Source organism: Apteryx mantelli, chromosome 7 (assembly GCF_036417845.1).
Source record: "Apteryx mantelli isolate bAptMan1 chromosome 7, bAptMan1.hap1, whole genome shotgun sequence".
NCBI lineage: Eukaryota > Metazoa > Chordata > Aves > Apterygiformes > Apterygidae > Apteryx > Apteryx mantelli.
In genome coordinates, this window is record NC_089984.1 from 28,741,747 (window position 1) to 28,872,045 (window position 130,299).

Here is a 130,299-nt window from a genome sequence, read left to right on the forward strand (position 1 = left end):
AAGGCACTGACATGAGACAGCAGTCCTCCGACTACCCCTGCCTATTTTGAAACCTGTAACAGGTGGTAAGTCTTTACCTTTGGGGACAGCACGTCAGCTTGCTGGGCAGCGATGGGCTCCGTATCTTCCCCACAGGGTCTCAGGCGCTGGCGCTGTGGCTGCTAACGAAGTTGCCGAAGAGAGAGGGAGGGTAGGCATGCCCCAGGCGTACACTGAGCAGCCAGCTCTCCCATCAAAGCAGCACCTGGTCTGGACCCTAATAAGCCGGATGGGCTGCAGGGAGTCAAGGGCCAGCGGCAAGGGCCAGCGGCTGTAGTATCGGTAGCCACCAGCAAGAGCTTTACAGCACGCACAGAGGGGTGTGCAGAGCAGGCAGAGCTGCGAGCCGTCCTGCCGGCTCTACGACGGGCTGCCCGGACAGTGGTACGCGGTGTGGGTGGGTGCAACGCAGCGGCTGGGGCCCCGGCACTGGCGCGGGGGGCCGGTAGGGAGCAGGGGTGTCTGGGGAAGGTCTTCGCGGGAGCAGATTTCCCACACGGCGCAGGAGCAGCCACACGACGTGCCGTGCGCCGGCCCAGCAGAAGAGCGCTTCTCCTGCCGCTAGGTGGGACACTCGGGCTGACCCACCAGCAAAAATGGCCTCAAAAACGGGTCGAGGGGTGCTCAGACCACCTTGGCTCTACCTGGCTCGGCCAGGGGCTGCCCGAATGGTTGGGGCATCCTGGGGGATGTGATCTGCATCAACACACAGCCCGGCGAGGGCGGCCAGATCCTCGACGGGAAGCCCAGGGTGCTGTGAACACCTGCAATTTGTGTAACGAGCGGGAAGACATCATCTCTAGAGGGCTGCAAGAAGTGTGCTGCCGGGCGCCCAACCACCACTGCTCCAGAGAGACGGTTTGGGGGAACACCTGCTCCTCGGGAAAGTCAATCCGACAGCAACCCCCATTTTAAGAATAAAGTAAATAAATGGTGTGAGCAACATGGGGTTAAACAGCCCTTCCGTGTCCTGTGCCACCTAACATGCTGGGATGATCTGCTGAAAAATCAAAAGGAAGGGCAAGAAGGGTGTCAGCGGGGCTCCAGCTGGAGGCAGGATTATGGGATGCAGCCCGGGCCCTGAATCCAGGGGAAACGCCTGGAGGAAGTCCCGTAACATGAGCCTTTGACATAGGCTTATTCCCTGCTAGCGTGATTCCAGATAAGAGCCATTACAGAAACAGAGAAATTCTTTTCCATCCTTTTTCCTATCTAGGGCACAGGACAGAGTATAAAAGTGATTTAAAAATTAACACTCGTTTTAGAAGAGGTGGCTAATTGTACAGATGAATCTGTAACGGCTCTTATTGCTCAAGTGTCAGCAATAGAGCAAATGGTATTACAAAATTGGATTGCACTTGACTTCATTCTAGCTGCGAAAGGCGAGGTTTGTGCCCTGACTGTAAAGAATATTGCACCTATATACCTAAAAATACATGAAGTCATAAAAAAAATACATCAAGGCAACAGCTGGTCCTTTGTGGACATGGTTTTCTGGAATATTTGGGCACTCAGGTTCTCTGGTTTTAGAAAGTATGATGCTTGTTGTAATCATTTTATTAGGCGTGTACGCAGTAGTTTTGCTAATAAGCTATTGCATGGCGTGTAGTAGGCAATAATGGTCACAGCTCAAACACGCTCCGTCTGCGTCGCATGGATCTCCCATCCCAGCGCATGCTGCCTATGAACCCCAGAGAAATGGTTTGTACAAAAATGAATCGTTGCAGGGAATAATGGGACCCAAACGGATAAAGAGACAATTCGGCGGGTCATTGGTGTAAAGCACTGTCACTTTGGAAGAACAGCATGGAGACTATAAAAGATTAAGGCCATTTTGTGCAGGGTGGATCCTGCTGCGGACCCAGGATCCCACCCGGTGAGAAGGGGACGCCCGCGCCGTGATCCCTCCATGACGCTGGGGCATCGAGGGATCAGCTTTTGTAAGACTGCAGCCTGGTTCAATCCCAAAGCACACGTGCTTTGCTCTGTAGGGCTTGGCTACAGCGAATTCGGCTGCGAGACTGCAATGTAGGAGTGAGCAATAAATACTTACAATGTACAGCCGTGCTGCACCAGAAGTCCTTGCTCTTTTACGGTGCCCCTTATGTTAGTGAACGTCCAAAAGACGCTCTGGGGACCGCGGCTGTGACTGGTGCCAAGAGGGGCAGGGGACACTGCCCCAGTGCCAAAAGCAGGGGCTGCCATCCCGTAATGCCCCCTGCATCCCGGCTAGCTCTACGCTGGTGATCGGGCTGGGAGGGCAAGGCAGGGCTCAGCGCTATTTCCAGCCGTGCGCCGCGGGCAGGGCACCCGCGCCGGCTGGCAGGGCACAGCCAGGGGACGAGGGCCGGGGATGCTGCCCCACGTAACGCCTCGACGCCGGCTGCAAGCAAACCCCGGCGGCAAGCGCAGGGCTGAGCCCCGTCCCCGGAGCGCAGCCGGGGCTGGAGCCAAGCCTGAGAGACGCTGGACGCCCCCAGCCTGCCCCGAGCTCTCCAGAGGCCGGGCAGCGTGGGCACGGGGCCCGGCCCCAGGACAGAGAGCCCTTTCAGCCCCCAGGAATGCAGCTGCTGGGGAACGTTGCTTTATTTGGAAGATGAATTTATAGACACCAGAGAGGGGGCTGGAGGGGGACAGAGCCAGGCGCGACAGGCAGGGCTGGGGGGCCGGGAGAAGGCACTAATGGCAGCACACGGCTCGCTGGGGCGTCCCGGGCAGCCCGGGCCATGCTGGACTGCGCAGGGGCATGCGGTGTCCGGGACCAGCCCTGACACGTGGGGTAGGGTCAGCGCGTCCTGCCCAGGGAGGGGGGAGGTGGCCGGGGGGGGCAGGGGCCTCTGAGCACAGGACTGGCTGGGACAGCACTTCCCAAGGGAAATGGTGACCCAGCACCAGCCCCGGCTGCCCCGCAAGCCCGGAGGGGATCACGCTGCTGCTCTCCACCCCGAGCCCTCCTGGGCAGGTGGCGGCGAGGGTGGCGTGTGGCCAAAGCCACCCCCTGCGTGGAGCTCCCGCACCAATTCCCAGTCTCCGGCAGCCCCAGCGCTCCTGCTGCCCGCGGCTGGCCCCAAACGGAGCCCACGGGATTCGGCACCCACTGAGCTGTGGGGGCTGATCCAGGGCTGGCCCTGCGTCCCGCCACCCTCTCCTCCCGCTCTCAGAGCCTGGCAGCGTCCTCGGCAGCCTCCCGGTTCGCCCATCCCGGGCTCGGGGCCGTGTGTCTCCAGCCGGCCAGCGCTCGCGGCGGCGAAGGCCGTGGGCTCCTCCACGCTGCGGGCTCCCCTCCCTTCCTCCGCCTCGTCGCAGCCTCTGGGCAGCGCAGGGCCCCGGGTGGAGCCGGCGAGTCCCAAGACAAGAGTTTTTTGGGGTGATCAGTCTAAACCGGAGCTTCGGGCTGGGCCTGAGCAGCAGCCCCAGCCCCCCATGCCGCAGCGGGACGTGTCCCGGGCCCTACGCGTGCTCGGGAGCCCGGCACGTGCCCCACATCCAAACCAAGCGCTGCAGAGCCAGGCAGGGCGGCAGGCGAGGCCGATGCACCTTCTCCCGGGCTGCCAGCGAGGCCGTGCCGTCTCCGCTGGAGCAGCCAGGCCAGAGGCCGGGCTGATAGGCTCAGCGGGTCTCGGCCTAAGGTGGGATCAGAGCCACAAAACCCCTTGCAGGGGTGCGAGGGAGAGAGCAGTGTCCCTGTGCCCCCCTCCGGCAACGCAGACCCAGCCCAAAAGATGGGGCAGAGGCACCGAGCGCCAGGCTGGGGGGACCAAAACTCCCTTCCTCCCCGGGGTCTCCACCCCGGGGCAGTGTGAACCCCAAGACCGGGGGGATTTACCCCCTGCCCAGGGTCACAGACCAGGCTACGCACCCAGCTCGCCTCCTTCCTCCCCGCAGCGGAGGGAGCCGGTGGCGACAAGGCGTCGCTGTCCCGCAGGGGCTCAGCCTCCCGAGCACGACGGCGTGTCGAGGGGCTGGGGCGCCGCTGGGGCTGGCTGCGGGCCCAGCGCGGGATCCGGGGTGTCTCGGCAGCAGCGGGACAGCACGGGGCAGGGAGAGGCTCGTCCCCGCGGAGTCGGGGCAGACGCAGACGTGTTCAGGCCGGACGGGAGGAGGGGCCTGGGCTGGGGAAGCTGAGACCAGAGCCTCCATTTGGGAGCCGCGGCGGCGCCGCGCAGCTGGGAGCGGCAGGAGGGGGCTGTGCCCACCCAGCCCTGCTGCAAACTACGACTTCTCGCTCAGCTCCCCCAGACCCAGGCTCCCTCCACCCCGGGCACAGAGTGGCACCCACCTGAGCACGCGGCATCTGCGAGGCCTGGGGCAGGGGTGCTGGGCAGGGCACCCCATGGGGCTCCCAGCAGCTGGGGTCCCTCCTAGGGGGTCTCCACTTGGGTCCTTTGGCTTGCAATAGCCTTTGTCCATCCGTCCATCCATCCATCCATCCATCAGGGAGGAGAGGCGCCTGTGCAGCGGTGGGGGCGTCCGTGCTGTCCTGGCAGGGTACAGGGGAAGCTGTGCTCCGGGGAAGGCCTCTGTCCGTCTCTCCGTCCGTCTGCGCAGGAGTCTCTGGAGGAAGCGTGGTGCAGTCAGCCAGGAGGGGATGGGGCAGCAGGGTCGCTTTGTCCAGAAGAGGGGCTGCGGTCCGTCCACGCGTGAGGAGAAGGGGAGCCGAGCGCCGCAGGGTCTCAGACGATGTCGCGCTGGTCCCGGCAGCGCCGTGAGAGGCAGTAGAGCCCGGAGAAGAGGTACAGGCAGGCAGCGATGCCCCCGCAGATAGAGGCGCTCAGGTAGGCACCGTAGAGGCAGCGCTGGCTGTAGCCCGGCAGGTTGCAGTAGCTTTTGCGCCCGGCCTTGTAGCCCATGATGCCAGTGGCGGCCGCGTAGAGCCCCACGCCCAGCACCAGGTCGTGCACCAGGTTGGTGAGGAGCCAGCGGGAGCCGAGCCAGGGCACCAGCGCCCAGCGCCCCAGCAGGCTGAGCCCGAAGAGGGCCAGGGTGAGGAGCCAGACGAGGACGGCGGCGAAGAGCGCGAAGTGGGCCGCCCCCTCGTACTTGTGAGCCGCCACGGTGATCCAGAAGGCAGCGCCCATCACCAGCTGCCCCAGGCGCAGCAGGCCCAGCGGGCTGCGGAGGTAGGCGCGGTGGAGGCTCAGGGAGCCGCGCGACGCCGGCCCCGGCGGGGGCGGCACGGACGGCGGGGCCGTGCGGGCCATGGCGGGGCCCTGGCTGCGCCGCTGCTCTGCTCAAGGCCCGCTCTGCCCCGGCAGCGACTTCCTCTGCTCGCTGCTGCCAAACATCTGGTGCTTAGCGGTCCTCCCCGAGCGGGGCCTCCCTCCTCCCGTGCCCCGCCTCTGCTCCCCCGCGCCGCGCCGCGCCAGGGCCGGGGCCGGGGCCGGCGCTACGGCCGGCAGCGGGCGCGGCCGCCCGGCAGCGCCGGTGCCCGGGCTCGGCCCGCGGGGAGCGGGGCCGCCGCCGGGGCGCGGCCGGGGCGGCAGCACCTTGCGAGGGCGCGGCGCGGGGGAGCCAGTGCGGGGTCCCGGGGGGGAACAGCCCGGGACCCCGGGGGGAGACATCCCCGGGGGCACCGCCGCGCCCCCGCTGCCCGCTGCCCGCAGCCCGGGACGGGGCCGCCCGCTGCCGCGCCACGGGGGCCGCGCGCGAAACCCACGAGCCGAGACTCCCCCTACGTCACCCGGGATTCCCCCCTCGCTGTTACGCAACGCGGGTCCCACCCAGGGGAGGGGCCGCTCCGGCCACGCCCCCGGGGGCTCCCCGCCTTCCTCACCTCATGGACGTCACTGGCGCCACGTGTTCCCCCCCCCCCGACAGGCGGTGCCGGCCTCGCCCCTGCGCGCCCATTGGCCGGGCCGTTGTGCCGGCGGCGGGCGGGCGCGGACTGGCGGCGGGGGCGGGGCCGGGCCCGGGCCCGGCGGGTGAATGAAAGGGGCGCGCGGCGCGGGGCAGCGCCGGGGTTCCGGTGCGGCGGCTCGGAGCAGCCCCGGGCGCTGCAGCGGGCTGCACCGAGCCGGCCCGCGCCGCTGAGCCGCCGCCACCGGCAGGAGCGCAGCAGCGACACGGCGGACCCGCGCCGGCCGCCGCCAGGTGCGTGCGAGGGGCTGCCCGGCCCCGGTGGGCGCGGGCGCGGGGCGGTAGGGGGGAAGTGGGTCACGGCGGGGCGGAGCGCCGCGGGAGCGGGGCGGGGGCGGGACCGGGACCTGCGTGCACCGGCCTGAGCCGCGGCGCGTCCCGCATTCCTGCGCCGTGACGCCGGCCGGCTGGCGCCCTGCCCGGCGCCGCGGCCCTGGCCCCGGTGCGCCCTGCCGCCGCGGTGCGTCCGCCCCCGCCCTTCCTAGCCGGGGAAGGCGCGGAGTTCCTGCCGCCCCGGGACGGCGGATCTGTGCCGGCTCCCCGCGGGGAGCGGAGCCTCACGCTGTCTCTCCGCTGCCCGCAGCGGCCGGGGCCATGGGCACGCCAGCCTCGGTGGCGTGCGACCCTCCGGGGCGGGCGCCGCCGGCGGCCCGCGGTCGCAAGCGGGCCTCGGCCAACATCTTCCAGGGCGTGGGGCTGCCGGAGCTGCGGAGCCTGTTCCGGAGCGGCGGGGCCGAGCGGCCCGAGGAGCGCGCCCGCCTCGTCTGCCGCTACGCGGGCCAGCGGCGCATGGCGCGGGCCCTGCGGCGGCTCCGGCGGCGGCCGGCTGCGCCCGGCGGCGGGATGGCGGCGACGCGGCGCTCCGGCCGCCTGCGGTAGGTGCGGGCCGGGGGCGGGGGGGCCGCGGCCGGGCTCCGCCGCACTCACACGCCTCTTCCCCCCGCAGGCTCGGCGAGCAGGAGACAGCCAGCAGCCGCGGGGACCCTGCCGAGCGGCCGGGAGCCGGGCTCAGCTGCCCCCCGCCGGGGCTGCAGGACAGGGGGACCCAGGAGAGCAGCGTTTGCCCAGCCTGGGCCCCTGAAGGACACTAAGCGCGTTGAGTGAGATGGTTAATAAAAGGTGGATGGTGGTGGCTGGGTGAAGCTCTGTAGCTGTGCCGTGCCCTGGGCACCCCAGTCCTGGAGCCTGGTGCCAGCCCCAGTGACCCGCAGCCCTGTCCCCAGGGGCTCAGGACCTGGGTCCAGGCTGTTGTACTTGGCCTGATGCAAGGCACCCCTAGCCCTGCTCCCAGTTGCTGCCGAGACAAACAGGAGGCCAGCTGAACGGCAGCTCTGTTATTCAGACGGTTGCATGGTTTAAATACATTACATACATTTCTACAGTGCATTAGAACAATACGTTTCAGGTCAGATGGAGGTGCAGCCAGGCCTGGCCAGGGAGCGAGGATCTCTCTTTCCCCCCCCCCGTGCTTGCACCATCCTTCTCCCTGCACAAGCCTAGCCAGCCCTGAGCCCCCTCCACCTCACTAGAGACAAATGAGCTGCTCTCCTCCCTCAAGCTGAAGCAGCAGCACCGCAGCCTGCCTTCACCCCCTCCCTCTACCATGGGAGGAGAGGACAGCAAGGCCCACTGCCAGCTTCCCCCAGCCACAGGAAAAGCCTCAGCTCTAGGCAAGCAGATGCAGGCAGCAGCCCTGGTACCGTTTTATGCAACAGCTTAGCAGTTTCTGGGAGGAGGGGAAGCTGCTGCCTCCCCTGCCTGCACCAAGCCCTCAAGATTGTCAGCACTGGGGTAACTAAGAACCTCTGCTGGACCTCATGTGCTCCCCCTATGGCTCCTCTGTGGTGGCTCCCACCCACCTAGCAGGAAGAACCCCTCCCCTCGAGGACACTGAGGCACAAGTGAGGCTGGGGGCACGCTGGCTGGCCCAGCACTGGCTGCACAGCAGCCAGGGAGCTTGCTGGGAGCAGGGGTGAAAGCCAAGCAAGGGCAGCTGTAGAGACAGACCTGGCAGAATGGATTGACTGGGACCAGCAAGTGAGGGGCTGCTCGCACCCACCTTCAGCCTCCTCCCCTAGGGGACAGGCAAATAGGGAAGGTGGCTAGGCTACAGCACCTCCCAGAGCTGCCCACTTCTCACAAGGACCAGCAAGCACCTCCTTCCCTTTAGTGTCTAACAGCATCCCAGTCAGCCCCAGCGCACGGGCTACAGCAGGGGTCCTCCCTCATACAGCTTACCCCCCCCCAGGCCCCCAGCCAGAGAACAGCCGTTCATTACGGTCCCCACTGCACCAGCGGGCAGCAGGAACTCCCCCTGAGGACAGCAGCGTGCATGGGGTGGGGGCAGAGAAGAGAAAAGGCCGAGTAGAGCACACCCTTGGGGACAGGGAGGGGTGGCATAACCCCCAACAGCCCTTCCCAGCCTGGGAGCCAGCAGCAGGCACAGCAGGGACGAGGAGGGCTAGTGGCTGGTGTGAAGGGCTGGACGGCTCCCGGCACCCTGCTAACTCCAGCCACAAGCAGGCATGCTCAGAACCGCGTGCAGGCCGAGGGAGGGACGCATGGGCAGGGGCCCGGTCACGCCAAGGCTTGCAGCTGCTTTCCACACCTCCCGCTGGGCTCCTCCCCAGGCAGGGCTGCATGCGCACAGCGCCGAGCTCTGACGGAGCTGAAGAGGGGCCATGCCCAACCTGCCTCGCTCCTCCAATTCAGCTGCAGGTTCCTCCAGCCACGCCTGCTCACTCTTCCCAGAACATCAAGTCCTGGCCACAGGAGCCAGCAGGTGCCCGGCTCCTCTCGTAATGCTAGTCCGAGGCGGCCGAGCCCTGCCCGCAGCTCCCACAGCTACCACCAAGAGAAGAAAGGCTTCCGGCTCTGGAAGCTCTGTGTATAGGACTCGCTGGCAGTGCGCTGGTGGGAACGTGCTGTTTCCACAATCACAGGTGGCATCTGGACTAGGTGCAGGGGGCTCTTTCCATCTTTCAGCGCCTGAGTCAGGTTCAAGATCTGTACAGCACAACAGAGGAAAGCCTGAGCTGCCCCTCTGGAGCGACAGAGGGCAAAGCAGCAGGGAGCTGCCACCTCAGCACCCCTTTCTGACACACAGACAGGACAAGGCTCTGTAGCCTAACCCATCTGCCTCCCCTAACACACAGCTTACCTGGCCTCTCATGACAGCAATCTGCTTGTGAAACTGTCCCCTGTCAAAGCCTGGGTCTTTCTGCAAGAGACAGCAACGAACACAGTAGGATCTACCCTCTGCCACACACCTTTTCAGAGATGCCTGTTTCCCCAGCAAGCTTCTCTTTTCCTGTCCTACAGGTTTCCTGCTTCTCCTCATGCCCTATCTTCAGCTCTTGGGAGAGGGATAACCCTGCTACGCTTCAACCCCAGACAACTTACAAGGAGCCTGGCCACCCTTCTGTCCCCCATGGCCTTTAGAGGGAGCTCCTCAACACCACCCTTGCTCCTCCTTCTTCCAAGCCATCCTCACCCCCTCTTAGCTCACCTTGAAGAGCTCATACAGATCTTCCTCCAGGTCCTTGACAAAGTTGGGGTCCGAGATCTTGGGAAGAATCAGGTCCTTGATCTCCTGTGAAAAGGGAATTTTGGCCTGGGGTAGCCATGCCCAGTAGAAAGGATCTGCAGAAGGAAGCAGGAGACATTAGAGCCAGATGCAGCCCAGTAAGATAAAGGTGCCATCACCTGTGTCTGGGACAAAGAATCCAGCACCCACCTCCTACAGCCCCTGCTGAGGCAGGGCTGTCTGTGCATCCAAAAGGTTTGCAGGGGGGCGGCCCTAGCCATTGCCTCTCTGCAGTCCTTTCGGATGCCCCAAGGCCACGCAGCACAGAGCTGTATGGCTCCCCAGGGTGCCCCAGCACAGCCCAAGGGACTCACATGCTCTCCAGGAGTCCGGGTGTTTCAGGGGAAAGGCCAAACCGTTGTCTATAGCAGCCAGCTTGATGATGGGCTCTTTCACCACCACCCAGTCGCTGTCCTGGAAGGAAGGGGAGCACCAGTCACAAGGGAGACCCCGGTTCTTCCCCTGCACCCTGCAGCACTGCTGCCAGGCTCTTAGACCCTACTACCACAGGCATGGCAGTCTCTCACCCACAGCATGGCCCCTCGCCCACAAGTAGGCATCATGGACAGATGTTAGGGCAGCTGCTGTGTCCTTCAGGCAGGAAGAGGACAAAGCTGCCCCCCTCACCTCAAGAATGTGCAGGTCTCACATCCAGCAATGCATCAGCACCAGTTCCCCCCACAGAACCCAGCTGCATCCCCACGAAGTCTCTCTAGGCCACAAACCACCAACGCAGAGGGCAGAGAAAGGCCCAGGAGACGAGATCAGGCTCCTCATGCTCAAAAGCCCAAGCCAGTTGGGAAATCCCCTGCCTGTTTGCCAGGCAGCCAGCTTGCAAGCAGCAGACAAGCCCTGCGGAGCCCCTGCCCAGGAGCGGCCACTCACCCGCACGCCTGCACTGTCCAGGGGGCAGTCGTACTTGATGAGCCAGTTGTCATTGCCCCGATCTGCAGGGAGAGAGAACCAGCCACATGAGCGTGGGGGCCCACCTGCACCAGGCTGGGCTCTGGAGAGCACTCCCAACACCCCCGCCACAGCAGGATGGATGGCCAAGCATTATGGGCAGAAGATCACTCCTCCTCTGACCCAGAAATGAGACAGGCTAGACAGACTTCTACCCGAACTCCACACCAGAGCCCTTGAGCCTGCTGCAGCCCTGGGAAGCCCCATCAACCCCCAGGCAACTAAAGAGGAAACTAAAGAAGTCCAAGTATTCCCAGCTCTCAGGAGAGGCACAGAGAAAGGTCAGCCTGCAGCCCAGGAGCGCTGCTCCAGCCCATAACCCCTCCAGCCCAGAATGAACTTGGGAGGCCCAGCTTGAGCTGAGATATTGCAGCACAGTCAGGGGCTTGGTGCAGGATTCCTGGATGACCTGGGATCCTTGCAGCCAGCAAGCTTTCACCCCAGCACCTGGATGGATCCCAGGCTGGCCTCCAGATCTCCCAAAATATACAGGCTTACAGCCAGAGCATGGCCATGCTGGTGGGTAGCCACAGCAGCTGTGCTCCATCCCAGAGGCAGCTGCCTTTTGGCAGCAACCAAGTGGTGTTGATACGGATTTGGGTGCCGGGAAGAGTTGCCAAGTTCCTGCCTGCATCCCTTCTCTCCAGCTGGCAGGACACAAAGGAGCAGGCAGCGCCCCAAGCCAGGCAGCTGGCCCTACCTGTATTCCTGATGATGTAGTCCAACACCACCAGCCGCTCAAACTGTAGCAGCAGCTGCCGGTTGGTGTTCTCAGGGAGCGGCTCAGCTTCAAACCGCCGCAGCCAGTAGTCGGCATCCTTGTAGCCTTCCACAAAGAGCTGGAAGGAGCCCACCTGAAGCAAGGAGCAGGTGGGTTACAGAGGGCAGCAGCGGAGGGAGAGGCAGTGACAGGCACACACATAGTCTAGGAGCTCTACCTTGGGTGGCAGACCAATGCGGTTGAAGCGCTGGCCGACTTTCGGCACCTTCTCCAGGGCCAACCTCTTTCCTCGGGACTTCACTCTGTCAATGGCACTGTAGTTAAAGGTCTCACTGGCCAGATACACCACCTGAGGAGATATGAGCACACCAGTCAGCTGGGGCAACTGGGGCACCAAGGCCACAGAGGCCTTGCTGATAAAACCAAGACACAGCCCTTCCCACAGCTCTGCTCAGCAGCAGGTTCCCCACAGGAACCTGAGCAGGAGCAGTCAGGGCCCAAAGCTCTCAACACAAGACCCCCAAGGTTAAGAGCGCCACAAGACAAGGCCCAAGCACAGCTGGGCAGGAGCACCTAACAGCATCCGTGGAACAAGGGCCCAGCAGCAGCCTCCTCACCTTTGTGCGGGGAACAATGTTGAGTTCCAGTTTCTGGTCCACAAGGCTGGCACCTGCCTCTGACAGGTAGCCCTGGTTCAGGACGAGGCAGTCTCTTCCGAAGCAGCAGGGGCAGCACAACTTCTGCAGCCACTTGGTCCACTTGGGGTTCAGCTGTCCATATGGCTCCTCGTTTTTGGGCTTGAAGACACCAATGATTTTCTGAGAACAAGAGAGAGGAGGGCTGACTCTCAGGGCAGTTGCCAGGGAGTTAGGACACTCACCCCGGGCCAGCCTGTGGCAGGGATGCGTTCTGCCAGAACAGAACAGACTCGGCCAGGCCACCCTCCTGCAGTACCCAGCCCTGCTGTGCCTTTCCCTGCTTCTTTCTGCTGATCGGCCACCTCAGATGCAGGAGATTCCCTCCTGAAGCAGGAGGGAGGCTTGGGCACTGCTCATCACCCCGTCAGGCATCCCCACCCACTGCAAGGGGGAAAAACCTGCACCCCAGGGCTCCTCTCTGCCAAGAAACCCACACCCCAGAGCTGGGGCAGTCACTCTTCCTTCACCCGGGTTATTCTCCAGGCACCCACTGCCAGTCCTGGCTCAGCTGCTGTGAGCACTGCTCACACGCACTCTCAGGAAGAGGGCCCAGAACAACGTCTCGCCGGGGCAACAACCAGCCTCTGGGCCCAGGCAGACCCCATGGCTCCCAGGAGGGGGGCAGGGGCTGGGAAGGACCCTTCCCCAGCCAGTGCCCCCTCCCATGAAAGCAGAGCACTGCCCAAAGACCTTTGCATCTGGCTCACGCACCCAGAAAGCACTCTCCCTGTCCCAGGGACACCACTGACAATGCTGTCCCCTGCCCTGGTAAATATTCCAGCATCAGTCCAGTGACCTTTGGATGTCTGGGAAGAGCTACTGCTCCCAGCTGCTCAATATCTCCATGCAGGAGAAGGGAGGGAGACGGAGATCCTTGCTCTGGCTCCAATATCCATTGGACAGAGCTGACCCTAGACTGCTCAGAAGAGACGGGGCGAAGGCAGCAAAGCAGCTGTAAGGCCTTCGAGGGACCCAAGGCTCTGTGCTGCAGGGCCCACCTAGAGACAGCAGAGGGGCCCTGGGTTCGCTGTGGGCAGGAAGGTGCGGGCAGCTCCACCCATCAGCAAACCGGGCAGCAGCTGGTGCCAGCAGCACCCCCAGCCCCTCACTCCAGCCGCACGGCGAGACAGGTAGCCCCACCGCTGCAGAGAGCGTGGAGGCCACGTGCTAGGCGCTGCACTGTCACCAGGCCAGGTCTCCCACCCAGGCAGCCCAGACAGGGGGCTGGGGCAAGGCTGCCAGCCCCCTCGGCCGGGCTCGCCCCTCGGAGGGGCTGAGCAGCGGCTCCGGCTCGCAGCCCCTGCAGCAGGATGACTCAGCAGCACACATGACCGTCCCTCCTCCCCAGAGCTGGCTCTGGCCCTGGCCTGAGTGGGTGGCACTTCCCCAAGCCAAGCGCCTGCCACGATGCGGAAGCAGGACACCAGTCCCAGCATCTCGGCGCAGGATCCCAGGGCCTCCTCCCCAAGGCAACCCCACTGCCTGCCAGGGGCCCAAAGCCAACCTGGAGCAAGTGGGAGCAGGACTTGGGCTACTGGGAGGAGGGAGGGGAAGGGCCTGAGGGAGGAGCAGCACTTCAACCATCCCTAGATGGCACAGAGGAACCGCTTCTCGGAGCGGGCCAAGGCCTAGAGAACAGGCAGGAAGGCAACCCCCTTATCAGCCCCCACGTAAGGGCACAGGGCAGCCAGCACGGCCTTGGGTCTGAGCCTGCAATGGGCAGGCTGGGAGCTCCAGCAGCACAGAGCACCGTGCCCTGGGGAGCAAGTCCAGCAGGGGAGGGACCGTCCTGGAGCAGGGACCAGAGGCCTGGCAGCACACTGCCCCCTTTCAGACATCTGCCCCCTGTGCCGGGGTCAGATTTGGAAGTAGCTTGCTCAGAGCACCGCGGAGCAGTGAAAACAGATCAGCTCGGCACCAGCAGCAGAGCGGGGGGAGCCAAACCAGCCTGGAGGCCCAGCCAGCAGCTGAGGTAACCTCAACCGCCCAGGCTGCAGGGAAGCACACCAGACAAGGTCCTGGCTGCGAGAGCTCAGGTCCTCGGCCTCCCAGAGGGGAGCAAGCTCAGGATGTGCCTGACCCCACCTCAGGCACTTTCCTAGAGGAGAAAAAAGGTTTCCTCAGTGTCCTCAACCCCCTCCCCGCCCCAGCCTGCCCAACCCAACACTGCACTCCCTCCCATGTCAGCAGCAGGCAGGTTCAGTGACCCTGGACAGCACAGGAACCAGACACACACCACACACCACATTGCAGGAAGTTAGTCCAGGGGAACCAGCCAGGGGCACAGTCAGGAGCACACAGACTTTGGCTCCTTGCACAGTTCCTCCATCAGTCCTCACCAAGGCCTGGACTCCTCTCCCTACAGCCAGGCAACCGCTGCCCTACAGCCTCGGGGCAGATTGTCCAGCTGCCAACACTAGCAACAAGACCACGTCTCCTGTTGGGCAACAGGAGGGAGCAGAAGTGAGGCAAGGCTGGGACAGAAGGAAGTTTCACACTCTCCGTATTGCCCCACGGACAGCACGGCCGAGACCTGCCTGTGAGAGCTCCCAGGAGCCAGGCTCCACCTGGGGCAGAAAAGCATAACAGAGATGGACGAGCCAGTCCTGCTTCCCTGGAAGCACCACAGCAGACACGTGGCAGGGAGCTGCAGGAAGCAGCAGCCGCTCGAGTGTTGGAGCCGGGCGCCGCAGGTCACAAGGCAAGCCACCCTGCGCTGCACCCACAGCTAGTCAGTGGCGGGGAGATGGCTGCCGAGCAGATCTAAAGGGGATCGGCTCCACTGAGGACTTCACGTTGATTCAAGCTCGCCCCACACCCGCAGGGGGGAACCCTTGCTCCACTCGCACGGGCCGAGGAACGGTTCAGCCGTCAAGGCCCCAGCCCTAAGGCTGAAGTCACCACGGTCAGCAGATGCCGATCTACAGGAAGAAGTGGGCTGGGGAAGAGGCGGGGGCCTTCCTCCAGCGCCACCGCTCTCCCTGCGGCGTTTCTGACCGAGGGCAGCCCCGCGCTGCTCCTGCCAGCCCGCGAAAGCCCAGATCGGCGCCGGCCTCGGGGCAGCACCGCCCTCCCACCGGGCAGGCCCTGCCCGCGGGGGCCCGCACACCCCCGCGGGGCCGTCGCCGCCGCGCTCACCCCCTGCGGGTCCTTGACGAAGTAGCTGCCGCTGGAGCCCTGCGAGATGCGCTCGGGATAGATGCCGCGCTCGCTGGCCAGCTCGGCCCGCCGCACCACCTCGGCGAACTCGGGGTCCTCGGGGAAGTCGTTGCGCTCCCGCTGCGCCGCCGCCGCCTGCGCGGCCGCCGCCGCGGCCTGGGCCTGGGCCTGCGCCGCCGCCGCCGCCGCCGCGCCGGGGCCGCGCGCGCCGCGCTCCAGCAGCGGCTGCCGCTCGCGGTCGCGGCCGCCGGGGGAGCCGGGCGGCGAGGGCGGCGGCGGGGCGGCGGGCGGCGGGGCGCGCACGGCGCCGCCGGGCAGCCCGTAGTCCGGGGCCTGCGCCCGCTCCGGCGACACCAGCGGGCTCGTCTCGTCCATGGCTCCCGCCGGGCCCGCGCGGCGCGCGCCGTCAGCTGACCGCCGCTTCCGCCGCGTCACCGCCGCCGCGCCCCATTGGCCCGCCCGCCTCGCGCCCCGCCCCCCCGCGCGCCCCGCCCGCTCCCCATTGGCCCGGCCCCCTCCCCGCTGGGCCGCCGCCGTTGCCATGGGGACGCCGGCCCGCCATGGCGGCTGCCCGCGGGCAGGGCCCCGCCGCGCTCGCCCCGGCCGCCGCCGTGGGGGGGGCCCGGAGCCGAGGGCCCCCCCGTCCCACGCAGGAGACGCGGGTGGCGAGGGGAGCGCGGGCCTCCAGCGCGCCTGCGGGGAGGGCGGCCTGCCACCGGGAGAGGCCTGGCCTGTCACAGCTGGGCCGCCGGCCCCGGGTTTCCCTGGTCCTTGCTCCCTCCCTGCGGCCGTTCCTGCTTCTCGCTCGCTGGGAGGCACTGGAGCAGCCCGGGCTCTGCCTGAGGCTCTTTCCTCCAGAGCCTGGTGCTTGGCTTGTGTAGGGCGCCCATTACTTTGATATATGAGAGGCAGGAAACAGCGCTGAGGTGCTGCGTCTCGTGGCATGAGCACCTCTCGCGGAGCCGGAGAGCCCTTTAGAGCCAGCACACATGGCTGTGCTACCCACAACCCGCCTGCAGAGCTGGGCAGCTGCTGGGGACTCCTCGCAAGGGCTCCAGGCTGTTTGGAGGAAAAGCAGAGCTGTCAACATGCCCCAGGAACCTCCCTCCAACCTGACCAGGATCAGGGGTGTCAAAGCAGTCAAGACCAGAAGGCGAGTGGAGATAGTTCTGCGGTGGCCTGTCAGCCGCAGAGGCAGAGCCCCAGAGCAAGAGGGCTAACGCTCAGACCAGACTCTTGTTGACCATTGATCTCCTCTAGTGTTCATCTCTACTTCAATATGTACTCTACGAATTGGGTCAGATGTTGGTGCTTTCTGCAGGCTTTTTTGGTCCCACACCAAAAATGCCCCGTGTGCATGCAACACCTTGTAATGCCAAGGGGCCTGCAGCTTGCACGCTCCCAGCACAGCTTCTCTCCCGCTCTCTTGGTTGCTTTGATCCATCCTCCCTTGACCAGCTGTGCTAGACCCCGGAGTCGCACAGCTCGCAGCACGGCACAGCTTACACACCCTGCTGGAGGCCAGCTCACCTGCTGACTGCAGCACTTGCCTGTGTTGTGCTGAGCACACTCCTTCCTTCCTACCGGCCTCCCCGAGGGTGTGTGATTCTGCTGCTTTTCTACCACCTCTCACCCAGGTGCGAGGGGAAAAGCACTTTAGAAAAGAGAGCCTATGCAGGCTGCCTAGGCGGCCCCGTGCCCCACACAAAGATGGCCGCTCTGGAGTTGCATGGGGGGGGAATTCTACGCCCCCGCTGCCCTTCACAAAGATGGCGGCGTCCTGGATGGGGGGGGCGCTGCCCCTCAGCGGTGGCACGACCAGGGAGGAGCCCGCCTTGCCCCTCACAAAGATGGCGGCAGACGAGAGGGGGCGCTGGAAAGCAGGCCAATGAGGAGCCGCGTTGCTCGGGTTGCCATGGAGACAGCCAACGGCGTGCGGGGATGGATGCTGGCGGCGCTGCGCCGCCCGACGGGGCGGGGGGCTGGCAGGGAGGCGGCCGCGCCGCCGCCCCTCGGCGGGACCCCAGTGGGGAGCGGTGCGGGCGGCGAGCGCGGAGCCAGGTGAGCGCGGGCGGCGGGTGCCGTGCGCCGCCCGGGCCGCCCGGCGTCCGTGCATCGCCCCTGGGGGTAGGCACCGGGCGTCCGTGCATCGCCCCTGGGTGCATGGCCCGCGTGGGGTGTGCATGCATCACCCCTGGGTGCATGGCCTGCGTAGGGTGTGCATGCATCGCCCCTGGGTGCATGGCCCGCATGAGGTGTGCATGCATTGCCCCTGGGTGCATGACCTGCCTGGGCTGTCCATGCATTGCCCCTGGATGCATGACCTGTGTGGGGTGTGCATGCATCACCCCTGGATGCATGGCCTGCATGGGGTGTGCATGCATCGCCCCTGGGTGCATGGCTCGCCTGGGCTGTCCATGCATTGCTCCTGGGTGCATGGCCCATGTGGGGTCTGCATGCATGACCCATGGCTGCATGGGTCGTGTGGGATTTGCATACAACACCCGTGGGTGTATGGCCTGGGTAGGGTGTGTGTGCATCACTCCTGGGGGCATGGCCCTTGTAGGGTGGGAGTACATCACCCTGGTTGCATGGCCCATGTGGGGGTGCATGCATTGCCTGTGGGTGCATAGCCCAGATGGGGTTTGCATGCGCCATCCCTGGGTGCATGGCCCATGTGGGTGTGCATGCAACACCCATGGGTGCATGGCCTGCGTGGGGTGTGCGTGCATCATGCCTGGGTGCATAGCACAGGCAGGCTGTGCAGTCACCATTGGTGGGCACGTGCCCCATGCGGGTCGTGCATGCACTGCCAGCAGTGCATGTCTCCAGCCAGCCGTGCACGCGTTGCCCCTGGTTGCCTGGCCTGGGCCGGTCGTGCGCACGTTGCCCCGGCCGCTGCGGGCGTTATGTGTGCAAGGCTCAGGTGGGCTCTGTGCCCACCACCACCTGCCCCCCATGAACAGCTGGGTCCGGGCACAGGCTGTGCGGGAGGAGGGAGCCCTTCCCTGTAGCAGCGCTAAGCGGGGGCCCGCAGCTCCCTCTCCTCCCCATCCTTTCGCTCCTGCTGTCGCTGGAGGCTGAGCCAGCCCTTCCCAGACCTGCTCTGCAAGCTGGAGCCGGAGCGGAGCTCTGGCCGCTCCTGCTGTCGGCAGAGAGCACTGTTCGGTTGCTGCCCGGGCTCTGCCTGGGGGCCATTTCTCTTCTGGACACAAAGCCCTCGCAAGTTAGCTGCGGTGCGTCCGAGCACAGCATCCAGCCGGTTACGTGGCCGAGGCAGGTGTCTCTCGGGATGCCCAGGCCCTGGGCGAGGCTGGGGTGCTGCCTGGGAAGCGGCAAGCCCCTTCCCTTGCCAGGCACCGCAGTGCTGCGTGCAGGACCCCCAGGGGCTGCTTTCCATCGGCAGGCAGGTTTGCAAATCCTCGGCAGAGCAGCCCCTAGGTGCCCCCTCCGCTGCTCCTCCGGGGTAGCATCCGCTCCGTCCCCGGGGGTGCAGCTCTTTGAAGTCTGAGTCGGAAACCCCGCGAGCTCCCTGCTCCTTTCCCTGGGGCTCCGGCGCCCGGCACAGCCCAGCAAGCCTCTGCTCTCCAAGCGCCTGGCTCATCCCAGGGGCTGCCAACGCAGAGCCGAGCATGGCCCCTTGGCCGGAGCCCGCTTCGCACAAGATCCTGCAGATGTTGCCTCCATCCCTGTGGCGTCCCCGCTGGGGCTGGACGGTGCTCCTGCGACCCCAAACCCGGCTCCAGCAGGGCTCCTGTTCCTGCCGCTCGCTCGTGTTTCACGGGGCTGCGACCCGAATCGCTCCTAGCCCCGGAGGCAGGCAGGCAGGCAGGCAGGCAGGCAGCAACCCGAACCCGGCGGCTGCGGTTTCAAGGGCAGAGCAGCGGGGCCGACAGCCCGGGGTCACCTCCTCCTCCGCGGTGCCGGGGGCAGGCACGCGGCCCCGCGCCGACGCCTCCTCCGCTCGCCGCCCCGCGGGCTGCCTCCCCACCGTCCCAGGAGGCAGGGGCTGCGGGCGAGCTGGCTGCCGCGTCTCTCCCTCGCAGCCCTTGCCCTGCGCCCAGGGAGGCCGTCGCCATGACCCTCACCAAAGGCTCCTTCACCTACTCCAACGGCGAGGAGTACCGCGGCGAGTGGAAGGAAGGTGAGTGGGGCGCGCCGTGCCGTGCCGCGGGCGCAGGGAGGCCGGATGCCGTGCCTGGGCCGGAGGAGCCCAGCGGTGCTCCGGCCTCCCAGCCAGGCCTTCGGGCCAAGCGAGCCCCTGCCGCCTTGCTGGCTACGTCCCCGCTCAGCCCCGTGCAGTGCTGTGCCCAGGCGGGCCCCCGTCGCACCCAGCGCCGCCGTTTTTGCCTTGGCCCAGGTCGCAGGCACGGCATCGGCCAGCTGACGTTTGCGGACGGCACCGCTTACGTGGGGCACTTCGAGAATGGGCTCTTCCACGGCTGCGGCGTGCTCACCTTCTCCGACGGCTCCAGGTGAGCGCGGTGCCTCGCGGGGCAGCACGGCACGGCACAGCACGGCACCGCTGCATCCCCGGCACGGCCAGAGAGGGCCGCCCCGGTGCGTGTCTGCGTGTGCCCTCCGGGACGTCCCCCCGGCCCCGCAGAGCTGCTTTCTTGGGGTCTGGCTCCAGCTGCCTGCCCATGGCCAGAGGGTCGTGGCCGTGGCTGCGGCCGCAGCAGTTTCGGCCGCCGGGGAGGGAGCGTTGCATGCAGTTCTCCTGACGCCATCGCCGTCCCGCGCAGGTACGAGGGGGAATTCGTGCAGGGCAAGTTCAACGGCGTCGGCGTCTTCACCCGCTACGACAACATGACCTTCGAGGGCGAGTTCAAAGGCGGGCGCGTGTACGGCTTCGGTGAGTGCCCGGCGGCCCCGGCCGGGGTCTCGCTGGCGCGGGGCACGGCCGCTGCCGGCGCGGTGCGTGCATGCGACGGGACTGCCAGCTGGCCAGCACCGCCGCGGCGTCGCCCAGGCTCAGCACGGCCCCCGCTCGCCCCCGTGCCCCTCGGCCACCCCTCCTGTGCTCCCCCTCCGGCGTCTCCCGCTCTGTCCACCCAGGCCCTTCCCGGTGTGTGCTGCCCCCTGCCCCGTGACTCCCGGCCGCTCCCCCCCAGGTCTCCTGACGTTCCCCGACGGCTCCCACGGGGTCCCCCGCAACGAGGGCTTCTTCGAGAACAACAAGCTGCTGCGGCGCGAGAAGTGCCAGGCTGTGATCCAGAGGGCCCAGAGCGCCTCCAAGTCCGCGCACAACCTCACGGCGTGACGGCGCCCCGCTCCCGCGGCTGCCCGGGCGGCACCGCCGTGCCCGCAGCAGGGCCGCGGCTCGCCGGCCGCAGCGGGTCCCCGCGCGACGCGGGGCGGGCTCCCCTGCCGCACCCCTGCTGGTGGGGGGAACGGGGCCCCGCGCTTCCCGCCCCAGCGCCCCGGGGGGGCTCCGCGCGCGCCGGGGCCGCCGTGGTGCCTTCTCCCTCTGGCCGCGGCCCTGGCGGCCGCTGCGCCCCGCGCTCTGCGCCGGGCTCCGCGCGGGGCACCGCGGCGGGGGCCGCTGGGGCTCGGGGACGGCGCGGCCGGGCCGGACCCCCTCGCCCAGGGTGCCTTGGCAGCGGGGCAGCGGGCAGCTGGCTGGACCACGCGCCCGCCGAGGGGCAGCCCCCAGCGTGCTTCTCTAGCCCTGGCGCCGAGGCAGCGTGGCCACCCTCAGCTCCGGGTCGCCCGCCCTGGGCAGGGTGACCCGGCGCCCCTCGTCCCTCCCGAAGGACCCGGCCTGCTCTCGGGGTCGACGCAGGGCTGACGGGCTGGTGCCCCTCTCGTGGCTGTGCCAGCCCACCGCGCGCGCTGCCTTGAGGACACGCTGGAGCAGCCTCCCCGCCTCCGGGCACCGGGAGCCGTGGCGAGCAAGGAGCCCGGAGCCGGGGGCATCAGCAGAGCTGCGTGTGGGGCCGGGGCCGGGCGCACAGGGGCAGGGGCATGGCAAGGGGTGCTGGCGGGGTGCATGCAGCTCCCCGTCTCGCCCCCTGTGTGCACCCCTCATTCCTCCCCTGTGCGCGCCCACCTTCGCCGCCGGCACGTCCCGGTCCCCCGCGGCGTGGCGGGCCCCAGGCAGCGCTCCGGCAGCGGGCTGCAGTGGGGGCCGTGCCCCCCCCGCGGGTCTGCACCCACCCCGGCCCCGTGCCTTGCTGCGTCCCTGCCTTGTGCTGCCGCCTGCCCGGGCCTCGGCTGAGTAAACCACGTTGCCAAGCGCCTGGGCCGTGTCCTTTCTGCCGGGCCGCGGGGACCTGAAGCCGCGGGCGAGGGGCTGCGCGCGGGCATGAATGCGGACGCGGAGGGGCTGCGGGGAGGCAGCAGGTTTATTCCCAGCTCAGCACGCTCGGGGGGGCAGCAGGGCCAGCGCGGGGATCCCCACCTCGGGGCACCGCCGTTCCCAGGCAGGGGCAGCAGGGTCGCTCTGCAGAGGCGGGTGGCTTTCTCCCAGCCCCGTCCCCGTGCCCCCCTGCCCTGTCCCCAGCTCCCCGGGGGACCCTGGCTCCCCGGGCCGGGGGAAGGCGGTGTTGCAAGCGCTGCGGTGCCAGGGCAGAGGTGTGGGGAGGGGGGATGCCGGGGGGGACGGAGGCCCCTCACAACCAGCCGTTGGCGCTGAAGGTCTCTCTCAGCTCCTCCACCTGGGCTGGGCTCAGCGGGGCCAGGGGCGCGCGGCAGGGGCCCCCGTAGTAGCCGAACCACTCCATGGCCTTCTTCAGCCCCGGGATCCCGAACCGGCGAGTGACCTGCGGGAAGCGGGGTGCCGAGGCTTGGCCGGGGCCGGCTCTGGGGTCCCGTGGGGCAGGGCAACGCGGTCAATGGTGCAACGTGGCATGCCGGGCTCCTGTGCCGGCTCCGATGTGGGGCTGCACGGTGATCCCAGCCCCTGGGCTCACCGCCCGCCCTGGGACCACAGGGATGCGGGTGGGCCGAGCGGCTGTGTGGGGCGGTCGCAGCCCCCCAGCGAAGCACGCCCCATGGGGCAGGGGCACAGAGCGCGGCCGTGCGGGGATGGGGCTCCCGCACAGGGGACGTCCCTGCCAGGGCACCGGGGTCCTTGCAGTAGGGCCAGCATCCCGCCGTGGGATCAGCACCCCCAGGGAGGAGCGGCTCTTGCCCCCATCCCTGCCTATAAATAGCCCGCAACTATCGCGCTGGGGGTCGGGCAGGCGCCCAGCGCCAGGGGACACGCTGTTCCTGGCATGGGAAAGCTGGCATGTCCCACCCTGCCACCTCCAGCCCGGCCCTCGCCTTGCCAGCTGGGCACTGCGCTGGCCCATCCTCCCCGCCGCCCCCCTTGCCTCCGGGGGGACCGTCTCCCGCAGCCCCGCGAGCGTCCCCGTCCCGCCGCCCCCGCGCCGCCGGCAGCGCTCGGGCTCGCTCACCGCCGCGTTGGGCTCGATGAGCCGGTGCTGCAGGTCGCGGGCCTCCTGCCAGCGCCCCTCCCGGCACAGCCGCTCCAGCTGGCACAGCGGGGCCCCCAGGACGTTGGCGAGGGCGCAGACCCCCCCAGCGGCACCTGGGGACGCCGGGGGCACGTTGGCAGCGTGCAATGCGCCCCCCCCCCCCGCCCGGCTGTCTCCCCTTCCCCGTGCCCCCAGCCCCACGGCCGGCTCCCCACGGCCCCGGGGCGCGCAGAGGCGGTTGGCACCTACCCACGGCGTAGCTGGCCAGCAGGAAGCCGGCCGATCCCGCCAGCACCTGGAAATCCTCCCGCCGCGTCTTGTGGACGATCAGCCCCAGGCGGGTGATCTGGGGAGAGACACGCTGCGTCCCCGGGCCGGGCACCCGCTCGCCGCCCCGCCGTGGGGCTCCTTGCCCGGAGCCCGGGGCCGAGGTTTGGTGCCCTCGGCCTCCCCCCGCGCCGGGGGAGCGGCGCCCCACTCACGTCCCCGCCGCTGTCCTTGAGCCCGACGATGTTGGGGTGCTGCGCCAGGGCGAGGACGGCCTCCAGCGGCAGGTCCAGCCCGGTGTTGGCGGGCACGCTGTAGAGCACCACGGGGATGGGGGACGCCTCGGCGACCTGCGGGCGCCGGGGCAGAGGTCAGCGGCGCCGCCAAGCCCCGCGCTGGGGACGAGCCGGCGCGGGGCCGGGGCCGCTCACCTCCGCGTAGTGCCGCACCAGGGCAGCGCCGGTCATGGCCCCCCGGTAGTAGCAGGGCGTCACGACCAGCGCCGCGTCGGCGCCCGCCTCTGCCATGCTGACCGTCATCTCGATGGTGGCCTGCGTGGCTGGGGAGGAGGCCGGGCGGTGAGCGGCGGCCCCCCACCCCCGGGGCCGGGGCAGGGCCGGGAGGGGGCCGTCGCGCTTCCCGCGCACTCACCCTCGCAGCCGGAGCCCGCCAGCAGCAGGCGGTCCCTGGGCAGCGCGCGGCGCGCGCAGCGCACCACCTCCAGCCGCTCGCGGGGCGCCAGGTAGGGCTGCTCCCCGTTGGAGCCCTGCACCACGAAGCCTGCAACGCAAGGACGGGGCGGGCAGTGCCGGGGGCGGCGGCAGCAGGTCCCGCCGCGGGGGCAAGCCTGCACGGGGGCTGTGCGAGCGTGCACATGCAGCGAGCGAGCACGCACGTGCAGCGTGCACGCGCGGGCATGCACACACGCATGCACGCACGCTGCGTGAAGGCCCCTGGGTGAGCCGCCTCGCCGAGGGGCTGCAGCCCAGGAGCAAAGTCCGGCGGGAGGCCGGGCACCCGCGGCAGGCCCGCAGCCTGCAGCCGCTGCCGCACGGCCCCGCAGGAGCCTGAGCAGCCAGTGGCCCCCCGGAGCCGGCAGCTCCCGCGGGGCGCCGCAGCCCGGGGCAGCGGGGCCGGGGCCGCGCTCACCTCGGAAGGGGATGCCGGCGTAGCGGCGCAGGTTGCCCTCCAGCTGGGCATAGTCCACCTCCTGCGTGGGCGAGAAGGGGGTGGCCAGGGGAGGGAAGATGCCCGCCAGGTCCAGCGTGGGCCCCGGCCCCGGCGGGGTGCTGAGCGCCCGACGCAGGGCTGGTCGGAGCGGTGAGGCCAGGCGGGTGCTGAGCGCCATGGTGGCCCGGGCGCTGCGGCCAGCCCGCAACACCCACCCCGCCGAGGGGCTGTTAATGATTGACGAGGCGCGTGAGGGCTCCTGGCTAGCAAGGACGACACCGGGGGCGGCACCTGCACCAGCTGGGGGGGCTTTCCTGCCCCTCGGGAGCCCATGGAAGGAGCTCCGCTCCCCTGGCTGAGCCCCAGCCCGGAGTGCCGGCCGTGCTTTCCCCTTCCGCTTCCCGGGTGGCCGAGTCCCGAGATCGGCCCCCAGCCCTGGCAGCTGCCCCCCCGTTGCTGGGGGACCGGAGCTGGGCTGCGGCTCAGTGCCGGCGCCAGCACATGCCACCCCAGCAGCGTGGCATCCCGGCGTCAGCCTGCTCGGGGTGCTGCCGCAGGGTCTCCGGCAAACGCGGGCGAGCGGGAGCGTGCCTGAGCGGTGAGCGGCGAGCACCCGCTCAGCCAAAGGGGCCCATTTTGCCGTGCCCGTCGGGGAAGGGTATGACTGCTATTTCCCAGCATAATCCCAGCCGCCGGCACACGGCAGCTCAGGGGCTTCCTGAGGGGCTGGTGCTAGCTGCACGGAACAGCCCTCACTGGAGTTTCCTCCGTGAGTTAGTCCAGGTTTTGCAGCACTGCCAGCGCCTCCCGGCAGCACCACGCCATGGCGAGGAGTCCCGCGGCTGCACCGCGCTGCAATGAATCGCCTCGTGCCCCGGGGGGGTTCGTCGATGCCAGCTTTTATTGACACGGACAAATCTCGGCTGCCCCTTGGAGCCGAGCCCGTCACGCAGGGACCTCCGTCTCCCCCTGCGGCTGCGCCTTGGTCTCCAGCGCCTGGCGCGTGTCTACCTGCCACTGCTGCACCAGGTCCGTCGGGGTCTTGCCGTCCTGCGAGTGCGGGCAGAGGTTGGGCGCCAGCCGGGCCGGGGGCAGCGCCCGGCCCCCCGCACCCTGCGCCGCTCACCAGGTTCTTGGCCATCATGTCGGCCCCGTGCAGGATCAGCATTTTGATGATCTTGTAGCGGCTGAGCCGCGTGGCGTCGTGCAGAGCCGTGTCGCCTTCCTGCGGGAGAGGCAGGGCCGTGCCAGCCGGGCCCCGGGGCCCCCCGGTGCCACCCCTGCGGACTGGGGCGCCGCGCACCGCTTACCCTGTCCGGGGAGTTGATGTGCGCCCCGCAGTGGATGAGGTGCTCCACGATGTCGGGGTGGCCCGTCCGGGTGGCCACGTGCAGGGGGGTGCTCAGCAGCTGGGCCAGGGCAGGAGACGGACACCGGGAGGGATCGGCACCGCCGTCGCTGCTAACGCACCCGGCGGCGTGCCCGGCACCCTGCACCCCAGCGCGGCCCCGTCCTCGCGGGCGCTGCCCCGGCTCACCTTATCCTTCAGGTTGAGGTCCGCGCCGCGGTCCTGCAGCAGCTTCACGGCGGCCAGGTGGCCCCCCCGGCAGGCCCAGTGCACGGCGGTGCAGTCCAGCTGGGCGCGCAGAGCCCGCGTCACGGCGGGGCGCGCCGCCAGCCCGTCCCCGCTCCCTGCCCCGACGCGGTCCCCCGCCCGCGGCCACCTCCGCGCTCCCGGCAGAGCATCGCCTCCTGCCCGGCCCCGCGCGGCACGGCGGGACCCCGAACCTGCTGCCGCTCCGGCCGCGCCGTGCCCGGAGGCCGAGGCCGAGGCCGGCAGGGAGCCGGAGGCGGGGGGCGCGGGCTCACCCGGTCCCTGAAGTCGATGGTGGCGCCGCTGTCGAGCAGTTTCTGCAGGATGTCCATGTGTCCCTCCAGCGAGCAGCGGTGCAGGGCCGTGCGGTGGAACTGGGGGCACGAGGCACCGCGCTGGCCGCTGCGTCCGTCCCGCCTGGCCCAGCCTGGCCGTGCCCCCCGCTGCCACCCCCGGCCCCAGAGGCACCCGGCCCTCACCCACAGGCGCAGCCGGGCATGGCGGGGTGGCACGAGCGGGTCGTTGGAGGTGTCCCCCCATGACTCCGTGCCCCGGTGCCCATCATTGGGGCGCTGCACCGGGGCTCGGCAGCCCGTGGGGAGCGCTACCTCGTCACACGTGTCCGGGGAGCCTCCATCTGCCAAAAACTTCTCGACGACGCGGATTTTGCCCTGGACGGCAGCTCGGAGGAAGGTCTCCGGCTCCACGGGGCCCTCCTGGGGGCAGGAGAGGCTCAGGGCCAGGGCACGGCACCGCATGGGGGGCAGCGTGGGGGGTGCCACGTCCGGCTCTCCCCACGGGGGACACGGAGGCTGGCAGGGGGCTGGCCACATCCGCGACCCCCATCCCGGCACCCCGTCCCGCGCCCCGGGGACGCCCCCCACGTACGATCTCCTGGGGCTCGGGGGGCGGCGGGGGCTCGGGGGTGGCCGCCCTCTCCTCCCGGCGCTTGCGGCGCTGCTTGCGCAGCTCGATGAGGTGCTGGATGCTCCCCACGTCGATGATCTCCCGCCGCAGGTCCACCGAGCTCCTCCGCACCCGCTCCTGGCCCTGGGGGGGACACACCGCCCGTGAGCCCAGGGAGCCCGGGACACTCACCCGGGGTCGCCGGTACATGCCATGCACCGTGCCTCCGGGAGCGGTGCACGGCACGGGGGGCCATGCCGCCCCCCAGCTGCCGCAGCCCCCCACCACGGCACCCCATTTGCCTTTGCCCCATGCCCAGCCCCACACCTTGATGGCCTCGACGGCCCGGTTCCTGGGGCCGCGGCGCTTCTCCTCCTCCAGCTCCGGCGTGTCCATCCGTTCCACGGCCGGTGGCTCCCGGGGACCCTCGCCTTTGAGTCTCTGCACGGACACGTGGGGGAGGCTGAGCGCTGGCCCCGCTCCTCGCGCCCGAGGCCCCGGGCACGGGCACCCACCTCCCCGAGGCACCCACCTCCTCCTCCTCCGCCAGCTTCTGGTCGATGAGCTCCGTGGCCCATTGCACGTCCGGCTCCATGTCTGCCGGCTGCGGCCTCTCGTCCCCGCCGCGGCGGGCAGGGAGCGCCTGGCCCCGGGGCTGCGGGCGCTGCGGGCGGCTCGGCTGGCCGCGGGGCTTTATGCCGCCGGCCCCTCCGTCCCGCTGCCCAAGGGCACCGACAGCTGTGGCTGCTCCGCATGACTGGGGCAGCTTTGTCATGAGCTCACCCTGCTGCTTTCGGTGGCCCCGGCTCACCTCCGCCAGCGCCCGGCCCGCTCTTAAAGAGACCCAGGGCCCCCACCGCGGGCTGCGCGGGACCCCCACACTGGGCTGCACCGGGCACGGGAGGCCGGAGAGGCTCGAGGAGCGAGGCTGCGGGTCTCTCCTGGACCTGCCGGGCCCCAAGCACGCACCGCCAGCCCTCGGCACCCGGGATGCTCCGCTCGGCTCCCGTTGCCCCATCCCTGCAGTCGCTCCCCAGGTGCTGCGAGTGAGCCGCAGACCAGCCCGTGCCGGCACCGGGCAGCCCAGCCCCAATGACCCCACGGGGCCCACCAGCATCTCCGGGGCGCCCTGGCACATGGGGTGCAGGGGTGCTGCTCCCTGGAGCGAGGGGAGGCGAGGGCACACCCCCGCTGGTGCCCAAACCCTTCGGCCGGGAGCAGGCGGCAGGCGCTGCCCGGGGCCGCAGCTCTCCCCGCTGCTTTGGAGGATGACCTCAGGTTCGGAGCGTCCCAAGCAGCCCGGCCAGGGCCCGGGCAGCCGGCTGGCCTCCGCGGGCGCACACGGGCAGCCTGGCAGCGGCACTGGGAAGCAGAGCTGGCAGCTATTCCCGGCACCGGCTGCATCGCTCAGCCCTCCCGGGCTTTGCTTTCCCCATTTGTAAGATGAGGCTAGTGCTGCCCTGCGCTGGGACAGTTAATGCGCTGGGCACCGGCTGCCGGGACTAGGCAGAGGACCGGAGAGGAGGGACGGAGGGGGATGCGTCACCCTCTCCGGGCAGCACTGGCCAGGCACAGCCTGTTCCCAGCGCCACCCTTGGGTGCTCTGCCCCGGGCGATCGCGGCGTGCCCTGTCGCGGAGCCGGCCCCGGGCCCTCGCCTTGCCAAAACGGAGCAGAGGTAGGACCGGCACGGGGACCCCACCGGACACCCCAGCCGGCCAAGGATGCTGGGGCTGGCGGAAGGATGAAAAGGCTTTATTGATAAATACACAGACTATGTACAGAGGGGAGACATCTCCACCCAGCCCAGCGCCCCGGGGGCCTCCCGGCCGGAGGGAGCAGGAGCCCCGGCCCAGCCTCCGGGCCAGGGCCAGCAGGTCATGGCCTCTCCCCGACAGGACCGCCCTGCAGCGGGGCCCTGGGCACGCCGACCCCCCAGGAGACGTTCAGTCTCGGACCTTCTGCAGCAAACGGGGCGCACGCCCGTGCCCCCAGCGGAGAGGGGCCACCGCGGCAGGCACAGCCCCGCACAGCCCTTTCCGAGGGAAGACCCAGCCTGGGGGCACCTTGGTGGCCCAGGAGCTTTGGGGAGGGGAGCAGAGGCTGCCCACGTGGGCACCAGGGGCTCCGGCTGTGATAGGGCACCGGGGGCGCCCCGGGGGCTGCTGCTGTGCCCCTGCGTGGGACGGGACCTCCCGGCTCCGCCAGCCCCTGCCCCATCCTGCCAGGCCCGTGCAGGCGGGAGCTCAGTTCCTGGGCGGCAGGGGCTGGTTCACGATCACTTGCACGACAAAATCCTTCTGGATCTTGGTCTCCTGCAGCCGCGTGCGGTCAGTGAGCAGCTTCCCTGAGAAGAACCAGCGCTGCCAGGCCAAGTCGATGCCCTCCTGCGCCTGCAGCTGCTTCTTCAGCTGCCCGATGGTGTCGCCCATGCTGGCGTTGAGCCGCAGGTCCTTGCCCGTGGAGAGGCGCACCTTGAGGGCGAACTCCCGCCGGGCGTTGGGCAGGGGCTCGGCGGGCTCCGCGCTCTCCTCGTCGCTCCGCTCCAGGATCAGGTTGACGGGCGGCGCGAGGCAGTACACGGGCAGCTGGTACCGGTTGCCCAGCTCATCGTAGCACTCGGTCAGGGACCCTGGGGACAGCGGGGTGAGAGGCTGTGGGCACGCGGGCACCCCCGACCCCGGATGTCCCCCACCGCGCGGGTCCTGGGGCTGGCGGAGGGCACGGGGCCACCCCCTGCAGCGGGCACAGAGCCTGGCTCGCCCCCCTTGGCGCGGCTGAGCCCTGCCTCAGCTCGGCAGAGGCACGAAGGCAGCTGGTGGCCTCTCTCCTGTCCAACCCAGGGCTGCTCCCAGGGCCCCGATGTGCCCACAGGGCTCCCCCGGGATGTGGGGCAAATAGCGCCCCTCCACCAGCCCTGCTCCGAGCCCCCGGTCCTGTCGCTCACCGTGGGGCAGGGTGATGCTGGCTCCGTCCAGGATGGCCTGGGCCAGGCTGTGGTCGTTGGCCTCCACGGCATAGGCAGCTGCCTTCAGGGCGTCCCAGATCTCCTTGCGGCCCTCGAAGGCGGGCGCCGTGTCCCAGAACTCGTCCCGCTTGCTGCGCAGCTGCCCGTCCGTCATGGGGTAGTCGCTCTTCCACTTGGGACGCTCCTTCTTCAGCGGCTCATTGCGGCCTGCGGAGGGAGCGGGAGGCTCAGCCGCGGGACGGGGCTCCCAGGCGGCCCCCGGCCCCCCGCCTCCCCGGCCCTACATCCAGGGGAAGGGCGCTCTGCCCGCTGTGGGCCGCGGGCACCCCTCCCGCTGCGCACAGCGGTGTCCTCGGCCGAGCACGGCTGGCCCTGCCCAAGGGCCCCGCAGCAGCTGCCCCCCAAGCAGCGTCCTTGCCCCATCCCCTGCGCCAAGGGGACCGGCGGGGTGGCCGCGGGGCCTCGAGGCCCTTTGAGGCAGGGCAGTATTTATAGCTCGGGGAATTAGCCAGGGAATAAGCTGGTGACTCGGAGCGGAAAAGGGATTACGGGGGCTGAGCTGTGGCCCCGGGGGGAGGGCAGGACTCCTGGGTCCTCTCTGGCCACCCTGCCACCCCCGCCACGTGGGTGCCCCGGTGCTGGGGCTGCAGGGATCGACTCCGGGCAGCACACGGCTGAACACACGGGGCTTCCCGCGGCCTCGCCGAAGGCCCCCGGAGCCACGCGGAGGGCAGCTGCCCGCAGCGCAGACCAAGGCGCCTTCACCTAGCTGGCGCCCGGCCGGGCAGGGGGGCACACGCGCTGCGACGCCGCGCTGGGGAAAGCCCTGCCCGAGGCGGGATGCCCCGGGGAGGCGATGCTGCGGGAGAAGCCCCCGGGGCGCTGCCAGCCTGCGATGGGTGCGACGGAGCAGGTCCTCCCTGAAAGAGCCCCCCAATGCGCTCCCTGCTCAGTGGCCTCTTGGGCAGCCCCCGGGGATCCCCGAGCACCCTGCACAGCCCTGCCCTCGCCGAGCCGGCCCGCGGCCCCGTGGGAACAGCCCTGTCCCACCGGCCCCACAGCAGGGCCGGAAGCAGGGGGCAGGAAGGAGCTGCTGTCACTCCCAGCTGAGCAGGGGACAATGCATGACAACAGCTCCTTCCTGCCTCCCCTTTCCGTGGGGCCGGCCAGCGGGACTGCTCCTGCCGGGGGGATGCGGGAGGGCACGGAGCCCCGGGCAGGAAGGATGCCACGTGCCTGCACAGCGACCTGCCAGGCACGACCCGACACCGGCAGCTGCCGCAGCCCTGCGCCACCCGCCTGCCCGTGCTCCAACCACTGCACCGGGGACGGCCAGCTCCTGGCTGAGCCACATCCCCCGGAAGGCTTTTTCCTGGGCAAGCACGCAGCGAGGCGATGCACGACGTGACCCTTCTTTGCACCAGCCCTCACTCTCCCCTGCCTTTCCTTGTGCGAGACAGATGACGTGGCACCTGCTTGCATAGCGAGCACCTGGCCCAGAGCTGGGTGCAACCCGTGGCACCCACCCCGGGGGCCCCCACGGGGCATGGGAGAGCTCAGCTACCCCGGAGGACCAGGACCCAGGGCAGGGCGCCAAGCGTCCTTGAGCAGGACCCGCGGGCAGCACCCTGCCTGTGACCTCATCCCCCGAGGAGCGAGGGCAGCCGGCTGCAGCCAGCGCTGCCGATTCAGCAGTCACGGTGCTGGGCAGGAGGGATTTGCAGCACCGCAGGACGGAGCAAGGTCAGGGAGAGCACCTGCCCCAGGAGGGCGGCGGAAGGGCGCCATCGCGAGCCTGAAGGACGGAGAGCTGCGGGACGTGGGCAGAGCCGGAGAGCCCGGCTTCATGCTGCCTTGGCCACCAGGGCCACCGTGGGCGTCCTTGGGAAGGCTGCGAGCCGCGGAGGGAGGCCGGGCGCAGTGCAGGGCTGGGAGAAAGGTCCCTGGCCCTGCTCCGGCAGCCTCCCAGCCGCCCGCCGCGGCAGGCAGCTCCGGCACAGCTGACACCGCTCCCCAGGGCCAGCCAGGCGAAGACGCAGGGCTCCCGGGGGGACAGCGCGCGGGGAAGGTCCCCTGGCGCAAGGCGCCCCGGCCAGCACCATCCTCCCTGCTTCGTTTCCAGGAAAGGGAAGAGGGCTGGCGCTCGGCGCCAGGGCCGGCTCGGGCGAGGAAGTGGGATGGGAGCGGCGGGGGACGCGGGGCCCGGATGTGCTCCCGAGCTGGCAGCGTGGGAGGGAGCCCAGCCAGCGGGAGCGGGGACAGGCTCGGGCCGCGCAGCCGCCCCGGGAGCCTGGCCCAGGTAGGCAGGAGCTAAGCCTCTTCTATTGATCGCTGCTGCTCAGCCCGGGCCCGGCCGCCTCTAATCACCTTGCGTCGCTCTATTCCCGGCCCGTTGTGCAACCCTCCACCCCCTTCCCGGCGCGGCGCCGCGGCAGCACCTCGAGACAGGTCCGGCCGCTTCCTGCGCCCGGCCTCGCGCCAACAGGATCTGGCTGGCAGCCTGCCCCCCGCGCCGCCGTGCCCGCGCTCCCTGCCCGCGGCTCGGCCCCGCTTGCAAAGCTCCCCTGGCGCGCGAGGGCCTCGGGCGGCAGGCGCAGGGCCCGGAGGCTCGCTCTGCGGTGGCGGCGAAGCGCAGGTGGCACACGCTGCCGCCTCCGGCCGTCCTGGCAAGCCAGCGGTCCCCTCCTCGGCCAGGCAGCCGCGTGCCTCCGGCAGCCCAGCTCCGCTCTCCTGCCCCTGCCCGGGGACACGGCTGTCGCCTGCGCCGGGGAGCCCTGCCAGGAGCCGCCTGGAGGCAGCGCAGCCTGAGCCTGCAGCCGGGACCGGCCGCCCCCGGGGCCGTTTCCTCCGCGCAGGACCCCTCTCTCCGGACTGCCGGTCGGGAAGGGGAGGGCAGGGAGCAGCTCGCAACAGCATGGTGCAGGAAGAGGGGGCGAGAAACGCCGGATCCACCTGGCGCCGCGCAGGGTCACAGCAAGTCCAGGCCGGGCAGAAGCCAGCTGGGCACAGGGGCTGCGCGGCAGGGCTCCCGCGGCAGAGGACCTGCTCCCTGCTCCACCGCAGCAGGGAACCGAGCCCAGTTTCTCTCCAAGAAACAGGCTCCAGCCTCTCACCCCCCACGCGCTGGGCTGGGAGTGCCCGCTCCGGCAGCGGGCCCACGGTGCCTGCCGGAGGCGAGGCGGGCACGGGGCGCTGCGCTCCCCTCCCGGCCGACGGCAGCTCCCTGCGTGCCGGGACCTGCCAGCCCTGGGACTGTGTCCCCACGCTGCGGGTGAGGGCAGCTGCAACCTTGCTTCATCCCCACCCGCCGGGGCGCAACCCTCCGCCGCCTGCCAAGGCGGCTCCCGCCGGGAGCAGCAACCAGGGGCTGATGTCACTCCGCAAGCAAGGGCAGGAATTGGCCCGGGCACCCAGCCCTGGGGACGGCCCGGCTCCGCCACAGGCCGCGAGCACGAGCCACCGGTTTGGTAAACCCCCGGGAGCCCCAGGGCTGCCCCGGCACGTCGTTGCCTCCGCCGCCCGCCTGCGCCCTTGGCAGGGAGCAGGGCACACGCAGGCGCTCTGCCCTTGCTTCCCAAGGAAGGGACACACTCCAAGAAAGCGGAGGCGGTCAGCGTGGCTGCTGGGGACGCCGCGGCAGCGGGAGGAGGAAGGCGGGCTGGCCGAGGAGAGCTCAGCAGGGATGCGGGATCCTCGTAGGGACCGCTCCAGGCCGGAGGGGAAGGCGGCAGCGATGCCGGAGACGCCGGCAGGAACGCGGCTCTCCAGCCAGCCGTGGCCCTGCGCGGGAGGGGGCCCCCGCGATCAGATGCTGTGGCAGCAACACACACCTGGGAAAGCGGCTGAGAGCCCAGCTCCGGGACGAAGCGAGACCTCGCAGAGCCCCTCCGTCACAGCTCACCTGGCGAGGGCGCAAAGGACCCCAGCGGGCCTGCAGGTGGAAAGGAGAGCCAGGGCCTCCGGATCGGACCCTGCCAGCCACAGCAGCACAGAGCCAGCACGGAGGTGTTTACCAAGGGCCTTGCACACCCACAGAGCTGAGCAAACAGCCCCGGCCGGGCCGGGGGCCCAGCAGCACCCGCACGTTTGCAAGGACACGTCCGCATCCCTAGGCAGGACAGCGTGGGGGCCGGTGCGCGCCACGGGGGCTGCGACCCCCGGGAGGAGCAGGGCTGCTATCGCACAAACCAGACCCGCGTGGGCTTCCACGGGGAGCAGCTCCGCAGAGCGGCGAGGCACAGCTCACCTGGCGCCGGGAAGGCCGTGCCAGGCGGCCGCGCTGCTCCGGGCACCGAGCCCACAAAGCTCGGGGCCAGAGGGAGCGAGCCTGTCCGCATGCGCTGGCAGGGAGACAGCTCCGCAAGGGAGCCCCGGAAAGGAGCCCCGAGGCCACCTGGCCGGCTGCAGGCAAGCGCTGCCCGCCATGCACCGAGCGGTGCCTCCACACAGGGCACCGTGCACCGCGTCTGCTGCCCTTGGGGAACATCCCAAAAGCCCCCGGAGGGCTGGGACGCAGGAGCAGTTGTCCTAAAGCACTGTGCACAGGCTTCACCCACTTTCACCAAGGCAGGGCCACGCTATTCGCGGAGCAGACCTGCCATCCTGCCGGAAAACCTCTTTTCCTCTCGCCCGCCTGCAGCCCGGCTCCCCGGAGAGGGCCGGGGCTTCCCTCTGTCCTCACCCGCACGCACGGCGCTTCCTGTTCCTCCTCTCCAGCCTCCTCAAGCGCTTGGCTCCAAACACCGTAATTAGCAGTGGGAGCAACGCGCGCTGTTATTGCACCGGCTGGGGAGGAGGGCGCCGGCAAGGGAGGCATGATTCACCCTGCCGCCCGCACGGCTCTTGGCGGGGCCGGATTCGGGAATGCGGGGGGCTGGTTCTTGCAGGGCGCGATCCCCCCGCGCACTCCGAGTTGCAACAGAGCCCGCCAGCAAGCTTTCCCCGGGGACCGGCACCGCTGCAGCCAGCCGGCGACTCCGGAGGTCGAGACGCGCTGGACCGGGTGTCAGCAGCCAAGTTAATTCCCGCAGGCAGGGAGCTCAGCCGGGACGTGCGGCCGAGTGGCCGAGCCACCGCGCGGACGGTGCCACGCGCGGCGGCGTCCCGGGGAAGCACCTTACGTAAGCGCCCTCACGCAGGTATTCGGTCGGGCTCCCGGGCAGCTCGGCGCAGCCCACGGCGTTTGCAGGGGCACGGCTCCCTCCCGACGGCAGGACGCCCGCGGAGCCGCCCCACGCCAGCCGGTTCCCCAATCCCAGCGGGAGAGGGGACGAGGTCCCCGCAGCCACGCCAGCGCGTGGGCAAGGCGAGACCCCACACAAGAGCTGGCCGGACACCGGATCCCTCCGTGCCGGGCGCAGCAGGACAGAGCCCGAAACGGGGGCCGCCGCAGCGCACGTCACCGGCCACGACGCCCCCTTCGCCCCCGGCACCGGAGGGCACCCGGGGGGCGAGACCTTTGCTTTGGACGCTTCCCAGCGCAAACCTGGCGGAGAGAAGTGCTCCGGGGCTCGCGCAGGCCTAGAAGCAGCGGGAACCGGCAGAGCCGGGCAGGACGCGATGTGACACCCCGGGCCTGATCCTGATCCTGATCCTGCCCCGCGCCTAGCGCGGTACCGGAGCGCAGCGGCGCCGGCTGCGAGGAAAACGCCCCCCGCCCCGCGGCGCTGCCGCCGCCGTCCCCAGTGCCCGCGATCCCCGCCGGTGCCCACGACCCCCCGGGGCCCCCGATCCCCGCCGGTGGCCCCAATCCCCGCCGGTGGCCCCCGGGCGCCCCGCTCACCTGCTCGTTTGCGGGGGTTGCCGGCGGCGGGCCGCTGCCGGCGCTGCCGCCCCACGCAGCCGCCCATGTCGGGGCTCAGGAACAGCGGCGGCGGCGGCGCGGGCGGCGCGGGGCGCTCGGCATGGGGCCGGGGCGGCTCCGCGCTGCGCCGCCCGCCCGCGGGGCCCGGCGCCGTGCAGCCGCGCCGCCCGGCTCTGAGCGCCGGGGCCGCCCCGCCGCCGGAGACACCCCGCGCTCCGCCCTCCCCAGGTGCGCATGTGACCGCCGGCGGCGCCCGGGCCCGGCGCGCCCCGCCCCGCCCCGCCCCGCCCGCGCCGAGACCCCCGCCCGGCACCGGCACCACCGCCGCCGCCGCCACCGCCTCGCGGGCGGCACCGCCCACGTGCGCGCGCCCGCTCCCACAACGCTTTTGTCCCATCCGCCCCGCCGTACGCGGGGAGCCCCGCCCCCTCGGGGGACCCACGGTTCGCCCTCCGTGGTGGGGAGGGGGTAGGGGCCAGGGGCGCGCGCCCGCGGCGCGCATGCGCCACAGCCCCTCCCCGCGCGCGGGGGCCGGGCCCGCGGCGCGGCGCATGCGCGCGGCGGGGTGCGCCGGCGGCTCGCTGCCCTCGGCGCGGGGTGTCATGGCGGCGGCCGGGGCCGGGGTCGGGGCCGGGGCCGGGGCGCTCGCCTCCTTCGTCCAGGACTTCGTGGCCGGGCAGCAGGACGCGCGCGCCGCTGAGGTGGCGGCAGGTACCGGGCGGCGGGGCGGGGCCGAGCGTGGGGTGTGGGGCGGGGGTGTGGTGGGGCCAGGCACGGCCGTGGGGCCGGGCATGGCCGTGGTACTGTGGGGCGGGGCAGGGGCATGGCCGTGGGGCTGTGGGGCGGGCTGTGGGGCAGGGCAGGGGCGTGGTTGTGTCTATGGGGCTGTGGGGCGGGCTGTGGCGCAGGGCATGGCCAGGAAGCTGTGGGTGGGCTGTGGCACAGAGCAGGGGCAGAGCCATGGGGCTGTGGGGCAGCACATGGGGCAGAGTTTGAAAATATGGTGCAGCACATGGGGCAGAGCATGATTATGGCTATAGGGCAGGGCATGGCCTATGGGGCAGAGCATGGAAGTGTGGGGTGGGACAGGGAAGGTCACGGCTATGGAGCTGTGGGGCAAAGCATGGGACTGCGGGCAAGGTATGGGGGTGTAGGTATGGGACTGTGGGGTGGGGCGGGGCAAGGCTGTGGGGCTGGGCTGGGGCAGGGCAGATAGTGGGGCATACCCATGGAGCTGTGGGACAGGGAGTGGATGTGTGGGCATGGCCAGGTGAACCTGGGGCTGTAGGGGAGATGGGGCAGGGCATGGGCTGTAGCCATGGGGCAAGGTATAGGAGTTTGGGGCCAGGCACTGGGTATTGGACATGGCCATGGGGCAGGGTGGGATTGTGGGGGGAAGTCTGGCATTGGGATGGTCATGGGGTAGAGCAGGGCATGGGGGATAGGATGCTGCTGTGGGGAATGGAACACAGGGATCCGTGGGGTGGTGCTGGGCAGAGAAAGTGCCATGGGACGTGGCAGTGGGAACAGGGGGGCTGTGGGGTATGGGACAGTGCTGCAGGGTGGAAACTAGTCAAAAAATGGGGTGGGGGCCTGAATTTGGGGGTGAGGAACAGCTGTGAGATGGGTGTTGATGGGGGCCCAAGGGATTAGGGACCGTGGGGTAGATGTGAGGCAGCAGTGAGAACAGGGGGCTCTAGGGGTGAGGTAGACACAGATGCTGGGCAGATGCAGGGCTGTTCGGAGCTGGGGTGAATGCAGAGTTACATGGTCTGTGAGGTGGATCAGGATTTTGGAGGACTGGCCTACAACATGGGCTGGGATTGAAGATGTTGGCTACCGGTGGTGCCGGGGGGCTGGCCGGGAGCGGTGAGTGGGACTTTGGGGCAGGGGGATGCAGTGTGGGGATGTGTGAGGCTGTAAGCTGTGGCACCGGAGGAGTGGGGAGCTGCAGGAGGGTCCTGGGTACGGCTGGCCAGGAGGTGGAGGTTGACTGCCTGCAGGAAGGAAGCCCCTGGCCTTGCCTTTGGGAGAAAGCTGCTGTGCTGCCTTCCCCTGTCCCTGGTTCTGGGGCTCTGGCTCTGGCTGCCCTTTCTGTGGTTTCTCCTTCTTCCTGACAGGGTTTGAGGCGTTTGGTTTCCTTGGATAATTGGTCTTTCCTCTTGGAGCAGCAATTTGGTGACTTCGTTACATTAGGGAATTTGCAGCTTCAGGAATGTGGCTTTTTAAGGATAAGGCAGAGCATTCGTGTTTCTAGGCAGTGGCTTCTGCATGTTTGGAAAGGATTTGAGAGAGCAGAGAAGGACTACATGGGCTATGTTATACAGCGGGGTAGCTTACAGAGCCTTCCCAAGACTGAGGGATTGTAAACTGTTCAGTGGGATCTTGGTGATGAGATGAGCTGGCAAAACTGGCAGATAACCTAGTGGTCCATGTAATGCACAGTGAAGAAGACGCCAAGGAAATTTGGAGGAATTCACTAAACTATGTGACATTCAAGACGTTGTGAAAGAGTTGCACCAAGCCTCCAACATGTTTGCGGTAGACGGCGGGGGGAAAAGATATCCTTACAATTGCTCTTGTCATCTGTGGTTGTGTTACAGAAGTGCCACAAGAAGGCTTTGTCTCTTCAAAGACATACAAAGCGATGAGCTGCTCCCCACCAGCTCTCATCAGCCGTACGGCACTTGTGACAAACCTGCCTTGACAAGCGAGCGAGCCAGCGAGTGTCCTTTGGCCCCTCTGACCTTTCATAGAATCATACATCAGAAAATATTAAATTGCATCACATCTCCTTGAGCAGAAGGGGAGGTTTTTCTAACCTTGTGGCCTTTGTGCGATTGTTGGAAGAAACATGTTGAGCTTCTCGCATGTGTTGCTGAGTACTAAATTAACTGTAACTCGGCAAGTGGAAGACTTCAGTGCTGGTACAGGCAGCTCGGACTGCACAGGTCAGTGGGTGTCAGAAGAAGGCTGAACTCGTTTTTATTAAAAAATGAGGAGAGAGGGATGCTGCTGTTACAGAAATCCATCACAAGCTCGCCATGAATACTGTGTTCGCGTTTTAAGGGAGTGGGGGAGATGGGCTAAAATGGAAAGTGTGCAGAAATGATTAATGTCTGGAAAGATACCATGCGAAAGCAGGGAGGAGGTGTCAGAAAAGGGAGCAGATGGATTCCGAGTAATGATACAGCAAAGGTAAAGCACTTGCTTCAGTTTAGCCTCTCAAACTGCAGGAACACCAGAGTGGAAAGGCAGCTCCTCCTGATGAAGGGAATACTGGCATTCAGGAAGCATAATTAACCTTGGGAACTTGCTGCTGCCGGATGCGGAGGCAGAAGTTTCACAGGCTGACTACTGTGCTTGCAGCGCTGCTGAGGCAGGTCCAATTATAGCTGTGCTTGCATTTAAGCCACGGTCTCCACACAAGGCAGCGCTTGCAGGTAATGCTGCCGGAGCTCGTGGGGCTGCTTCATGCAAGGCGAAGCCAGTCAAACCTCCACGTCTCTGAGAGGAGAGCGCGTTCTCAGGGGTAGGCTGGAGCAGAGCAAAGGGGTTCCTAACCGCAGGGAGCATCAGTAGTTGATTGTGGTTAGATCACTACACTTCAGCCCTTTCCTGTTGATCAGGAAACCAGCCGTTCTGGGTAGATGTTGCTTTCAGTCTTTGAAAACGCAGAGAGGCCAGGTGGGTGGGTGCGGAGAAGTTATTTGTCTCAGACCTTCTGCACAGTGGTTCAGGAAGGAGGCACGAAGGCTTTTTGTAAGCTCGCCGAAGCCGTACTCTGGGAGCAAGGTGTTAGTATCCTAGAAGCGAAGGAGGCTGAAGGAGCTGTCTCGGCAGTCTGCTGTGCATCGTGCCAGTGCACAACACCCGCTTGCCATTGCACTTCTGTTTTCCTGCAAGAAACTTCATCAGCACCTTACAGCTGTCGCCTGTGGCACCCCCTCTTTGGCCTGGGCCTGTCGATTCTGTGGCCTGCCAGCTTCCTCTTTTTCCTCGTGGCTCACCTCGCTTGTCAGGCACCAGTTCTGTCCCTCGGTCCAGGCTCCCTCTCTCTGTTATGCCAAGTGGGACTGAAGCCCTGTCTCTGGAGCCGGGGCTGCCTGCTGTCAGAAAACATTGCCATAATTTCTTCCACCCCCAGAGACCTCTCTCTAATGAACTGCATGACTTAATATTGAAATTAACTGCTTTAGAAGGCTCCAATAAATGTTTGCAACAGCAGGAGACACTAGCTGAGACAAGGCCTGGGAAAGCCCCAAACTGAAACCTTTAGGCTTCTCAGTGTGGGGGTCTGCCAGTCATGTAGGCTAGACTTCAGCAGGACACGGGAACAAATAGGGCCCTCCAGAGTGCCCAGAAATGCTCCTGGGCAAAGACAGTGGATCTCAGTGCTTTTTTGTGGAGAAAAGCTGTTTTACCCAGGTCGGGGGCAGGGGGTGTTGCTTGTTTCCCAGCAATGTCCCTTGTCATCTGTGATTCAGAGGTTAGCAGGCCCAGGGTAACGCAGTCCCTTGCCTCCCACCCCACATCTGCCCACAGGGCACCTGCAGAGCTTTCATACTGAGCGGGTGTCACGTCAGCTGTGGGCGGCAGGAGTGGAGAACCTGCCTTCCTGCCAAAGCTCCTGTAGGATGCAGCAGGTCCTTGCCAAAGCCTCTTGAGGAGTGACTCTTTCCCCAATTCGGTTACAGGAAAATTGAGGCATTAGGTGAGTGAAGCAACCTGGTTGGGGTGTCTGAATCAGAGCTCGCAATAACCTGCCACTGCTGTGTCTTACTCTGACCACAAAACCATATTTCTTCCTTCTCTCCATCTTGCAGCGAGTTTCTGCAGGTGTCACTTAGTGCAGCATGGAGATGGAGGAGCCAAGAGGGAAAGTTGGGTGTTTGTTAGTGTCTGGGCTGTTTGGCCAGGCCACTACCTGTTAAGACTGGATTTCTGTTCTCCCTTGGGGAGCACCTGGGAGGTTGCCCTCGGCCTCCTCCTGGTTTGCCCACATTAGAGAAGTGCTTTCTGGTGCCTTGGCAAAGCAGAGCGCAGTGAAGCTGCTTCTCTCGGGAGCAGCACGTCAGTGACAGATGCAACCAGGCCGCCGCAGTGGCCACAGGGGGAAGGCACAGGCAAAGCACAGGAAAATTCACCCCTCAGCTCTGATCCAGAAGAGTCTCAATCCCAGAGGTGTTCACAGGAAGGGCTGGAGGTAGCTCCATCCCTGAGTGCACATAGCTCTGACTGCGCTGAAGGAGGTGCTGGCCACCAGACCAGCCTTTCCTACAGTGGCTCTGGGGCACTTCCCGTGTCTCCAGCACTCTGCCTAAGCACCGGTCTGGGAGTCTTTGGTTCATTCTCTTAATCATTCTCTTTCTCCAGGGGTTAAAGATGGAAGCTGGACTGTACTGCAGCTTGTGGAAGCTCTGGGGTAAGAAAAGCTTTGCACATGTTTTGCATCACGTAAGGGTATTGCAGGGGAGAGTCCCACAAGGCGGGTTTGTGAGAAGGAAACGTGCATGGTAACAACTCATCCAGGATGAGCTAAAGCTAACTCCAGCGTTTGGGCAGACGTGCTGCAGCACACAGGCCTGCAAAGGTGTTGTCCACTCACAGCACTGGGGCTGAGCTGTGCTTTGTCCTCTCAGAATTCAAGAACCATTTGGAAAGGGCAGGGCCAGACCAGGCCTTGAGGCTCCCCCAGGACTGAGGAGAGGTGTCGTGGCAGGCAGTGAGCCGCAGGGCACATCTCAGTTGGGGCTGTCCCTAGCAGGAGCTGCCTGAGTACACAGCTGCGCACCTCCATGTCGTGTTATTGGCTTTTGTCTGTGAGCTCTTGTGGCCTGGGACTTGGGGCGGCTCGTTTCTCCCAAGCTGGGGGCTGGGGCTGGCTCTTTGTATGGTGCTGTTGTCTAAGGCTTTGCCCTTTTTCAGACTTTTTGATCTTGGGAGCCTGAGTTTGGGGTGTAGAGCGTGGTGCGAGAGCTTTTTCTTTGGTCTGACTTGAGAAGAGGCTTATTTCCTCTGGATTTATGGTTTCATGGCTCTGGGGCCAGACACATGCTTGCAGCAAAGTCAGGATAGGAGGAATCTGCTCCCGTCCTGCAGTCAGGAGGGATAATGCCAGCAGGGGACCGAAGTCGGGCAGGACTATGCCACCGGCCCCCTTCATTTTGGGTTTGCTCGGGGTGCATTTCCTGCTCAAGTGTCCCTGCTCACAAGAGGCCTTTTGGGTTTCCATCATGGTTGGCTAGGTCTTGTCTGGAGAACACAGATCCTCGGACGCGAGGGCGAGGCATCCAGCTGCTGTCGCAAGTCCTGCTCCAGTGTTACTCCCTGCTCCAGGAGAAGGAAGGTAAGGGCTGCACTGGGCCCTTGGGTCGGTGAAAAGTCTGTGCCCTGAGAGGGTCCATCTTCCACTTGACAAAGTGATTGATTTAGTACCGTGACCGTCTCAAGGGTCAAAGTTCAAAGAGGATGTGGTGACTCACACCGCAGCCTTTTTGCTACCCTCACAACATAATTTGGGTCACTATGTGAATGAGCCAGAGCCCTGGAGTGGCAGCTGGTGCCCCCAGCAGTGTGTGGGTGTTGTGTGCCCAGGCGTGCTCAGTGGCACGTGGAAGGCTGGGGGACATATCTGCATGTCAAAATTCTTGGGTGGTGATTCACTGCAGGAAAGCCATCGTTCGCAAAGCAAGTCACACCGCAGTCCTGGTGCCTGCCCACATTTACTCTGGGAGGGTCCCTGTGGCCTGGAGAGGTCAGAGATAAGTGTAAGGATGATGGTGGAGTGGAGGACCTGGGGGAAAGGAGGAAGATGCTCCATTCAGGGAGGCGAGGAGAAGGTTTGGCTGTGTTAAATGCTGCATAGTTGCTGGCTGGCAGCGGGGGAAGCCAGTAAGTGCCATCAAACTTTGACCTGGAGCAGGGGGCCTTGCTGTTGGGTAGCTGAACCTGTGCCAGCAGGGCAGGGGGGACACAGCAAGTAGGTGAGGTGGAAGAAGGGAAGGGCAGAGGTGAAAGGCTCTCAGGCCTTGGCCTTTGGCTCCGTATGAGGCTCAGGCTGGTGTCAGGCAGGGCTGAGAGCAGCTGTGCAAAGAGAGATGCACACAGAGCTACTGGTGTAACTGGAGTCAGTTGTAATGACAGTGACGGGGACTGGGGTGCTCTGTCGGGATGGACAGAGGTGGTAAGGCTCGGTGGGGAGGCCTGGCCAAGTCACCAGGAGCTCTGGAGGAGGGTGGGCAGAGCCAGCCCTCTGGGAGGGCACGGGCAGCTGCTGTGACACCCCCCCGCTGGCCCGTCTCCCTTCATGGCCCTCCTCACACAGTTTATTTCGCAAGCACCGCTGCGTCAGGCTGCCTCCTGGGGGGGTGATTTCGGCAGCAGCTGTGGGCACAGGATGCCGCCAGCCGGCTCTTCCAGTCTGCTTCCTGCTGCCGCTCCCCAGGCCCCCGGTGTGCAGGCGCCCATGGTTGTGACTCAGGGCCCAGGAACGTGTTGTGGAGCCAAACGCGAGGAACCCAGGGCTCCTGTTCCGGCCCTGCGCCCCACCCCACAACCTCCTCCAGTCCCTCTGCTGAGCAGGCCTCTGCCGGTTCCCTGCCAATGTCTGCACCCACATGTCCAGGCAGGCCAGGGCAGACACCTCCCTGCTAGCTCCAGCGTCTCTGCAGTGGCCAGAGGTGGGTGCTGCCCCGCTGTGGTCAGATATGGGTCATTCACAGGGGAAGGGAGAAGGCGTCAGAGCCAGGTGGGTGCACCAAACAGTGGCAGAAGCTTGGTCACGTTCATCCCTGCGAGGTTTGCTTGCTGTTCAACCTGCAGCTGCTTTTGGCAGAGCTGGGGCTGGTGCTGAGTTTTCGGGGCCTAACACACTTCGGTGTCTGTTTCTGGCAGTGCTGCATCTGGTCCTGTTCTATGAGAACCGGCTGCAAGACCATCACCTCGTGATCCCCTCGGTGCTCCAGGGACTCAGAGCGCTGGTGAGCTCGCGTCCTCCAAGCCCGCAGCTGCAAGGACGTGCTCCAGAGTGGGGCTGGGGAGGTGCAACACCTGCGTGCAGGCTGGAGCAGTGTGTCAAGCAGAGCCCAGCTGGGCTGTCAGCTCCTGCCCAGTTAAATTGCCCTGTCTCCTCTGCTCCTGCTGTGTCCCTTGCAACGGGGCAGGGGAGTTGACACTGCCTTGATTTTCTGTCCCATGCTGGTATTGGGGCAAGAACTCACTGAGCACCATGGGGAGCAGACTAGATCCTCCCCACTACATGCAGGGGCTGGCCTTTCCCAGCAGGAGATGGAGGTCTCATCTTGTCCTGTTAGTGAGGGTGACAAGCTCTTCCCGGGGTCTTGGGAGGATCCGGCAGTGCTAGAGGTGGCTGCTGTACAGAGGGCAGGAGCTCTGGGCTGTTGTCCTGGTTTCTATTCTTACTTTGCTTTACCTGCCCACAGAGCATGTGTGAGGTGCTGGCCCCGGGGCTAGCGGTGTCTGTGCTCAAAGCCATCTTCCAGGAGGTACATGTGCAGGTGAGCAATGTGATTTCCCCCTGCTCCTGTCCCTGTTCTCTGCGTGTCTGGGGATGGCCTGCCTGCCCTGAGGACTGAGCTCTTGTCAATCAGTACCAGTGCAGCGCCCCCAGGGACGCTTGGAGACAGCGTGGCTCACTGCAAAGGCAAAAGGCACCTGATCATATTTGGCCCTTGCCCTCTCTTCTCTCACCCCTGGGGGAATTAACTTTCTTCAGGCCCTTTCTTTCAGGCAACATGTGTGGCCCTGGCATGATTTGGATTGTGTATACATGCGGTTGTGTTCAGGTGCAATCGCACAAGCCTGTGCACGCTTTGCACATGGTAAATGGGATCTGTGTGGCAGGAAGCAGCAGCTGAGCTGCTGGCAGTCCTGCCTGCTGCTCAAGGGCATGTGTGTGCCCTTGGGTGATGTGTAGCAATGCTGCAATGTGTGGAGGTTTGTTCTAATTGTTTTGCTTCTCCCTGCAGTCCCTGCTGCAGCTGGACCGTCACACAGTCTACAGCATCATCACCAACTTCATGGGCACCAGGGAGGAAGGTGAGGGGGCTGAGGCCAGAACCATCTGGAGCTGGTCAGGCTGGGAAAATGGCTCACTTTTTCCTGCTCGGGGCAGGGGGTTGTGTGGCACTGCTCGGGAAGAGCTGGAAGGGCTCTTGAGCTGGGGAAGCAGGGCTGATTTCGCTGTCATGTTGGTGAGGTCTGGAGTTCTGCAGCCCTTCCTGCTCACACTCCTTCCTTCTGCAGAGCTGAAGAGCCTGGGCGCTGACTTCACCTTCGGCTTCATCCAGGTGATGGACGGGGAGAAGGATCCCCGCAACCTGCTGGTGGCCTTCCAGATCGTGCGTGATCTCATTGTCAAGAACTACGCCCTGGGTGAGCCTGCACCTGCCATGTGGAGCTGATGAAGGGACATGTCACTTTTCTTCCTGCTGTCAGAGGGGTGGCCCTTGGGCCCAAGCAGGGCTGGGGTTGTCCCTGACATGATTTGGGAGCTGCAGAGCCAGCCTGTGGCTGGTGCTGAGCACAGATGCTGTGCCCCTCTTCCCCAACATGTCTGCTCACATGCTTTGTCCTCTCCCTGCAGGTCCCTTTGTGGAGGAGCTGTTTGAAGTGACGTCCTGCTACTTCCCCATTGACTTTACTCCAGTGAGTGAGTCTGCCCCTCCCATAGACTATTCCTTTTCCTAGTGTTTTTTCATGGTGTTGTGTCCCCTCCACGGAATGGGAGGAGAGGGTGGGCAAGAGGCTTGGCTGGGCAGTGCCGTGCTGCAAGCCGTGGTATCCAGGCCGGCAGGCCCATGCCAGGCTATCTCTGGTGACCAGCATTGCTGCTGCCCTGCTGGAGATGAGGTGGTGCAGCCTCAGCCGATGGCTGTGTTAGGAGGTTTCCTAACAGGTTGCCTGCTCTCTGTGCTCCCCTTCCAGCCCCCCAACGACCCTCATGGCATCCAGAGAGAAGACCTGATCCTGAGCCTCCGGGCCGTACTGGCCTCCACACCCCAGTTTGCTGAGGTAGGTGGCTTCTTGGTGACTCTCGGGCACCCGGCTGTTTCTCGAGCACAGGCTGCATTTCATAGTGCTGCAGCTCCCTGTGTGACTCCATGGGAAGGGAACTGCTGGGACAAGGGACAGGGAATCTGCGCAAGGGCAGCCCTGTCTCCTGCTGGCAGTCCCCGGGTCCCGCCTGTCCCTGGGGCTGGGCATAGGGAGGGTGCTGGTATTGGCACCCTGGGAAGAGGCTGCCTGTTGCAGGTATCCCCCCTCTTCAGATCTCCTGGAAGAGGCTGAGCGTGCAGCTCCCATGGGTCCACAGATGTGTGTGTTAAGGTGGTGCAATGGGTAGGATGAGTCTAACTGCCTCTCTCTGCAGTTCCTGCTCCCTCTGCTCATCGAGAAGATGGACTCAGACCTGCAAAGTGCCAAGCTCGACTCCCTGCAGACCCTGGTAAGGAAGAATCCCCTTCTCCCTTCAGTCCATAGCTGGCCTGGCCTGCCAGGAGGGAGCAGCATCCAGCCACCTCCAAGTCCCTCTCCAGTCTCTGCAAGTCAATAACTCTCCCTTACAGAACCTGGTCCATAGTTTTCAGAATCCTTCTTTGGCCTGTATCAGTCCTTCCTCTTCCTCTCTCCCTTGTGTGGTTCATGCAGCCCTGTGTGGGCCTGCTGGGGTGGGCAGTGTCCTTGCTCTGTGTCCTCCCTGTAGTAGCTTCCCTCTGATGCTTGCTCCTGGCTCCCTCCTGCAGGCAGCCTGCTGTGCCATCTACGGGCAGAAGGAGCTGCAGGAATTCCTCCCCAGCCTCTGGTCGTCCCTGCGCAGGGAGGTGAGCACTGCGGGGCCCCCAGCAAATCCTGCAGCACCGTCAGGCTCCTGCTGGGCAGGAGTTTGCAGCCAGACCAGGAAGGCCCCGTATCTCCCAGCAGCCCTCACCCGCGGCCTTGGACAGCCCCGGCTGAAATGTGGGGACAGGCCACCCCTACCGGAGCGTCCCTGGGGCTCGCTGGGTGTGCCATACTGCATGGTCAAAGCATGCTGGAAGTGAGGCTGGAGCCCGAGCCCTTCAGCCCACACTTGCAGTGTGAAGCTTGCAGTTGGGGTCCGCACCGAGCTCAGCTCGTCCTACGACCTCTCCTGCAGGTGTTCCAGACGGCGAGCGAGAAGGTCGAGGCAGAGTGCCTGGCCGCGCTGCACGCTCTCTCTGCCTGCCTCTCCCGCTCCGTGCTCAGCTCCGACACCGAGGACCTCCTTGACTCCTTCCTCAGCAGTGTCCTGCAAGGTAGCCAGCAGAGATACCTACCCTGCCCTGAGCAGCTGGGCTTGCTGGACAGGGCCTGGCATTGCCAGGCCTGCAGGCATCCTCCTAGCCAGAGGGGATCTGCCCTCCTGTTCTCTTCAAAACTTTTTCTTTTCTAGCTCTTGCAGCTAGTGTTGGCTTCCCCGAGGGAATTAGCTGCCGGAGGGAGGAGAGGGGGGCACAGTAGGAAATACCTATTGGATTGAGTTGCTTCCCTCTCTGCTGGGATTGGGGTGTCCAAGGCTGCACCGTGGCCCTTGGAGCTGAGGGAGGCAGCTCCGTTAAGGAGGCTGGGCTGCAGCTTAGAGCCGTGGTACCCCAGGGCTCTGCAGCACGTCCCAGCCCAGATATCTGCTGTGTCCCTGCACTCAAGGCAGAGGCAGCTCTGCGGGTGTGGCTGACACCCAGCGTATCTCAGATTGCAGGCACCATCTGTGCGAGCCCGACATGAAGCTGGTGTGGCCGAGTGCCAAGCTCCTGCAGGCAGCAGCGGGTGCCTCCCTCCGCACCTGCCACCGCATCACCCGCAGCGTCGTGCCCCTGCTGCTGGAGCAGTACACCAAGCACCCGCAGGTGAGGGGCACCCTGGGGTCTGCCATCACACGCAGCAAGGCTGAGTGTGGCTGGTGGTTCTGCGTGGTGTGGTGGGAGTAGGCACTGGTGGAGTGGGTCACTGGTCAGAGTGGGTGTCCTTCCCTGTTTGTGGGTGGGGACCCCCTGGGAACCCTCTGACCTCGCAGCACTGGACTGAGACATAGCAGTGTCCAGCAGTGATAGTGATCTGGGTTACACTTTTGTGCCCCTGCAGAGCAGCCAGAGGAGGACAATCCTGGAAATGCTGCTCGGCTTCCTGGAGTTGCAGCAGAAGTGGGGACATGTGGAAGAAGGTGAGGTTTGCTGGTCCCTCTGGAGCCATCCATGTCTCAGGGGTTCTGGCACTGCCCTCACCTTCTCCTATGCTGGCAGAGAAGGAAAGCTCCCTGACTTGTACAGCTGCCTGTACAAACCGCCAGCCGTCTCCCAGGGATCTTGCATGCTTGGGTGTGGACCAGCAGGGCCCCAGAAAGGGCCTGTGAGGTGCTGTGGTAGTGGCTGTGCTGTGACAGCCCAGCGCAGGCAGTGACTCGGTGCCTCTGTCTCCAGATGAGAGTGCTCTGCTGTCGCTCCGAGCCCCAGTCTGCTCTGTGGTGTTCTCGGCGATGACGGACCCCAGCGTGCAGCTGCAGTTGGTGGGGATCAGGGTGCTGACTGTCCTGGGCTCACTGCAAGGTTGGTGTCTTGCTTCTCCTGGGGGTCAAAGGGAGGTGTCACCCCATTCTGGGAGACGTGGTAGCACGTGGCTGATGGGTGACACCTGGCCTGCTGCGCTGGGGGGTGGTCAGATCCAGTGCCATGTGTGGCTGTGCAGGAGAAGTGGTGGCACTTCCTAGCTAGGCCACGAGTTCCAGGGACACTTGGTCTCTCTCTTGCCTGTTCACACTGGGCAGCCTGTATCTCTGGAGTTTGGCATCCTTCTGCATTGCTAATAACCTCGATACGAGGGAAGGATGCTGGCCAGGACACCAGCATCTTTGCCTTTGGCCAAGGGTGGGTTTCCTCTCTATGGCTGTTGTTCCAGGCTTCCTGTCTCCTCCTGACCTGGAGCTGGTTGTGGATCACCTCCTACGGCTCATTCTGCACGAGGAGGATTCCCAGAGCAGGTGAGGGGCTGGCTGGAGCCATTCCAGTCACCTGTGCTATGGGAAGAGGAAAAAAACCTGGCTTTGCTGCAGAGAGGGGCTGTAATCTGGGTGAAGGCACAGGAGCTGTCTGAGCTAAAAGACCACCTGGGTATAAGAGCCATGGGATAAACTGGGCAATTTCTGGGCTGGAAATTGGAAAGCCTGGGCCTGTCAAAGCAGGGGCTCTGCTTCACCTCCCAGCAGGGTGAACAGGGCAGATTGCTGAGAAATGGGTTTTTGGAGACACCTTCTAGCCCAGGTCTCTGCAGCCTGTGTACAAGGAGCCCAGGGTTTGAAGCATTTACCTCCCCTCTCCCGTTCTCTTCCCACCTTGCAGTGAGGCAGCAATGGAGGCGGCCGGATCCCTGGCCCCCATCTATCCACAGATTTTCTCTGGGCGCATGGTACCAAGGCTTGGAGAGGAGCTGCAGTCAGGTAGGGGCTGGTGGCCGTAGGGAAGAGAATGACTGCTGGTATTGGGGTGAAGCCCTGTCCCATCCCTGGTCGGCTCCTACCAAGCAGTGAGGCTGTGCCACACCGGGTGGGTCCATGGCTCCTTTCACTGGGGGATTCAGCACAGGCCCCGTGGTGCTGGCACAGGGAAGGCTGTGCTGGGGGCTGGCAACCAGCCTGCACCGCTGGGATCACCCGTGCGGGGAGGAGCTGCCGAGCCACACACCAGGCAGGGTCCCTTTGGCTTGGAATGGGCTGGTTCTGCTGGGCTGCTTCACCCCATCCAACCTGACGTGGTCTGGGCCCTGACTGCCCTTGGGCTGGAGGGCCCGGGACTCCCCGCAACACCCCTCTGAGGTGTGTGTCCTGTCCAGAGCGGGAGGAGGAGGGCTCCCGTGCCCCGCGCTCCCTGCAGCAGCGCTGCCTGCAGGCCCTGGCAGCTGTGTCCACGCGCACCAGCATCGTGAGGGAGACCATCCCCGTTCTGCTGCAGCATCTTCGGCGGGTGCAGAAAGGTAACGCAGCCCATGGTGGGCAGCTGCACGCAGCACTTCTGGGCAGGAGCTGCCTCTCTCGCAGGGGATGGGCTGAAAGGGGGGCTGGGAAAGCAAGGAGATGGGGTTGACACTGGCAGCCCAGGGCTGGGCTGTGAATCCCACTGGTGGAGGGTGAGGAGGGCGGGCTGCATCGCCCTGGGCTCAGACATGGCCTGTAAATGGCAGCATGAACTTGGGTGCTGCTGGTGTGCTGCCCCTGGGATGGGGTGGGGTGCAGTGGCTAATGTGACGGTGACTGTGCCCTGCAGGGAGCGAGGCCGGGAATGCCCAGGACGTGGTCTCTGTGTGCCAGAGCCTCCACCGTGTGGCCCTGCAGTGCCAGCAGGATGCGGAGAGTTGCTGGTACTACCACCAAACAGTGGTGCCCTGCCTGCTGGCCATGGCTGTGCAGGCTGCCATGCAAGGTAGGTGTAGGGCTGGAGCAAGAGAGGGGTCAAGGGGCAGCTCCCCAGGCTCTGTGGGGTCCTGGGAGCCCCTTTGGGGTCCCAGACCCTGCAGCTAGCACTGCTGCTGCTGCTGTCACCCTCTGGCAAACGCAGGCACTGTGGGGCCCCAGCGCCCTACTGGCAGGGCCAGAGCTGCGGCACCCCATGGCCAGCGTGGGTCACTGGCCTATGCTGCCTGGTCGCGCTGGATGGCTGTGGCAGGCTCCAACATGTCCCTTTTCATCCCGCTGTCTGCAGAGAGCACCCACCCGCTGCAGGGCAAGGCGTTGCTAGAGGAGGAGGCCCTGGCTGCCATGGTCCCCGTCATCAGCGCCGCCAGCACTCATCTGAGCCCTGAGTGAGTGATGCTGGTGCGGGCCACTGGGATGCTGGGCCCAGCATCCCCTTATGGGGAGGGGCACGCTGCATCCCCCTCCACTGCTGTTTGTTCAGGGAGATCCCGTGCCACCGGGGAGGTACCCAAGAGCTCTCTGGTGACGCTCCCAGAGCAGCACATTGCGATGTCTCCTTTCTCCTAGACTGGCTGCCCAGAGTGTGTCCCATGTGGTGCCTCTCTTCCTGGATGGAGAGGTCTCCTTCCTGCCCCAGAACAGTTTTCCTTGCTCCTTCCAGCCCTTTGAGGTGCGTGGGGTGCTTGAGGATGAGGTGCCTGAGCAGAGGCAGGGGATGAGACTGTGGGTGCAGGGGGAAGCAACTGCCAGCAAGGACTATGATGATGTGGATGCTGTTCTTCTCCCACAGGGTGGGGAGCGCTTGGAAGCACAGAGACGCCTTGTTGCTCTCCTCATGGCCTTTGTCTGCTCCTTGCCCCGCAATGTAAGTTGGGGGAAACAGGGTGGAGGGGCTGTGGCCAAGGGTGCTGCCCAGGACGGTGGATTAAACAAGCTCTACGGGGAGAGGAAGGGAGCAGTCGTGGCCCCCAGGCTGTAACAGGCTGTGGATCTCTTTCAGGTGGTGATCCCTCAGCAGGAAAGGCTGCTCCGGGAGCTGCTAGCACTGAGCTGCTCCTGCAACTGCCCCTTCACGGCCACCACAGCAGCCAAGTGCTTTGCAGGGCTGGTGAACAAGCACCCGGCGGGTAAGAGAACTGGCCAGGCTGCTGTGGGTCCCTGCGCAGTGCTGCTGGGGGGGTGATCAGCCGGTCTCCTCTGTGTCCCCAGGGCAGCAGCTGGATGAGATCCTGCAGCTGGCAGTGAACAGGATGGAGCCCGGTCTTGCAGAGGGGCCCCACCGAACACAGGCGCTCACCCTGCTGCTCTGGGTAAAGCCTGCCCCGGGTGCTGGAGGAGGGGGGAGCCGGGGGGCAGCCCCATGTTGACTCTGCTCTGCTTGCACAGGTGACCAAAGCCCTAGTGCTGCGCTACCACCCCCTGAGCTCCCGCCTGACAGACAAGGTAAGCTGTATGTGGGGCTGGGTGCTCTCGGAGGAGCCTACGCTCTTCCCCCACAGCCGGGTGGGAACCCCTGGCACCACAACGCATCATCTCAGGCCTCTCTCCCTCACAGCTGCTGGGCCTGCTGGGTGACGCGGAGCTGGGCCCTGTCGCAGCCGATGGCTTCTCCCTGCTCATGGCCGACTCCCCGGACGTGCTGCACAAGGGCTGCCACGCCGACGTGCGCATCATGTTCCGCCAGCGCTTCTTCACCGACAACGTGCCCAAGCTGGTGCAGGGCTTCCACGGGGCTGGCCCCGGTGAGCGGCTGCCCCTCGGCCCCAGCCTGGCCTGCGGGGCTGGGCTCGCCACCCGGTGCCCCCCTTATCTAGGGGGTCTGTGCTGGGATCCCCTTCTTCCCTTGCTGCCTGTAACCACCTCTGCTCTCCACAGACGTGAAGGCCAACTACCTGAAGGGCCTGTCCCATGTGCTCAACCATCTCCCCAAACCTGTGCTGGTGACAGAGCTGCCCACGGTGAGTGCTGGCCTGGCTGGGGGGGCGGTGACAGTGGAGAGCACACGGCTGGAGGACTTGTATCTCCTGTGTCCTCCCCAGCTCCTCTCCCTGCTGCTCGAGGCCTTGTCCTGCTCAGACCGCGTGGTGCAGCTCTCCACACTGAGCTGCCTCCAGCCGCTGCTGCTTGAAGCCCCCCAGATCATGAGCCTGCACGTCGACACACTGGTCACCAAGTTCCTCAGCCTTGCCTCCAGCCCCACAATGGTGCGTGCGCCCCGTCTCCTCTGCCCCATGCACCCCACTCCTCTGCCTCGCACCCCTCCGCTGCCGCTCACTCCTGTCTGTTCCAGGCTGTCCGCATCGCTGCCCTGCGCTGTGCCCACGCACTCACCAGCCTGCCCACCACCGTGGTAAGTTCTTCACCACAGCTTGCTGCTTGCCCCTGGGCGGAGGGTCCCGAAGGGTCCCAGCCCTCCTCCTGGGGGGCAGGCAGCACCCCAGCTTTCTCAGTAACAGCGGTCTCTGTCCCACAGCTGCTCCCGTACAAGGCGCGGGTCATCCGGGCGCTGGCCAAGCCCTTGGATGACAAGAAGAGGCTGGTGCGGAAGGAGGCGGTGGCAGCACGGGGGGAGTGGTGAGCGTGTGTTGTTGTAGCCATAGGGGAGCCAGAGGGTTGGGGACGTGGCTGATGGCACCATCTCTGTCCCCACAGGTTCCTGCTGGGGAGCCCGGGCAGGTGAGCACCCTGCACCCCCTCCCCGTGCTGACCGACAATCTAACCAGGACCCCGCTGACCTGCCAAGCCCTTTGACTGCTGCCGCAGCCAGACCCAGCCTCCGTCGGAGCCCAGTACTGCCGGGGCTGGAGCGTGGGGCCAGCGGGCAGCACCCCTCACTGCGGCACCGTCCCGGCACCCCCCGCTCTTCCCTGCGCTGCAGGGGGGAAGAAGCTGCGCTGCTTGCGGCCTGCCCAGCCCCTGCTGCAGCCAGGGACAGTGATGGACAGACTCGCCACATGTGTGTGGAGAGGGCAGGCCTGTGCCCACCTGTACAGTGTGGCAACTCGCGTGCGAGAAGAATAAACACACCCGTTTTGGTAATGCTGTGGGACTCTCACTGCAGTCCAGGCTGCTCTTGCATCTGTGACATAGCCCTGCCCTGCTGGGCCTTGCTTTTCCATTGCCCCTACTACCAGGGCGGTAGCAGGCCCTCAGCTGGTGAAGGGCTTTGCTCCCCCTTGTGCTAATCCAAGCGGAAGACAGGATCGCCTGGGGCAGGGGTGCTTCTGTAGCTAAAGGTGCTGGTTACAGGCTCCTGCTCCCCTCCACCCTGGTTGAGGAAGTTATGGGGGCCTTCTCCTCCCTTGCCCCCAGGAGGTTGTGTCTCCCTATCAGGGAAAAGAGCCAGTCTCCTTAAAAAAAAACCAAAACAACCATTTATTGGATGTTCTTACGTACTTAAAAAGGCTCCCTGGCGAGTACTTGGGGGGGAAGTACCCCGTCCTCTGACCCCAGCCCTACCCAAGCTCTTTCCAGAGAGCCAAGTTGGGCCACGTGCTGACCCGTACCTGTGTGTAGCAAGAGCAGCACCTTCAGCTCATGGGGGAGCACCAGTTCATGCCCCTCCTTTCCCCCGGGGCTGCCTGCAGCCACCAAGGAGCCACAAGAGCAAGCGTTCAGGCATCAGCACTGTCCAAAGAGTTCCCAGTGGCTCTGGCTCCAGCTGGCAGCACGTGCCAGCACCTGCCTTCAGCCAGGTGCTTGGGCCAAACAGGATGACAGCGGTGGTCTTGTGCTTCCCTGCCTGCAGGGCAAGGATGACTGCAGCACCCAGGCCTCATGCCTCAGATGGCCAGGAGCGGTGCACGCTGCTCCGTCACGCAGGGAGGGAGGTCCCAGCTCAGGCCTGTTCCATGGGGCAGGTGAGGAGAGGGCAGCAGGACCCGGGTGAGCCAGTGTCTGTGAGGAGAGAGGCGAAGCCTGCAGCAAAAAGCTCAAGTCTTGGTGCTTCACAGCTCTGCAGGAGCTGGGCAGGACCCTCAAGATCAGTGAGGGGGGTGAGCCCACGTCCCTGAGCTGCCAAGAAGGCTGAGCTCCTCGGCTGGGGGCCCCCTTGGGTACCCACTGCCCTGCAGCCTGCATGAGTGGGTGAAAGGGGTACCAGCTAGGCCAGAAGTTCTCCCTGGGCAGGGCTTAGGAGCCACAGGGCAGCTGAGTGCTGGCCTGGGTCCTTTGCAAGGCCAGCTGGGAGTAGTGCATAGCATGAGATACTCACTGTCCTGCAGAGAACTAGGGTGGCCTGGCACCCCACACACACTACTGCCCTTCCCAGAGAGGGGCTTCCCCAGGGCTTTACCTTGGCACGTCCACTCCCAAGAATACCTTCCAGTTATTCCAGCTGCCGTAACTGTAGGGGTTCCTGAACACCTGCGGGCCAGAGAGACACGCCTCGAGTCTGGCTCTGCCCCAGGCAGCCCGCCTGCTCTGGACGCTGCGCTCACCTTGCCTTTCTTCTGCAACCTCTGCCTCTCCTTTTTGTTGATGTGCCTCTCAATGCTGGTTTCCCCACGGGTGATGAGGGCAGCGTGCCACAGCGTGAGGGCACCCAGGGCCAACGCAACCGAGCTGGGGACAGCAAGGGACAGCAGGTCACATGCAGGCCTGCCCTGGTGTGGCAGGTGCGGGGGGCTGAGCCTGCCTCCTCGTGTAAGGGGCCAGCCTGCACCCACCGCAGCATAGGTGCTCTGGTTGGTCTAATCCTGTGTGACAGGGAGCTGAAGTCTCTCCTGCTCCGCCGTGGCCCCAGAGCCGGCAGGGCAGGGAGGCGTCCGTGCCAGACACAGTCAGCCCAGCCCAGGGGAAGGCAGAGTGGAACCGATCTCCCAGCGCAGTGCAGGGCTGCAGCAGGCTGCGTGCCTCGCTCTGCTTCCCACACTGCCCTTGCTCCTAGCCCCTGCGTGCCGTTACCTGCACAGGACCCAGAGGTAGACTACGCTCTTGTGGAAAGCCCGCTGGCGGAAGGTGAAGGTAGGTGGTGGGGTCTGGTAGTACGTCTGCGAAAAAAGGACAGGCGTGGATTACACAAACTGCTCCGTAGCTCAAGGGCCAGGTCAGGGGACTGCTGCACCTGTGACTAATGCAGGGATCAGGCGGCCAGAAAGGGCTGGGACCAGAACCAACACAACAGCCGGGGTGATGGCAAGGCAGCCTGGGACAGCCATGAGACAGACGGACACCACCTGACAGCCAGCAGATGAGTGAGAAGCAGCAGGTTGGAGGTAAGGGGACAGGGAGCAGCCACGGGGCTGGCCAGGACACCGCACCGCACAGCGGATGATGCTCAGGCTGAGATGTGTACACACTGCTGCGCAGCTCACCCCAGGAGGGCAGGGCAGCTGCCTGGCCCCAAGGCCACTGCTGCCTCCAGCCAAAGCTGCTGGAAACTTGTACACAGAGAAGCAGCCCCAAACTGCTGGAGGCAGTGCCCGTAGCAGAGCTGCCCAGCCAGCCCCAGCTCTCTTGACCCATGAGACGAGCATGGGCACTGGTTTGTTCCTGCCAAGGGCTACGCCTCGAGAGCAGGACCCAGAGCAGGGACCCAGCCTGCAGGGAGCTGCAGGGCAGCTCTGCTCCGTGCTGCCTGGAGCAGCTGGGGAGCAGGGATGTCCCACCTGGTTGGCAGCCACCTGCAGTCTCTCCTTCTCAAGCAGTTTCATTCTCTAGGGGGATGGAAAACACAGGGCACCAGTTACATGTCTCGGAGGAGAAGGCCCTTCCCGCTCACTCCCCTGCAGCCTGCAGGACCGGGGCAGCTGGGGGCCCCACAGGAGGTGGGAGAGGGGAAACAAAGTCACTAAGAGGTTAGGGCTGATCCAGCCCCGTTCTGCAAGCTCAGCCCAGGGAGCCCAGGCAGCCTCTGCGCGCGCTAGCACTTCCTCTCCCACAACAGGCCGCGGCACGACAGCGAGGGCAGCTCTGGGCCTGCCCTGCTCACCTCGATGGCTGCATAGGCATCCCGGAACATGTCCCAGCCGCTGATGCTGCAGTAGATGCAGCCCATGGTCATGAATAGGCAGAAGGAGAAGAAGTAGCGATGGTTGAAGTGCCCCACGCAGTTGTTCAGCCAGGCTGCCTCTGGGGTTAAAGGTGTGTAACTGTGACAGGCCACGGGTGCGAACCCACCCCACAGGGACAAGGGTGGCCCTTCCCAGCCCATCAGCCCAGCCTGGCTCCTAGCACCCTTCCGTGGGCCGGGCGACTCAGGAGAGGAGCAGGGCAGGGAGAAGAGGAGGAAGCAGAGCCGGTTCCCCCAGGAGAGTGCAGTGGGTTAGTACTGCAGAAGGATACGGCAGTGGTGGTCCATCTTCAGCACGCACCTGGGAGGGAGGAGAGCAGCACAAGTGTCAGTGGCAGTGCAAGCACCCGCTGTCGGCGAGGGGGCAGGCAGCTGGCCCTCCCAGCACCGGAGACAAGGCACGAAGCCAGCGGGGGGGAAGGGGCCCAGCTCCTGCAGCATTGCATGAGGGGGGAAGAGAGGCGTCCCAGAGGCTGCCCCAAGCAGCGTGGGCACAGCGGCCTGGCGTGGGCACTACCTGGTGCAGGTGGCAGTGGGGCAGGACGAGGGACCCTACCTGTTGCAGATGCTGCAGTGATGGGTGCGAGCCGGCTTGGGAGCAATGCATTTCCTGCAGATGGAGACACCGGTGAGATCGTCCTTGGCCTGCATACGGGTCAGAAGAGGGTCAGTGTCCCCAGGCCCCACACTGTCCCCTTCTTCCAGCACTTCTCTGTCCCATGTTCCTCACCTCCCTTGTGACTCCAAGCCAGCCCCAAACAAGCTGGGGACAACCCACTACCTGCTCCCCCCAACTCCTCCGTTACCCACCCTCCCAGTGCTGCCCAGTCCCAGCCACCCCAGCCTGGTGGAGGCCTCCCGCAAAGACACCCCCAGGGTGGTCTGGTTGGTCCCAGCAGTCGTCTGCAGCACAAACTGGGGAGCAGCTCAGAGCTTCCCCTACAGCTGGGGCGGTCCTGCTCCTGGGAGAGGCTGGGCTGCCAACTGGTGCCCAGGCCTGGCCTCACCTGTGGTGGGTACCCAGGTGAGGTGGTGATGGCCATGTAGTAGTGGAAGACAATCATGAGGAGGTTCCAGTGCCCGTAGGCAAGGTGCCAGCAGATCCAGGCAGGCGTGTAGGTCTGCAGGATGAGGGGCAGCAGGCAGATGTACACAATGGCCACTATGGAGCTCGTCAGCCCAATCACCAGTGCCACAAACACCTACAGGAAAGGGAACTGGGTCACAGGAGCACGCAGCAGCTGCCCCATTCTGCCGGGGCAGGATATGGGCATAGGAAAACGAGCTGAACCACACACCAAAGCCCCCACTCCCTCCAGCTGAGCATAGCACACATCAAGCCCAGCACGGGCAGCCAGTTCAGGCCCTGCAGGGGTGAGATTCAATTGCCCCAGGAGCACACCTGCCCCAGGCCCCCAAGCCGGGTGCACCCCTCCCCATTGGGGGTACTCACCACACCAAACCAACGGGTGACGTGGTCCACCAACCAGTAGACAGGCTCGAAGAGGGAGTCAAGCACCACGTCGCTGTTGGTGAAGGAGTTGTAGAGCAGGGAGCGGAGGCAGAGGCGCCCGTAGTGCCACAGCTGCTCCACTTGCCGCACCAGCTTAAACCGCCGCCGCCGGCCCAGCCGCAGGCATTTGAGGAGCAGGCGCATCACCGCTGCGAACATCCGCTGCCGGCTCCTCATCCCTGCCACGCCGCACCTGCGAGGAGAGACGCTCAGCATGGGCAGGCCACCCCGCTGCCCAGGCACCTCGCCGTCCCTCAGCGAGGGCTGGGGGCTCCTCAGCGAGGCTCTGCCCTCCTGGAAGTGCTGATGCCGCTCACGCAGCCCTGAGCGACACCCCAGCTCCCTGCACTGCCCCTGCTAGACACCTGCATGCACAGCAAGGCCTGGACCTCTCCTCCGTCCCACACAAGGATGCAGAGCAGGAGCGGGGGGAGCTGTGCCCACACTCCCGGAGGCTGTGGGGCTGCAGCAGGGGACACAGGTCCCTCAGCCCTCCACGACTGGGCGCAGACGTTCTCCGGTCCCATCTCGTCTTTCCCAGAAGAGAGGGGGCCGGGACAGCGAGACGGAGAGACTGACTCAGAGGAAACCAGAGAAGGCGCAAGCGTTCAGGATGCTGGGCCAGTTCCAGGGCAGGGGCTCACCAAGGATGCTCAGAGACCAGGGATAATCCCAGGTCCAGTCCCTCCCGCCCAGTTCGGGACTGGGGGAGTCCTCAGAAGACATGTGCAGAGGACCCACGCCAGGATTACCCCACCACCCCCAGAGGGCAGGGCCTGGACGCTGCTCCCCTTTGCCTCAACCTCTGGACCAAGCCTCGAGACACTCCCCACCTTACGGCCCCACTCCAGGAGACCCCAAACTTCCCCCTTCCCGGTTTCGCCTCAGACAACCCCACGCGACAGCAAAGGAGAGGCTGGGCTGACCCCGGGAAGCCGCAGGCAGAGGTGATGCTGTGCAGGAAAAGGGACCCTCACGGCCAAGCGCTCACCTGCCTGCTGAGCCCCTCATCCCACCTGGGAGCCGCGCTGGGAGTGCGGAGGAACCCGAGCTGGCCCAGCAGCGAGGCAAACGATCTGCTGGGTCAGGGCCCCGAGGCCTCCGTGCAGGCGCAGCCCATCAATATTAACCAGGAGCGAGGCCACCCCGGGGTCCTGCCAAGGCACGCTGCGAGCCTGGGCCAGGCGCTTGCCCCGGCACAGTGCCAGGCGGCAGTGCCACATGCTGCCACGGAGCCTGTCCCCCACACGACTCACGACAGCTCCCAAGCCACCCCGGCCCCCAAAACTGCCCTACATCTCTCTCAGCTGCCGTTTGCAGCTCCCCACCGGCCCCAGGCGAGGCAGGCGCAGAGCTGCCCCTCAGCAGGCAGGACTCAGGGCACACAAGGCAGCCGAGCCAGGTCTGAAGCAGCATTCGCCCAGCTCCAGCCTGCTGCTCCCCCCCGTCCCCCAAACACCTCCACTCCCTTATACTGGGAACACCCAGCCACATCCCTGCTGCAGCTAAAGCAGCATGACGATGGGACCCGTGAGGCAGCAGAGCTGCTGGGCCCAGCATCGCTCCGTGCCCGAGCTGCAGAGCCCAGGACGTCCTGGCTCCCAACCCACAGGGGAGCCACGCTGGCCAGAGGGAGCAGGGCAGTGCCACGTGCAGCAGAGCCTGTCCAGCGGGGACCAGCTCCCTGTGCTGCGATACCCACTGTCACGCCGGAAGGAACCGGCGAGGGACAGTCCCTGGGGAGCAGCAGAGAGGGTAAGGTCAGGAGCTGCAACATCCAGATGGGCTGTCCAAAAGAGCCAGGGGCTCCCCTCTGCCCTGTCCAGATGAGTGTGGAGCTGACCCTAAGGCTGGGAACAGCCAGACATCAGGTGCAAGATCCACCAGACCCAGCAACCCACCCCAGTCCATTTTCAGGACTCCTCCCCAGGCTCCTACTCCTCCTGCACTCTGATAACAGGGAGGTGGGATGAGCAAACCCCAGTGCCACCCCCTGCCCTACATTTCCCCTGGGCTCTGCCGAGAGTTTTCCTCTGAAACATATTAGAAGAGAAATGGATTAGCACTTTCATCCTGCACAGCCTTTGGGTGGCATCTGTCCCCATCTTCTTAGCCTAAGAGAATAAAAGGCTGCAGCCAGGGGCAGGTCTTGGAGCTCACCCTCCCCTCCGAACACGCAGCATATACAGCTGCCAAGCTGGCTGCCCCCAGGCTGCCAGGCTCTGACTAAGGAGATCACCTCGCCTTTGGCAGACGGTGGCTGCTGAGCTGGGGGCCACACGGGAGGCAGCGAGCCCAAGCTGCCCAGGGACGGGGCAGGAACCCTCTGCCCCGGGGCTCCCCGCTGCAGCCAGCGGCACAACCAGCAATGGCGAGGCCCTGGCAGAGCTGTGCAGCACCCCAGGCCCACGCTGACCCCGGGGCTCCAGCCCTCGCCGTGCCCATGGCCCCGAGCAGCCAAGCCACCGAGCTGGGTCATCTCCCCGGTGGGGAAGGGGCAGCAGCAGCAACCACCAGCATGGCCAAGCTGGGCACCACAGGCACCCAAACAGCAAGAGGCGGGGAGCGCTTTAGGGATGGCCCTACCCCAGCTACATGGCCAGGCCCACAAAACCGGCAGGGCTACAGCCTCGCAGTGCCCCGGCCTGCGGCACCCTCTGTCAGCCCCCCAGCTCCCCCATTCCAGTAGCACCCAGCCCCACAGCCTCCAGCTCCAGGTCACCCTCCTTCAGCACCCAGCAATGTAACACAAAGGCTGCCCATGCCAATGGCACGCAGCCCGCAGCCCCACTCCCGTGGCCCCGAAACACCCAGGCTCCCCACACCCACCCGGTCCCTCCAGGCCCATGGCATCCCCCCATTCACTCCCAGCCCCACAGCACCCCCAGCCCCACAGCACCCAGCCCTTCCAGGCCCATAGCATCTCCCATTCACTCCCAGCCCCACAGCACCCAGCCCTTCCAGGCCCATAGCATCCCCCTATTCACTCCCAGCCCCACAGCACCCCCAGCCCCACAGCACCCAGCCCCTCCAGGCCCATGGCACCCCCCTATTCACTCCCAGCCCCACAGCAACCAGCCCTTCCAGGCCCATAGCATCTCCCATTCATTCCCAGCCCCACAGCACCCAGCCCCTCCAGGCCCATAGCGTCCCCCACTGACTCCCAGCCCCACAGCCCCCCCTGCCCCACAGCACTCAGCCCCTTCAGGCCCATGGCATCCCACCCATTCACTCCCAGCCCCACAGCACCCAGCCCCGCTCCAGGCCCATGGCATCCCTCAGTGATGCCCGGCCCCTGACGCCCCCAAACCCCGTGCCGGCAGCCCCCGACCTGCGGCCCCGCCGCCCGCCGCCTCCATGCCCGGCGGCCCGCCGCCCTCGGCCCCACGGGGAGCTCCCGCCGCCCCGCGCACTGCGCCTGCGCGCCGGCCGCGCGGGGCCTGCCGGGAAGCGCCGCTCGGCGGGCGCCGGACTACAACCCCCATCAGGCAGCGCGCCCGCCCTCCTGGCCGGGCCGGGGCGAGCCAATAGTGGCGCCGCTTACGGCGGGGCCTTGCTGCCGGGCACCAATAGGGTGAGGGCTTTCTGCGAGGGCACTCCGGGTAGCAAGCATGGCGCCTCCAGCTCGCTACTGCGTCCCCGGTGAGTGCAGGGCTCCGGCCCGCCCGCCCCGCCGCGGGGCCCGGGGAGGGGCCGGCCGGGAAGGAGGTGGTGGGGGGCGCCGCGGGGTGCGCGAGGGGGCAGGCTCGGGGGGGGTCCCCCGGGGGCGGGACGGGGCAGGCCCGGGAGGAGGGTAGCGGGGGGGGTACGGGAGGGGACCGGTCTGGAGAGGGGACGAGCCCCCGGGGACGGGACGGGACGGGACGGGGCAGGCCCGGGGGGGTCCCCGGGGGGCGGGACGGGGCAGGCCTGGAAGGAGGGTAGCGGGGGGGGGTACGGGAAGGGACCGGGGCAAGGAGAGGGGCCTGTGCGCGGAGCATGGGGTCCCTGGGAGCAGCACCAGCAGCGTCTGCCCTCGCGCAGGGCTGGTGCCGGTCTCAGTCTGTGCACGCGTCCCGCAGGCGAGCGGCTGTGCAGCACCGGGGAAGCCAGCGCCGGCAGCGGGACTTACACGCGGCACGGCTTCATCTTCGCATCGCTGGCCGGCTGCCTGGAGAAGAGGAACGAGGAGAGCGGGGTGAGTGTGGCTGTGGCACACATCGTCCTTCCCTAGAGCAGGCCGCTGGGCGCAGCGGCTGTGTGGCCCTTTCCCAGCCCACTGCTTGTTCTTGGCAGCTGGGCTCTGACTGTGTCCCGCCAGTGCCTGCTCTGAGCATGGTCCGGCACGACCACGTGCGTAAGCTGTGCCTCGTGCACTGAGCTAACCCTCGCCTCTGCTCCCACGCAGCTGCCTGTTGTGTCTGTGGTGAGGGATGCTGAGTCCCAGCTCCTGCCTGACGTGGGGGCCGTCGTGACGTGCAAGGTAGGCGCTGGAGTGCGTGCAGGACTGTGCTCTGTGGAGGAGGGCCCTTGGGGTGCAGGAGGGAGATGCCAGCCTGGCAGTGACAGACCTGGCAAACTTTGCTGCCCACGGCTTGCGGAGGCTCCCCTTCTTCAGGTGCACAAGTGCCATTTTCCTCCTGGCTTGCTGTTGGTTATCGCACTCCTCTGCAACTCCTTTGGGCACGCAGAGCCTGGGACATTAGCTCCTCGTGTACAGCCATGGGCAGCAGGAGCCCTGCCGTATCCCTGCCTGGTGCATGCGTGTCTGGGGAAGGTGCGCTGGGGTCAGACCATGCTTAGGTTGGCGCTGATTCCCGGCTCTTGCTCCTGGCAGGTCTGCAGCATTAACTCCCGCTTTGCCAAGGTGCACATCCTGTATATCGGCTCCACACCACTGAAGTCCACCTTCCGGGGGACCATACGGTAGGGAAAGGGCTGTGTTCCCAGCAAGGCCGAGTGCCCAAATGCCCAGTCCTCAACGTGAGCAGAAGGGTTTTCTGCACCACCTTGCCTGGGCTCTGGTTCCCGTCAGCTGGGCGAAGCCCTTGGCAGGAGCTCTGCCCTGAGTGCCGGCGGGATGCCCAGCAAGCCCTGGTGGGCGTTCACGGAGGCTGGGGAAACTCCTGCGGTGCAGTGAAGAGTCCCGTCTGCTCACTCTGGTGCTCAGATCCCTCTGTCTCCTCTTCTAGGAGAGAAGATATTCGAGCCACAGAGAAAGACAAGGTCAGTGAGGTGCTGCCAGTTTCTGGGCTACCACAGCACCCCTGGCGCGCACCTGGGCTCCTCTACGCCTTTCCGTTGGCAGGGTGGCACTTGCCCTGCCCCAGCCATGGGACAGCTGCTGTGCCTGCCCTGCCATACCCCCGCTGACAGGCTTTCCTGCGTGCTCTGTGTTTGTGTCTCCTCTTGCCCGTGCAGGTAGAAGTTTACAAGAGCTTCCGCCCTGGCGACATAGTCCTGGCCAAAGTCGTATCCTTTCCGCTCGCACCAGGAGGGCCTGCGCGGGGGAGAGGGCTTGCACTCGAGTCCCTGCACGGAGGCCTTTCCCTTAACCTGTTTCTAACCAGATCTCCCTGGGGGACGCGCAGTCCAACTACCTGCTGAGCACAGCGGAGAACGAGCTGGGCGTGGTGGTGGCTCGCAGTGAGGCAGGTAGGAACAGGCAGCGGGGCCCAGGCTCGGCCCGCTCTGCCTCACCCCCACGTGAGGAGCTGCTGTTGCAGCTCCGAGAGCAGAAGCACTCTCCTCCCTTCCCTGCGCTGCTGAACTGCATGGGTCCCGAGGGCCCTGGGAGGAGGGATGTGGGCTGTTGGAAACGAGGAATACAAGCGAAGGTCTGTGCTGGCCATTAGCAGAGATGGGTGGGGGGTCACACAGCAGGAGCAGAAAGGGGTTTTGTTGCCTGCATAAAGCTGGGAGGCCAGAGCTGTGCCTTCGGGGCACGTACCCGCACGGCCCCCTCAGCTTGCTGGGCAGCAGGGCTGGTGGAGGGTCCCTGGGGCAGGCAGAGGGGCCTGACCCAGACGCCGCGTGCTGGGAGGACGCCGCGTGGCGGGAGGTGCAGCCCTACGGCACAGGGAGATGGCAGCACCGGAGCAACTGACTCGTCGCATCTCCTAGGGGCGCAGATGGTGCCCATCAGCTGGTGCGAGATGCAGTGCCCCCGGACGCACACCAAGGACTTCCGCAAGGTGGCCCGTGTGCAGCCTGAGTTCCTGCAGACCTAGCAGCCCCGCCAGCCCCACCGGGGCACAGCTTGGCGCTGGCTGGCAGCAGCTGGCTCCCACCCCATGGAGCCTGCACTGACCCCTGCTAACAACCATCGCGCAGGGGCTGCTGTCGGGGGGTCTGTGTGGCCCAAGCAGCCACTGGATTTGAGCCCCCTACATACAGCTCCACACCTGCCAGAGGCTGGAACAGCCAGCCAGGCCCTCACTCCCAGGATGGATTTTACATTTGTGCTGTGCATAATAAATATTTTCCAAGAGCTTTCTGCTCTGCTCAGTCACTGCCTGGAAGAGTTGCTCCAGCTGCCCCTAGCCAGCCGGTCTGACCCTTGTAGAGCAGCAGTGGAGCTGTTGGAGGGGATGACAGCCCCCAGCAGTGCAGGCGCAAGGGAGCATCTGTTCCCAGCCCACTGCTGGGGCAGGGGAGGGCCGAGCAGCTTTGCTGCAATGAGGACTAACAGCGGGGAGCTCTGGCTTTGAGGCTGTGGAGTGCTAGCTCCACACCAGACAAGAGGCTAAGGGAAGTGCTGGGCAAGGCAGGGAGCCCCACGTGGCAAGCCGCAACAGGAAAGCACTGACACCTCGTTATTGCATATCACTCCTTTATTGAACTGGAACAAGACAGCTGCTATTGTTGGACAGTTACACTGACCCAGTGCAAACCCAGGCTCACTACGCCAGCAGAGGGTGGAGGCCACAGTGACAGTGCCAAGTACACGCATGTGGGATGGGGCACAACAGCATCTGCTTCACCAACATGAGGCAGCAGGACTAGGATTGGCTTTGGCTGTGGGGAAGTTCATGGCAGATACAAACCTCCAGACAACACACTTCCTCCCTCGCCCTTGTCCCAAAGGCAATAAGTTAAAGCATTAGCTGGTAGAGCTAGGTCCAAAGTCACAGGTACTACTGTTGGGTGCTGTACCACACACAGGAGCAGAGTGGGTCATGCACCAAAATACAACCCTTTCAGCATATAAACATCCTGGTCCCTGTGCTGGCACACCCATGATGGGAGAGGACACCCATCTTGGTCACTGGTTGTGCTGCACTCACACCACTGCTCCTGTTGTGCTCCTGGAATGACTAAATCAAGCAACAGAACTACAGTAATTGAGTGACAAGAGCTGCCGGGGAAGCAAAGCACAAGAGGAGCCAGGCATGAGGAGGGAATGCTTGGAGCACCCCCTGCAGACAGAGGCCTGAGGGCTGGGATCTCGCAATGCGGAGATGTGTGCAGCTACTGCCTGGCAGAGGTCAGGGCTCCCTTTCGCACCAGACCTCCTTGCACACAGTCCCCAGACCGTGGGCTTCCAGGCTGTCTGCAGAGGGGAGCCTGGTCCAGAAGGAATGGGCCTAGTCCCGGGGAGCTGCTCCCCGCTCCAGCTCTGCAGCTCCAAGTTCCTACGGCTGTGGGGTGTGTGCACAGATGGGTCGGGGAGGGAAGGGAACTCATCTACTACTTGCTAGCCTGCGCATCTACCCTCACTTCTTGGCCTTGCCCTGAGCAGCGACAGCCTCCATGGCTTTGCGCACTGTCTCCTCATCCCCCAGGAACTGCATGGGCTTGATGGGTTTCAGGTTCTTGTCCAGCTCATAGACAATAGGGATCCCAGTGGGCAGGTTCAGCTCCATGATGGCCTCTTCCGACAAGCCTACGAAGAGAGGCAGAGTCACTCACAGGGAACCCTCCCCAGACCAAGCACAGCCACAGGCCACGCTCACACCGCCCTGGGGCAGGGCTGGAGCAGCGGGGAGCCCCACGCAGGGCTGACATACCTTCCAGGTGCTTGACGATCCCACGCAAGCTGTTGCCATGGGCAGCAATAAGGACTCGCTTGCCCTCTTTGATCTGTGGGACTATTTCTTCATTCCAGAAGGGCAGGGCCCGGGCAATGGTGTCCTTCAGGCTCTCACATGTTGGCAACTGGTCCTCTGTCAGGTCAGCATAGCGACGGTCCTGCAGAAAGAGCCACTATCACACAGCAGCCCAAACCCCTGGCCACCGCTGTGCATCGATCAGCCAGGGGTTCAGAGGCAGGAGCAGCTGGTAGAACAGCTGGGGAAGGTGATATCAGGGCCTTCACTTACTAGCACTCTGCCCAAGGACCTATGTATAAGCAAAGCTGGGCTTGCAGCTACACACTGTCAGTGTCACTGCTGGTGTAACTAGACAGCAAACAGGACAAGGCCACTGCAGGCTAGGAAATGCCTTTGAGGTAAACCTTGAGATTACACTCAGCTAGCGTCTGGGCTATCATCCCTGCCTAGATAAGACAGCGCTTCACACACTCTAGTCTCTTTATCCACAGCAAACATCCAAGTATTGGTCATGGGACTAATGATTAACATGAATCCCCTTGAATCAGTCTGTGCAACGCCCAGGGGTTCAATCTCCTCAGGGACAGCGCAGGGTGAACCGAGCTCAACACCACACAGCACCACACACTACAATCACAGACACCACCACAGAGGTAGAGGAACAGAGGACAGTACACCAAGAATGCCCCACAAAGGCAGCCAGATCCAGCACTGGCAGCTGCCTCCCTGAGAAAAAGAGGGCCAGCCACAGGGCTCTGAGTACTCTCCAGGTTGCTTTTAGCCCAGAGGCTCCTAGGCCAGGGAAAGGAGACAGCAGCCTGGAAAAACATGCCTTACCTTGCTGATGGTGCTGTAGAAGGGGTGATCTGGCTGCATGGGAGGTGGGGGGATGTCATATGAGCGTCTCCAGATCTTCACCTGGGCCTCTCCATGCTTAGCAGCTGTCTCAGCCTTGTTGAGGCCAGTGAGCCCTCCGTAGTGCCTCTCATTGAGGCGCCAGGTCCGGACCACAGGCAGCCACATCTGGTCAATGGCATCCAGAATGGTCCAGAGGGTGCGGATCGCCCGTTTCTGCACGGAGGTGAAGCAGATGTCGAATTCATAGCCAGCATCTGAAAGAGATCAGAGCCACAGACATCAGCGTGCAACACCACAGAGCAAAGGCAGGAAAAAAGAGCATCTCACATCCAGGCACCAGGCCAACACTTTTGCCCTTCCTGCTTTCAAAGCTGAACTGTTGTTTCAGTCATCCAACTCGCTACTCCATGTGCAGCCAGTGCCCTTTGCATTCAACTGCAGCGAGCAAGCTCTGGAAACCTCCTGGTCCTTTTTCTCTATGACCTGGAAGCATCCCTAGTCAGAGGAAAAAGCTGAAGTACATTTGATGGAAGAGCCCATGACTTGCGCCATCACCGCAGAAAGGTGCACATCAAGCCACTAGCTCTGGAGGATGAGGCTCCCCGCTCGTGCCGCCAGTGCAGCTCCGCAGCCCCACGCCACGTGCGCCCCGCCACGCGGATGAGCTGCGCCTGCCAGTCGCACGCAGCGGCTTGCTGGAGTGGATGGACATGGCGCTTACGTAACCGGAGGGCTGACGGTACAGACAGCCAGGGCCTTCCGCCCCAGCGCCTGGCGAACCCCAGGGCCGGGGGCGCGCAGGGGGTGCTGCGGGCGCCAGGGGCAGGAGCGGGCACAGGTCAGCGCTCGCCACCTCCGCGGGGGTCTACCAGCACCTCCCGCAGCGACAGCGCAGGAGCCGGCTCCGCCGAGAGCCGGTGTCGCCCGGACCCGGCGCGCCTCGCACGGGGCCGGCGCCAAGGGCTCCCATCCTCCCGCTCCCCGCCGCCCCCAGTGCCCGGGGCACCGGCCCCGCGCGAGCACCCCCCCCCCCCCGGCCCCGCCGACCCCGCCGGTACCAGGACGAGCGGCGCGGCGCGGCCCGGCGGGGTGGGGGGGCGGTGACTCACCGCCCGGCCCCGCTTCACCACCCGGGGCGGCTGCCGCCCCCCGGCGCCCGTACCTCGGAGGGCCTCGCCGCCGCGCTGAGCCTCTTGCTGGCCGGCGGGGCTGAGGTCGGCGTCGTACCAGCCGCTGAAGCGGTTCTCTAGGTTCCAGGCGCTCTCGCCGTGGCGGACGAGCACGAGGCGGTAGGCGGCCATGGCGGGACCGTTAGGACCGTTGGGCTCAGGGCGCTCCGCTCGCCTCACGCGCTCCGCTCGCTCCCGCCGCCGCGCGCAACTGGGGGCCCCGCTCCGCGCCGCGGCCCGCCCCGCCGCGGCCCGCGCATGCGCGCCCGCGCGCCGCCGTGGCGGCCAACGGGCGCGGCGCTGGGCAGCCCCCCCCGCCGCCGGGTGAGGGCGCGCCTGCGCGCGGCGGCGGCCGCCGAAGGAGCACGTAGCGCATGGCGAGCCCGCGAAGGGCGGCGCGACCTTCGGCGGCCGTGACGTCGCCGCCGCCGTAATGCCGGGCAGCGCGGCGCACCAACTACCATAGTGCGCAGAGTAGCGGCGCCCGCACAATGCTGCTGCCCGCCTGCCCTTGCTGCGGGCAAATGCCCGGGGCAGGGCGAAAGCCAGCGCCGGCGGGGGGCGGGAGGACGGGCAGCAGAGGGAGCGGCAGGCCCAGGCGCTGGGGACCTCGTGGCGATGACTCAGGGCTGGCGTGAGCCACGCTGCTCTCTAAGGCGCTTGCGAGATGGGGAGAAGAGCGGCGGGGGCGTGATCTCGGCGCGGGGAAGCAGGGATGCCTGCCCGCACCGCACCGCACCCCACCCCACCCCTCGGCGGCTCCCCCCGTGGCAGGGCCGGCAGCGAGTCTGCGCAGGGAGAGGGAGCTTCCCGCCTCCCGGCCTCGCAGCCTGACTCACCCTCACGAGGTGGCCAGGCAGGGCGGCGGGAGCAGCTCTACGCACACTGCTGCCCCCGGCTGCCTGCAGGCTCAGGCGGGCGCTGCTGACTGGCGGTGGCCGGCTGCACCCCAGGTCCAGCCGTGGGCTCTGCATGCACGAGGCTCTGCTTGGGAGCTTCTTGCGGATGTTGCGCTGGTACCATCTTCTCTGTTTGTACTTGTGCAGCTCCTTGTGGAAAATCTTGTGCTGCATGTGGGGCTTGCAGAGGTCCTGGCAGCCAGGGCAGGGATGGAGAGGGCAGGAGCAGAGCAATGGGGAGAGCAAAAAAAGTGGTAAAAACCCCTGGTGGCAAGGCCCTCCTGTTCCAGCTTTGGGAAGAGAGTGGGGGCTAATGGGTGAGAGACAGGGAGTGAAGGGGGTCCGGACTGCTGCTTCTCATCCCACGTCCAGGAGGAGGCTGGAGCCCAGGGGGACAGAGACCCCGAATGACCAGGTCCCTGTGGCTTTGCTGGGTGGAGAGGCAGCCATGCTGCTGGGCTGTGGCAGGAACTGCTATGCCAGCTGCTCCTCTGGGTACACGTTGAGAGGACACGGGGCCACTGGCCTTTGGGGTCCAGAAAGACCCAGTGCCCAAAGCCAGGTGAAGAGGCCTTCCTTACCTTGGCCTCCCTTATCTTGGCCTTCACTAAAAGCATCAGAACAAGAGGCTGTGCCCTGCTTCGGGTCTGGGAAGCTGAACAGCCCCCCAAGCTGATGCAAGCCCGTCCTGTCTTGTTCACCCTGTATCCAGCCCATGCAAACCAGGCAGAGCTTGCACATGCCACCACAGCCCCCATCCTGGTCCCAAACTGCATGGCACTCCCTGCCACACACGCTTCTTTGGGGGCTGCCCATGCCCCAGCTCGAACTGCCGTGAAGAGAGCGCCACCTGGTCTCCCATCCAAGCCGTAACCAGGCGCGACTCTGCTTAGCTTCCCAGACGCCGCTCCCCCACCCACCCCCAAGGAGTCGCTACTGCCCCGTGGGCAGCCCTGCCCTCACCCAAGATGGCGCCGGGCGCCGGAAGCGGAAGCGCGGCCGGGCGGAAGCGGGGCGGGGGTGGGCACGTGGAGCCGGGCGAGCATGGCGCGGTGCGGGCGGCTCCGCTCGGGCGCCGCCGCCAAGCTGAAGCGGTGGCGGAAGGGTCACAGCAGCGACTGCAACCCCGAGACCCGCCGGCACCGCCTGGCCGCGCGCAGCCGCTTCTACAGCCGGCCCGCGGGTGAGGGGCCGGGGCCGGGCCCAGCCTGGGCCTAGGGGTTAGGGGCGGGTGGGGATCTGTGGGTGGCAGGGGTCAGGGGCCAGGGGCTGGCAGGGGCTGGCAGGGGTCAGAGGCTGGCAGGGGTCAGGGGCTGTGGGCAGGCCGAGGTAGAGCTGCAGGGCCGAGGTGTAGTCGCTGGCTGGGAGGCTGGGAGCGGGCTGTAGGTGGGCGGGGGCAGCACTGGGCCAGCTGGGGTGCAGGGCCGGGCTGGACCTGTTTGCAGGCCGGGGATGGGAAGGCCGAGCGTGAGGCAAGGGGTCCGTGTGGTCTGGACTGGGGTAGGATCGCTGGTGAGGGACCCCGCTGTCTGCGGTGGCAGCTCCTTCACTGCTCTCCAGCTGCTTTCGGCATTGCCTGGGCCTGGGCCTTGGCCTTCCCAGGCTCGCGCTGTTCCTCCGGCTGGAGCTGGGACCTGGCTGGCGCCAGGAGGTGCAGGGGTGGGCTGGCTGCGGAGTGCCCCAGCTGCTTGCCCGAGCTGGTGGGTGCTGGGGTGGATGGTGCGAGGGGGTGAGGTCCTCGGTCTTTCCCTGCACAGCCACAGCCTAGCTGGTGCCTTAGGATAAGCCCTTGGGTCTCCAGCTCCTGAGAGCCCGTGGGATGGGGCAGGCCCTAATGCCAGGCCTGAAGAAAGAGAGCAGGGAGTTGCTCACATGCCAAGCTCCTGCCCTGGGAGGCAGAGAGAAAGCACGAAACTGGGAGGAAAATCACCTCTACAAAGTAACAAGATTTTCTTTTGTTACCTTCACCATAACGCTGGATGTGCGGGCTTGGAGCAGGGACATGCATCTCAGGGCTCCTGTGTAGACATGAGGAACAACCTACAGCAGTATCTGTCACCCTGCCTAGAGCCCAGTGCAAGGCCCCAGCTGGAGCCACCAGGACCTGCTGCAGGGCAGAAGACATAACTTTCCAGCAAAGTAGCTTCATAACATCCCGGTAACGTGACCTTCCAGCAGCTTTGAGTGGAAATGATTTGGGCTTCCAAAAGCATAAGGCTGTGGCTGTAAATGCTGCTGTGGCACCTGGTGCAGAGTGAGCGTCAGGAACATGATACTGGCTCCTGTTCAGCAAATCACACAGTGGAGAAGACAAACCTCACAGCTTCACGGTCTGCAAGGGACTGGATTTTTACAACCCTGCCTGCTGTTGGCAAGGCTGCTCAAGGAGCTCTTTCTCCTGCAGAGAAAGTGCTGCCTGACCTAAATGAAGAACTGCCAGTCTTGTAGCATGCAGATATCCTCTTGCAGCTGGTTGCGCAGTGGTTGGGTGTCTGTGACTCAGGGACGCAAAGCGCGTGTGTTGGCTGCTTGGTTGCCAGGGCTCCAGGCTGAAGATGGGTGGAACAGGGAAAAAGGAGCATCTTGCCATTAAAACCTTGGCACACTGATATGTGTTTTTGAGGGTCCGATGCTCTCCTTGGCTAAAAGAGATGGCTGGACTGCGCTCTGATTTGTCATCACAGGAATAGGAGCTCTTTTGAGTTATTGCTCTGTCTCCTCTTTTCAGGGGAATGCAGCAGTCACGTCCCACATGCTGGAAATCAGCTCCAGTGAGGTTTAGCTGGCTGGGAGGGTGGAAGAGATGGAGCATATAGGGATTTCCAGGCTGAGTGACAGAGCAAGACTGGCAGAACATAACTTGCCAAGCCCTGGAGGTGACTTAGCACCCATCTCCATGGTGCTCAATATGTCTGTTCTTCTCTAGCAGAGAAAAGCAACTTGACAGTGGATGCGGTGAAGCTGCACAATGAGCTGCAGTCAGGGTCCCTGCGCGTGGAGCGGACGAGTGACAGCACTCAGCTCCGCATGGAGCAGGATGATGATGGAGAGGCTGCCACGGAGAAGTCCTCTGGCACCTTCCTGAGCGGGCTGAGTGACTGCACCAACGTCACCTTCAGCAAGGTGCAGCGCTTCTGGGAGTCCAACTCTGCCGCTCACAAAGAGGTACCGGGAGGAGCAGGCTGGGTGTGGGCATGGCCCCCCGGACAGTCGGGCTCTGCTGCAGCCCATTAGGCCAAGAGGACTGACCTGCTCCTCTTGCTGCTCACCTAGATCTGCGCTGTGCTGGCAGCTGTGACGGAGGTGATCCGCTCGCAGGGGGGCAAGGAAAGCGAGACTGAGTACTTTGCTGCGCTGGTGAGTGACTGTCACAGCGAGGAGGCATGGAGGGAGTCGCTGTTGGCAGCCCAGATGTGCACATGGTGACCTGTGCACTCGGGAGGGTTGGTGGTGGAAGGTGCTGTGCTCATGTCTGAAAGGCCCTGGGCATCCTTCGCCAGCAGAGATGCTGCTGGGCTGCTCCTGGCGCTCTGCTGGCTGGGGTTTGCTGGCTGCTGCGGTGGGGCTGGCCTGGATGCTCTTTCTCACCCCTCCTCTGTTCCCAGATGACCACGCTGGAGGCAGTGGAGTCCCCTGAGTCGCTGGCTGCTGTCGCCTACCTGCTCAACCTGGTCCTAAAGCGGTGAGTCCCCGGTTGGCCTGGGCAGCTCTCCCTGCCCCTCACCTGGCCCCATTTTGGGAAAGGAGCTGGCACTGTCTCCCCCCATGCTGATCTGGGGAAGGACTGGACCCTGGCAGCCTCTGTGTGCGGACCCCTGTGTGACTGCTGCCAGCTGCCTGGTCTGTGCGCCACTGATGCTTCCCCTCCTCCCCGCAGTGTCCCAAGCCCTGTGCTCATGAAAAAGTTCTCGGACACCTCCAAAGCCTTCATGGGTATCCTGTCCTCACAGGCCTGCAGCGGCTCCACCTCTGCCCTCCGATGGGTGAGTAGACGCAGGGGCAGCCAGCAGTGCGAGCTCTGTGGTGTCCTGGTGCCTGTGAGGCCAGGGACAAGTCACCGTCTGGGGTCAGGTGGCTGCCTGAGAGCTGGAGTTCAGCCGGCTGCTATGGGTTGGTGCTGGGTGCTCGTCTTGGGGCTGTTGCAGTTCTGGGGGCCGGGGGTCCTATGGGGTGACTCTAATGTCCCTGCTGCTCTCCCCTCGCAGGTCCTTTCCTGCCTGGCCACACTGCTGCGGAAGCAGGACCTGGCAGCCTGGAGCTACCCTGTCACCCTCCAGGTCTATCACGGCTTGCTCAGCTTCTGCGTCCATGCCAAGCCCAAGGTGAGTCCCCAGTGCCCCGGGCTGTGCGGGCGAGGGATGACATTACCTCTGGGCTCGGTTCTGGGGCTGGCTGTGCTCCCGGGGTCCGTGGCTCCCACACATCTGCATGTTCCCTCCCACAGGTTCGGAAAGCAGCTCAGCATGGGGTGTGCTGCGTCCTGAAGGGCAGCGAGTTCATGTTTGGTGACGCGGCCCCTGCACATCACCCTGCGGCTCCATCCACCGCCAAGTTCTGCGTGCGGGAGATTGAGAAAGCTGGAGGTACGGGGCACTGGAGCAAGGGGTCTTGCACCTGCAGAGAGGTGTGGAGGACCCTGTGGCCATGCAGGAATGGGGACGTGAGGGCTGCAGGGTGCCGTGAGTTCAGCCTCTGCTCTGCTCCTGCAGGCACCAAGGAGGCCACGACCACCTTGCACGTCCTGACCCTGCTGCAGGACCTGCTGCCCTGCTTCCCCGTGGCCATGGTGAAGACCTGCTGCGAGACCTTGCTCAGAATCATGACCCTCAGCCACGTGGTGAGTGTCCCTGTGCCCAGCACGAAGCTGTGCGGGGAAGGCAGGGGGCAGGCCCTGTGCCAGTGCTGTCGACTGTGCCCTGTAAGGGCTCAGACTACCTTGGCTGCTGCCTGGGAAGTCGTGCAGCCTGTAAATACAGGAGCCATATGCAGAGGAGCCCCTGGGGCAGCTGATGTCTGCTGGCCTGTCTGGCATCAAAGAGGGAGGCCATGGCTAGACAGGGCACAGTTGCAATGGGGCCAGGGTTTCCCATGGGGCTGGCTTGGGCAAAGCTTTTTCTGGGGGTAGAGATGCAGAGTGGGCAAAGGAGCCATCGTCTGCCCCAGAGCCTCCCGTCCTGACGCCGTGTCCTTTGCAGCTGGTGACGGCGTGCGCCATGCAGGCCTTCTACAGCCTCTTCGGTGCCCAGGCCAGCCCGGCCTGCCTGCCAGCCGAGCTCAATGCCCAGATCATCACAGTAAGTGCCGGGTGCTGGAGCGGGGAGGGATGGGGCTGGTGTGACCACTGCACGCACCCACCTTCTGCCTCCCCAGGCCCTGTACGACTATGTGCCCAGCGTGAATGACCTGCAGCCACTGGTGACCTGGCTGTCCACCATGGAGAGGGCACACATCAACCTGAGCAGGTACGAGCATGGGCTGCTGCTGAGCAGGGAGCAGAGGCTGAGCAGGGCTGGCTCTGTGTTTCACTGGCCTGGACTCTCTCCTCCAGGCTGCAGAAGGACCTGTGCTGGGCTCATCTTCCCCGTCTCTTCTCTACCACCATGAACTGCTTCCTGTCCCCACACTCCCAGGTGGTGTCAACTGCAGCACAGATCCTTGAGGTACTATGCATGGGCACCTCTCTCAGCTCGGCTGCTCTGGGGGGGACAGTTGCCCTGGTCCTTGCTGGAGGCCAGACTGGGGTCTCTGTCTAGGGTTTTGGGACTTGCCTGGGGCCAGTGGGCTCCTCTGTGCTTGGACCTGCCCCTCTGTGCCTGCTAGGCCCTGTCCTGGGGGATCCACAGTCCACTGCTAACCCCCATTTCCTTGGCTACTGTTGCAGAACCTCCTGAGTGAGTGTGTTGCTCCCCACATGGGTGACCTGGGCACCGTCTCTGCGTCTGCTCCAGCCCCTGCCTCTTACCTCTGCAAGATGTTCAGGTGAGGAGTGGTGGGGGTGTGGGAAGGGCTCTCCCCATGGGCCCAGCTGAGCTCTGCCTGGCCTCTGCCTGGTCCCTGATCACTGCTGGCAGGCTCTGGTTGGCACAGGCAGTGCCAGCACTAGGTTGGGCCATGCCAGTGTCACCTTCTCCCTCTCTTTTCTCACCAGGGCAGTGGAGGATGGCCTGACGTATCGTTTTCATGCAGCATGGGCCGATGTGCTGCAGGTGCTGGAGATTTTCTTTGAGGCATGTGGGAAGCAGTGCCATCCCATAATGAAGAAGGTGAGCAAGGCTGGGAGGGTGTGAAGGTAGTGGTCATCTATGGGGCTGAGCTCAAGGTGTCTTGCAGCATGGAGCAGAGTCAGATGAAGTGGCTGCTCTGCTGTCTGGGCTGCGTTACCTGCTCTAGCTGCAGAGTGGGGCCATCGCAGTGCCTGCCACCCCGCCTGGACATGGGGAGGGCGTGCGCAGCCCTGGGACTTGGTGTGCAGTTGGCACAGAGATGCACAGCGCAGCTGGCATCCCTGGGCAAGAACAGTGAGTGATGTGCTCAGTCCCTCTGTGTCTCCACTGTGACTGTCCTGCCCTGTCCCCACAGTGTCTCCAGTCCCTGTGCGACCTACGTCTCTCCCCACACTTCCCTTACACCGCAGAACTGGACCAGGCGGTGGGGGCCGCTGTGAGCGCCATGGGTCCAGAGGTGCTGCTGCAAACTGTGTCCCTGGAGATAGATGGCAAGGAGTGAGTACAGCCGTGCAATGCCCTCACCACAGGGGAGCCGGTCCTGCTGCCAGCTCCTGGTAGTGGAGGACACTTGTCTCCAGCTGGGAAACCATTTTCTCCTTAGCTGCCAGGGTTTGGTGGTACCCTTTGCCCCTGCCCAGACTGGGCACCTTCTGCAGAACAGGGAACTCGGGAGTCCTGGCTGCCTGCTCTTCTCCATCCTTCGCTGCTGTTGAAGGCCCTGAGCAGACCCCTGCCTTCCCATCCCAGAGACTGGGATCCTTTCTAGCTTCCTTGCTTGGCCCTGGCCTGCGGCTGCGCTATGTCAGCAGTGGATGGCTCTGGCTGACGGTCCGGTCTGTGCTCAGGGAGGAGTGAGAGGAGGAGGAGCGTGTGCGACACCTCCCCAGCCCTCTCCCAGCCTCAGGCTGCTTTCAGCTTAGGGTTCCCTGAGCAGAAGGTGCTTCTGCACTTCTCTGACCTCTCCATAAGCCACTGCAAATGGCTGGTATGCGCAGCATCCTTGGCAGGGTGCCATCCTCTCACTTCCTTTCCTTCTTACTTGTTCCATTTCCTCCCAGTTCTCATACTGGGAGATGACCAACTGTCAGTCCCCGTCTGTCATGCTGGCGATTTTGCAGCCACTGTCATGTTCCTGTTTGGTCCCCGTGCTGCACTGGAGGCATTTGACTCTTCTGAGCTTCCCCATCCCCAGCTTTGGTGCTGGATGAAGGTGTCCTGTGCCCCGGGGCTGGTGCTGGTGGCACCCCGTGCTCCCCTCACCTGTGTGTTCCCTCCCCAGGGAGACGCTGGATTTCCCCCGCAGCTGGCTCCTGCCTGTGCTGCGGGACTATGTGCAGGACGCGCGGCTCGGCTTCTTCACCAGCTACTTTCTGCCCTTGGCAGCCACGCTGAAAAGCAAAGGTGAGGAGGGGTGGTGTGGCAGGGGCCCCGAAGGGTGCAGCCCTGGGCTCCTGGGAGCCCCGGTGTGCTCTCTGGGACCTCCCTTTCTTGGGGCAGAGCCAGACTTGGCCATCTCTGCTCTGCTCATCTCCCCCTTCTCTTCTGCAGCCCTGGAGCTTGCCCAGGCTGGGAAGAGCCTGGAGTCGAAGATCTATGACACACTGCAGTGGCAGGTAACAAGGGGTGCCAGGACTGCTGCCGTGGGGTGTTAGTGATGCCCTGGGAGGGGAGGGTGCTGGTGTCCAACTTCCTCCTTTGACTTTCAGGTCTGGACCCTGCTGCCTGGCTTCTGCATCCGCCCCACGGATGTGGTGGTGGCCTTCAAGGGGCTGGCTCGCACCCTGGGCATGGCCATCAGCGAGCGCCCGGACCTCCGCCCCACTGTGTGCCAGGCCTTGCGCACCCTCATCCACAAGGGCTGCGAGACAGGTTGGGGGGAGATGCTGGCAGTGTGGTGAGGGGGCTCCCGGCAGAGTGGGGTCCTGCATGGGGCACAGTGGGGGCTCCCTTTGCAGGTCGTCCCTGTCCTCTGCAGTGACCTGCTGTGGGGGACGTCAGGTCTGACAGCCCCACTGATCCATGCAGCTCGTTGTCCTCTCCCTAGATGCAGAGCGGGTGGAAGTGGGTCGCTTTGCCAAGAATTTCCTGCCCATCCTCTTCAACGTGTACAGCCAGCCTGAGGAGGACGGGGACAGCAGTGCACAGTGCCGCTCCGTGCTGGACACTGTCCGGGCTTACCTGACCATCACAGAGCCGCAGGTGAGGGGGCCTGGGGAAAGGGGGGTGGCTGTGCTGGGCAGACCAAAACGTCCCAGCCAGACCCAGCCTAATGGGGCTGGTGGGTTCATGATTGGGAAGACAGAAACAAGCTGGGCAGAGGGCAGTCCCTTCCCTGCCCAGATCCTTTCCCAAGCTTGCAGCTGCACGTGGAGCATCATATGTGAGCCCCTATTGAATTTGTCCAGCCCTTTTGGACCCGCTGATATTTGGGTCTTCACAATGTCCTGTAGCAATGCTTCCCCCGGGTGGACTGCACGTTCATGGAAAAGTACTCCCTTCAGTCCGTTCTGAACCTGGTCCTGGCTGCAGCAAGGATTGCCTGAGTTGCTGTGTTGTCAGTTTGCTCCTGGGGCTGTAGCACGACAGTCAAGTTAGCACGTGCAGTTCTGCAGGGCCCCTCAGGCCCTGGGCTTGCTGCAGAGCCCAGCAGAGGAGTAGGGTGGTGGGCACCAGGAAAATGAGACCAAAGTCAGGGTGCCCGTCACTGTGCAGATGGGAGCTGTGCTGCAGAGCTCCCAGCCTGAGCCCAAGTGCATGTGGGGGCAGGAGGGGGAGCCCTGCTGACCCTGTGCTTGTCCTGCAGATGGTGTGCGGGTTCCTGCAGAAAGCCAGCGAGAAGCTGACCAGCCCCGAAAGCTCAGAGTTTGCCAGGTAACACCCAGGGGCTGGGGCTAATGGGTAAAGCTGCTGTCTTCCTCTAGCCAGGCAGCACTAGGGCGCTTGTACTGTCCCATGGGGAAGTGCTGCTGTCCTGCATCAAACCAGGCTTGCAGATGGAGTCCCAGCGTTGTGGAAGAGCATTAGTGACCTGCTAATCATCTCTCTTCTGCAGACTCTCCATCCTGGATCTGATCGTGGCAATGGCACCCTACGCTGACGAGCAGTCCCTGGACTCCCTGTATCGCACCATCCAGCCTTCCCTCCAGGTGAGTTGGCTCCCGGCCCCCACAGGTGCAAGGACAGCAGCAGGACACCTTCCCCACAAAGGAGGGAGATGATGGGTTATGCTCCTCCAGCCCACATGCAAACCAAGTAGCAGGTTAGGATGAGGCTGGGGGCACACACCAGACCATGCTCTCCTCCTGGTCTGCTGGAGGAGCGGGATGGGACTGTGGCTGTGCTCACTGGGGTCTGCTTGCTGCGAGCTTGGAGCCATGCTGCTGTCGAGCTGAGCAGGTGCTGCAGGACAGGTCTCTGCTGGGTGGTGTAGGGTGCTGCAGTAGTCCCTAAGGACGCTGTGCTGAGGAGCTGCCCTGATGGACACGGCGTGGTGGTTGTCCCTGCAGAGCAAGGAGCGCAGCGTGCAGAAGAAGGCGTACCGTGTGCTGGAGGAGGTGTGTGCTGCCCCCCATGCTGCCTGCCAGGCCTTTGTCCACTCACACCTGGAGGATCTGCAGACAACACTGCTGGACTCGCTCAAGAGTGCAGCATCTCCGGCCAAGAGGGTGAGAACGAGGGCTGCTGGGGCAGAGCTCAGCTACTGTGAGGAGGGAACAGGGAGGGCTGCGAGGGCAGCCGGGTGCGTGCCCCTGGGTCTAACAGCGCTGGCGGTTTCTCTCCCCAGCCCCGGCTGAAGTGCCTGTTCCACATCGTGAAGCAGCTTTCTGCAGAGCACGAGCCCTTTATCACTGCCTTGGTCCCAGAGGTGAGCATGTGCAAGGGGAACCTGGCCAGTTCTGGCTGCGGGGGTGGCAGTGGGGTTTTGACGTGCATCTGTGCCTCCAGGTGATCCTGTGCACCAAGGAGGTGTCGGTGGGGGCCCGGAAGAACGCCTACCTGCTACTGGTGGAGATGGGGCATGCCTTCATCAGCTTTGGGCCCACCCCACCAGGTGAGCTGCTGCCACAGCTTCTGGCAGCTCTGCAACCCCTGCTCTGCTTGCTCAGCCCCAGGGAGAGTCAGACCCATGGCCAGCACCCCACTCGCATGCAGAGAGCGGAGCCCCAATGCTAGAGGCTGGTGCTGAGGTTGCAGGGCATGAAGAAAAGCACCTGCCTGCTGAGATGGGCCAGAAAGGCCACTGGGCACAGGAAGAACAGGGTCCTGAGTTGCACCTTTCTTGCAGAGGCCATGCAGCGGTTCCTGCTCCTGGTCTACGCGGGGCTCACGGGCTCGGTCACCATGATCAGCTGCACGGTGCTGGCACTCACCCGCCTGTTCTTCGAGTTCAAAGGTGAGTGCGGGCAGGAGGGCCGGGGTGCCGGGATAGCACTGCTCCACAGCGCAGGGTTCGCTGTCCGAGAGCTCCCCAGGCTGTAGGGGCTAGCCCCTCTCCTGTGCCAGGCACCAGGGCTCTGGCCTGCGCCCAGCGCTGCTGGCGGGGCTGGTGCAGGCACTTTTAGGTCTGCTGGGGAGGGCACTGTCCTGGGCAGTGGGACAAGGAGGGTGCTGGGAGGAAGGAGGCTGGCTCTGGCTGAGCCCCGCTGTGGTTGCAGATCACATGGGGCTGAGCGTGGTGGAGCAGCTCCTGCAGAATGTGTGCCTGCTGCTGGGCTCTCGCACGCGGGACGTGGTGAAGGCGGCCCTGGGCTTCCTCAAGGTCGTGCTGCTGCTGGTTGACGCCAAACTGCTCACCAAGCATGTCCAGACAATGGTGAGACCCCAGCATGGGCACCTGGAGGGGGGTGGCAGAGCAGAGCCTTGGGCTGCCTTGGGACTGGTATCCCCAGGGGCATCCCCAGCTGCATCCTGCTTCTGCCTGGGAGCTGAGGGCCCAACCCTGATACCAATGGCTGAGAAAGCAGTGAGGAAGCCCTTCTCCTGCATGCTGGCATGGATCTGCCAGAGCCTCCCCATGACTCAGCTCTGCCATCAGGGAGTCTTCCCTGTGCCCGTGCCTGGGACAGCAATGGGTACTGGCAGATGGCAGCAGGGTGCTGAAGTGGTGTAGGTGAGCAAGGTCAAGAAGGCTGTGCAGGGGCAGGGTGGGAGATTGGGTGCCCTTGGCAGAGGTGCTCTGAGCTTGAGGGTTTCTCTGTCCTGGCAGCTGGAGGCCGTGGGGAACCTTTCGGACGACATGAGACGTCACTTCCGCATGAAGCTGCGCAACCTCTTCACCAAGTTCATCCGCAAGTTTGGGTGAGCTGAGGATGCTGGAGGGGCCCTGGGCCACCCCACAACTTGTTGAAGCAGCACTGGGGGCAGTGAGGGAGTTCCCTGGGAAGTGGTATGGGAGGAGGTGGTGCTGTCCTGCGTGTGGGGGGAGCTTGGGCGGTGATTGCTCTCTGTGCCCCGCTCAGCTTCGAGCTGGTGCAGGGGCTGCTGCCAGCTGAGTACCACAAGGTGCTGGTGAACATCCGCAAGGCCGAAGCCCGGAACCGCAAGCAGCGTGCCCTGAGGCAGGCAGCAGCGGACGCGGATGAAGAGGAGGCACCACTACAGCCCAGAGGAGACAGGTAAAGATGGACCAGAGCAGCCCTGCCAGAGGGTGTGGTGCTGGATCCGCTCCACTGATGCCTTTAGAGATACTGGGGGCATCTCTGGAGTGAGGCTTCCCATGTGCCAGGGAGCAGGCAGGGCACCGGGGCTGGGCTTGTTCTGTTTCTATCATCCTCTCTGCCTCTTGCCCAGCATCGAGGAGATCCTGGCTGACTCGGAGGAGGAGGAGGAAGAGGAGGAGCGCCGGGGCAAGGAGTGGAAGAAGCAGTCATGGCAGAGGGGACAGGCCTGGCTGAAAGAAGGGGAAGAGGATGAGCCCCTCAACTTCCTGGACCCCAATGTGTCCCAGCGGGTGCTGGGTGAGGAGCACGGCCTCGCATGTGGCTGGGGTGGGAGCTGGCATGATGCACTGGGGCCTTGGCGTACAACCCCCCCTGGCACGTGGGCTCTGCCCCAGCCCCTGACTTGTCTCTCTGTGTGCAGCCACTGAGCCAGGCACCAAGCAGTCCAAAGGAGTGAGCCATGACTTCCAGGTGTCTGAGGATGGGCGCTTGATCATCCAAGAGGAGGAAGAGGAGGTGGACGATGATGAAGCCAGAGGTACTACCTGGGCTGGCAGGTGGCCACACTACACTTGCTCTGGTTCTCTGTTTTTTTTCCTGCCCACCCACATGTGGGAACTTGGGGGAAGGTGGTAGAGGTGGCAGGGATTGGTGTGGCCTTGTGTTACAAGGTGCAAGGCCCTGCCGGGGCTGCTGGCACGCAGGTGAGACTGTCTCCACCACCATCGGGAGGGTGTTGGAGGGGACACAACCATCTGTGCTGTGGGATATCCACTTGGTAGAGGCACTCTGCTCCTGGCAGCCTGCTACAGAGGCTGGCACAGTACAGGAGCACACCTGTACCTGCATCCTGCACTGACCCTGCTGTCCTGTGCTGTAGGAGCAGATGAGGAGATGGCAGATGTGCTGCAAGAAGTGGGTCTTCGCAGTGTGAGTACAGAGCTTGTGGTCTGGAGGAGATGGTGGGGTGGGCTCGGCTGGGCTGAGCCCCTGTCTGTGCTGCGGCAGATGCAATTCTGGCCGAGAGGCCGGTGGGGACACCAGGCAAGCAGCAGCTTCTTGGAGAAGATGTGGGAGGATGGCCTGGGTCAGGGGATGTGCGCAGAGAGTGTGGAAGGCCTCTGGGTCCCCATGGGAGGAGGCAGGAGGCTCTTTGTGCCTGATAGAGATCGCAGATCTGTGGGGGAGCAGGACAGTAAGGACAAGCCAGTTGCAGGGTCCCCTCTTCCTCTTTCTGCAGAAGAAAAGCCAGAAGCGTCGGTTTAGAGAGGAGCCAGACGATGAGGAGACGGAGTCTGGGGCCTACCCTCAATACAGAGGTAAGCCGCCTGCTCTGCGGCTCTCCAGGGAGCCAGAACCATGCACTGTTACTGCTGGGCTGCTGCAAAGTGGCAGGAGCTGAGGTTTTTGCCCGTGTGAAATTTTCCCACTTTTCTGCTTCTCTTCTCTCCTCACACCTAAGAGCTAGAGGCAAAAAGGGAGCAGCTCTCCCAACCCCAGTTCCTTCTTGTGTTGGAGCTGGGAAGGAGCCTGGGCCTGGCCCTGGGACCCCCCTTCCGACACACACATTCCCTGTTTTCCAGCTGGAGGCTCTGGGATCCACCGGCAACTGGGCAAGGAGCCAGCCTTTGGTGCAGAGTACAGATCTAAGGTGAGGGCCCCAGGGGGACGCAGGGCTGCGGTGAGGGATGCCTTGGGCTCTGGTGGGGCAAGCGCTCCATCAGGGATGCACTGGCAGGGCAGGTGCAGGGTTGCTGTTGGCCTGGGGGGGCAGGAAGCACGGCTCTTTGCTGGGCTCTGGTCCAGGGCTGCCGAAGCTGGGGGATCTCAGCTCCGAGGGGAGTCGCCAAACGCTCGGTTCCTGTGAATGTTTCCAGCCCATCTTGTCCTTGCTACTGTCCTGCCCTTGCTGTGCCCAGTGTCTGCTCGCAGCAGGTGTCTGGTGCTGTGTCTCAGGGTGGGAAATCTGGCCCCAAGGGCCTTGTGCTCGGACTGTGTGCCAGGGTTGCCCCAGAATGGGTGCAGGTGTCTTTGTGCTGCATCTTCTGCCATGCTGGTATCTCCCACAGAAAGGCAAAGGCGACGTGAAGAAGAAGGGCCAGCTGGACCCATATGCCTACATCCCGCTGAACAGGGCCAAACTCAACAGAAGGTGGGTCTAGCTGGGAAGGGCACAGGGTGGGCAACAGGGCCAAAGCCAGCTTCAATCCTGCTCTGCTTTGTTACGATTGCCTGGGGGTCTGGGAACTCTCCACTGGCCTCTGTGCTGCTCTTTGCAGAGCTTGGAGCAAGCCTGTGCCCAGTGCCTGGGCTAACCCAACCTTGTGTTCCTCTCTCCCCCTAGGAAACAGGCAAAAATGCAGGGACAGTTCAAGGGCCTGATGAAGGGGGCCCAGCGCGGGGCCCAGGCCGGCCGCAGGAACCGTCCAAAGGACCGTCGCCCCTGAGGAGCCTCGGACGCTCTGTCTGCACCTGCCTGAGGAGTGACGACACCCTGTCGCGTCTGGGCACCAGGAGACGGGGTCTCGTGTGGGGACAAGGGGGAGACTCCTCTGCAGGAGGTGGCCTGTGCCTGCTTGAGCCTCCCAGGGAAGCCACCCCATCGCATTACAGACTCACGGCCCAAGCCCTGTCCTCCCGTGCTGAGAGGAAGGCGCCGGGTTGCCTGACACTGCCCAGGGGCCCCGTTTGGTGTGTGTGTGTGTGTGAGAACGAGCAAGTGATGTGTAATGAATTCTCTGTAGTGATAAATACTCACTGTTCCTATCCAGCCTTGATTCCTCCTGTCCTTCCCATAGGAGCTGTATGCCCTGCAAACGCTTTCTGGTTGGCAGAAACTACTGCAGCCTCACTGTGCTGCCCTTTCTCTTACCTGTGAGAACTGAGACAGGCCCTTTCCTCTGCTCTGACCACTTCTCACCAACTGGACCTGAACAGCACAAGCAGTCCTGGACCTTTAGCTGCTCAGATATTTCAGGTTGACCTGAGCATCCATTTTTACCCAGTTACTTCTGCTAGTGTTGGCCAAAGTGCCCTGGAAAAAACAAGGATGGAGTTGACAGCAGTGGATACACAACAGCTCTGGGATGCAGGTCCTGTGGGAAATGGTTCACACTGTGAAAAACATGTATTTATGAACATATCTGGTTTTCCTTTCTTCTTCTGTATTAAAAAGCTTTCAGTCCTTTGTCATTTCCTATCATGGTAACTCACATGCTGGAATTACAGTGCTTCTCAATCTTGTCATGAGCCAAACAGATTGTGCTTGTTCAGCCTCTTACTGCAGGCTTCTTTCTGTAGGCTGAAAATCCAGTTTTGTGGCTCTCTTTTGTGCTTTTTTATTTTTCAAGATCCTTTTAAAAGCCTGGGTGTGGAGGGAGGAGCTCTTGTGCTAGTATTGCTTGTGCCTTACCAGGAGCACTGTCTCCTTCCTGCTTCCCCACCCAGGGATTTCACTGCACCGCTGTGCACAGGGCTGTGTGGAGGTGCTGCTGCTCTAATCCTGCCACCTATTCACTGTTGCTGACCTGAAGGGTCCCATTCCCCCAGTTTTGGAACTTGCTTTGTATTTCTTATTCCTACCTGGAAATACTGCATTTGTATGGGTCCAGTCCTGGCTGTCCTGTGGGGCAGCCTGTGTTACTGCCCCCAATCTTCTTTAGTGTTGCAGCAGTCTTTACAGTCTTAGCAGCAAAGATTTTTATTATCTGGTCCATGGGGTAAGTATCGAAAATTAGCAGATCAAGAACATAGCCCTGAGGGTTCATCACTAAAATTGTCATGTTATAGCCTAGACTTACTCAAATCTTCCTCCCTCAAAGAAAGAAAGCCTCAAGCCAACAAAGAAAAACTGTACTCCAGGGAGGAGGAAGAAAGAAAAAAACCCAGGCATCCTGGAGACGGAAGGGTTCTTCCCTGCCTCCCCGCGCACAGGTACACTCCCTGGCCGTTTCCTCCCTGCCTGCAGAGCTCCGTGTTACTGATAGAAATGGAGCCGGGGAAGCAAGGACCCGTCCTCGCAGGAGCGGATGGGACTGCAGCCCTGGCAGCCTCCAGCAGAGCCTCCTCACCATGTCCAGGTCTACACGCACCTTCCTGAGACCTCCTCCTCCACCTCCTGAGGGTCAGGACGGGAGGGACAGACAGCAGTCACCTTCCTGCAAACCCCGAGGGAGCTCCCTGAAGGAGAGACAGCCTTCAGCCAGGGAGAGGATGGGCAGCTGAAACTCCTGCACCAAAGCTGTGGTGTGTCATCTGTGAGGCCCAACGCTAGCCCAGACCGTTACACCTGACTCCAAAACCAGGGTCCCTGTTGGCCAACACCCGTAACACGTGGCTCCAGGCCCTTCAGAGCCATCTGTCTTCTTGCTCTTTTCTAACTCTCTTTCCTCCTTGGAGATGGGGCCTGGAGACGGCTGTAGCTAATTCATTTAAAAGCTCCAGATTATTCACTGTATTGTTCTTCATTTGCATGTTGTTGCTTAAATTAGTGCGTGCCTGTGTGGAACAGAAGAGTTTCATTAGCACAGAGGATGGTGTTCGCCTGAACTGGTGTCCAGAGAACAGATTCTTCTGCAACAACATCTTGTTAATCAGCTAATTAATCATGTAACGCAGCAGCAACCCAGGAGAGGAGACGTCGCCATACCCGCGGAGGCTGGCTCCAAGTCAAGCCTGCTCCCCAGCACCACCTTCCCCAGGTGGGGAGCAGAGCTGCATCCCCAGGTCCTGCTGGAGTCCAGGAGCGGCTCCCTGCTATGGGGCAGGGCGAGGGGTGATGTGGGGCCAAGCCTCCCACGGGCACCACAGATATTTTGCAGCTACCCCAGAGGGGTCCAAAATGGGGTGCTGGAGAGGACTCCGCAGCCTGGTGCAGGGGTCTGATGGAGGTCCGCACAACTGTGTGACACAGTGGGGAAGGGGTGTTTGGGGCCTCTTACGGGGTAAAAATGAGGGGCATCCCAGGAAAGGGGGAGGGGGCAGGGGCAGATGAGCTGAGAGCTATTTTTTCATGCAGCGCGGGGTTAAACCGTGGACCTGCTTCCCGCAGGATGCTGTGCGTACCCACAGTGTTATCGGTTACATTCATGGATGAAAATGCCACCAGGGGCTTTTGGACTTGCAGATACCACCTGCAAATGAGGAGGTTTCCAGGTGGCAGCTTGGCCAGGCAACCCCGGGTCTGGCTGCTGCTGCACCCTGGTACAAAAGTCAGGATTCAGTGTGCACCCAGGTGCAGGAATAGGAGAACCATCCCGGGGGGCAGCAGCATAAGAGGAACCTCCGTGTTTATCCTAAAATGATTGGCAGTAAGATAATTAAGTGTGGAGGTTGAAAATGCCAAGGGACCACTCCAGCTAAAATCCAGTCAATTAAAAAAAAAAAAAAGTCAGTTTAATTTCTAGTCCCCGCAGCACTCTGAGCTGCAGTTTCCCTTTGTGTTTCTAAAAAGTTTTTTTTTTTTCCCTTTTCCTGGTTGCTACCTGAAAACCTTGTGCAAACCCTGGTGGTGCGAGGGTGCAGGTGTACAGGGACCCTGGCTGAGGGCACGGTGGGTACTTCCCCACACAAGGGAAGAAACAAATCTGCTTATTTCCTGCTCCTGATGGTTTAATTTTAAATTAAATTTAAATTAAACTAATTTTCACTGACTGTGTGTTTGGGGGGGGCACTGCTCAGGGGTGCCGGGGCCGTGAGGAGGGGGAGAGGAGCCGGTGTGGAGGCGGCGGGGCGGGGAGGGTGGCGCGGCACCTGCCGGGTGCTGTCCCCGAGGCCGCCGGGGCTGCGGGCGAGGCCGCCAGGGCGCCGCCCTGCCGGGGAACACACCGGGCCCCTGGGCATGGCGGCCTACAACTCCCGGCATGCCTAGCGTGGCGGACAGCCGTTGCCCTCCCCGCCGTGCGCGCGGATCGGCCGTTGCCCGTTCGAACCGGCCAATGGCGGTGGGGCGGTGCCGGCTCCAGCCAATGGCGAGCCGAGATCCGGCAGGGGCGGGGCCGAGGGGGTGGTGCGGCGGGCCAATGGGGAGGGGGGGCGGCAGGTATGAGATGGCGGCGGGAGCGCGGGCGCCCGGTGAACGGCGCGGCGGCAGGTAGGAGCGGCGTCATGCCCGGGCACCAGCCCGCTTCCCACCCCATTCCCCCCGGCGCGGCCCCCCTCGTTCCTCCCCTCCTTAGTGTCTTGGTTATGGTAACGGCCACTCTCTGCCCGGCCCTTGCTGTCCCACCGCGCTGCGGCCCCTTGCCTGGCTCCAGCCCTGCCGCTGCCTCGCCCGTTGCCTGGCCGGTCGCAGGCACCGCACTGCGGTCACCGCACTGCGGGCACTACACGCCGCATGCACTGTCCCGGTGGCAGCGGTTTGCTGGCAGGCAGGAGCCCCGCAGGCACATCTCTCCCTCGGCCCGCCCATTGCGGTGCTTCCCTTTGCGCCAGGATCTCGCTATTCCTCGCTTTCCCCCCCTCTCCACCCCCGGTATTGCTGCAGCCGCTCCCGTCGCTGGGGATCCCACGGTGCGGGTGTCGTTACCTGCCCCCCCGCACCGCCCCGGCGCTGCTCACCCCGTGCGTGTCCCTGCTGCGCCGGGCAGCCCCCCGGGGATGGACCGTGCCATGCCACCAGGTACTTCACTCGTCCCGTGGGACAGACCCAGGCTGGGCCCCTGTGTGAACCTCCGTGTTGGTTTGCTGCACTTGGGTTCCATCCCCCCGGGACCTCGGTCCTGCAGTCCCTCTGTTCCTGTGGGATCAGCCTGAGCAGCTGGGGAATGCTTACCACAGCATCCCTGTGGTGCATTGCAGGGGGGAAATATCTCCTTGTCCTGTAAGGCTGTGCTCTAAACCACCTACCCGTGGGCAGGAAGACTATTCCCATAGGGAACTGTGTCCCTACCCTCAAGTTATCAAAAGTGAAAGCCCACCTAGCAGCTTTGCTCCTGCTTTGATGCATTCACTCCCTGCCTGCAGAGGCACGAGATGTGCTGTGGCTAGGCTGGCTCGTTTCTCCTGCAGCTGCAGAGTGAGACCTAATGCTGAGTGCTTGGCAGTTGCAGGGTTTGGTAGGGTGATGGCACTATATAGACTTGCTTCACAGCTAAGCCTCTCTTTCTCGTGCTTTGTCCGCTCTGCACACATTACTCTGAATTTCCAAATACAGGCACTCTGTAAGGTCAGCGTGATTCACCTTTGAGTACTTTTATATGTCTAACCATTTTGTGATAGCTGCCAATAAAACAGTTGTGAATGTACAAGCACCTTGCTGGAACAATGTTCTGGGATGACTGCTGAAAGGTTGTAATATCCTGCCCCCAGTATGTGTGGTGAGGTGCTGCAGACTGAGTTTTCCTTGACTGGTAATTCGTGTGGACTTGTAAAATAAATTGTCTGAAGGGTGATGCCTGGTGCCCAGCCTGAATCCCAGTGGTGCTGTCCTGTTGTCTGTGGAGTGGGACCCATATCTGATGTCACTTGCTGTGCTTATCGCCTGGGGGACCTGCTATGGCCCCCAGGGTGGGGGGCTGAGCATTGCTGAGCACAGCGGGGAGGGACAAAGGTAGCACTCTGCACTCAGTGCAACACACTTGAGCAGGGAGTGCCTAACATGCTGAACCTGGCAGAGGGGTAAGTACACTTTGTGCAGGTGGTGCTTGGAGCACTCTTTTGGGTAAAGCATTTTAAATGTGTCCTGGATCAGTCTGAATGATTGCATTTCTTTGCTATGTGCTGACAGTTGCCTTTGGGATGTAACCCCTAGCTCTACCTACCCTCTCACAAGCAATTGTGTTAAAGCAGAGCCTGAAGTACAAGTTTTACTCCAGCACTTTGTCAGCCACAAATACTACTAGCAAATTCATCTCTTGCTTTGCAGGTCAACCACCACAAAGTATTTAAAACCACACACACACACACCTCAAAACTGCTATAACCTTATTTTTGCCTCCCCCACTCTTCCTTCCTCCCCCCCCCCCCCCCAGTCTCCTCTTATCTGGAGAGAAGCACGAGTTACCTAATAAAGCTTACATGCTGTGTGTGTGGTCTTACAGCATGCTGACTTAGAGATTGAAAGCTGGTTGTCTCAACCTCCTTACCAAATGTTACTAAACATGACAAAAGATGATTTGTGTGGATGCCTCTTCTATTTGTGGTCTTACTAACCTCTGCCTGGCTCTTCATAACTGAGAATGATGATTGCAGTGTGTCTGAGTGCTCAGTTCCAAAAAAGGAACATCTGTCTGTTTGAATGCATTTGATGTGTGAGTCAAGCAGTGCTTAAATGCTTTGCCAGGCACTCAGTGTTCATGTTGGCCATCTCATATGACAGTGGTGAGACGCATGGAAGGGAAGGAGCTGTGGGCCTGGAAGGCAGGATGTTCTAGAAAAAGGCATCTTGCTAAAATGCCTGGAAAAGAGTGTCACTGAACAACTGGACAATAAGAGCTTACATCTGAAACAGGCGATGAAAGGAGACACAAATGCCATCTATGTTTTACTGCAAATAGAAATATGTTCACTGCAAACATGACTTAGTGGCAAAAAGTCAAAGTGACTTGCTAGGGTTACACAGAAAATCTAGTTGATTTGGGTATTAAAGCCAAGTCTGAACAGATGGCTACTTTTCTCAGAAGATAGCTTGAAGCAGGGGACGATGTTATTCAACTATTCCGTTCTCCACAGCTCTCATTAAAATCCTTGAGACCAAGACTTGTATTTAATCCTCTGCTCTGTCCAGCCCTGTCAGGCGCACATCCAGACCTGAACTCAAGGCTAGCTTGCATTTGCAGTATCTTTGTGTGTCTGCATGTAACACCCCCTCTTGTTCCCATCCAGGGCCTGGATGGGCTTGGACAACAGGATCCTTGTTCTGCTACACTTTAGTATATTGTCTGTTTGCATGAAGGGGGAGCGTTGCTTGCCCACATGTCCCAAAGCAGTGTCTGGGTCTCATTGCCAGCCTGGTCATTGCCTTGTTGCAGTGTGCACACTTACATACATATGAAAATGTCACCAGGCTTCATTAATGCTGCTTTAAAGGTGCCTGGGCACTCGGTTCAGTCTGAAACGAAAACTCCCTTGTATTGGACACTATACTCTGGAAATCAAATTCCTTGGTCCAAAGAGCAACAGTCTTCAGTACATGATGGTTTAGTAAGTCGCACAAACAGAAGGGAGGGAGGCAGGGCAACGTGGAAATGATGGCTAATATTTAATGATCGCCCTGAAGTCAAGTTTCTCATGGAAACAGTGTCCCTCTGTAGACTGCATCAGGCTTATGGTGCAGGGAGTGTGGTCACAGCTGAGGCCTTGTATTTTCCACTAGCTGATTTCAGAATCAGCTCTTTCCGTAGGTTCCTTCAGGATTTTCACGTGCTCCCTAACCAGAGGCAAGAAAAGGGAGCCGAAGCCCTTTCTCTTGCATATGCTCCGTTGCATTCAGGCATGGTCTTTCTGTGCTGCTTTTGTGTAGAAGTAGCAGGCTTTCACCAAACTTGTGCTATTACTCTGTGGACTGACTTTGGGTTATGCAGTCCCAAGTTGCAGGTGTTTTGGAGTCAACTTGAGAGGAAAAAAATGGGAAGAACAGCAGCCCCTTGTTGTGATAAATTTGGCCCATCACTTGTTTCAAAGGTTTGCAGGTCTAGGGTTGCTCCCTGGCCTCTCTTCCTGGTAATTCATTACACTGTTGTTATTATAACAGTGACAATAGCGACAACCTCTGACAAGAAGTTGGGCCTTTTTCTATGAGGTGTGAAAGCCTTCCTCCCAGGCTCATGGCCTTTCTCACCTCTAGGCTAGGTAATTGCAATTAAACTATCTAGAGTTCCCTCATAAAATTCTTCAGAAACTGTAGACAGTGGAGAATGTGATAAGCCACTTAAATGCCTGCCAGCTGGCTCATGAGAACTTTTAATATGTTTGCTTTTGCCCTATGAAACTCTAATAATTTGGAGTCCAGCCAAGACATCCTTTCTTCTTGAGTGGTAATGTGGCAGCTCTGATTTTCAGAGGCAGGAAGTTCTCAAGGGACCTGGCATTAGTTTCCCTTTTCTTTTGCTGGAGTTCAGACTTGATGTTGAAATGTGGCTTTACGGTTTGGGAGTTCCATATGGGCATTCTTGCAGCCTGCTTGCGAGCTGTCACAGAGCAGCAGATAAGCATGCTATGGCTGGTCATGCCTTGGAGAGCGGAAAGCTTTTTAAGGAACATCCTTCATAAACTCCCACTGGTGCCTGAAGTTCTCCTCTCACACACGTGTCATTCCTCATTTTCCTGCGTGGTCTCCAGATCACATAAATTTGTCAGTGCTCCCTGGGCTCTGCAGAAATATTGGATGAATCCAGACAGAGATGGTCTGGTGGGACAGGAAAACTGAAGCAGTTTCTGTTATGTATGGGAGCGTTGCATAAAGTGACAGTACAGTTGTTTGCATATGAATTTTGGTATCTCTACACAAGGTTCCAGTCTGTGACATTGTAGCCTGCCCAAGTTGTCTTCAAAAGCACTAGACCCCTGTTCTGTTCAGTTACACCCAAGCATGTTTGGCGAGTTAATTGGACCGCTTTGTGTACCTCTCTCTCTGGTACTGCACGTTGTGCTGCTCTGCGGCTGGCCTAGCCTCTTTATCTGTGTGCCTTGGCAGCCCTGACCAGATGTCCCTAGCTTATTTAAATGCTGGCATGTATCCAGGTGTGCCTCATTGCAATTCCAGCTTGTGAAAGTTTACACATCTGGAACCTGGGATGTGGCCCCTGACATACTCAACGGTGTCTGCAGAGGATTTCTGATGAGAAGGGATTTGATGTGCTCTCATCCTTAGCAAACATCACCATGATATGAAATGTATTTGCAAACATGGGAATTGCCCATTGCACTCTCAGAGCTAAGGAATTGCTTTGTGGAATTGCTAAGGAGTTTTGTGGAATTACAGAAGTGTAACAAACAAAACAAGAGCTGTGACTTCCCGAATACCTTTGTTCTCAGTATTTGCCAGGCTGTGACCACAAAATCTCACCAAGCAGCAGTATTGGGAGCTGACTGTAGGTCCTGACCCTAGGTCTTGGTATCCCCCGGTCAAGGAAACACAGCACCAGTCAAAATGCCAACCTGCAAGTCCCACAGCACATTATGCTGAAATCCCAGTGCTCTGCCCAAGCACTGACAGTTGGCTGTGGGATGGGATTCCTGAGCTTGTTCTTGGCATAAGTTGGTGCTATCGATGTTGAGTGATTATTATCCTGTGGAAGGGCAAGGGCTAGGTGAACACATCCTTCCTAGCTGGGTTTTCTGAGTTCCCACAACTTGGCAGGTAATACCATGATTAAAATGGTGGTGAGTACAAAAAAGTTTATTTTTCTGAAATATCAAGTAACAGTGGACTAACCATGCCAGCCCCTTGCATTAGGGTTGCCCTCTGGTCAAGCTGGTCCTGTCAGTGAGCCTCAGAGTTAGGTTTTATCATGATAGTGCATATCTTCATAATACTGTCTATGTTTCTCCATGTCTCATTTTACAAATGTTTTTAGCTATCTTAAATTTTCTGATTTGCACTGAGCATGATGTAATTGGCTTGTTGGGGCTACAGAGGCATTTCTGAATTGACAAATGGAGTTCCAGTGAACTATGTAATGTATAGAGATAAAGGCACCTGTTATCAACAGGTATAACATGCTAGAAAGAGATCTGCTTATGTGCACAGCAATGTTATCCTGCATGCATCCGTATCAACTCAGACCAAATGTTACAAGAGCTTGTTAACTTTGCTGTGCTGTTTTTGTGATTGCTCAATTTTTGATGTCAGAAGTAAACCTGATTGTTTTGGGGCTGCTCTTTATAGATGGTAATTCTGCTCTGTCTGGGCACCAGCTGGGAGCTACTAGACTGAGAAGCAGCAGCACGGTGCATCTTTGTCCATGTCTCTCGGAAATTCACTTTTCTCTGCCTTTTAAGGATGACCTGAGGCTCTTATCCTCAGGTATAAGGGTGACTGAATCAGAGGTGCATGCAGCGATTTCTGGATGTCAGAGGCTGAGGAGGCAAAGGCAGGACAGGAGCATACCTCTTACTGACTTCCAGTACACCCAAAACTAGGAAGTGAAGAAGTTAAAGACATTGAAAAATTAGGAGAGTAAGGGAACGCTATTACTGTGGGTACTTGGACAGTACCCATACTGTACTGCTGCAGCATGAGAGCCCAAGTGCCCTGGCAGGCAGCTCTTCTCAGTCTCAGCATGCTTTGAGGATATGACAGAAGCACGTGGACCTTGCAGTTCACCCAGCTAAGGAGCAAAAAGGCCAAAAGTGGGAAGAAATTTTCCTACTTGGGATAAGAATGAAGCTGAAGAGAGGTCAGTTGGCAAGAGTTCATAGGCACACATTCTGTAAAGGTTTTTAGATTATACAAAAAAAGGTGTTAGGGTCCACAGGAAGAGGAGGAATCCTTGCAGTTTGTTAGTTTGACTTCATAGTCAGAGATTGCAGTGGGTAATTCTGCAAGGCACACGGAGAAGAGGCGTAAATCCCTATCCTAGATGTGAAACAGCATTCAGGGCCGATGCCCTCTGATGCCAAGTGATGTTTGAAAAAACTCAGAACTATGGTGCAGTTATTCACAAAGTTGCTAAACTTAGCAAAATAAAGCAAAAAAAGACCTGGCATGATTATACAACTGGAGCAGGCAAAGCCACATTAATACAGTTTCTGCGTGGATAAATCTTTCATCTAAGTGGCTGCGGGGGTTTCCCAGGCTGTGACAGCTTCATCCTTCTGTTGGTCAGGATGCAGCCGCACAGCCCCTGGCCCTGTTGCTGTGGTTCTGCCTGGCCTCTGCTGGTTCCCTGGGCACTGCTGGCCAGATGCTGCTCTTGGCCTGTTGTCTTTGCTGTACTGGCAGCTCCCGGCCAGAGCCTGGAGCTCAGCTCTTACTTCCTCAGCCCTGCGTCCCAGCTGTCTCTGCCTGCCTGATAGCTTTCAAACCAGCTCCTTTGTGCTTAGTCCCATGTTGCCCCTCACACAGATGCTGGATTTCTTCTAAATGTCTGCAGTGTGACCTGATTATTTTTCTTGTCCTTCCTTGCCCTCCTTTTTAATAGTGTCTATAGAAAAGCTGATGGAGTTCAGTTATATCCGTCATGCTGACTGATAGTGCTGCCTCTTCTCTTGGGATTCCTCCTCTTTTCTGTTCCTCCAACATTCATTTCAGATTTAGCTATCAGCCCTCTAAAGAGAGGCCATTGCCTTTGTTCTGTGTTTGTACAGCATGGAGCACAGCGGAGTCCCCAGCTGTGACTGAGGTTCCCAATGCGACAGTGATAAAAGTGAATAGATTGGTAATGAGAAGAGACAGCTGCTGCCATCTAAAAAGAGTCAGTTTTGGTGCTTTGGTTTCAGTGAAATCAGGATTGGATCTAAGGCTACTTTTCCATTGCTGCTTCCCGTAGAGGTTTAGATTAAAATAAAACCACTTACTTACAAACTTTGAACAAAACTGGAGGTAACGGAAATTGGAGGAATGTTGTTTTTTATTTAATGCTGTTAGACTGCGTTACTCTGATGTTAAGGCAGAGGTAGGAACTTGCAAATTCTTAATGTAAAATTACTGGGTTTCTGGCTATAGCAGTATTTCTGCATTCTTACAGAGATGAGGGTAGGGGGTCTGAGCTGTCAAACATTGTGGGATCATCCAGAGCTGTGTTGGTTACCCTGAGAAGGAGACGGCAAAGAGCACTGCAGTGAACATGCAGTTCCTCTCTAAGATGCCTTTTAGTTCTTTTTCTCCCTTTAGCATTATAAGGCATCTGGATAATCTTCTGTTGTGGTTATAGCTGATTTAAGTACTGCTTTGTTGTCTTCAAAATATTGCAGTGGATTTTATTAAACATAACACACACAAAATTCATTGAGGTCGTTTGAGAAATCTAGTGATGAAATGCAAATTTCTTGATGTTTTACATACATCAAGCTGTCTTGCTACCGAAGTTTTGTTTGATACTAGTAGTATGTTGCATTTTTAGTTTGTTCTGAAGCACACTTTTCCCCACTCTTCCCCACTCTTCCAGCCCTTTTATCTTCCCAAACAAGTCTGTCTCCAGATTCACACCATCCGTGTGTAACTAATGTTGCCTAGGTCTCCTTTGTTTCCTTTGCTGAGATAGATTTTGACTTCATAGATTATAGCAGTGACTTCAATATCCAATTTATCTGATGTCCAAAAGATGGCCAAGTGCTACATTAGTTCCACGTTGTCCAGCACAGGCTACCGTCACATAACACCAGGCTTTGTTTCCCAGCTCATCCCTGTGTAAATTACATATTACTATCTGGTTTCCATAGCCAAAAGGATGAATCACTCCAAGTTAGCTGTTTAAATGTGAAGAAAGAGAACAATTTAAAAGGGATCGTTTTCTATTATCACTTACTTGTACCAAGTCTAGAAACACTGGTCAAGGATTGGCATCCACTGTGCTATGCACTGTGTACTCATCGCAAAAGGACTCTCTCTGCCCCTAAAGACCTTATGAGTATAACCCTAGGCAAAAATTACTGCATGTTTTTCTTAACATTTTTCAGAGGCAAATCAGTCATTCTGTGAAGAGTTACTGTGCTAAATCTGAGGACTGAATGTGATCTTTGTTACGCCGTCTTACAAGAATGTCAGTCTGAAGTACAATTCTCAAGGCAGCGTTAACTGTGAAGTCACTTCTAATGTCTCTACAGTCCATTCCCATTAGCTTTCTTATAAATCTTTTTTTTTTTTAATCTAGGAAATAATTTGTCTTCTAGTCCTTTTGTACTTAAAATGGTTTCACATAATTCCACAACGGTTCTTTCATCTCTTTGCAAAATCTGGGATGGCTCCTATCTGGCTCTGGAATACTGTCTTCAGACATCCTCATTAATTGATTCCTTACTCTGGCACAGCATAGGAAATGATACTATTTCTCTCTCCCTGGGGAAATATGTGCCTGCATGCATCTGTCCTGTCTTCCTTTGTGCTTACCCAGGCAAAGAATCTCTTAAATTCTGTGTTCTTTAGCAGGGTCTGCTTATCACTCTGCTCTTGGTATTTGGTAGTAGCCTGGCTGTTTCTCACATTCTAAAGATGTTGTTAATATAGAAGGAGATTTTCTTCCATTATCTGCCTTATTTTCAAAAGCTCTTTAATCCTTTTACTTCTGTAATGGTAAGGCTCTTCTACTGTGGTGTGACTGAAGTATTAGCCCTTTAGTGGCAACATATGAAATGCACAAAACGGCACTGGGGATGAATTTTGCCCACTGAATTAGCTATATCAGACTACTCGGAAGTCTGTAGCTTCCAGCTTTTCCGCTTTCCCAGCTAGACAAACATAGCTAATGCCTTGCCCCAAAGGGTACCTCTTCCTTCTCTTTCTTGGCTTATTTGTGTTCTCCTTATGCTCTAGTTTCATGTTACTTGAACTTGTTTCTGCCTTCACGTGCATGGAGTTACAACAATATAAAATCTGTAAAAGCTGCTAAAACAGTTAGGTCTCACCTATCTGAATGCAAGCTTGCTTCCATATGAGCTAATTTGTCTGCTTCTAAAGCTCTTGCTCCACAGGTTCAATCACAATGTTTTGCCAGTTTAGATCTCATTTTTGTCCTAGTTTCCAAGGCATTTCCCTGGTCTGGATCTAGTTACCTTAGGGATTAATTGATCCATCATGATTTTGACCTCCTGCACCACCTACTCCCCATGAAACGATGGGGCTGTCATGCCTAAAGCAAGAACGTTGTGTGTGACAGACAGCTTTCTTTGTGACTTGGCTGGGATCACAGGCTTCGCTCCTAAAAGATGCTAGAATGGCAAGAATCTCAGCACAATATAGGACCCATTTTTTTTAATCTGCTGTCTTAATCACAGCCCTATTACTACAAGTTTTATTATTCATTGGGATTTGATTTTATTCATGGCAACAGAGAGGAAGCTATTTGTTCCTTTTTGTTGTCTTTTGACACATTGTAAAGCAATCACAGTTCACCGTATATAGAAAATATAGCTCTGTAATTACAAGCAAAGCAAAAAAATAGCAATAAATTTTCTGAATAATGTTTGTCTCCCTTTTGCTGCTGTTATGTAAACTGTGAGCGTAGGTGCAGCACATCCATCTTCCTTTTTTAACATGAACACAGCAGATGGGGCAAATGGCTTTTTTGAAGGTTATAGTGTGCGCAGCACTGAGGATTGGCATGGTTATTGTGTGTAAAGCCAGTGGGGGCTTTATCTTTGCTCAGAAATGGAGGTTTGCTTCACATTTCCATTTTGATTAGCAATAATGATACAAAGGCAAATTTTCTGCACAAGGAAGAGCTGCTAATAAAGTGACCTTTCAAAATTAAGTAGCTCATTGAAGTGCAATACCACAATAAGAGTATACAAGGCTCGTCCCAGCTGCGGCAGGCAGGGAAACTGGACAGGAATCCGGAGAAACATGGAACGGGAAGGCTCAAGTGGGAGACTTGCTCATTGTAGCAAATACCAACGGCCCTCTGCAGTTTCCAGCTCTGGAGGGGGGCAATCTATGTACTTCGGCTTTGAGTGCATCTGAAAGAAAGACGCCAAAAGCCCCTTTGGCCAGTGTGAAAGGCAGGGGCAGAGAGTATTTACAGCAAGGTCCCTGAGCATGGGGTTGGTGCAGTTAAGGGACGTTGTTATTTTCCTGCCAGTGCTGTTGCCTTATTTGTGCTTGAATGCCGTTGGAAATGTGTTTGCACGGTTGCTCATGGCAGACTTAGGGTAGATTTGGGGCAATTTTGCAGATTCCTCTTAGATGCAGGTGAAGAACAATTAACACCAAGCTGGTCCTAATTCAAAGCCCTGGTTTCTGTGTAGGAATTATTTGCTGTTCAACTCTGGCTACACAGCCTTTGGCAAGAGACATGAATCAATTTGTCCAGCTTTTCTTTTCTGTTTTGTCTCTGTGTGAAGGCTGATGCCCAGTGTGTGCCAAGGGGGCCTTTCAGACCCAATAATGCGTCCTTGTGTCTCGTAGCATGCGTGGAATTTGCATAGGCTGTGCTGGGACAGGCAGGTTTCTTTGTTGCTGGAAACAAGGAGCAAGTTCTTTTCCCTGTCTCTGCTTCCTAATGCCTCTCCAAAAGCTCTCAGCACTCATGTAAGAAATTTACTTTTTTCTCTTTATTTTTGCATTAAATGTTGTTAAACTTTGTGTAACTGTAACAACGGGTGTGCAGAGAAGTTGTGTCAGTCAGTTCTAGCTGACAAAATTGTTTAATTTTTTTTCTCTGAACATGGATGTCTAACTGTCGGAGGGAGCAGATAATCCATGATGCTTGATGGAACTGCTGCAAAGTATTTGCATATCTTCTCTGTGGGGAAACAAAACTGCTAGTGAGTGAATAACAGTGCACGGATCATCGCAGGCAGGGTCACTGGGCCCATACACTTGCTATTAACCCTTCTCAGGATCTGTATTGCCATAGAATGAGTTGTCATGGGTTTCAGGCAAAGGGCTTGCTCCACATTATGGGCAGGGTTGACACTTGTTTGTGCATTTTAGGCCCGTGCAATGAAATCAGAATATGATCAGATCAGTTGGTAGTTGCTTTTTAGCATCTGATATTGAGTTGTTGCATTTTGGTCTTGATTTATTACATATAACAAACAGCTGAAAAACTTACTGGGAGGTACTTAGAAAAATATGGCCCCCATTTGGAGTCAGCAACATGCTCTCTAGGCCACTCTGAGCGATGCAGCTGGGAACCTTTAAGAGCTTTCTAAGTTTTTAGATGACCTGGCAGATTGCCTTATAGTCTGCCTTGCAGACCTTCCTCTTCTCCATCCTCTTGAAGGAGTCTTTGACATCCTTGGAGAGCAATGGCAAGGGGAGAGGTTTTTGTATGGATTCTCATGATGCAAACGTTGCTGAGAGCCTGCTTTCCTGTGATTTCAGCAAGTATCTTTCTCCCTGTGGAGTCTGAGTCCCAGTTTTTCTTCTCTTATTCTGATCACGCATCCTGGAAATCACACTAAAATGGTCTTTTAGGTCAGAGATATACAGCAGTAGTTCAGATAACTGTTGAAGTTCACAGATAAAGCATGGAAATGGCATGGGGTTTAGCTTGCTTGCTGGTGTGTGTTTTGATGTCCTCTTCATTAGCTGCTCTCAGCATGTCAGAACAGTAAGTTGCTTAGATATCTGAACTAGTAGTTTAAATACTAATGCTCTATACCTGATACTGCTCCATTGCCTGAACCAATGGGTATAAGGTCCAGCTGGTTGCAAGTACGCTCCTTTTTTGTGAAGGACATGCTGGGCAGTGAGCACAGGTGCCCAGCCTTGGTTGGAATACAGTAATGTAGCCTCGTCTGCAAAAACGAAAGGAAGGGCGGGGTGCTCTGGTCTCCCAAGGGAAGATCACTTTGGAGCGCAGGCTAGAGAAAAACTGAGGTGGCTGGGGGTTGGGGTGGTGACTGGCAGAGCATGTGCTTGCCCCAGGGTGCTGCACCTCAGCGGCTGGAGTGATCAGTGGTGTATGAGTGGAGTGTTTCTATTACCTGTTTGCTTGGCACCTGCTTTTGGAAAATAGTGTTCAGTGGGGGCTCATAATTGAGGAGGGACGTTGAAACAGTGGAAAGAAAAGGATTATGCAAGAGCCAAAGTATGATTAAAGGATTAAAAAATGTGTTACAGTGAAAGCACCCAGTGTATACCAGCTAGGTGGGCAGACAGACTCCACCCAGAACCTAGGAGGAACTGGCACACCAACTTGCAAAGCCAGAGCAGTGTGTTATAGCAGAGTATGACATCTGGGCAATAGTTTGTGACTGGAGAATAATTGCTCTAATATTCACATTTAAGTAAAAGGGGAACAGGAGAAGCAAGCTAGGCAACTGTAGGCTGGTGGGCCTGACTTCAGAAGTGTGCAAGTCCTTGAGACAGTGGTGGGAAGATGGTAATGAAAGTAGCTGAATAGATTCAGTAGTTGAATAAGATTCAGCGTGAGCATTTAAGAGTGCTGACTAACCTGAGATCTCTGATAGCAGTTTATTTTGATTTTAGACATGGGAAATGTAGCTTACCTAACCTCTGGTAAAGCTATGTTCCTGTTATAGATAACCATTAGTAGAGCAGTGTCTCTAATACATCCCATTTCCCATGCCACATGAGAAGCTATCAAACTGGAGAAAGTAGACATCAGTAGAGAATTGGGAGGTAGAATAAAGGACAGCCTGAACAAGAGGCAAGAATCGGATGAGCCAAAAAGATCTATTAGGAAGAAGGTTATTACGGGTTTCTCAGGGACTGGTCTTGAGCAGCTCATGCTAATACTGATGAGTTCACACTCACTTCAGACCCAGAGCACATAGCTGGGCAGTTGTTGTAGCTGGCAGAGAGCACTAACTGAGGAGCTGGTAGCTTGTCACCTGGGAGCATCTGACCACATCCCTAGCAGAACTGAGTGTTGCATGTTTACGACCTTAGAAACAAAGTCCCATGGCGTGAGAGCTCTGTATTTGTTGCTAGGAAGGTAGTGATGATGGAACGGCTACAGGAACTGATGAGTATAAGCTGGCCTTGAATAAATTTAGATTGGGATTTAGACTTTAAGGCCACTGAGAATGAATTTCTGAAGAGGAAAAGGGACAGGACCAAACTTATTTAAGACTGAGAGTGATGAGTTAATGTGAAATATTAGATATCGTAGCTCCCTGAGCTGTGAGAAAGTGAATACAGTAAGAGTTTCTTCACTTGGGTGCTCTCATGTGTTGCAAATGCTATCATCACACTATGGAGTGCTAGTTTTGGACTGTTATGCAAACAGGCCAAAAATGTTTTTGCTCCAAAGGGAAATTAAACTGTGCTGTGCTGAACACTCACCGAAGACATTTTACCATTGGTGTAGACTCGTAGCCCCTTTTTTGGCAGATGTCTCCCTCAGGGCAGACCAGCTGGCTGTAAAAACAAAGTGATGAGGAGATATTGTTTTTTTTTTTCTCCTTCCCTTTTTTCCAGTGATGCCATCTGCAATTTTGTCATTTGCAATGACTCCTCCCTCCGCAGCCAGCCGATCATCTTCAATCCTGACTTCTTTGTGGAGAAGCTGCGCCATGAAAAACCGGAAGTGTTCACAGAGCTCGTGGTCAGCAACATCACCAGGCTTATTGACTTGCCTGGGGCAGAGCTGGCCCAGCTGATGGGAGAGGAAGACCCAAAGCTGCCCGGGGGAAACAGCATAGCCTCTGGATTTTTGCGTTCCCTGATGTCTCTGAAACGCAAAGGTGAGTATGACATGGTGCCTGGTACCCACCTTTAGAGTGATGCTGACTGTCATCATCTGTTACATGTAGTTTAGAAAACTTTCAGTGCAGGCCTGTTGTTTCAAGTTTGTGTTAAGTGCTTAATACTGTAGGTTTGTAATCTCTGGGGATGTCAGCTTTAGAAAGCAACAGAACAGAGGCCAGGAAGTTCAGCCAGGAAGTGCCTTGCTACTTCTAGAGTGTCCTTCTTCCGGGGGTTTATGTTCGGGTTGGCCACAGTCAGCTGGCTGCTCATTGTGCTTGGTGCAGCACAAACCACAGAAATGTAGCTTTGGCCCTGACTCTTTCTGGTCTGGCTCTGTGGATGACACGGAGCTGGAGAGGTGTCCCAGATCAAACTGCAGGTTCTTCCAATGCATGCCAAGGTGTCCTTGTCTCTCTATGCAGCATGCTTATTTTTGTCTGTGGTAATTCATACTTCTGTTTTCCTTAGCTCATTAGCTTTCCTCATTAATGACAGAGCATCAGTAAAGGCTGAGAATGTCAATTTCTGTGAACAACAGTAATGCCCACTCAGTTTTCCAGGCCACTGACTTCACTCAGTGCCCTCTGTCTCCTTCAGTTGTTATCCCAGCTTTCTTGAAGGTCATGTCTGTGCAGCTTAGAAATCTGTAGAACAGGTAAGCTTCTCCCATCCCTGTGCTAGTGCTGCTCCAATCCACATCCCAGTTCCAGTGAGGCAGTGACAAAGCTCTGTCTCTGCTCAAGCCCAGTTTTGACCCTGACGGGGGTGACTTATTCTCTTTCTTCTGCTGAGGCAAGCATAGCTTCTAACACTCAACTGGAGTTTTCTTCTGGTGACCTGACTGTTCGTACCTTTTCTTTCAAGTCTGGCTGTTGTAATCATGAAATGTCAGCCCCAGCACCCTTCTCAGAAGTCTGAAGTTTGCCTTTGAGCACTTGTGTCTTCACATCCTCTTCTCACCAGTGGCTGGCAGTTACAACTGAGTTTAGTTGTATCTTAAAAGGTTTTCCAGGTGTGTGTGCCTTCTCACACCTCTGTCCTCACTCAAGGGGATGGGTTTTCCTCATAAATTCAGTTAAACTTTCTCACTTATCTGGACAGAAACCGACTCTCCCTGGACACCTCTCACATCCCTTCCTCAGCCATGGTTTCCTAGCTAGACTGCCTGTCTGCTGGCAAAGAAGCTGTGGGTAGCTGTCTTCAAATGTTGGCAGTTGGGATTGAATACTTCTAATGAATCTCCTGTTTACTTTGAGCAATTCTGCTATCATGAGCACCTCTGAGAAGAGCGTTACCAGTATGTCTGGGTTTTTTGGCTTTCAGTCTTTTTATGGTTTCTCTAAGTGTTCCTTTTTCTACCAACCTTAAGCATCTATAAGGATAATCTCTGAGCTCCACTGCTTAGACTGAAGTCTCTGGTACTGGCATCTGCCCTCCGCTCTTGGCTTACCCGGAGGGATCCCTGATAGACACGCTCACTCTGGCAGAGCTGGGCTGGGTAGCACTGCAGGGGAAAATCAAGCACTGCAAATCAAGTACTTCAGCATCCTTAGGTGAGAATTACTTAGTATCACCATGATTTTTCCTTGCTGCTCTATAATAACAGATCTTTACACTCTTCTCCCAAACTGCAGTTACACTGTGCTTGGACCTGTGTTGCACCTACCTCTGTCACAGAAGAATAACAGGACCTCTGAAATTTAGACATGTCATTTGACAAACAGGAGTGAGGGAGAAACAGAATCAGATGTATCTTGTTAGTGTTCATGGAAACTTCCCTGTTCTTCTCAAAACCTTCCAGGAGGGGCTTGTCAGCCTTGTCTGGCTCCTTTTTTAAAATTAGCCATACTCTGCTGGAGCACTGTTCTTACCAGCTTTCAGAACTGATGTCTCCTGCTAGCTCCTCTTCCACCAGGAGCTCCACCTTACCCAATACAGACTGAGTGTGTTTCCATGGCCATGTGTCTGCACTACAGTTACAGTAAACAGATGTTTCCAAGTCAGCTGGCTGCACTCCCAGGCTGCAAATGGCAGTGTCTCCTGCACTGACAGGCACTATCTGTGAACTCCAGACTCTGAGAACAAGTTTGTGCCTACAGAGAAAATCAATTTCATGTACTATGTTTCATCTTAGAGCTATCCTTTGTTTCTCTTGGTGTTATAGACCAGCTAGAACAAACAGGTTTTATTTCTTCAAAGCCAGAGGCCAAGGACCGTAGAGCTCAGAGCTGATCAAACTGCAAATACTTATGACTTCTTTGAGCATCAGGAAACTCAATCTCATGCTGCTGCTTAGTTTCTGAAGCAATTGTACAATAACATCTAAGCCTTTATAACTCAGCATCCATTCTCCAGACACTCCTTTCAAGTTTCTTTGAGAATCAAATTCTCATTCAGACATCAACTTCTGACTTTAAAAGTAAATCGAATTCATCAGACCCTGCACGTCTCCCGAAGATGTGTTTTCCTCTCCCTGGCCACTATGGATTCTATCTGATGAATGTATAATGAATTTAGTTTTCTTCAAGGACAAGAATCTTTTACTAACCATTCTTTCACTTCACGCTCAAGCCTTTCAGATCTTACATGAGGATCAAGAGGTCACATTGTCCTCCTTCCTTCTGCAAGACTGAAGACCTTTTGCATGTGCTTTATCAGAGAGGGATCAGAAAGTTCTTGATTTAACAGGAGGTTGGAGTTCTTGGTGGCTTACCATGTATTTCAGAAGTCCTGGAAGAAAGTGGATCATTCTTCAGGCAGGATAAATTCAGTTGCACAGGAGGGTTGCTTGAGAAGTGCACAGGTTAACCTGGTCTTTCCCACATGCCGTGAACATCCATACCTCAGAACAGTAAGATCTGTAGTACAACAGACCAAAAGCTTGTAAAATCACCATGTGCTATGAGGAAAAAAAAAAAAGCAAGACAAAGCTTATGGGGGAGATGATAACTTTTATCAGGCCAGCCAATGCACTGCTTGGATCACTTGGCTATCAGCTGCAACAATAAGAGGAAAACTTTCAGTCCCAGAAAGCTGGTGCAGATGCCCAGCTTGCCTTCAGAAGTGACCTGTGCTCCTGCAAGTCTGGTGATGGGGAGGGGAGGTAGATTCTTTTCTTAAATCTGATGGCTCTTTGAAGCCTAAGTGCAAGGACAGGACAAACCAGCTATGTGCCTGGTTCCAGTTCTCAGTCCCAGTCAGCATGCACAGTATGGTCTATCCAGCGTTTCATCTCTAGCTGTGGTCAAAGCCTACATTCTTCTCAGGGGAGGAGTGGTGCCCCTGGTTCTGGTTGCTGCCGCTGAAAGTCATGGGAGTTGCTTCAGCCTTTTGAGGCACAGAGTGTACTGGTTGTGTGTATCTGATGAAAAAAGTCATTCACTCACAAGACCCCATTTATTAGAAAACATTACCGTGCTTGATACCTACTCTCTTACCTGGGAAGTCCCTCTCTGGACAGGAACAGTTTTCTAGAGTGTTTCAACAAGTGCTTTTCAGTTAAAATGGGCTTCTCATCTAATGTTTCTTTCCACACAGGGGTCTCCTTCCTTTCAGCTCCTTTTTGCTTCTCTCTCTCCCTTTGGGGCTGGAGCTCTGGAGCTGGCAACTCATGCCTGATTTTTAACAGCCCCATGAGATGAAAGCAAACTCCAGGAGTGAGAGGAGCTGTCAGTGTTCCTTACAGAGAAGGGCCCAGCTCATTGCTTCCCTACTTTCCCTTCTTCTAGTTCTTCCTTGTTCAGCCTTCTGATACTTCATACTTTACTGTACTCGGGCCAGGGCAGCTGACATGGGAGAGAGATTCACTGCTGTTTATTCATCTCTGAAAAGGAAGCTGGCATGAGCTAGTCAAACCATGTCTCCTCATTGGTGCTTGTTCCCTTCTCCCACGTCTTGTAGCTGCAGCTCTTCCTTCTGCCTCCCTGCATGTCAGGCCACAGTGAGGACTAATCTGGGCCTCACTTTCCAGCTGTGCAGTGTGCCTGTGGGGCAGGCACCTGGGAAGTCCAGGCTGCCACATCTGCTTTTCCCACTTTGACTGCTGTTTCCATAGCATCTGTGCTTGCAGATAATATGCCCTTTAAAAATGAAACATCTGCTGTGGTGGTGTTTTCGGGAGCTAGAGAATGTTTGCTTTGGCTGATAAAGACTGTAATTAAGCTGAGGTAAGAAGCAAGATGATGAAGCCCTTGCAAATACAGCATTGGGAGATGAAGTGCCTTATCTGGGAGTGCTTGTGAGATAACATCTATTAGGGGTCCTTGTGACCTTCATCCTTAGCAATTTTGTGCACTGGTCTTTGCATGCTGAGATCCTGTTCTTTGGGGAGCACTCTTCTCTGGGACTGTTGGGCTCTGAGCTGCCTGAACATACTATCTTCTGTTCTGCAGAGAAAGGGGTGGTGTTTGGCTCACCGCTGACAGAAGAAGGCATTGCACAGGTTTCCCAGCTAATTGAATATCTGCACAAACGTAAGTGACTCTGTCTTACTGCCTTCCTATCTGTTTGGGCCACCTCAGGTCTCTAGTAGAGGCCGAGAGGTGAGCTCTGAGCCTCTCCAGCAATAGGAATTTGGGGCAGGATTAGATGACTGTTCCTCAGGATTGCCTAGCAGATGAGTTCATCTCTTTCCCCCTGTTTCTGTGAACTCTTTCTGCTGGTGTGACTCAGCCTGAAGTCATGGCTCTGAATGCTGCTCACTGAGGTTTGCCGATGAGCTCTAGAAAGGGGGGAGAACTGCTTTAGTAAGAGGAAGGGAATCAGCCTCTGAATAACCAGGGGCCTTTTTCCTCCCCTCTGCTGAGCAGATCTACGAGCAGAAGGCTTGTTTCGGGTGCCAGGCAACAGCATCAGGCAACAAATCCTAAAGGATGCTCTGAACAGTGGTACAGATATTGACCTGGACTCTGGGGAGTTTCATTCCAATGATGTGGCAACCCTGCTGAAGATGTTCTTGGGCGAATTACCAGAGCCCCTGCTGACACACAAGCACTTCCATGCCCACCTCAAAATTGCAGGTGAGTGAACAACAAGAGACAGCGATGAGCAGAGGGAAGGAAGCCAGCCTCATAGAGAGCTGGTAATGCTGCAGAGCCACACACTAGGCTGTTGGAGATCCTGAAGTGCAGTTCCTAAAAGCAGGGTAAGAAGAGCCTTATGGTGGAAAGATTGGAGCTGAAAACCCTAAGAAATCAGACTGGATCTCTCTAGCCCAATTTCTTTTCTCCAGCAGCAGGCATAAGCAGATGCCTAGGGAAGTACAGGAGTAGAGCGCTGGGTAACCTGAGTCTCCAACTATTTTAAGTCTGGAGGTTTCCCGAGCCAGGTGTGGTTTCAACATACTTAGTAACCCTTATTGAACTATCTTGTGTGAACTTACTCCGTCTGGAACCCATCAAAACTATTAGCAACTGTGTTATTCTGTGGGAGGAGTACCACAGATTAACGTAGCATTTGAGGGGCTTGGGAGCCAGGGGAAGGGAACTGGAGGGTCAAGAGCTAAGCTTGGAGGAGAACTGGCTGTGTGAAGAGGGAAGGGTAACCAGTTGCAATGGGCCTGCTGTTGGGGAAGGCAATGTGTGTCCTTCACATTCTGCCCTGTGCTTTGGCAGACTTGACGCTGTTTGATGAGAAGGGGAATAAGACTAGCACTCCAGACAAAGAGCGCCAAATCGAAGCCCTCCAGCTGCTGTTCTTGATCCTTCCTGCGCCCAACCGCAGCCTGCTCAAACTACTGCTGGATTTGCTCTACCAGACAGCCAAGAAGCAGGACAAGAACAAGATGTCTGCCCACAATCTTGCCCTCATGTTTGCACCCCACATCCTGTGGCCCAGAAATGTGAGCAATGCCTCAGTATCTGCTTGTGGGATGTTGCAGGGTAGAAAGGAGAGGCTTGGCAGGCCTATAGGGGAGCACTGAGATGGGAAGGATGAGTGTTGCAACACTAATGTGAGGGCTGGAGACTGCAATGGTGAGGTGGAGCTGCCTGGCAGGACTCAGGGTCCTGGTGTTCAGCCTGGACCTGCTGTAGGTCTCGTTTGCCACTGATGCTTCCTCTTTTTCAGTAAGATTTAAAGCACAGCACAGTCCTGCTTCTTAAGAATGACTGCTCTGGGCAAACCCTGCAGACCTCTCTCTGCAAGGTTTCTTGGGCTGCTGGTAAACTCTTTTGCCATAGAGTTGTCTGGGTGGCCAAGATGTTAGGCCAGCTCTTCTCAGAGCAGCACTGGCTCTATGAACTCTGCACGTTGGCATGCTGTGAGCCCTGCCTGCCCATCTCCTCAGAGCTGAGCTCCTGCTGAGCCACTGAATGTGTCCATGTCCCAGAAACAACACAGGCAACAGAGACCCTTCCTCCTCCCCTTCTAACAGCTGCTCCTTGGGCTGTGTCCCTTTGCCAGGTGACAGCAAATGACCTGCAGGAGAATATCACAAAGCTAAACAACGGAGTGACCTTCATGATCAAACACTCACAGAAACTCTTCAAAGTAAGTGTGCTTCGAGGTCCTGCTCTTCCTGCCCCTTCTGCAGGAGACTGAATGCCCCTTGTCCAGACAGGCCTCAGGTGTCAGGGGTGTATCCTGGGCACTCTCTTCTGTGGTGGGAGGAGGAGGATTTATACAAAAAACTATTTTTTTAGTGACTAGAGAGGAAGTCTTGGCTGGGCAAGCAGCCCAGGGGAAGGAGGACACAGCCGTGGAGGTAGCTTTTCTGCCTTGGCGAGGTCAGAGGCACGGTGCAGTGTAATACCACCCTCTGCTGGACACTCAGCACCTGCTTTCCATATGGGAAACCGGTTTCCTTGGGGCAATTAGTGGTGGGGCTTGTGTTGGGAAACTCTGGGGTTCTGGTGGGATAAGGAAATTGAAGGGACTCATCTTGGATGAGGGCTGCTGGCACCTGAATCCCTAATGCGGGTCACTTTGTTGTGAACACTTCTGCATGTGACAGTCAACCCGGTGCTGTTATGGGCAGAGTTTGTGGTCCTGAGCCTCTCTGTCTAGCTTTGCGTGGGGTGCTGTGATAACATAGTTAGGAGTGTGGGGCTGTCTGCGGGTCCCTCCAGGGAAGTGTTTCCAGAACAGTCTCTTGGCTTCCCAGGACCTTCCTGGTCCTGTTCTGTGGGCTTCTGCTCTCTGCATAGAGTCTTCCCATAGAAAGTGCCCCTTCTGCCCTCTTTGTCAGGCCCCTGTTTGGCCTGCTCGGAGCTGGGGGAATTGCTTGGAAAAAGCTCGTGTGGAAGCTGCTGTCATTCTGTGTTCCCCTTGTGTTGATTACATGTTTCAAAGGGAAACTGTGAGCAGAGATTGCACTGGGGACATGAAACACCATTGCTTGGTCTGCCCTAAACAGCTGAGTCTTAGAAATGGCTTGTGTGGTGCAGCTGAGGAGCAACTCTTGGAGAGGCTGCATCTTCTCCCAAAGTCAAGCACACTGAACACATGCATGGCTTTTTCCTGTGCTCACGGTCTCATCTCTCCTCTGCCCAGGCCCCAGCTTACATCCGGGAATGTGCCAGGCTCCACTATCTTGGATCCAGAGCCCACGCATCAAAGGTAAGGCCGGCAAATGCAGTGCCTGCCCTCCAGGAAAGGGCAGAGGCTATGCTACTGCCAAGGGATGTTTGTGAGCGAAAGAAGCTGAGAACAAACCAAGTCATGAAGGAGGATCTGTTGGAGAGCAGGGGTGAGGAAACTTTACAGTATGGTAGTGCAAGCAATTGCATTAGGGAAATTGGGCAGAGTTGAAGCATCTGTTAATCAAAAACACCGGGAAAGCCACCAGCCCCTCTTTAGCAGCAAACCTCCTCCCTGTGCCCATCACATGCAGCACCTGCTACTTTGTGGGGCTACGCCTTGCAGGCAGACACATCCACTGCCATGGCTAGGCTGCTGCAAAGAGGGACTCTAATAAAGGCTACTTGCTGCTGCTGGGATAAGATTTATCTGTGTCTTTCCAGCAAATGCTTCCCTGCCCCATATAGCTGCAGAAGAGGGAAGATGCATTGGAAGGAGCTGCAGTAACCCTTCTCAAGCCTGTTAGAGCTCCTGCAGCTGGCATCCAGGAGGGAGGGAAGAAGCAATGGGGTCACCTTTGTATTGCTGTCACCTCTGCCTGGCACAGGGCCTGCTGGTGCAGTGCTGCTGCAGAGGGGTAGGGAAAACACAGCCCTGTGCATTCGCTGGGGTGAGGCAGCTCACGAGACAGTTCCCAGTGTGGCTCAGATGGGTAGCTCATTCGGATTAAAGCATGGCAAGCAACTGCTCTCTCCACTTTCCCAGGATGACCTGGATCTGCTGACCTCTCCCAGCTCCAAGGAGCTGCAGCCTCTCAAGTCTCAGAAGCGAAGCCGACTGGACCCTTGCCATCAGGAGGAGACCCAGCAGCGCACAGAGGAGGCACTGAAGGAGCTTTTCCGCCATGTCCACAATATGCCTGACTCTGCAAAGAAGAAGAAGCTCATTCGGCAGGTAGTGTGGGGAGGAAAGATATCTTTGGGGCGTGCTTGTCAGTGCAATCCTGGGCACAGGACTAAAGGCAGGGCCTACCGGAGAGCTGCTCCCAGTTCTGGGGAGGGTGAGCTTTGGACCCTGCAAGAGGCAGAGCTGCATGAAGGAAGGGGAGGAGGAAGTCTGCTGAATGTGGCTGATAGTGGAGGTGGTTGCTGCACCAAGCCGTGCTCCGAGTGCTCTGTCTCCCAAGCAAGGGACTTGCCAGCCAGAAGTCCCCCAATCCTGATCATGGCCAAATTGAGCTTGCTACCTCAGGAAGAGGAAAATCCTGTCTCCTCTTGCCTGCATGGTGTGGGACAAATTGGTCTCCACTTGGTCCAGTGAGCAATTCCAGTCAACCTCTTGCTTCAGGGAGCCTGGGCGCAGCCAGTGCCTCTCCTGTCTGCCAACCCCCAGTTCCTGCTCAAACCCCTTTCTACTCTGGTGGCTGCTGATCTTGGCTGACCTGGTAGCCAGCACAAAGCAGCCTCACACCCAAGCTTCCTGTGACCCCGGGTGGGAGAGGTGGCCTTCCTCTGCTTTCTTCTCCCTGCAGCTCTGAGCTGCCTCTCCATTTTGGGGTGTGGAAAAGCCAAAGCAATGTCTGGCAAGAAGGCAACAGATAGAGCTGCACACAGCAGCAAGAGCCTGGTAAGCTAGTAACTGTGCTAACATGCTGCTCTCATGTTTCCTCCTAGTTTAATAAGCATCCTACAGCTCTCACTCCTGGCTCTGATGTACGCACACCCCCAGCACAAAGACGCACCCGCTCACGCTCCTTCAGCGGTCTCATTAAGGTAAAGGCAGCCTCTGACCCATGCTCTCTGCTGCAAGTCTCTGGTGTTGCTCTGTGCTCCTGCCTTGTCCTGGCTTGAATAAGTCACTTGACAGTAGGGACTATTCAAAGTACTGTCTGGTAAAGAACACAGATCCACTGGGGATGGGAAAAGCAGCACAGCAAGAATAAGCCTTATTTAGTATAAAATGTAATTATCTATGAGACATTCTGCTGTAGGATCTGTGCATCTTTGTGAAGGCTTCGTTGCTTCCCGAGATGAGATGAAGACTGAGAGGGAGCAGGTCACTTTGTCTAGGTGGCTGTTAGAACAGGTGTTAGCATGCTGGAGGCTGCTCTACAGCAGCATGTACCTGCTTCTGACAGTCTGGGCTTCTGGCCAGGCCTGGTGTCACCTCCTGAACCCTTTAGGATCTGGCAGGCTAAGCCTGGCGGAATGGTATTTCAGGTGGTTCTGTTTTGCAGTCTTTGTCCCAGCCTGGCTTCCTGTTTTCTTTCCCAGCATCCACCTGTTTACCAGAAATGCATCCTGCTCCTTCCCTTCCTTTTCCCCTTTGCACTCTGAGCACTAGCCAACAGCCTTTTCTTCTTATGGCAGCGGAAGGTTTTGGGAACACCGGTTATCATGGAGAGGAAGAGCAGGGATGTTACGCCAGAGCCGGAGCGAGCTAGCAAAGAGAACATCCACCTGGTAAGAGCTGCTCCCAGCCCTGCTGAAGCTGCCAGTGAGGGAGTGCATGGAGGGGCATTTGAGTACAACCTGGGCACTCATTTGAGCTATTCTTGGGGTCTGCTTGCTGTTCTCTGCTCCAGTCAAGGTTTCAGAGTTTCTTCTGTACGATCAGACAAGGCCTTGGGAAGCTGCTGAGGGGAAGGTAGTGCAGGGCTAATAATGAGGGCAGGACTGGGAGCAGAGGTGGCAGCCCTCGACCCTCACTGCAGTCCTGACCCTCTCGTTTATTCCTGTATCGCCCCTGGGGCATTGGCTGTGCCCTTCTCCCTCACTCTCATCTTCCTCTGAGTTGTACAGAGCTCTCCTGGACCTTTGCTCTCAACCTGTTCCAGGACTGAACTGAAGCTTTAGGTTCATGTTAGTCCCCAGACCTCTCCCCTCTGATTCCTTCGTTCTGTGGGTCAGTCAAGACTAGGGCTGGCCATCATTGCTCAGGTTGCTCTTGTTCCCAGCTCAGTTTTTGGGGCCAGGCAGTGCAGCTGTAGCTATACAGCCCTGCACCGACTCTGAGTTGGGTCTGTCCCCCTCCCATCCCTCAAGAGCCCACACAACACACACACAAATATCCTCCATTTGGCTGGCTTGCGGAGTGGCCTGCACACTTGGGGCAGGCACGGTCTAGTGTCTGGGATGACAGTTGCCTCCTTTTCTAGGTGAATCAGTAGTTTAAGGCTTAGGCAGTGCCCTTACTCTGCAGTCCGCTGCCTGTGGTAGGGCTGTCCTCTGGGCTAGGCAGGCCGAGTGTAGATTTGGGTGGGAACTGCTCTCTGGCAGTACAGCCTGCTCCCAGGGAAGGCTGTGGATGTCATTTCACTCCCCAGCTCTCTGATCCTATTTCCCTCTCTTTCAGTTACAGAAATGTGGCTCTCCAGCTCATGTGTCCCAAGCAAAGCTGAAGTTTTTAGAGGGCCGGAAAGAGGTGAGATGCTCACACACGCAGTCCTTCCTGAGGGGAACCTGGCCTGTTGGGCTCTCAGCTCTCTCAAGTACAGAGAGAGACTTGCAGAGACAGTGTCACTGCAAGCAAGGCTCTGTCTCGGGCTCCGTGGCTGTAGCAGTGGGCTCCGTGGCTGTAGCAGTTTGCTCCATGCCGGGCTGTGAGCGATGGGTGCTCTGGAAGCCAGGCCTTGAAGGGGTTCACCCGACAGGCCTGTACAGCCCCTCTGTGAGTTGGCAGGCTGGGTGTCACGGGAAGGAGGGCAGCTAGCCCCTTGTGGCTGGTGCTAACAGCCTGTCAGGTGGCAGTGAGGTAAGAGGTTAGTGCAGCCCAAGGCCCACTGCTGTAATCGTTCTTGTCTGGTCACTGTCTCATGTCTTGTGCTCTGTTTTGGTAAAAGGTATGGAAAGACTGCAGTGGGAGCCCCTATAGGGGGAGGACAGCCTGTCCCCTATTCCTGTGTGGCATTCTGTGTCTCAAGCGTTCAATCTCTCTAATCCTCTGCTCCAGGACTCCTGTAGACGCGTGCGAGCCCGCCTGCTTTCCAAGGAGTCATCGTCCCTCTGAATCGCCTCTCACCAATGCATGGGTGGGGAATGCCCAGCCTCACAAGCTGTGAATAATACATGCTGCACTGAGAGGGGAGCGCTGCAGGCTCACGGCAGCCTTCAACATGCCAGCACTCTTGAAACCGGACCTTTGCAAGGACTGCAGGGACTTGTTTCTATCTGTATATAAATATATGTCATTCCACTATGGGGCAAACCACTATCTAACCAAAACCTGTGCAGCATGTCTGACCTGCTGGCTCTGGGAAGAGCTGGAGAGCTCACTTACAAGGAGAGCCACGTGCATTATGGGGCCCTGTTTGTACTCCCAGCTCTCTCTGCAATGTGCTAGGCTGTATTTTTGCCCCTTCTGCTCCAAGCTATTAACAAGTCTGCTTGTTTTTGCTTCCCCTTCTCTGTTAGCAGTGAGAATGATGGACTCCAACCTTCATGTGCATCCTGGCAGCTAACCTTATCTCCAGGCCTCCTTTGGAGCTATGCTCCTTGTGCTTTCAGGGACCAGCTCTCTGCTTCCTGTGGGGTCCTTTTTGCCTACCATCCCTGAAGCACACAAGTGGTACACAGCATGGGGTGGGCCTGAGAGAAGAGGAGGGGCTGAGGGTGCTATCATCTCAAATGGGGTCTGGGGAAAGCAGTTTCCCCAATAAACTCATCACCCTGTTTCAGTTTGAGCTGGAAGCAGCCGCTGCTTACCACCTCCAGGCTCCTGTTGTACAGTGCTGCCACTGGCTCTGCCTGGGGAGCAAGGAGTGTCTCTGCTTAGCGTTCCCCAGGGGAGGCTAAGCGGAGCAGGGCTTGTTCCTCAGGGGGCAGGAGGCTGGCAAAGGCTGTCCCGGGGCAGAATGGCAGCCCAGCCTTTGGAAGCTGGGATGTCTGGGGCAGGCGGAGTCCATGTGCGGCATAAAAACAGCTTGAGCATCGTGAGAGGCAAAGGAGAGCTCCAGCCATTTGTGATCTGTTGCAAGTGGTGCCAAAGGCTTTAGCTCAAGATATCTGGGTGGCCCATCTGGCAAGTGGCTGATTAGTTACTAAACTGAGGGAAAGGACTAGAGCTGGATTCAGCTCTTTACTGTAAGCTGCAGAAATGGGATGAAACCATCTAGATACAAAATAAACCCCTGTCGCAGCTGGCCAGTGTCAGCTGCCTTGTTAAGCTGAAGTGCTCCAATAAGCCCATCTTACCCAGTAGCTGTCTGCAAGCACTCCAGGACAGGAAACACATGGGGTCACTACTGTGAAATAAAGATTTAATCAGCTGACGATCAGTCTAAACATTTCTCAGCCCTTCTCAGCGAAGCAAATAATCTCTGAAATCCAATTATAATTGTCTTCTAATCTTTAACAACCAGCAGCTGACAGGAGTTAGAGCTCTGTCCTTGACAGCTTTCTGAGACAACTGGTGGCAGGAGGTGTGAGGTCAGGATGTGAGCAGGGAGTTCAGTCCAACTGACCAGAGCTGTCGAAACAGAGCCCTGCATGACTTAGCTGGAATCTGTCATTTTTTGGTACTGTGATTTTTTTTAAGAGCTACAAAGCCTTGTGCTGCTCTATCCAGAGGGATGTTCCAGGTACTTTGTCTGGGGCACCTTTTCCCAGTCTGACCCTGAAGTGGAAGAGCTGCCTTGAAAATGTAGGGAGTAGTGGGACTTTAGATGTGGGAGCTGGTGTTGGGAGCCTCTGTCACAGCGAAGGGAGAGCACTGGTTCTGCAGGGACCAGGCAGGTGAGGATGCTGTGAGGAAGGGCAGAGGCTGTTGCTGTGTTAGCAGTATGTGCTTTTTGGATGTGTCTGTAATTATTCCCTCCAGAGGCTGAAACTGTCTGTGTGCTCTTCTTTGAAAGGCAGGCTGTGTTTTGCTGATCGCACTTCTGCCCCTGCCCCTGCAGTTTCTGGGAGGCAGTTTCCTGCTAGCAGAGACTTGGGGATCTTGACTCAGCCTCTGAACAGAGATGAGGTAGAGCTGAAGGTCTAAAGCCGAGTGGCAGCGCACAGAGAACTAGGCCTGGTCCTGCTATCTCTGCTTTTGCCTGCATCGAGGGTGGTTGTTGGGTGAAGCATTTGTTTTTCCAGCCCCCCCCCTTTCCCTCCCCCCAGCATACTCAGACGTATCTATATCTCTGTAGAGATGTTGTTTTGGCAAGGCTATCTCATTCCTAAGACTAAATACACTGTTCCTTTACAGATGAGAGAAAAGTAACTTTTCCCTCCAATGGCCAAGCAACTGTGTCCCCCTTGGTGGTAGATCTAGCTCAAGAGCTGTGTCTGATTTCTGGCACAGCTGAGATTTGCTTAGCTCTAAAGAAGTTATCTCTGGGGCATCAGCCTGGCATTCTGCACGTCTCGGATGCCTTCCCTGCCAAAAGCAGGGTGGGTGCAGTCTACAGGCAGGGCAGCCCAAGGCTTCAGAATTGAAGGTCCTGAGATCAGTGCCCTGGGCTTTAACTCAAGGTACTGTCCTCCTGGTGCCACGGATGGGGAGGCTAACAGAGACTTGGCCTCTAGGATCCCTGGCTGTCACAGCCCAATGTGTTCCCGCTGTGTCATAGGCGAGGGGGGTTGTAGTTGTGCCTGGATGTGCCTTGTTGCTCTGCCCAGTGCAATGCCTCACAAGGATGCTTCCTCCCAGAACAGCAACTAACTGTTCCCAGAGTCTAGGGTTTCTGAAATATTTTTAATCTATGTCCTTATTTATATATGCTATGTATGTACTGTTTCAGACTGCTGCCTTTCCATATGTTCATGTGAAATCCCCGTATTAAATGCTTCTATTTTTAGTGTTTTTGCTCAGTGGCTTAAGCAGTTTCATTGGGACAGTGAGGACTTGGCGGTGCGTCTGCTTTCAAAAGGGAGGAAGTGTCTGCTCAGAAACCCCGTGCTGCCATCCCTGGAGTGCAGAGGTGCTTGGTGAGCTGCTGCGTGCCTGCAGGGACAGCACCATCCTCCTATATGGCACTTGTGCTCATTCCTTCCAGGGCTTAGTGCAACACAGGGTGCACAGACTGGCTTTCCTCACACACTGGAGGTATAAAGTTGGACCTTTTCCTTTCTCTCTTCCACCCGCTGTTATCCAGGGTGAAGGGAAATCTGGGTTTACAAAGAGCACTTTATATAAATAATGGATCAAACGAATACATTTTTTCTCTTTAGAACCATTCTTTTCTTGCTAATCTTGGCTGCCGAGGAAGGATGGTTTCTGCTTGCATTTTTGTTTCCTTCTTCCTAATAATGGCGCCTCAGATTTTATGCAGATTATTTCTCTGTGAAGTTCTTCCACATTTGAAATGCCCTGGGCTTGCCTGCCGTGGCTCAGACACTCATTAGCATCCTTGCTTTGTGAGTTAAAAACAAGCAGGAGAAGCAAGCTGCGTGGTATGTTTGAAACCTTCCTGTAGGCTGAGCTTCAAGAAGGCCCGGCTGTCCTCCAGAGGCTGAAGTTGGGTATCATGGGACTGGTGCACCTTTTCTCCCTGGAGCTCGGGGGGCAGGAGGGGATGGGATCTTTGTGCACTTAAAAGTGGCTATGGGAGTCCGGAGAGATGTTTCTTTTCTTGAAGCTGCTGAACAAAAGGAATGCAAACATTCACAACAGCTATTTTGAATACTGCAAATCCAAGTATTGCCTCCCTGATAATCATGATTCAAAGTGACAGGCTTTATACTGCTTACATAATTTAAAAAATGAATAATTTTTAGCCCCTGAAGCCACAACCTAAGCACCTATGCTTGGCTGTAAGTAAAAGAGCAGCAGTTCTGAAATCAGTGGGACTAAACACTGAGTGAAGATACATATTTGAAGGGGAACCTTAGTTTTCATTATTTTTGGTTGACCTGTTGGTATTCCTGCACAGCAGTGGCATTGCAGAACAAACAAGCACTGTTCATCCTTCATTTCATTATACAGTTTTATCTCAAATTGCACAGCACAGACTTGCAAATAAGTTCTGCAGAGATCTAAATCAATTTTTGTAAATGGTTTTGATTTTAAATCACTCTGCCCTGGTTTGGAGTTGAAACAGGATATTTTTCGTCTCTTAAATTATCAAGTGTGGCTTGGAGCTGTCATGCTGCTGCTGTATCTCACTGCCTAGGGCAACACTATAGACAAAAAACATGAGTAGTGTTAGTGATAGATGTTGGCACCAGCCAGACCAGTTATCAGGCTTTACAATCTCATTGGCTTGGATTAACTAATATTTTTTCATGGAGTGAATAAATTACCATGTTTAGTTCTGTTTGCTCGTCCCCCTAGTGCTGAAGTCTATAAATTGTGCAGGCACACAGATGCCAGGATCTCCGTGCTGGGTCTCACACTGACCCTGCCCTTGTGTTGTGGGCCAGGCACTGCCTGCGGGATCTCTGCTGGCACCAGCTCTCGGGCCCCATCCTGCTTCCAGCCCATCGTCGTTGCTAGGGAAGGGCCCCTGCATGAGGTATGCCATGGGGTTGTTCCCAGGCTCCTGCATCGGGGTGCACCAAGAAGCTGTCCCCAATTGTAGATCGTGGTGTGAGGTTCAGACACTTCCCAGCACCAGCCTATGAGGTGCTGATTTTGGTCCAGTTTGGCGACTGAGGTCAGAGGGATCAGAGCTTTCCTCTCCCAGTCACTGGCTGCAAAGTCCTAGGACCTGCAGCTCGCCAGAGGTAGTGTGCTCCCTCCCCAGTCCCAGCACAGCCGGCACTGCCCCTCTCCCAGGCTAAACCAGCCTTTCCTGCTTTGCTGGAGGGAAGGATTTACAAATCCACTGCCCATCACTCCTGGGGGGCAGCTTGTGTGATCTTAGCCTGGCTCCTCTTGCACCAGAGAAGAGGGCTGGGTCCCACTTCATCAGCTCTTGTTCTGTCTGAAGCTCTTGCTTCACCATGGCTTGGGCCTGGAGATTGGGATGGATGTGGATCAAAAAAAAAGCTTGACCCCATTTGTTGTGTGTGCCTGTGTGTGTAAGTGGGTGTGTGTGCAAGTCTGCAAATTGGGGGTGTCTGCACTGGCCTGAGGTTGCTCTAGGATTTGTTTCTTCTAGCCTTTTCTCTTACAAAGCTGAGCCCTGCTCCTGGCCGGGCTGCCTGCCTTCCCTCCTGCCCGAGCGGGAAGCGGGGCCTCGGGCCCCCGTGGCATCTTGCACAAAAGCGTCCGGCTCCATTGTGCCTGGCTAAGGCCGTTCTGCTGCAGAGCGCAAGAGGGGGCTGGCAGCACACGCTGCGCCGTGGGACCGGACCCCCTGACTGCCCAGCTGCCGGCCACCCCGGAGCCAGGCCCAGAAAGCCAGGGGCAGGCTTGGCCCCTGCTGTGATGGAGGGGCCTGGTTCTTCCTCCTCGACTGTGTCTGAGGGATGGGCGAAGAGGAAGCTGGGACTACAAATAAAGCAATCAGCATGGAGAGCAAAGAGAAGGGGGGGAGCAGTGTTCAGGCTGATGGATGCAGAGAAGGGGTAGAGGCTGGGGCTGGGGAGATGCCCCTTTGTAAAGGACAAAGTCAGCTCTGGGGGGAGCCCCTAGCGTGGTCCTCCAGGCCCTGCACGTGTCTGGGGCTGAGTGGAGCTGTCCCAAGAATAAGGCTAAATCCATTCCCTCTCCTGCTTGCCAAGTTATTTTTGGACACTGGCATCCTCTTGCTGTTCTCTGGAGCCAAACCCTGGTAACCCGTCACTCAGGCTTGCGTAGCCAGAGCCGCTGGTCCTTCCTGCAGCACCTGCACCCTGGAAGTGTCTCCTCTACAGCACAGGAACTCGGGTGACCGAGGCCAAGTGGGGCTGCTGCCAGCTCCCCTGTCCTACAGCTTGCAGGCTCTGACTTTCTTCCAGCCTCTAATAGCTGTGGCTTGTAACTCCACAAGGGCAGGGGGAGGGATGCAGTGAAACATGCTCACAGCTGGGACGGGCAAGATGCAGAAATGCAGCTTGTGACTGTGGAGGCCCAGTGAGTCCAAATGGGCGCATGGTTTATTGATTATATCCCAGCATGGGACCAGCCGCCAGCTAGCCATAAATAAGGAGCACAGACAAGCTCGTCTGCACCCAAGGCATCTTCATTAATGAAATCAGGACAGAGCCTCTGCCTCTCTCATCTGTCAAGCTGAGACGCTTCTTATCCCTCAGGTTACCTGGTTTTCCTAGCTCAGAGATGTCAGTGTAAAGGGGGATTGCAGTAAGGCAAAAGGTGTTGATGGGAACAAGGTCTGTTCTTCTAAAAACAAAGCCCAATGTCTCTGCTTGTCCCTGTGGCCAAGGTCATTTGCTGTATCCTGCAGACCCACCTGCTCTTACTGGGAGGCAGGGCTTTATAGCAGAGGAGCTGCAGTTTATGGCACCGTGGAGAAATATGTTGGATGTGCTTGGCAACAGCAAATGGAAAGTTAGTCTATTAAACAGTAAATTATCCCTCCAATGCATCTTCATTGAAGAGGGTTAATGAATGGCTCCAGGCAGAGTGAGCGGGGAAGAGTGTGTGTGCATGCACGGTGCGGATGTGGAACGATCGCTACATCTGGGGACCCCTGAATCCTGATCCCACGCTGCACGAACAATAGCGTTTCCATGTGCGAGACGCTTCACAAACACCTCCTCGCGTGTGGCTTATTCAAACCAGCTTGCGCTGTGCCGCAGAGCTCCCAGGCAGTTGGTGTGTCCAGCCGCGCTGGGAACAGCGTCTCTCCATCTGCGCCTGGGCTGCTCAGAGCAGAATTTTCCTTGTGGGCTAGAGCTGGTTTGGGGAGCACAGGGTGCGGGGCTCGTCCCCTCCATTCAGCCGTGCCAGGAAGCAGAGGTGCGGTGCCTTGCGGACCGTCCCCTTCCCGCTGCTCCGCAGCGCCCTGGGTTTGCTCAGGGCAGAGGGGCAGGCTGGGCTCGCGCTGCTCTGCTGCTCCCTGTTGTGTGAGGCTGGGGCCAAATCTGCCTGCTCGGCGTCTCCCACCCCCAGGGTGATCTGAGCACGGGGCTCTTGCCACCGGGGCTGGGCAGAGGGAACGTCCCCAGGCAGTGGGGCTGCCTCCTGGAGTCAGTGGGGCACTGGGTGATGCTGGTGGTGCTTGCAGGATGATGCTGATGGTTGTGGCAGGGCAATGCCTGCAGCGTTTGCGGGGCAATGCTGGCAGTACGTGGAGGGAGATGATGGTGGTGTTTGCCAGCGACACAGGGCTTGTCCTCAGAGACGTGCCAGAAAGAGCCGCTGCTCAGCGTGCCTGAGCCCTGCCTGCCGCCGCCGCTATCCGGGTGAGATTTAGTGTGCTCCTGACGGCCCTGGCCGCCCGCGCGACTCCAAGATAGACCCATCAAGGGCACTGTCGCGCTGAACAAGCCCAACAGGTGCCCCGGCGGGGCCGACACGCCGACCCGCTCCTGCACAATGCCTCGTCCCCCGAAGCCGAGCGTGTCCGACGGCACAAAAGGCGGCCGGGCCTCCCAGCGCGAGCCGAGGCGACCAGGCGTGACAGCCGTGGCCCCGGCCGGCGGAGGGGCAGCCCGGCGGCCCTCTCCCCACGCAGTCTCTGGGATGCACCGGGGAGCCCGAGGTCACAGCCGTGCTGCTCCCGGCTCGTCTCCAGCTGGGCCTTGTGGCCGTGCGCACACAGCTAACCTCCTGCGTTTCTCCTGCTTCTGCTCCACTTCTGTGTCTGCTCCTGCCCTTAGGAATTCATCTGTTTGCTGCTCCCCAGCCCTGGGATGTTTGGAAGAGGGTAGTCCCCACCTAGCTGCCTGGAGGCCGCTGAGCGGGAAGGATGTGGCATAGCCGGGATGGGAAGGTGCCAGCTGCAAACCTCGATAGAGCTGGCAGGCGCCGAGTGCTCGGCAGCGGCGCTCCAGCTCCCTCCGGCCCTGGCACGGCCCCGTCGGGGCTGTGCGACGGGAGACCCGAGCCGGGGACGCGGTGCAGGCGCAGGAGCTGGCCCTTGCCGGCAGACAGTGTGTCAGGCGGCTCGGAGGCAGGCCACGGCCCGTCCCAGGCTGGGTGGAAATGCACGGATACTGCCCTGGGGGGCTTGGCTTAAAACTGGCAGCAATTTTGTTTGAAGCTTTGTAGCTGCTTCGCATCTCTTTGCACGACAGGTCTGGCGCGTACCCTGGAATCCTTCCCCAGATCTTCCCATGGAAACTCCTCTCCTGCAAAAAAGCTTCTGCTTCATTTTAACCAAACCCAGAGCCCATCAGACAATCCAGATGGTCTCTCTCTCTATCAAGCAGTTTGGCCCAGATCCCGGTGGCAGACGGCAGGACCAGGCCTCCCTTGATAAAGAAAAGTTTGTTTTTTATTTTTCTCCCCGCTCCTCATCCATATTCAGAGGCACCCTGGGCCTTTCCCAGGCAGCTGTTGCTCTCAGCGGCCCACACCACCCCACGCAGAGCGCTCCGAGGCCTGCAGGATCTCGTCCCGCGTCTTAATCCAGGCCCCTTTCGGAGCAGTGTCATTTCACCTCTCCTTTGCCTCTCTGCGGTCCTGAATTTCTGCCTGTGCTGGGGCTGTTTCTGGTTGCACAGACTGCAGCTGCTCAGCAGGCACGTTGCATAGGCCACCCTGGGTCCGGCAGTGTCCCAGAGATGCTTCCCCCACCCCATAACTGCCAATGCATCAGCACTGCCAGAGGCTGACATGCAGGAGGGGGGGCTCAGTGCAGAGCCTGCCCCCTGCCCTGCCATCGTCCCTCTCGAGCCTCGCTCAGCCCCTGCAGTGCGTTTGCAGCCCAGGAAGGGGGATGCTGCTGCGACCGGGGCACCTGCAGAGGGGTCAGCCGCAGCCAGCAGCCCCGCTCAGGGGGTTCAGGTGCCGGAGCTGCACCGTGGTGGGCATGTGGCACGCGCAGCAAGTAGCTCCCCAGGAGAGCAGGAGCTGAGATACCTGCAGGACAAAACATGGATCTGGCCCTGAACCAGGGTCTTCAGAGCCCCAGCCCTGCGCTTGCTTGAGCCTCTTCCACCGCCTGGCCCAGGCTGGCGCAGACAGAAGGAGGCCTCCAGGCACTCTCCTGCGGGCTAGTTGCTCTGCCAAGACCGTGACCCCAGTTATAAAGTGACCCAATGTTGCTGCAGCTGGACACAAAGACCGAGGGGAGTCTATTTATCCTGCAGATCATGAAGGATTCGCCTTGGGCAAGTGACTTTGCAAAAGTTAGGAAACAAGATCCCTCATCCTGCTCCTGCAGCAGGAGCAAAGGGCAGGCTAGGAAGACAGACTGGTCTGTGGGGACACCATGTCCTGGGGCAGGGGACACCGCCTGGCAGCACAGCTGCCCTCAGAGGGGGGCTCTGCTCCACCCATCAAGGGACGGGAGGGAGTTTGGGAGGGAGGGAAGAGGGTCGACAGCACGCAGGCATGATGTGGGTAGCGGCCAGCTCTGGGGAATGCAGAGCAGCTGGGAAATAATCTTCACCCCCAGAAACTCAGCCCAGTGCCACCAAGGAGGCTGGTCAAGGGAGCCAGTTCGGGAGGAACAAAACACCGGCATGGGCTTTGCGCAGCCCAGGGTGTGGAGCTGGGGTCCGTGGCAGGGGGGTCCGAGTCCCTTTGGGTGCTCAGTGCCAGGGTCTCTGCCTGAGCACCGCAGCAGGCTGCAGGGCCACCTCTCCTGAAGCCGTGCCAGCGATGGGTCAGCTCCCAGAGTCCTGGGAAGCAGCTCATCTTCCTCGCTGTCAGGGCTGCTGTGTAGCAACAAGGAACAAACCCCTTTCAAGCATCTCAGCCGCAGCTTCCTCCCGGGATTGGGGCCAAAGGAAGGAGATGTCATGAAAATGCAGACAGATGATGGGAGCCTGCATTCGGGATGGGAAAAGGCTGCTGATTTGGGCCAAGCTGATGCTGCCCTGTGTGTCTGTGTGTCTGTGTGTGTGCGCGCGCGTGAGGTGGCCCTTGCCAGAGTGAGATTCATGCAGACACCTCTCTCTTTCTGTTTAAAGAGCGTTGGCTTGCAGAGTGCTGTGCATGGGGAATATTGATTTAAGAGGCAGTCCTGCCCCGGGACCCACCACTGTCCCTGCAAATGTCCTGCAGGTCAGGGGGAGAGGCAGAGGGGATGAGTGCGTGGTGGGGTGTCCATGCTCCCCTGCCTTTCACCACCTTCACGCTGTGCAGAAGGGGTACGGAGCAGGTCAAGGGGCTGAGGAAGCAGCCTGTGGCTCCGAAGCCAGCTGGAGAAATGCTTTAAGCTGAGCAAGAAACCAGCTCCCAGTGTGCAGAGGTGAGTATTCCCCTGGGAGCATGGGGTGGAAGGGGTTTCCCTGAGGGATGCTGCACCGCCGTGGGGCTTGCTTGGCCCCTCCATGCACACTGCCACCTCCCCAGCCCTCACACTTCTCTCTGACTGCTGGAGGAATCTGGCAGGCTCCCTCCTCCCCGAGGAGGAAATTCGCAGCAGGTGCTGTCAACAGCCACGACTCCATCGGGCATCTCAAAATCCCTGCTGTTTTCCTTAAAGACTCAGCCGTTGGAGTCAGGGGTTATGCGAGTGTTTCAGGTACAATTAGTAAAATTGGTGCCCAGCCCTCCTGGTTACACCCTTCTGCTTTTCATTTGTAGACCGCAGGGAAGAACATAGAAGACAACAAATGCAATATTCACATTTCTGAGGTGTCAAACAATTCGGGCCGAGCTCACGAGATCTCTCGGCTCGACTTGTTTTTGCATCCAGACAGGTATATTTCGACTCTTCCTTGCTTCTCCTTTGGCCTCCGCAGCCGGGAGAAGCCAGCGCCGTCCCCGGGGTGCCCTCGCCCCATGCGCCCCACGCGCGCTGCTGCAGCCCGGCGCCCCAGGCCTCTCCCGAGCCGGAGCCCCGACGGCGCGGGGTGCCGGCGCCGGGGCGCGCTGCCGCGGCGGCGGCCCCGGTGCCGGTGCCGGTGCCGGGGCGCGGGGCGCGGGGCGGGGCGGGGGCCGGGCCGGGGGAGGGCGCCCGTCGGGGCGGGCAGGGCCGGGGGGCGGAGCGAGCGCGGGGGCTGCGCCGGGGCTGCGGGACGGGGCGGCAGAGAGGGAGCGCGGTGCGCGCCGACGGCGCTCTCGCCCCGCAGCCGCGCCGCGCCGCGCCGCGCCGAGCCGAGCCGAGCCGAGCCAAAGCGGGCCGAGCCCCGCGCCCCGGGGATGCGCAGCGGCCCCGCCGCCTAGCGCCGCTGCCCGCTGCCATGGCGGCGCCGCGCGGCGCGGCCCCGACGCCCGGCGCGGCCCCGGCGCCGGCTCCGACCCCGACCCCGACCCCCGGCGCGGCGGCGGCGGCCCCGGCGGGGCTGCGTGCCGCCGCCTGGCTGCTGGCGTGCGCCGCGCTGTGCCGGGGCCGCGCCGCCGCCTGCCCGCCGCTCTGCGCCTGCAGCGGCACCACGGTGGACTGCCACGGCACGGCCCTGCGCGGCGTGCCCCGGAGCATCCCCCGCGGCACCGAGCGCCTGTGAGTACCGCGCTTGCCGGCGGCGGGGCGGCCGAGGCGGGCGCCCGTCGGGGGTGCGAGCCGCAGCCCGCCGGGGGCCTTGCGAGCGGGCGCCCGTCGCGGGGGGCTTGCGCAGGAGCCTTCCGGGGGCTGCGTGGCTGCCGGGGGAGGCGTGTGCAGGGGTGCCTCCGTGGCGTGCAGCAGCCCGGCCGGGGGATGCTCGTGCAGGAGCCCGTCCAGGAGATGCGCGTGCAAGCAGCAGCGGGGGTGGGCGCGGGTGCTGCGTCCCTCCCGTCCAGGCAGCGTGTGTGTAAATGCCTGTCCAGGGGATGCGCGTGCAAGAGCCTGTCGGGATGGGGTGTGTATGCAGCATCCCGTCCAGGCAGCGTGTGTGTAAATGCCTGTCCAGGGGATGCGCGTGCAAGAGCCTGTCGGGATGGGGTGCGTATGCAGCATCCCGTCCGCGGCGGGGTGCGATAGCCTGTCGAGGTGGGGGCAGCCTGTGTGTGCAAGAAACCACTGGGGCAGGGGGCGTGTGCAGCCCCTGGCTTTGGGGGCGATGTGCAAAGGCACGTACAACAGCCTGCGTGCGCTGGTGTGCGTGCGAGTGTTTGGAGCTGGGTGGGGATTAGAGGTGTGCTGCAGGGAGGTGTTGCTTTGTGGGGGGCCACTTGCACGGGGACCTGTTCGCGTGAGGGGCGTGGGGCAGCCCAGCATGGGCTGTGTGTGTGGGGCTGTGCCCCCCCTTGGCCACCCCCACTGCCAGCTGTCATGGGGCACCCACACGGCTGGAGGGGCTGCACCAGGTCCCCAGCACCCCAAGCCCTGGCCCGCGCTGGGCACCCCCTTGTCCCCAGAGCGCTGACGTGGTGCTGGGGAGTCAGGCCCTGTCCCCCCCACTCTGCTCTTGGGGACCCCGCAGTCTGGCCTGCCTCCAGCCTTGCAGCCCCCCAGCTCCCCCAGACCTGCCCATGCCCCCCGTTCCCCTGCCAGCCTCTCCCTGCTCATCAGAGCCCCTGCCACATCCCTGGAGTCCCAGGGGTCCGTGAGTCTCCAGTGTGGGGCTGGAGCCCCGCGGGGAAAGCTCTTCTCCCATGGAGCACAGCCTCAGTGCAGCCGCCCCCTTGGGTCCCACCGCCCCGTGCAGGGTGCCCACGCGCTGAGCTCTGCCGCTTCGCCCCAGCTGGCAGCCCTGGAGCTGCAGCGGTCCCCATGCTGGGGAGATGGGCAGGAGCCGACTGTGTCCAGGGAGCCCCCGCTGCCAGCGGCACGTTCCCAGCATGCAGGTGCCCCCAGTCCTGGCTGGAGAGCGGAGCGGTCCCCAGCCTCTCCCCTCTGATTGGGGGGCAGTGGGGGCCCCATCACACGGGCTGCGGTGGAGCCTGGCGCCACGCCGGCCGCGGTGGCTGGCTAGCACCGGCTCCTGCAGCCGCGGGGCCGTGCAGGTGGGAGTGCCGAGGAGCGGCGCAAGGAAGCATGGTGCTGCCACCTCCTCGGAGGTCAGCAGAGCGGCGGGGTGCCGCCCGGCCGGCCGGAGCCTGGGCAGTGTCCCTGGGACTGCCACGCGCTGGGGCTCCTGCTCCCGGGCAGAGCTGGGCTGGGACCCCGTGTTGCATGCTGCCTCTTCCCCGGGTTACTGGAGTGTTAACGTGCCTTTGCCTGCAGCTCGGGAGAGCCCCTTAATTTCTTTGAGGGCTGGCATGACTGTGCCAGCTGTGTCTGACACCGTCCTGCTCTGCATGTGCTCCCGAGACGGGGCAGGGATGAGCGACCCTGGTCCCACGCACGAGCCTCTGGGGCTCGGGGCTCCTGCGCGAGATGGGAGGTTGCAGCGTTTGGGGTTGGCTCATCCCTCGGCCCCGAGGCTGCCAGGAGCCCGGTGCTGGGGGCTGCCCACCTTTCCCTGCCCTGGCACCGCCAGTGTCGCTGCAGAGCAGCGCGAGCAGGGCAGGGACTGCAGGCAGCCGCCGCAGCACGACAGCCCCCCGGGCTACACCCAGCGGGCGGCTCTGGCAGCTCTGCGGGGCACCGCTTTAATGGAATTTTCTCTTTTCGTGCCATAATTATCCTCACGCAAGTGATTATTACCCAGCACAGCAACGAGGCTGCTGTGAGCTGCGGTCACGCAGAGCCAGCTTGCAAGCCCTAGCGCCTGGCTCACCCTTTCCCCGGCGCGGGGGGCCGGCAGGAGGGTTTCCACGTGGGCACTTGTGCCCGCACCAGCCCGCTTGGCCCCTCGGGGAGCCCGGTGGGCTCTGCGGCATCCGCTCCCCGCAGTCCTGACGCCGGAGGGTTGTCTGCTGGGCGACTGCCTCCGTGCTGGCGCATGCCGCCGCTGCTGCCGGGGGTCTGCGTGGAGCAGGTCCGGTCGCCGAGCGGTGGACTGGTGCTGCAGCAGCTCGCAAGCTCGCTGGAGCTCCCTGTAAAGACGCTGCAACTTTGCAGCCTCCAACTTTTCACCCTATAAAGCTTGGCAAAGCAGGGTTGGCTGGCAGCTGCTGGGGAGCCTGCAGCCCGGCGTGGGCACGCTTCGCCCTGCCTCCCAGCTGCCTTTCTCAGGAAAACCAGCAAGCCTTTGCCAGCGCCCGGGTCAGCTCGCGCCCTCCGCTTTCTCGTGCCTCTCCAGGAAATGCCACGGACGCTGGATGTGCCCGAGGAGGGAGCACGTCCCGGTGTGTGCACGTGCCGCACGGCTTCTCCCACATCTGCCGCCTTCAGGCTGGGGGGGGGGTAGATCCTGCACACCACATCTGGCCCATTTTAATTAGCTGGGCGATGTGGCAGCGCGCTCGGCCGTCGAACAGCCCCGAGACGTTCGCCCCTCTCTCGGGACCACCCTCCGGGGTGCCAGGGGTGTCCGGGCCTTCCCGTGGTGGCTCTGGCCGGCAGCGCGGGCTGCACCCGGCAGCACCGCGGGCTGGAGCCCCGACGGGGCCGTGCTGCTGCTGCAGCCGCGCGTGCCGGTGCTGCGCAGAGCGTAGCGTGGGCTCCGGCAGCGGCGCCCGGGAAGAGGTGTCTGCTGGCGTTGCTGCAGAGACGCACCCTTTCCCTGCGCAGAGCAGGGGCTCCTTTGCCTCGCGGGGTCCCCGGTCTGGTTTTGTTTTCCAAAGGTGCTGAGCATCCACAGCCAGCACGTGTCAGGCTTGGGCCGTGCGTTCACACGCAGCCCCCTTGCCCGCCTGGGAGAGCTGGTTACGGGCTTCAGTGTAGCTGTTGCCCCCCTCTGCCCTGCGCCTCTCCGGGGGGGGGTAAATTCTTGCGGTGCAGCGAGAGTGAGAGATCTCTGGAGAGCGAGAATCGCGGGCTGGGAGGGAAATCGTCTTCTGCTCGAGCATTTCCCCTGTGCCCTGGTGCGGGCTGAGGGCCGGAGAAGCGGCCAGGGAGCAGCAGTGGTGGCTGGGGGGCCAGGGGACCCCTCTTCCCTTGCACCGGGGCCCGGAGCCGTCGCAGCACGCTGCTGCCCAAGAGCCTCCCTGTGCGCAGCCTGCCGTGTGTGCCCCGTGCCGCCCGCACCCGCGCGCCTGGCTGCAGCCGGCACCGAGCGGAGAGGCTTGTGCTGCCGCAGAGGGGGGAGCAGCAAAATCTCTGAAGCTTTGCGCCCCCGTGGCAAGCGTGACAGAGCGGGTGCTGGAGGCGTCACGGGCAGGACGGGGCGATAGTCCCCCAGCACTGCAGTTTTGTCTGCTCCCGGGGATCCCCGGGTCCTGGCGGCGGGAGGGGAGCGGGGAGAGGAGGGCACGGCTCCCAGCCCCGCTTGCTTTTCTTTCTTCCTTCGAAAGCTGCTCTGAGGAGCAGGCTCCCCTGCCAGGGAGCTGGTAACCCTCCCCGCACCAGCAGGATCGGTGCAAACCCACCACCGTCAAATGGCTGCTGCCAGCGCCGCTCTTGGCTAATGGGTGTTGAATTGCGCCTGATTGCGTCGCACGCGCTTCTGCTTTTGAAGTTCTCAGCTGACAGCCGAGCGCGGCCCCCGTCACCCCGCTCGCCTCCGCTCCGGCAGCCGAGCGGCCCCCGCCGCACAGCACTGGCACCCCGATCCCTGCACCCCCCCGTGCTGCGCTCACCCGCTGCACAGCTCTGCCCCAGGGCGCGAGGCGGTGCCGGTCCCCCACCGGGGCAGCACCCGGCCGGCCCCGCTCCCCCTCTGCTCGCCGGGTGGCTGCGGCCGGCCCCGGCTCGGCGCTGCGCTGCGGGAGCGCGCGGGCTCGCCGGCGGCGTTGGCCCGCTCAGCCCGCCGCGGCGCCTTCCTTGGGAGCCTTCCCGGACAGAGGAAATTTGCAATTCTATTCCAATTTCTCCCTTCAGCTACGTCCAAGGCAGATGCTGTCTATATATCGCCATGGTAACGCTGTGTTCTCGCTCTCTGTGGAATTGCATGCTGGAAAAATATTAGTTTAAAAAACTGTGTCATGTTTGTATTGACTAGAGCTGAGGCTGATAGCGGAGGATCTATTGTCCCCTGGTTGGGAAAAGTCACCGGTAACAGGCAATAAAACCAGTCAGATTGGCCTCTGGTGACTCCTTCTCACCCTGCACAGCAATTGCTTCCCTATAAACCCTTCCCTGGCTCTGTTTTATTGCATCCTTTAGAACAGATATTTTTGCGTTAACCGTGCTGCCACTTTGCTCCTCTGCGGCGATGCATTTCTGCTGCGGGCAGGTGCTCTGCACGGAGGTGGGAGCAAGGAGGGAAAATTGCCCCCAGCCTTAATCGCTGGCCTCTGAAGCACGCTTTCAAATGTCATTGCTGCTCCCGGTGTCCCCGGAGCGTGCCAGCCCGGGGGTGCGGGGGCCGCTGTGCCAGTGCGGGCAGCGTCCCGTGCACATGCGTGTGCGCACACGCGCACGTGCACCGGCTCGCCGGCTCATTGCAGCGCGGGCATTCGCTCTTCCTTTCACGCTCCCTCGCTGCATTGTTCGCTCAGTTTGTGTTTCCTCCCAAATCCTCGGCCGCTGGAGGAGCGAGGCCGTTTGCACCACGTGAGCGATCGAACGCGAGGGCTGAGGATGCTGACAGACCCCCGCGGGGGAGCGGAGCCCGCAGCGCCGCGGGACACGGGGGATTCGGGGCCACCGAGGGGGCGTGGGCAGGGAACGGGTGTCCCGTCCGCGGAGAGGGGCACGAGCCTGTGACCCTGCGCTGAGAGGGCTCCGGTTTGCAGAGGGGCTCCGGCTCGGGGGCCGGCGCGGGCGGCAGAGGCGAGCTGCGGGGCAGGACGCGCGTGCGAAGCGGAGGCGAGTCTTTGTCTTGCAGCCGAGTCCTTCATGCTTCCCTGCACCTTCCGGAGGTCCTTAGTGCCGCGCGCACGCTTACTGCTGAAGAAATAACCTTTCCTGAAAACTGAAGGGCAGGAAGGGTCTCCGTGCATGTTTTTCCGCAGGGCAATAAACCCAGCTGGGAAGCGGCCCTGTCCCACGGGATGCCAGACCCGGGCAGGGCGCCTGGTGGAGGCTTCCCACTGTGCCGCGCCAGCCCCACCGGGCAGCGGGGGCAGACAGGGGGCTTCGTTACAAGGCGGCTTCCAGGTTCGGGGCGCCGCTCGAAGTGGGGATGCGGGGAGGGAGCGCTGCGAGTGCCCATGGCTTTGGGGCGGTTGGTGCCGGCTCGCCGGGCGGCAGGGGCTGTGCCGGGCCACTCCGGCACCGTCTCCAGCCTCGCTGCTGCCTCTGAAGCCTAGCTGAGTATCTGCTTCCCCGGCACGCATTTTGGATGCACTTGCTGCTGAAAATAGCGGAGGCAAGTGTCCTAGGGGGGGAGAGCGAGGCTGCTAGGAAGAGGAAGATCAGAAAAAAGGGAAGATTAATTTTTCAGGTGATGCAGCTGCAGAGCAGCCCTCGGCGCCGCGAGTGGGAGCGCTGCAGGCTCCCCGGCGCGGTGGGGGAGCGCGGCTGAACGCGGAGCTGGCGCAGCGGCGGGTGAGTCACCGAGCGGGCGAAGGGGCCGGGCAGCAAAGGCCAGTGGGTCACTCCGGTGCCCCAAAAACGTCTCCCTTTGGGAGAAAGCCCCAGCTGCAAAATGGGATGCTCTGGGGTGCCCAGCTGGCCTGCGATGGAGCAGGCACCAGTGTCCCCATCCCATAAGCGGGCGTGTTGGGTGGTTGCACATTTGTCCTCCGTCCCCGCTGGGAGCTGCTGTCCCCTGCGCAAGGAGCGCTGGGCAGAGAGGGTTTGCTCAGGCACACGCAGCTCGGGTTGAGCCTCGACCTCCCGAATGCCAGAGGGATGCGGAGGAGCCCAGGGAGCAGCAATTTTCCTAGCCGAGCTGGCCGGCACCGCACGAAAAGCCCAATTTTGGGGGCGTCTGGGCAAAGTTGCTTTCCTCGCTGAGCCGCGGTTTCCCAGTTTGTGAAAGGGAAACAATGACCTGCTGCCTTTTCTTTTTCAAACCGAGGCTGGGCGAGCTTATTTATTTATTTTTAATCCGAAGGTGACACGCCACGATGCTGCGTGAATGTAAAGCGTTCGCTGACTGCGAGCGGCTAATGGCTGTGGCACGAAAACCCCAGAGATAAAGAGAGATAAAGAGCATAAAGCCCTCCGGTTCCTCGATAGTCACGCAGGCAATGCTGTTTGTAGCGCTTAAAAATTTGTTGTGTTGCTAACCTGGTTTGGCACCTCGTAGAAGCTTACGGAGTGGCCTGTGCTCTGGGGCCCATGCGAGGCTCAGGGCTGGTTTCCCCTCTGGCTCGGGGCAGTTACTCTGAGGTGACCCCAGGCAGCACATAGCTGCTCCCCGAGCTCTCCGTTTCGGACACGTCGCCCTGCAGGCACTTGGTAGGGTCGGCGCTGGCCAGGCGCTCGCCCCGGGCTGTAGAGCGCTCTCAGAGGGATCAAGCTTTGATGACCTGCGTGGGCAAAATCTCCCTCCTCCCTGCAGGATTTGTTCGGAGCAGGGGTGGGAAGGCGAAGGAGGAGAAGGTGCTGAGCCCTCGTGCGGCCGTGGGCGCCCCGTGCATCCTCCCCGAGCAGCGGGGCGGCAGCCTCCTGGTGCGCGTCGGAGGGGACGGCATTGCGCGTCGGAGGGGATGGGGTTGCGCGTTGGAGGGGACGGGGTTAGCCCTGGCCGTGAGCGTCCCTCCGCGGCAGCGCCAGCAGGGACCGGCTCTCGCGGCGCTGGGGCAGGGTTCGGCCCTGCTGGCCCTGCTCGGGCAGCTCTCCGCGTGGGCCTGGCCGGCGGGAGCAAGCTGAGGCTCAGTTGCATTCAAGCGGC

General features: G+C 60.8%; 13 protein-coding genes across 17 annotated transcripts; 6 read left to right on the plus strand and 7 right to left on the minus strand.

Annotated features, from left to right (window-relative positions):
- Positions 1-1,577: 1,577 nt before the first annotated feature.
- On the minus strand, positions 1,578-5,399 carry MARVELD1 (MARVEL domain containing 1). Its single transcript, XM_013943391.2, has one exon. The coding sequence runs from the start codon at positions 5,238-5,240 to the stop codon at positions 4,713-4,715; it is 528 nt and encodes a 175-aa protein (XP_013798845.2). The 5' UTR covers positions 5,241-5,399; the 3' UTR covers positions 1,578-4,712.
- Positions 5,400-5,960: 561 nt separating this feature from the next.
- Positions 5,961-7,024, plus strand: AVPI1 (arginine vasopressin induced 1). The gene is made up of 3 exons (XM_067300122.1): positions 5,961-6,129; positions 6,479-6,770; positions 6,842-7,024. Exons 2-3 carry the CDS (start codon positions 6,490-6,492, stop codon positions 6,984-6,986), a joined length of 426 nt encoding a protein of 141 aa, XP_067156223.1. The 5' UTR covers positions 5,961-6,129; positions 6,479-6,489; the 3' UTR covers positions 6,987-7,024.
- A 190-nt stretch (positions 7,025-7,214) lies between these two features.
- Positions 7,215-15,397, minus strand: PI4K2A (phosphatidylinositol 4-kinase type 2 alpha). Its single transcript, XM_067300118.1, has 9 exons — positions 15,002-15,397; positions 11,783-11,983; positions 11,383-11,514; positions 11,145-11,298; positions 10,367-10,428; positions 9,796-9,895; positions 9,404-9,537; positions 9,056-9,115; positions 7,215-8,901 (listed from the first exon to the last, which is right to left on the minus strand). Exons 1-9 carry the CDS (start codon positions 15,395-15,397, stop codon positions 8,740-8,742), a joined length of 1,401 nt encoding a protein of 466 aa, XP_067156219.1. The 3' UTR covers positions 7,215-8,739.
- Positions 15,398-17,010: 1,613 nt separating this feature from the next.
- On the plus strand, positions 17,011-21,264 carry MORN4 (MORN repeat containing 4). Its single transcript, XM_067299544.1, has 5 exons — positions 17,011-17,083; positions 19,069-19,166; positions 19,383-19,497; positions 19,768-19,877; positions 20,137-21,264. Exons 2-5 carry the CDS (start codon positions 19,100-19,102, stop codon positions 20,283-20,285), a joined length of 441 nt encoding a protein of 146 aa, XP_067155645.1. The 5' UTR covers positions 17,011-17,083; positions 19,069-19,099; the 3' UTR covers positions 20,286-21,264.
- Positions 21,265-21,351: 87 nt separating this feature from the next.
- Positions 21,352-24,122, minus strand: HOGA1 (4-hydroxy-2-oxoglutarate aldolase 1). The gene is made up of 7 exons (XM_067300119.1): positions 23,863-24,122; positions 23,365-23,493; positions 23,145-23,272; positions 22,929-23,063; positions 22,696-22,792; positions 22,426-22,559; positions 21,352-21,786 (listed from the first exon to the last, which is right to left on the minus strand). The coding sequence occupies exons 1-7, from the start codon at positions 24,059-24,061 to the stop codon at positions 21,637-21,639; spliced, it is 972 nt and encodes a 323-aa protein (XP_067156220.1). The 5' UTR covers positions 24,062-24,122; the 3' UTR covers positions 21,352-21,636.
- Positions 24,123-24,766: 644 nt separating this feature from the next.
- ANKRD2 (ankyrin repeat domain 2) lies at positions 24,767-26,978 on the minus strand. The gene is made up of 9 exons (XM_067299607.1): positions 26,916-26,978; positions 26,711-26,824; positions 26,366-26,527; positions 26,086-26,193; positions 25,753-25,851; positions 25,421-25,519; positions 25,194-25,292; positions 25,010-25,108; positions 24,767-24,933 (listed from the first exon to the last, which is right to left on the minus strand). Exons 1-9 carry the CDS (start codon positions 26,976-26,978, stop codon positions 24,829-24,831), a joined length of 948 nt encoding a protein of 315 aa, XP_067155708.1. The 3' UTR covers positions 24,767-24,828.
- Positions 26,979-28,121: 1,143 nt separating this feature from the next.
- On the minus strand, positions 28,122-35,269 carry UBTD1 (ubiquitin domain containing 1). The gene is made up of 3 exons (XM_067300120.1): positions 35,133-35,269; positions 29,330-29,557; positions 28,122-29,014 (listed from the first exon to the last, which is right to left on the minus strand). The coding sequence occupies exons 1-3, from the start codon at positions 35,197-35,199 to the stop codon at positions 28,629-28,631; spliced, it is 681 nt and encodes a 226-aa protein (XP_067156221.1). The 5' UTR covers positions 35,200-35,269; the 3' UTR covers positions 28,122-28,628.
- Positions 35,270-35,737: 468 nt separating this feature from the next.
- Positions 35,738-52,635, plus strand: MMS19 (MMS19 homolog, cytosolic iron-sulfur assembly component). 2 transcript variants are annotated; one of them, XM_067300117.1, is made up of 31 exons: positions 35,738-35,864; positions 40,530-40,578; positions 41,402-41,502; positions 43,050-43,135; positions 43,598-43,672; positions 44,144-44,213; positions 44,421-44,549; positions 44,761-44,822; positions 45,102-45,188; positions 45,547-45,621; positions 45,920-45,997; positions 46,312-46,450; positions 46,887-47,041; positions 47,277-47,355; positions 47,612-47,737; positions 48,087-48,168; positions 48,527-48,624; positions 49,017-49,157; positions 49,448-49,603; positions 49,883-49,982; positions 50,164-50,266; positions 50,387-50,461; positions 50,597-50,723; positions 50,806-50,906; positions 50,983-51,039; positions 51,152-51,338; positions 51,472-51,554; positions 51,636-51,800; positions 51,887-51,946; positions 52,070-52,170; positions 52,249-52,635. In XM_067300117.1, exons 1-31 carry the CDS (start codon positions 35,756-35,758, stop codon positions 52,274-52,276), a joined length of 3,084 nt encoding a protein of 1,027 aa, XP_067156218.1. In that variant the 5' UTR covers positions 35,738-35,755; the 3' UTR covers positions 52,277-52,635. The 2 variants fall into 2 exon arrangements, with proteins under 2 accessions (XP_067156218.1, XP_067156217.1); XM_067300116.1 differs by lacking the exon at positions 35,738-35,864 and adding an exon at positions 37,993-38,104.
- A 664-nt stretch (positions 52,636-53,299) lies between these two features.
- On the minus strand, positions 53,300-57,576 carry ZDHHC16 (zinc finger DHHC-type palmitoyltransferase 16). 2 transcript variants are annotated; one of them, XM_067300123.1, is made up of 10 exons: positions 57,063-57,576; positions 56,617-56,811; positions 56,166-56,254; positions 55,882-55,910; positions 55,529-55,662; positions 55,206-55,253; positions 54,502-54,587; positions 54,036-54,159; positions 53,891-53,961; positions 53,300-53,493 (listed from the first exon to the last, which is right to left on the minus strand). In XM_067300123.1, the coding sequence occupies exons 1-10, from the start codon at positions 57,336-57,338 to the stop codon at positions 53,379-53,381; spliced, it is 1,167 nt and encodes a 388-aa protein (XP_067156224.1). In that variant the 5' UTR covers positions 57,339-57,576; the 3' UTR covers positions 53,300-53,378. The 2 variants fall into 2 exon arrangements, with proteins under 2 accessions (XP_067156224.1, XP_067156225.1); XM_067300124.1 differs by lacking the exon at positions 55,206-55,253.
- A 3,130-nt stretch (positions 57,577-60,706) lies between these two features.
- On the plus strand, positions 60,707-63,591 carry EXOSC1 (exosome component 1). Its single transcript, XM_067299545.1, has 8 exons — positions 60,707-60,764; positions 61,184-61,299; positions 61,510-61,584; positions 61,939-62,027; positions 62,294-62,327; positions 62,523-62,573; positions 62,672-62,756; positions 63,225-63,591. Exons 1-8 carry the CDS (start codon positions 60,734-60,736, stop codon positions 63,329-63,331), a joined length of 588 nt encoding a protein of 195 aa, XP_067155646.1. The 5' UTR covers positions 60,707-60,733; the 3' UTR covers positions 63,332-63,591.
- Positions 63,592-63,916: 325 nt separating this feature from the next.
- On the minus strand, positions 63,917-67,400 carry PGAM1 (phosphoglycerate mutase 1). Its single transcript, XM_067300125.1, has 4 exons — positions 67,173-67,400; positions 65,990-66,264; positions 65,111-65,291; positions 63,917-64,986 (listed from the first exon to the last, which is right to left on the minus strand). The coding sequence occupies exons 1-4, from the start codon at positions 67,309-67,311 to the stop codon at positions 64,817-64,819; spliced, it is 765 nt and encodes a 254-aa protein (XP_067156226.1). The 5' UTR covers positions 67,312-67,400; the 3' UTR covers positions 63,917-64,816.
- A 1,720-nt stretch (positions 67,401-69,120) lies between these two features.
- Positions 69,121-83,154, plus strand: RRP12 (ribosomal RNA processing 12 homolog). Of its 3 annotated transcripts, none has more exons than XM_067300126.1 (34): positions 69,121-69,261; positions 71,005-71,243; positions 71,352-71,435; positions 71,684-71,760; positions 71,956-72,061; positions 72,284-72,400; positions 72,523-72,661; positions 72,788-72,915; positions 73,274-73,372; positions 73,449-73,540; positions 73,627-73,738; positions 73,960-74,057; positions 74,227-74,341; positions 74,658-74,800; positions 75,585-75,706; positions 75,854-75,918; positions 76,012-76,174; positions 76,350-76,504; positions 77,109-77,176; positions 77,358-77,451; positions 77,812-77,970; positions 78,090-78,170; positions 78,251-78,356; positions 78,591-78,698; positions 78,961-79,118; positions 79,512-79,603; positions 79,765-79,920; positions 80,096-80,262; positions 80,387-80,503; positions 80,846-80,895; positions 81,206-81,284; positions 81,549-81,616; positions 82,035-82,117; positions 82,310-83,154. In XM_067300126.1, the coding sequence occupies exons 1-34, from the start codon at positions 69,123-69,125 to the stop codon at positions 82,410-82,412; spliced, it is 3,882 nt and encodes a 1,293-aa protein (XP_067156227.1). In that variant the 5' UTR covers positions 69,121-69,122; the 3' UTR covers positions 82,413-83,154. The 3 variants fall into 3 exon arrangements, 2 of the variants coding, with proteins under 2 accessions (XP_067156227.1, XP_067156228.1); XM_067300127.1 differs by having other exon boundaries at positions 71,008-71,243; XR_010884739.1 differs by lacking the exons at positions 80,846-80,895; positions 82,035-82,117; positions 82,310-83,154.
- Positions 83,155-99,433: 16,279 nt separating this feature from the next.
- Positions 99,434-114,529, plus strand: ARHGAP19 (Rho GTPase activating protein 19). The gene is made up of 12 exons (XM_013943385.2): positions 99,434-99,438; positions 99,953-100,218; positions 104,614-104,694; positions 105,031-105,240; positions 105,835-106,061; positions 106,625-106,711; positions 107,714-107,779; positions 108,506-108,694; positions 109,414-109,512; positions 110,110-110,202; positions 111,095-111,163; positions 111,692-114,529. The coding sequence occupies exons 1-12, from the start codon at positions 99,434-99,436 to the stop codon at positions 111,746-111,748; spliced, it is 1,449 nt and encodes a 482-aa protein (XP_013798839.1). The 3' UTR covers positions 111,749-114,529.
- The last annotated feature ends 15,770 nt before the right edge of the window (positions 114,530-130,299 follow it).

Excerpts from the sequence above, each read along its gene's own strand:
- MARVELD1 (XM_013943391.2), bottom strand. The coding sequence starts at position 5,240 with ATGGCCCGCACGGCCCCGCCGTCCGTGCCGCCCCCGCCGGGGCCGGCG.
- AVPI1 (XM_067300122.1), top strand. The coding sequence starts at position 6,490 with ATGGGCACGCCAGCCTCGGTGGCGTGCGACCCTCCGGGGCGGGCGCCG. Across the intron at positions 6,771-6,841 it reads CGGCGCTCCGGCCGCCTGCG|GCTCGGCGAGCAGGAGACAG; the intron begins GTAGGTGCGGGC and ends TTCCCCCCGCAG.
- PI4K2A (XM_067300118.1), bottom strand. The coding sequence starts at position 15,397 with ATGGACGAGACGAGCCCGCTGGTGTCGCCGGAGCGGGCGCAGGCCCCG. Across the intron at positions 11,515-11,782 it reads ACATTGTTCCCCGCACAAAG|GTGGTGTATCTGGCCAGTGA; the intron begins GTGAGGAGGCTG and ends ATATCTCCTCAG. Across the intron at positions 8,902-9,055 it reads TTGCTGTCATGAGAGGCCAG|ATCTTGAACCTGACTCAGGC; the intron begins GTAAGCTGTGTG and ends TGTGCTGTACAG.
- MORN4 (XM_067299544.1), top strand. The coding sequence starts at position 19,100 with ATGACCCTCACCAAAGGCTCCTTCACCTACTCCAACGGCGAGGAGTAC. Across the intron at positions 19,498-19,767 it reads ACCTTCTCCGACGGCTCCAG|GTACGAGGGGGAATTCGTGC; the intron begins GTGAGCGCGGTG and ends CGTCCCGCGCAG. Across the intron at positions 19,878-20,136 it reads CGGGCGCGTGTACGGCTTCG|GTCTCCTGACGTTCCCCGAC; the intron begins GTGAGTGCCCGG and ends GCTCCCCCCCAG.
- HOGA1 (XM_067300119.1), bottom strand. The coding sequence starts at position 24,061 with ATGGCGCTCAGCACCCGCCTGGCCTCACCGCTCCGACCAGCCCTGCGT. Across the intron at positions 22,560-22,695 it reads GCTGGCCAGCTACGCCGTGG|GTGCCGCTGGGGGGGTCTGC; the intron begins GTAGGTGCCAAC and ends CGGCGTCCCCAG. Across the intron at positions 21,787-22,425 it reads TCATCGAGCCCAACGCGGCG|GTCACTCGCCGGTTCGGGAT; the intron begins GTGAGCGAGCCC and ends CGCTTCCCGCAG.
- ANKRD2 (XM_067299607.1), bottom strand. The coding sequence starts at position 26,978 with ATGGAGCCGGACGTGCAATGGGCCACGGAGCTCATCGACCAGAAGCTG. Across the intron at positions 26,528-26,710 it reads GGGCCGTCGAGGCCATCAAG|GGCCAGGAGCGGGTGCGGAG; the intron begins GTGTGGGGCTGG and ends TGTCCCCCCCAG. Across the intron at positions 24,934-25,009 it reads ACATGATGGCCAAGAACCTG|GACGGCAAGACCCCGACGGA; the intron begins GTGAGCGGCGCA and ends CCGCACTCGCAG.
- UBTD1 (XM_067300120.1), bottom strand. The coding sequence starts at position 35,199 with ATGGGCGGCTGCGTGGGGCGGCAGCGCCGGCAGCGGCCCGCCGCCGGC. Across the intron at positions 29,558-35,132 it reads CAACCCCCGCAAACGAGCAG|GCCGCAATGAGCCGCTGAAG; the intron begins GTGAGCGGGGCG and ends CTCCCTCCGCAG. Across the intron at positions 29,015-29,329 it reads CAGCATCACCCTGCCCCACG|GGTCCCTGACCGAGTGCTAC; the intron begins GTGAGCGACAGG and ends CGCTGTCCCCAG.
- MMS19 (XM_067300117.1), top strand. The coding sequence starts at position 35,756 with ATGGCGGCGGCCGGGGCCGGGGTCGGGGCCGGGGCCGGGGCGCTCGCC. Across the intron at positions 44,550-44,760 it reads TGTCAAGAACTACGCCCTGG|GTCCCTTTGTGGAGGAGCTG; the intron begins GTGAGCCTGCAC and ends CTCTCCCTGCAG. Across the intron at positions 44,823-45,101 it reads TCCCCATTGACTTTACTCCA|CCCCCCAACGACCCTCATGG; the intron begins GTGAGTGAGTCT and ends CTCCCCTTCCAG.
- ZDHHC16 (XM_067300123.1), bottom strand. The coding sequence starts at position 57,338 with ATGCTGAGCGTCTCTCCTCGCAGGTGCGGCGTGGCAGGGATGAGGAGC. Across the intron at positions 56,255-56,616 it reads CACCTGGGTACCCACCACAG|GCCAAGGACGATCTCACCGG; the intron begins GTGAGGCCAGGC and ends ACCCGTATGCAG. Across the intron at positions 55,663-55,881 it reads GAAGATGGACCACCACTGCC|CCTGGCTGAACAACTGCGTG; the intron begins GTATCCTTCTGC and ends CCCCAGAGGCAG.
- EXOSC1 (XM_067299545.1), top strand. The coding sequence starts at position 60,734 with ATGGCGCCTCCAGCTCGCTACTGCGTCCCCG. Across the intron at positions 61,300-61,509 it reads AGAGGAACGAGGAGAGCGGG|CTGCCTGTTGTGTCTGTGGT; the intron begins GTGAGTGTGGCT and ends GCTCCCACGCAG. Across the intron at positions 62,574-62,671 it reads ACATAGTCCTGGCCAAAGTC|ATCTCCCTGGGGGACGCGCA; the intron begins GTATCCTTTCCG and ends GTTTCTAACCAG.
- PGAM1 (XM_067300125.1), bottom strand. The coding sequence starts at position 67,311 with ATGGCCGCCTACCGCCTCGTGCTCGTCCGCCACGGCGAGAGCGCCTGG. Across the intron at positions 66,265-67,172 it reads CGGCGGCGAGGCCCTCCGAG|ATGCTGGCTATGAATTCGAC; the intron begins GTACGGGCGCCG and ends GATCTCTTTCAG. Across the intron at positions 65,292-65,989 it reads TCTACAGCACCATCAGCAAG|GACCGTCGCTATGCTGACCT; the intron begins GTAAGGCATGTT and ends CTCTTTCTGCAG.
- RRP12 (XM_067300126.1), top strand. The coding sequence starts at position 69,123 with ATGGCGCGGTGCGGGCGGCTCCGCTCGGGCGCCGCCGCCAAGCTGAAG. Across the intron at positions 72,401-72,522 it reads GCGTCCATGCCAAGCCCAAG|GTTCGGAAAGCAGCTCAGCA; the intron begins GTGAGTCCCCAG and ends TCCCTCCCACAG. Across the intron at positions 73,373-73,448 it reads TCAATGCCCAGATCATCACA|GCCCTGTACGACTATGTGCC; the intron begins GTAAGTGCCGGG and ends CTGCCTCCCCAG.
- ARHGAP19 (XM_013943385.2), top strand. Across the intron at positions 106,062-106,624 it reads ACATCCTGTGGCCCAGAAAT|GTGACAGCAAATGACCTGCA; the intron begins GTGAGCAATGCC and ends TCCCTTTGCCAG. Across the intron at positions 107,780-108,505 it reads CCAGAGCCCACGCATCAAAG|GATGACCTGGATCTGCTGAC; the intron begins GTAAGGCCGGCA and ends CCACTTTCCCAG.